Below are 113,633 nucleotides of genomic sequence, written 5' to 3'. Positions count from 1 at the left end.
TGTGCTGAATGTTGACCTAATTGTTTTAATTCTATACCGGGCTCCAGTATCAGAGAGGAGCTCTGTTAGTCTGTATCTTCAAGAACAGCAAGAAGTCCCGTGGCATTTTATAGACAAACACATATTTTGGAGCATAAACTTTCGTGGGCAAAATCCCATTTCGTCAGATGCATGAGGAAGTGGGTCTTTGCCCACGAAAGCTTAGACTCCAAAATATCTGTCAGTCTATAAGGTGCCACAGGACGTCTTGTTATACCTGGCTCTGTCACTAACGCTCTGTGTGAACATGGGTCAGTTATGCTTATGGTCCATGTATCTCTTACCTCACCTGCAGAATGGAAATAATGCTTATGTAGAGAACAGGAAGAAATCTCAGCAGTCCCCAAAAATTTTAGATTTCACTATAAATAAGTGAAAATGTGCCAAGCCCTGCAATTATGGTTGCTAATGTAGCTAAATCACACCTACAAACTGGTGACCCTGCACTTTATTACTCTGAATTTTTGGCATCAGAAGTGCTGGCTCATTAAGCCACCTTTGGTGACATTTTGCCGTGTGGGTTGGTGACACTGCTCTGTGATATGGCTATGCTTTGCCCCACGTGGCGCTGTTAGATGGGGATGTTCCTTCACACCAGGTCACTGCGAGGCTTTGTGACACGTCACCATGCTGTGGTGGCACTGTGTAATGATGCTTTCCTGTGGTCCAGAGATGCTCCATTGCAGCATTAGGCCATTGGAGTGATGTGTGTCTCTGGGGGCACATCTACACTCCAGGGAAGACTGACGCTGCCACGGACAATGGTCCAGAGTTCATTTTAGCATGCCTAGTGGGGACACGCTAATTGAATTTAGCAGGCACCTCTGTCCACCACAGCACTCCTGACCCTTGTTAGCAGTAAGGGAAGTCGATGGGAGCGCAGGCTCCCATCAACCTCCCTTAGTGGAGTTGGCACAGAAGCCTGAATTAAAGTACATCAACTTTAGCTATGTAATTAACATCGCTGAAACTGCGTACCTTAATTTGACCTTCTCCTGTAGCATAGACCTGCCCTAAGCCACAGTGCTGTGAGGGCGGACGCGTTGCTGTGGGGTGAAGGCTTCTTCAGGACACTATGACACCTGGTGGTGACACTTTGCCATGACACTTTACAGTGCCCTGTTACTATCACACTTCATGGGGACTTGTTGCCATGATGTTTGGCCATGACGCTTGCAGTGACCAATTACCATTCCACTCGGGGGGGGGGGCGGTGGCTGCTGCCATGATACTTTCCCATGCCAGAGTTCCACTTTAGTGCTGATCTGTTACCATAACACTTCACGATGACCCATTATCATAGCGCTTGGTGGTGGACGATTGCCGTGACACTGTGACAACTGACAGTGATCTGTTACCGTGCTGCTCTGCGGTGACCATTGCAGTCACATAGCAACACTTGGTAGCAAGGCTGCCCCTAGGGATGGAGCAGGCCCAGGGCAAACCCATATGCTGCAGTGCCCTAGGGGAGGGTCCAGCGCAACCCCTTACAGGCTGCTTATATTTTTAACTCTTGTAAGGGCTCACCTGTAAAGTTTTGAGAGATCCTTATGATATCACAATACCTTTCCTGAAAGCAAACCACTGCCTCACGATGTCACCAGCTGACAACTTGTCTGGCGCTCAGGGCTGGAGCTAGCATCCAAGCCAGGAAATGTCATGGCGTTGAGGTTCCTTTGCATTACATCCAGCTAAAGCAGAACAGGAGAAACTCTAAGGGCTGTTTGCTGCTAGATCTCTGGCTGCACTTGGCACACGCTGTCACTAGACAGCTGTCCTCTTCGAAAGAGAAGACCATGTTTGTCCAAGGGCTCTCCCTCATCGTCCCTCTCTGGATTATCTTCTTCTGTTTCCAAGAGAGTGTTGGCCTTTGCAATCGCCCAGCCTGGGCCCGAGTGGGCTGGGAAATTCTTCCTGAGGACTTGGAGCAACTGCAGCTTGGAACCCAGCTTCCATCTAGCTGCCTTCCCTACCCACTGGACCTACTCTCTCACTACTTTCCCAACCTGGAAACAGCAGAAGGAGGTTGGGAGGTTCAGTCTGTCAGCTGCAAAGTTACACTTGTTCTCCTAGGAGGTTTATGTATGTACGGTCTTTGGTGCAAACTCAGAAGACCCCAGGAGAAGGTGAGTCATGTAAATGAGCAAGATTGGAACAGTGCTGGTTAAAACCCACAGGGAGCCAAAGCAGGGAAATTGGAGGATAAGTCTCAAGTTTTCTTATAGCAACCTTCAGGGAGACATCTCTGCAGAACACCCAACTGGGGCCAGATCCCCAGGCTGGTGTAAACCAGCATAGGTGAGTTGAAGTGTACGACCCAGATCAGCTGAGGCAACAGCTGCCGCAAGGCCCTGGGCAGGATTGGAGGAAAGGGCCGAGCTGTGCACCCCAGAACTGCTGGGACATGAGAGAAAGGTGTGGGTTCCCGGGTAGTCAGCCGTCAGCACCGCTCAGACTGTGGAACTGGGCCCCTCCCCCGACTCCCTCACAGTCGTGTCCAGCCAGAGCAGCACTTCCATGGTATTTCAAAGGGGCCTGGGGCATATACCCTCTTCACCCCCATCATCAGTGGGTCTGGGACACTTCCCCAAATAGTGTAATTCAAAGTAGGTCTCCTCAAGTCAATGGGCCAGATTCTCGGGCTGCTGTAAATCAGCATCACTCCACTGAAGTCAGCAGAGGTGATTTAGGCCAGTTTTACACTAGACAGGAAAGACCATCCTAGAGACACAATTCCAGCTGCAACAATTGCATGGCTGGAATCGACGTAACTAGGATTGAATTAGTGGGCTGTCCCCCTTGACGAGGGCCAGTAGGAGACACTCTCCCATCGACCGCCCTTAGTCTGCACGATAATGAGGAGCACAGAGGTGGACTGTCGAGCATTTACAGTTTGATTTCATGCAGTCCCACAAGGCACCCAAATTTACCCCTGGAAAATGGACCCTGACCCAACCAATCTCCATGTAAGTATACACGTACCCTTACAGTAGCTGTAAATCCAGCCAGAGGACACTTGAAAAGGGGATTAAGGCTAATGGCTTTTGGTTCACAACGAAAAGAATTATTGTAACAATCTCATCTGCTTTGTTTTTCCAGATATCCGTCCAGACATCTTCCACTTCCATCACGACAGAATTTCATGCTGAGTGCACCTGCAACGTGGATAAAACACTCTGCCAGCTGCTGGCAAACATGTGTGTCATGATGAAATACCTCAAGTACCTCTGCCACCGTCACAGGAAAGAAATCAGGCACTGGAAGTTAAGTCGGAAGAGGAAGGGAGAAGAAACGAAGGATGAAAAGATCTTCCCAATTTGTCCATATAGTCACAGCTCCATGGATACTGAGATGGAGGAAATATAGGGAAAGGATGTCTCTTTAGACAGTAATAATCTTTTCATGCTCTAATAATTGTTTTTCCATATTCTTTGCAAGGGCGTTGCTAAGGCAGGAGAATGGGGAGGCCAGAGACAGACTCAAGGTGAAGGTGATGGCCCTTTGAATGTTTACTTTAGAAAGACAGTTTGAAAGTTGAATGTTTTTGATGTTTCTGTGGACAAGATAGGAGGGAAGAGGGACAATAAAAACAAACCTTTCAGAAGTGTGGTGATGGTGGTTTCAATTTGGAATGAAAGTAATAAACATTGTCTGGACAGAAAGAAGCTCCATTTCTCTGCAATGGTCCAGCTGCTTTGAGCCACTTAAGAAAGCTGCCTTAGCCAATTAGCTCCACTAGCCAAAGGGGAATTCTCATATGGCACGGAACCAGAATAAGTGCTGTGTACCACTTCTCCAGCCCACTGGGCATGTCCAAGGAAGAACTGTGTCCAGCAATCAATCCCTGGTTGCCAGAATGTCCCCTTAGGGTGGCAGCTGCTGGATGTTACAGAGCAGCTCTGAGGCGGCACTAAGTCACACCATGGGTCAAACAGCTGCTCGATCACCCTGTCAGTTGCATGGACAGAGTAAACCAACCTTTTCCCTTTCCCTCACGTCCTGCCCTGAGTATCCTAGGGCAGGACTACAGAATCCCAGCCTCATTCTTTCTGCTATCCAGGACCTTCCTTAGGGCATAGGCAGCCACCAAGGGTCCACCCACAGAGTTATTGGTGCAGCTCTCTCCTTAGTAGGTGGATTTGTTGTTGCGTCAATCACTTTACAGACTAAGCCTAATGTAGCATTTGAAATGCACTTGGCTTACATACATGGAGCCTGCCCAGCTACTCTCTTGACAAAACAGGCACTCAGAAGCACAGCAGACCGGGCTGCCCATTGTTCTGTCTGCCTTTTGTGTCGAGAGAAGACCCATCTCCATCCCGAGCATCCATCCACACAGGTTTTTTTTGTTGACAGAATCTGTCAACATCAGTGTTATGCCTCATGCATTTTATGTGTGGACTTTGCAGCAGTTTTGTTGACAATACTGGGGTTTTGTTGGCAAAATTTGCTAATGTAACTGCAGCTTTTCTGTTCTCACTGGCACCAGTGCTTATCATGTTAGGATTTGGACTATTGTGCAGTGTCAAAGAATGGTATCTAGCATAGTTAACCAGACTTCAACTCCAGGAAAGCACCTGCTTCATATTTCAATGTCAGAAGATTTGTGAAGATTCCTGGAAGACTTTCCATGGTCTATGCTGCAGTATTTCTAGGGAAACCATACAATACTTTTCAACCCTTTTCCTGGAATGACTTATGAGGTGCTTAACTTTGACTCAGTCAGACCATTCATCTGTATCAATAGTCAACTCTCAAACATATTTGAAGGATCAGGGTTTTAATTTTGTATGGAGAGCTTGCATATTAATTTTCCGCCTTCTTAATAGTTCCCAACTATGGATGCATGCACGTAATAGTATAGTTATTATGCCACTTGTGCCAAGACAATCAGAGTCAATTTGGGCTTTCAGATAATTTATAAACCTAGAAAATATGTTCTCTAGTGTTCTGTCTAAAGCTCTCCTTGGGACATTAGTGGGTATTTCAGTCATTTTGCTATACTACAGGACTTGGAATTTAAAGGGTACCTGGAGCCCCAGAAATGGACAATGGTGTTATGCAAAAAGTCTACTGTAAATGGGGAACCAAATGACCTTTGCTGGGTATTGCTATCCTTTAATGTTTGGGTTTGCTGGATTTCCTGGACCGGGCAGTTGATGGCTTATGAGGCATTGACTTGGAGTCTTCTTGGGAAGGAACTTCTAAAATAAAAAAAAATACACAGATATTAAGAATAAATATAGTGAAACATCCTTGGGTAAATACATCCTGTTGAATCAAGTATGCATCATTGTCTCTTTTCAAATCACAGCTGGGAGGGACCCACTAACGGGCCAGTGCTGGGAAAAACTCAGGACTATAGTCCCTCCTTCCCCGAAATCAGGGTAGATCCAGTTCTAAAACAATGAAAGGAAGTGCTTTCCCACATGAAAAAGAATTTGGCAGGATTCAGAAAAGGATTATATGCATACACAGACAATAAGAATACCCAGAGTAACAGACAGGGAGGCTGACCCTGTGGTTAGTGTTCTAGCCTAGCGCCTGGGAGATGCAGATTCAATAATCTGCTCTGCCACAGACAGCTTACCTAAGTGCTGCATCTGTAAAGCAGGGATAATAATACTACCCGGCCTGCCTTGTGAAAGGTAAGCACGTTTAGATATTGCATGATAAGGGCTAGATAAGTATTTTAGTACATATTAAGAAAGAGCATATACTTAATGTGGATGTGGCAGGAATATTCCTGAGGGCAGGTAACCCATTGTTACAGGGTTTCTTGTACTTTCTTCTAAAGCAGTTGGAGCTGTGGCCAGTGTAAGTGAAAGGATATTGGACTAGACAGACCTCCCTAGTATGGCAGATCCTATGTTCGTCAAAGTTAGGGCTGTGCTTCTTTAATCTCACGCTGTGAGGAACCCCTGAACTGAGATGAAGAATGAATTCTATCACTACTTAAGAGAGAGATTTTGGACAGCTCTTAAAGCTGGCAAGGAGAGCATGGGTATGTCTACACTACTGAATTTTGTTGCCCAAATTTGAGGGTGTTCACATTTGCTCCCTCTGTTGACAGATCATGTCCACCTTGTGGGCACCATCCTCAACAGTGTGAGCAATGCACAGTGGGTATGTATCCCACAGTGCAGTACTGACAGTAGGCAGACCTTCTCCCAGAGTTCTCCCACAGACTCCTCAGCTACCAAGAGTAGCGTCATGAGTAGCTCTGGGAGCTCTCTGTGCTGGGGAACACCAAAGCAGCACTGCAGCCGGTCTCCATTCTGCTGCAGCAGCCATCTGCCTCATACTGTTCCTAGTGCAGACCGAAACAGGACCACTCCAATGATTTGTTCTTTGTTCCCTAAACAGAGCTGCTCACTCAGCTTCCAGATATTTCTGGGAGCTATGAAAGGAAAGGGGCATACGCCTGCAGTGTGGCAGAGATCATGCACTGAGCAGAGCCATCGGGGCAGGCAGTGTGGAATACTGGAGGCAACCAGTTCTGCCAACAAAGCAAACAGCAGTGTTCATGCTAGCTCTTTGTCCACAAAGACAAGAGAAAAGAAAAAGAAAAATCTTCCATGGGGCGAAATATTTTTAATCACCAAAACTGGGTGTTTTTGTGACAAAAGTTGCACCGCACTGTGCACACTCTCTCGGTTTAGTCACCAAAAGGCAGTTTTTGGCAGCAAAACTTGGTAGTATAGGTAGACATACCCTAAGTAGTAGGTAATCCCCACATATTCACATCTGCACAGTACACTGGAAGCAAACTTTTTAAACGTTAGGCTTGGTCTACACTACAAAGTTAAACTGACACAAGGCAGCTTACATTAGAAGTGAGTAGAATCAATTTCTTACCAGAGTGGAGGGATGCGTGGACCAGCTAATAGGAGGGCACATGACACCCCCCCAGGACTCCTCCCCAATCCCACGTTCTCCCCATGATCTAACCTACCACTACCTGGAGAAGGGAGCATCTATAGTCCTCCTGCCGCAGCCAGACTTTGAAACCACACAAGGGAAAGGAGCGGTATATGGGCCACCAGGTGGCCCCACACCAGCAGATCTGGCATGGCTATATTGCCTCCAGTCCAGCTGTAAAGATGGAGGAGACTGCTTCCTGTGTGGAAGGGCTGGGGGCTGTACAGCTGCACCAGAGGAGCTGCCATAAAGCGGCTGCCCTGTGGCCTCATATTCTGCTCCTCCTGGGTCTTTCTAGTTTGCTGCACCAGTTATAAACCTCTAGTAGGTACTGTGTATTGGACTGTACTGCCTTACTTGCACTGCTGGCTTATGTTGAGCTAATTATGTCACTGTTTTCACTAAAGTTCTGCTGTCGCCTTACTACACTGATCAAATACCTCCATCACCCTGAGAGGCATAGGACTAATGTCACTGTAGTTTGGGCAATGCCACTTTCCTGTAGACAATGTGCTACTTACATTGATGTTGGCTAAAATTCTTGTCAACGTCGAGTTCCCTGCTGCTCGGGTTCCCTTACTCTGAGTCTGGCTGCCAGGCATTGAGAGCTCTGGCTCCCAGCTCCCTGCATTGTTCCTGAGCTGTTAGAGTGTGGCAGTTCAGAGCAGAGAAAACATCAGCCTGAAATTGATGTGAATGTCAGTTTCACTGCAGGTAGGCTCTTGTGCTGTGAAACTGAGCCCGTGGGGGCTCACAGATGGGGCTGGAACCTGGGGATGGATGAGGGGCTGCAGTTGAGAGCCCCACATTCTACTGTCAGTGCCCCACTTCAATTGGTGCAAGCACTCCTTGTGAAGATGCTTGTCCCCAGCAGAAGGTGGGAAGGGTGGATGCCAAAAGCTGATAGAATTATTGGCGTGGACGTAGATTCACCTAAATTTAGTTAACTAAGTTTCTAGAAGAGACAAGCCCTAGCTAGAGACAGAAAGAATCAGCTGTATAAAGCATTCTTACCACCCTGCTTTCAGAAACTATCAGAATGCAGTGATTCTATTGTTCCTGATGTAAAATAATCTCCCAGGCAGGTAGTGGATATCTTCAGCTCTAGGCATACTTAAAATTAGTCTAGACAAATACTAGTAAATGTCCAAAGAGGAATGGTCCTGCGCTGGCCCTGAGATGGACTAGGGGACCTAGCAGGTTATTTTGTATCTCAGAGTCGATAACACATCTGAGTTCTGATTTGCGCACCTGGTTCTGGTGCTGCTTCTTCGGCTTTGTGTGCTTTTTCCAGCTGTTTCTCTAGATCTTGAATTCTTCCCAGAGCTTCCTCCAGTTGCTCATCCAGTCTTTCTGATCTCTCCTCTGCATTTTGAGCACGGATCTCGGTATCTCTGAAATACAGAAACCAGGAAGACACTGAATCCTTTGCCTGAGAGACTGTTGGCAAGATACTCAACATTCAGACTAAGAAAACAGATTTTTCAGTACAACTGACTGGCCCTATAAAAGCCAACTAACCATTTTAAATATGTGGCATTACTAAAAAGATCTGAACCAAACATGTGACTTCATACCTCCAGCTATATGATTCTTGCACATCAATTACATTTTAAAACTCATTTTCTCCTAACAAAGGGTCAGATGAAATTCAATAAGGACAAATGTAAAGTAGTAGATTTAAAAAGAGATAATTAATTGCACAAATACAAAATAGAAAATGACTTCCTATAAAGGCGTACTTGAGAAATGGATCTGGGAGCCATAAGGGATCATAAATTTGAATATGCGTCAAACAATGTAATACTGTTGCAAAAAACAAACAAACAAACAAACAAACATCATTCTTGGATTTATTACATGCTGAACCTCTCTAGTCTGACACCCTTGGAACCTGACTGGTACCAAATGAAAGAATTTGCCAGACCATGGGAGGTCAATATTGTGTAGCAGCATTACCAACACTTTTACTGCTTGATTAGTAACAGAGAAAAAGCCGTCCTAGTCTATATACTATCAAAACAAAAAAGCAGTAAAGTAGCACTTTAAAGACTAACAAAATAATTTATTAGGTGAGCTTTCATGGGACAGACCTACTTCTTCAGACCTTAGCCATACCAGAAGAGACTCAATATAAGTATTAAATGTAAATATAAGTATTAAATATAAATATAATATTGAGTGTCTTCTGGTATGGCTATGGTCTGAAGAAGTAGGTCTGTCCCATGAAAGCTTACCTACTAAATTATTTTGTTAGTCTTTAAAGTGCTACTTTTCTACTGTTTGGTTCTTAGAAAACATATTGGGTAAATCACAGCTAAATAACAGCACAGAACACTGACAGCCAGGACTACTGTCATCTGGAAACACAATTTATGGGACCACCGGAAACATGACCACACCCATGATAAGTGGTCATCCAGCTAACTAAAACCATGCCAGATTATGGATGCTGCTGGATGAGAGGGTGCCAGACCAGAGAGGTTCAACCTGTAGCAGCCTTGCTGGAGACCTGGACAGTCGTCTTTGTCAAGCATTAAATCCCATCTGTCTTGGTCCTCACCATCAGGTGATCCAATACTCACAGGAGCTGCTCTTGTAGACGGTCTATTGTAGCCAACATCTCAAATTCCTTTTGAGAATAGTGGGTTGTTGACTTGCTGGCAGTCATCTCTCTCTAGGGGCAGAAGAGGAAACACCTTCCGTATAAAAGCATGAGAAAGGGGAAACCATCAGGGAGATACTTCATCTGCAACATATGCCTGGTCCAGTGAGGTCCCCACTCTGGTCCTTAATCGCATGCTTAGTCACAGCATGAACAACCAACAAAGAAGGGCCGCCCCCTGCATCAAGGCTCCAATTCTGCAAATCACTTAAACACAGGTTTCATTTAGGCACATGTTCAGGCCCATCAACTTCAACTATATCTTCTCACATTCTCAGAGCTAGTGTTTTGATGAATCAGGGCCTGTGTGGGTCTAGAGAGATAACTGTCTTGGAGTGCCGGTACCCTCAATATACACCCAAGTGGCATTTAGCCTGTTGGGTTATGGCATTTTCTGATAGTGGCGCTCTGACTCCAAACCCTCGTGGTCAGGCTTAGAATGAAAAATGATCAAAAGAGGTGGAGGGACAGACAGTTCCTTTAATTGGCTGAGTCTGAGAAGACATCATACTTAATAGCACTTGTCTGTATTGTGGTAACTTTCCAAAAATTTTGGGGAATGTTGTAGGCATGGATGGCCAGAACCCTACTGATTGTGCGTAAAATCAGAAAACTGAAAAGGGAGAAAATAGGACAAATGGAGCCACCTGCCATCTGATTCCACAGCCTCAGCTTCTTAGATTCTTTTGAAAATTTCACTAGACACCTATTTGCATCTTTAGTCACCTAAGTACTTTTAAAATATATGGTTCCTGAGCTCAAGATACAGGCCAGGTGAAAAAATAATAATGCTTATATAATGTAGATTTTTACCCCTGATACCGACACCACTGTTGACTTGAGGGATTTCAAATGGATGTTGGAGTCATGTCCTATGTACCTGATGGTGTCCTCCATTACCTCACCACTCACAGTCAGGGGTTCACTGCTGATAGCTGGTGCAGATGACTCAAGCTGGAAGGAAAGATGAATGACGAGTTAGAGCAATGGCTCCTGGCAAACATAGGCATTAAAGCCTACCTCTCACTTGTTACGTGCAAATGACCCCACCGAGAAGCAGTGCATCTACTGCAATCGCTTGTAAAAGTGGAGATTTTCACCTCTGCCCCTAATGCTGCTTCTCTTTCCACAGATTTCTTCTCAACCTCAACATCTTCAGTTTTGCCTTTCACAAGTTTGGAAGAAGCCTCAGAAATTTCTTCAGGTAAAGAGGACTCCACATCACTTGAGTACACCTGCGGCTGGGTCTCCTGGAAAGCAACGTAAGGGACTCGTCAGGACAGGAGCACTCTTGTCTGGGATTCTGTCCCTCCACATAACATAAGCAAACACCAAAACACAGCAGCTAATCACTGATCTTGTCACACTTAAATTTTGAAACAGGAGATGAATTGACACTCAGCTGGTTTAGTAGCCAACCATTTCTGGAGACCTGCCTCCAAATTTATTCAAAACACAAGTTATAAGAAGTTGATGTCTCTTCTAAATCCTTACTACATCTGTATGAACATTACAAGTCACTACACGGTTTGGCAAAATCTGTTCAGAATAAGCCAAAGAACAGGTTTGCAGGGTGACTGCAGGGCAGCCAGAGTGAACACTAAATGTGGGAAATCTCAGACAATATGAAACTACACAGGGTCCAATGAGACCTGATGAAAGCAGATGAAACTCCATTCAAATCAATGGAACTGAATCCACTTCCACCATATTTGAATTTAGCCTTTTATGTCTGATCTTAGGATCATATTCTCACGGAAAACATCCACCTATTCAGCCACAAAGCAAATGAAGCTAGAAGCTCTCACACCATTCTAAACTCCTGTGCAACCCAAACCCCAGGATTCCACGCACTTGTAATCTTTTATGAGAATCAAAATTTATCAGACAACATCACAGGGATGGTCTTCAGCTGGTGTCAACTACCATAGCTCCACTGAAGCTGTGGCAATTGATAACAGCTGAAAGTCTGCCCATATAGGAAGCATTTTAGGTGTAACAAGCTTTGTCATCATGAATCCTAATAATCCTCCAATGGGGCATCTTGAGTGCCAAGAGCTCCATGGGTTGCGCCCTGCTGGGAAAATGAACCATACTTTTTTCAGCTGGGAAAGCCTTTCAAGCTGCCCCTCAACCAAACAGGCTCTACTTTGGCTGGCAAAAGCTAAATCATTAAATACCTGAGGCCCAAACAGGTTCCTTTGCTCTTCTAAACTCAGTAAGGAGATTGGAGAGCCTTTGATTTCAGAAAGCAGGAGATTGCATGTATTAATCCAGTCCAGGCACTCAGTCTGGGATCAACAGAAGAGACAAATTATCAAGAGAAGAAATTATCAAGAGAAGAGACAAATTATCAAGAGAAGAACTGACATCTCATTCACTTCCGTGATTAAATAACTCCATCCTTCTATCTATGGTATTTATATGGTCACATCTAGTCTCACACCCTGCAAAAGAAAAGGTACATATGCTCCACTAGCCTTCAAACGTGGAGATTTTCATGCACTAATCTCCTATATATATAACAAGCTGCCAATTGGGTTGGACCCACTGTGTAGTAGCAGTATATTACTCTGAAAAGTGGGGAAGGCAGGCATCAGAGTTCAGGCCCCAGGCTTGGTATTTTACCCCATAAGCCAGCATGGACCAGAAATGCTGGGGAGAAGCACACTCAGCCCTGCAGGATGCACTTCCACAAACCACTTTGGAACAATCCCATCTGTGTGATGCTTAGAGCAACATCACATGGATCAGCCCAATACAAGATGGTCTTTGAAGGTAATGGGAGTTAAAGGAGAGAGAAGTGGATACATGTGTAACGCTGACAGACCTGGGTTGAAGGCACCAGCGATAGAACCTGTGAGCACAGGGTCTAAAGCCCTGCACTCTACCACGTGAGCTAAAGGCCAGCTGGCTCTCAGCTGAGGCTGTAGAGCAGAGACTTCACTCACCCTAGATGCGGTCTCAGTATCTCTGGGTACTACACATGCATTACTAGCAGGCATGTTGAATAGTAACAGAGAGATAGCCGTGCTAGTCTATATACTATCAAAACAAAAAAGCAGTCCAGTAGCACTTTAAAGACTAGCAAAATAATTTATTAGGTGATGAGCTTTTGTGGGACAGACCCACTTCTTCAGACCATAGCCAGACCAGAACAGACTCAATATTTAAGGCACAGAGAACCAAAAGTAGTAATCAAGGTTGACAAATCAGAAAAATATTATCAAGGTGAGCAAATCAGAGAGTAGAGGGACAGAAGGCAGGGCGGAATCAAAAATTAGATAAAGCCAAGTATGCATAAGAGCCCCTAGAAAACCTAGAACATTTTCTGGGTCATTATAGGGGTTCTCATGCATACTTGGCTTTATCTAATTTTTGACTCCCCCCACCCACCTTCTGCCTCCTACTGTCTGATTTGCTCACCTTGATAATATTTTTCCTATTGTCAACCTTGACTACTATTTTTGGTTCTCTTGGCCTTAAATATTGAGTCTGTTCTGCTGTGGTTATGAGCTGAAGAAGGGGGTCTGTCCCACGAAAGGTCATCACCTAACAAATTATTTTGCTAGTCTTTGAAGTGCTACTGGACTGCTTTTTTGTTTTGATATTAGAGGGCATGTTCTCAGTACTAGAGGGACTAATTAAAACCATGGAGCTTTTGAGTGCTGAGGTGCTGCGGTTACCGTGAAACTGCCAGGAGAATCCATGAGTAAATGTAGAGTTTGACCTCAGGAAGTGCTGGAGATTCTTTGGAGCATTTGGGTCTCTGACCAGGGTCTGTATCATTTAATCAATATAATTATGTTTTAATCACTACTGACTATTTGTGAACCCTAAAACCTGAATATATTTTAATTGACAATTGGTAAACCATAAAGGTGGAATATATTGCTGTAGAAACGGAACACGTGGTAGATTGTTGATTTCTATGCTTGGGTCTAAGACGAAGCAAAAATGTTCTGCATTTAAATTCCTTCCAAATTCCCTGGTACATGTTAGCTTTGTACCTGTTCTTTCTCTTACCCTTTTACACATAAACCCAGGCTAAGCTGTGGAAAGAAAGGCACACGGGCAGCTGTTACCTTGATTTTCTCCAGTTCCCGCAGCTCATAATTGTAGTCTGAATCCAATTCAGCTTGTTTCTTCCGAACTATAATATCTACCATCTCTCTGCAGCAGCTAAGGAGACACAGAACATCATCCACCCTGCAGCAATTCCCTCAAACTGATTTTTCCCCTTGGTCAGCATTCCGCAGGATCCTGTTGTTGCAATAAGACATCAGAGGTAGAAAAAATACCCCCCAAAAGTTACTTGAGTAAAAGTAGACTGCTTTCATTTCTGGATACTTGAGTACAATCTAGATATGTACTGTGCGTGTGCATGTACACGTGTATGTGTGTGTACTTTTAATCAAGTAGTTTTCCAGAGGGACACTAGTAATTTGTACTTAAGTGCATCCCTCTACTCACCTCCAAAAGCAGCTGCACTTTTATTCAAGTAACTTTGGGTACCTTTTCCACCTCTGCAAGACATGCTGTGATCACAGATAGCAGGGTTTTTAAAGCAGCGCCATGTACAGACAAGGGCAGTCTTTCTATTTGGGCTTGTTTATGAAGCGATGTACTTGTCAGATTTCTGTATGACTTACAGAAGGGGCCTTGGGAGGATGTAGGCCTATAAGACTGTCCTTAATTTCTCTATTATTACAGGGAAACTGTAACCTAGTAGCAAACTACTGAGCGAGAATGTTTAAGTTACTTGACCGGCCCAGTTCTCTCTTTGATATTAATTCAAATGGAACCGTTGGGAGTCAGAGCATCCTCCCTCACAGACCAGTTTGTTCATGCCCAGAAATTAAGTCCTAGCCCTGCATTTGTAACATCATAATTGTGCACCCCAAAATTCAGAAGATGTTAGAAATCCAGCATTGCACTGGTACAGGCAGCAAGCCTTATAGGCATTTCTTGCCAACCTGTCACATCAGCTATCCCCTTTAGGGCGCCCTTTCCATCAGCTTCCAAAGAAGCAGTTCTCTTCACGAGCTTGGAGAGAGACGAAGGACACTACTTTGAAACCCAACCCACTTCACGGGTATTAGCAGATGGTGGCCAGGCAGAACACAAACTGGGAGCCTGTCTCAACAGAGGAGGAACAGCAAGATCTAAGTGTGTCTGTTTTCATGTCCTGTTCTGTCTCTCTCTCTCCATTCATCCTTTTCTTGGCCTTCACTTTCCTCCTTTTTGCCCTTCTCATTTTTACACTCAATCACTGAACAAGCCAGCAAGCTCTCCAAACAAGCTCCTGTCCCCCTCTTCATGCTTTCACCCTCTCTCTGGTATCCCTCTCTCCCTTGTCTCTTCTCTAGTTTCCCCCTTTCCAAGGTTCTATCTTCTGAATCTCAGTGGGGGAGTGTTACTACACAGCATTATTGGTACAGCAGAGCAGACTGTATAAAGCATGTACCATCTTAGAGCATAATTCTCTAGATGCCAACATTATAGCTGGGGACTCACTGCTTGCTTTATGAACTCAAAGTCCTCCAGAATAGGCCATAAACCCCCATCATTTTCCTCAGCAAGACATTTAACATGTGGGTCCCTGATATATGTCAGAGATCTGAACAATGTTTATAGCCAGTCAAGCCCTTAGTGATTATATAGCTGTGCTCCAGCTAATGTTATAATTAATTTAAGATTGAAATGGTTCCTACTGAGTGCCACACAGCATTAAAATTGAAGTTTTATAATTCGACTCACTTCTGGGGAGACCATAGCTCCCTTCAGGAGGATGCTCCATCACACTTTGGGTTTTTCTCATTAGAAAAAAATCCTATGAGTAAAACCAAGTCCCAAGTCTTCATCAGTACCTCATTATGTAGCTGGAGAATCTGCTCAGCTTGGGAACCAGATTCCTAGCCTCTTCCTCTAGCTGACAGCCACTTAGCCTCTTGAGCTCTTGATCCATAGTACCTTCTAGCTCATTCTCTAGGAGACTCTTATTGGAGGAGTGGTCAGGTACCATCAAAGTCAGCACGTGCACTAACCACAGAGTCAGGGCTTTGTGGAGATCAATCATCTGCATAGAAGTTCAAACTAATGGATTAAAGCATGAATGAAACTGTTGCAAGACTCTGGAATGGTAAGTAGGTGTCAGTTTGCAAAGTACATGGACTTTAGTGTCAAAGTCCAAAAATGTAGGTAAATATCCTGACACTCACTACACTTGTAAACTGTCCCTGTAAGACAGTTTTGTTCCCATGTAACATTTTATCTACCAGCCACAACTTCTCTATTAGCCACACAGCAGTATGACACCTCCAGGAACCAGAAGTATCCCACAATTCCATGGAGGACACCTTGTGGCAACTGCCAAACAGGATTCTGGGGGAAACTGGAGATTCAACTGGATCAAGTAACTACCTGCATTTAAAAATGGGTCAGCCTCTGAAGGAGATCTGGGATGAGAATGGAGATCAAGAAAAGATAGCTGCAATCTGGAGTGGATTTTCAAAGAATGCTGGTAGGACTAGAGCCAAAGTTTTTACACCTTTCACCCTGTTATTTTCTTACTTATTCATTCTAAGAACTACATCTCATGGTGAAAGGATGTATTACAGAAAACCCCATATATTTAAACAGGAAGTGTAAATCATGATCAAGACTCTTCGTATAGCAATAAACCACTGCAGGAAGGGCAGTGAAGAGCAACTGGGGTACTTCTCCAGCAACTGAAACACACAAATGCACATTATTCCCTGACTTACTCCTATAATACTGTAATACATGCAGTGTGACACCCCAAAGCACAGACCCGAGAAAGAGACTGTCTCATAGACCAGCTTTGTTACTGTAGCCCACTGCTGTATTTTACAGGTCCCCACCTGTGCCACAGTGCAGAGGATGGGTGTCTACAGCCCACTAAAGCCTCGCCCTATAGTAGGTTATGCTTTTAGAGATGGAGGTCTCATATTCCATCCCTGAGTCAGCCAAGATGGTACCCACTGTGATGATCCTTCCTCTCCATGCAAATAAAAAAACATCCCTGTGGCAGCTACAGAAACTGCCTCCAATGAACAGCATTTAATTCTGGTTTCGCTGTCTTTGAGTGCAGTTTAACGCATGGAAACCAAACTACTGACTGCAAACGGATTTCACAAAACTGGGTGACCGAGCAACAAGATGGCAGACAAAATTCAATGTTGATATAAATGCAAACTATTGCATATTGAACAATATGATCCATATAAAATGATGGGATGTAAATTAGCTGTTACCACTCAAAATAGAGATCTTGGAGTCACTGTGGTTACTTCTCTGAAAACATCAATGCAATGTGCAGTGGCAACCTAGAAAACTAACAATGTAAGGAACTATTAGGAAAGGGATATATATAAGACAAAATATTGTAATGCCACTACATAAATCCATGCTACACCCAACCCTTTGAATATCGCATGAAGTTCTGGTTATCCCATCTCAGAAAGAACTGGAAAAACTGTAGAAAGAGGCCACAAATACTTAAGGGTATGGAACAGCTTCATAGAAGTAGAGATTAAAAAGGCTGGGATTGTCCAACCAACAAAAGAGATGACCAAGAGAAAATATGACAATGGTATAAAATCATGAATGGTGTGGACAAAGCAAGTAAAGAAATATATTTACTCCTTCACATAACACAATAAACTAGAGTCACCCAATGAAAGTTCTAGGCAGCAGCTTTAACACAAACACAAGGTAATGCACGATCGATACTTCAGCCAATGAACTCGTTAACATTGTCATGTGCACTTTCAAATAATGTGATTTTTTTTTAAAAATCAGATTTTCCAAAACTCTTTGCAGAAGCCATAGGAAAAAATATTTATATAATGTGGCAAAAATTTTCATAAATTTTCAGTGCTCCTGCTTAAAGTCTGGTTCATGACTCTCTGCTGGATTTTTCCTAACTCAATAAGCAACAGCACTGAAGAACTTTGAAAGGATCCCTTCTTCTGCCAGAAAGGTTGAAACCATAGTGCAGAGCTTCAAAGGGAAAGGAATGTGTAAAAGAACAGAGAGCATCCTCCAGACTCTACCCTAAGCAATAATAAACATAAATAAGAATGAATGCTAGAGAGATGTGCTCCCACCCCCAACTCTCTCAAGCATACACCTACTTCCTGTGTGAGCTGAAGATTGTCTTTCTCCGCCCCAGAAGTTGTGGTCAAGATCCACTGATGAATCATCTTAAACAAATCACTTGGAACAACCCTGAAGGGAAATAAACCAAGAAAACAAGGTGATGTAGTGTGTGCCAGCTTTGAGGATCTCATACCTCAAGTAAAATTCTAGCTTCCCACCTCATCTCTACTTCTGCACCACAGCTAAAACCCATAACTCATTGTTGGGATGTAATGCAGCAATGGGCAACCTAAGCTAATGAGTGGGCTATATGAGTGGCTCTCCATCTCAGTGGACTTCAAGACTGTCCCCCTGGATGGGGTAGTTTTGCTGACTTTGCAGTGTGCTGATTGAACCATAGCAGTGCTTTGACCGGATGCGCATGGATCTTACTGCCAATGTTGTATGCAATCAACATACACCTCACTTCATGTACTCTTGCATTAGGTGTGTGTCACTTGAGTAATACTCATAGGAAAAAAACCCGACATAGAGGGAAACCAGCAGAGTCTGGCAACCCTGCACATGAGCAATGGTAAAAAAAAAAAGTGTCTCACGGGCCACACGTACAACCCTAATGGGCTGCATGTGGCTCTCAGGCCACAAACTGCCCACTACTGGTATACTGAGAAGAGAGTGTTTCCATCATGGACTCTCACTGCCAGAGAAGGAAACTAGGAGCTAAGGAGCAGTCCCCATAAAGATCATTCCCAAACAACTACAAAAATGAAGTGGATTAGAAATCTACGGGAAAAGAGAGCTTAGGTTAACTGGCAGAAATTGTATTAATTTCTTGTAGCTGCCACTCACATTGGGCACGACCTTCCAATAACGGGAATTCTGATTGTCTGAAGTCACAAGTTCTATGTAAATATGACTTACAGTGGAAACAGAAGTTATATATTGATTTGCATCCCTGTGATGGACAAAAAAAGGCTAAAATGGATGTTTAAAATGGAAGAAGGTTCCAACTGGAGTTTTACATTAGAAATTCTGTCCAGCTTGTCCTTCTTGAGAGACTCTATAGACTGATGATAAATACCATTATGGCAACACAAGTGATAAGAGTATCTTGAGCAACTGGTTTTCAGATGGCATATTCAAAGCCTGGTGTTATTTATTTTTAACACTTATTTAATTCAAATGTCTGATAAACAATTTTAATTGAAAGAATTGTCATTGGCTTTCTACCAGTTAAAGACTGAGGCATGAGCTACACTACAAACTTAGTTTGCAAGAAACTGCATTAAGATAATCAAATAATTTGTGTGTACCTTCTGTTGACCTAAGTGGCCTGTGAAGTCAACTTCTGTACTCTGCTTCCACAAGCGGCATAGCACTTGATGCAACATCCATGGGTCAGAATGGGAATAAGTTAGACACTGTGCTGTGTAATTCAAATGAATTGGCCTCCAGAAGTCTCCACGAGGTGTCCCACAGTGCTCCACTGTGACCATGTTGGAGAACCATTGCAACCCTATTACATGTCAGCCAGGTAGACAGCAAACCCTGGGAACTTTTGAATTTTCATCTCCTGTTTGATCAGGATGGAGAGCTCATCAACACAGCTAGTCTCAGAAACTTAAGGCCACAAATGTGCTTCAGTATGGAATACCTAAGAGATGGAGCTTACTACAGTGTGGAGAGAAGAGTCTGTACAGGCAGCACTCCAATCCAACAGAAGAAGTCCTGACATCTATACCAAAATAGCATGGGGTGTGGGTTAAAGGACTACATCAGGGACACAAAGCAGTGCCACATAAAAATAAAGGAGCTTAGGCAGGCATATCAGGATAGCAAGTCTTGTGGATAAGGGAAGAGTGGTGGATGTGATATACCTAGACTTTAGTAAGGCTGATACGGTTTTGCATGATCTTATCAATAAACTAGGCAAATACAACTTAGATGGGGCTACTATAAGGTGGGTGCATAACTGGCTGGATAACCATTCACAGAGAGTAGTTATTAATGGTTCGCAGTCATGCTGGAAGGGCATAACAAGTGGCGTTCCGCAGGGGTCTGTTTTGGGACTGGTTCTATTCAATATCTTCATCAATGATTTAAATATTGGTATAGACAGTACGCTTATTAAGTTTGCAGATGATACCAGCTGGCAGGGGTTGCAACTGCTTTGGAGCATAGGATCAGAATTCAAAATGATCTGGACAAACTGGAGAAATGTTCTGAGGTAAACAGGATGAAGTTTAATAAGGACAAATACAAAGTACTCCACTTGGAAAGGAACAATCAGCTTCATACATACAAAATGGGAAGCAACTGTCTAGGAAGGAATACTGTGGAAAGGGATTTAGGAGTCATAATGGACCACAAGCTAAATATGAGTCAACAGTGTGATGCTGTTGCAAAAAAAAACAAACAAACAAACAAACATAATTCTGGGATGCATTAACAGGAGTGTTGAGAGCAAGACAGGGGAAGTCATTCTTCTGCTCTACTCAGTGCTGATTAGGTCTGAGTTGAAGTATTGTGTCCAGTTCTGGGCATCACATTTCAAGAAAGATGTGGAGAAATTGGAGAAGGTCCAGAGATGAGCAACAAGAACGATTCAAGGTCTAGAGAACATGAGCTATGAGGGAACACTGAAAGAACTGGGCTTGTTTAGTTTAGAAAAGAGAAGACTGAGAGGGGACATGACAGCGGTTTTCAAGTACCTAAAAGCGGGTTACAACGAGGAAAGAGAAAAATTGTTCTCCTTGGCCTCTGAGGATAGAAAAAAGAGCAATGGACTTACACTGCAGCAAGGGAGGCTTAGATTACACATTAGGAAAAACTTCGTAACTGTGAGGTGATTAAACACTGACATCAACAACCTAGGGAACTTGTGGAATCTCCATCGTTGGAGATATTGAAGAGCAGGTTAGATAGAAATCCATCAGGGATTGTCTAGATGGTGCTTGGTCCTGCTATGAGGGCAGCAGACTGGACTCAATGACCTCTCAAGGTCGCTTCTTGTTCTAATGTTCTAAGAAATGAAGGTGAACAGTCATTCTGGTTCTGCCCCACAGACAAATCACTTGCAAAAAGCTGCACACGATTCGCAGTGGTGACCCTACCACTACTCTCCCCACCCCACCAAAACACTCCATGGATTCTTCACAGGGGCACCAGGCAACTTCAAGCAACAAGGAGATTTTTGATGAGGAAGAGGAGGAGGAGGATGTAAGGCAGGCAAGCAGAGGATCCACTCTGCCCCCAATAGCCAAGAACTGTTTTTGACTCTGAAGCCCATAACTTCACAGGACCAGGTGGTGACAGAGCATCCTGCCATGGATGGCACCTCTGATGAGTACACATTTCCAATCAAACCGTAGGGGATACATGTTGTTATTTTTTGTTTCATCTGAACAAAAAAGAAGGTGTAGTAGATATCAGTAGCCACCAGCACTTGCAAAGCCATTGAGAAGTACCCCTTGTGGATTAATGTACCCTTTGGCAAGGAGGTCACGTGCCAAGATAGAAAAACGCATTCCTTCTATCACCCCAGTTAAAGAAGCCCATCACAGCAAAAACACCCACTATGTGTTGCACATTGCCCAGAGTCTCCACCCCTTTAGCAGAAGTCTATTAATGGCCCTGCAAATATAGATCACAACAGAACCCAAAGCACATTTACCCAGTCCAAACTGATGTCCCACTGGCCAGTAGCAGTTTGGTGTTGCAAGCTTCCACAGAGGTATCATCCCTCACTTCTCCACAGTGAAAGCAGTTTTCTTTTTAGCATTGCTGGTCATCGTGATTTGGGAAAACTCTTCATATAGCATTGTATTCAGCCTATGTGCCTATTATAGTGTTTGAAGGGTGAGGGACTGTATATATTTGCTCGCAGGTGGCAGGGGAGTAAATCATCTACAGTTGATCTGCTATACGCTGTATAAAAGATTTGGGCATTTTTGTAAACACTGCAGCTGTGGGCAAGTTTCCTAGCCTGGTATATACTGCATACAATTTCTGCAGTTACTTCTCTCCTTATGCAACTTTATCAACATCAACAGTTACACCGGAGATAAACTTTGCCTCTTAAACCCAACTGTAAATTAATCATTTTTTAATTTCTTTTCTTCAAACTTATAAAATTATAAAATCTCACTACCAGTTAACATGCACAAAATTACACACAAAAGTCTCTTCATAAATATAACTTCATTGGTCAGGTCCTCAGGGTGCCAGACTAGAGAGGTTCATTACCAAACAGCCATCAGATATGAATGATTTTTTAATCCATTCCTACCTAAACTAAGACTCTGTAGCCCATTACTAACGTCCGTCCTGTGCCAGACGGTATCTACAAGAGAACATTTACCTATGCATGTGAGAAGAGAAAACTGTATCAGGACAGCCCAAGAGAGGAATGAACACTGGCAAGAACCTTACAGGACATGAGGCTTTTTACTCCTCTGCACTTCCTGGGACTGGCTGGAACCTATAACTGTCATCAGTGAAGCCACCTGGGTCAGCCAATCAGGAATCACTTGAAACAATTTCACCCAATCAGATTCAGGCATGCCAGATCCTCGCTTGCTGGTTAGCATCTTGAATGTCCAATCTTCCATACTGCTCACTAATCCTGTCAAAATCCTGGTTACCCCTGTATGGGGGGAAAAGAAGAAACTTTACCTGTATTCCTTCCGTCAGTAAAAAATGAGCTTCAGAATCTAGTGGTTCTGAAATTCTATGACAGGCAGGAACTTAACAAGCTTGAATTAAAGAATAATTGTTTAATGAGGATCTAATTCACACAATGGGTATCTGGTTATTTCAAGGAGCTATAGTGGAGAACTTCAATTTCCTATATAGCTCAATCAGTTTCAGATTCCTAGCTCTCAGCAATGCCCAACAGCATGAGAACGCATCTTTGCATTCTTTCAGAAGCACTGGATCAAGACAGAACAAGAAGAATCTATTGTTCCCATGCACAGAGCTTTTTACAGTAGGATCTTATCTATTTATTTACTTGCAAAGAATGCCTTGTGTATAAAAAAGGGCAAAACTTTCAATGCAAGCATCCAGCTTCTGCCAGGTGAATATGCATGTGCAAAGTAGAAATGAATGGGTAAAACAGGAAACTGCCTTTGCTAACAGGTAGGGAATACACATGAAAAAGTGTTTTCTCTGGCTGCTGAGATGCACATAATGATACACATTCTCACTATGCACATAAGCATTTAAACTCTCTTTGAATCCTGCTAAAGATGATGGCTTCCATGACGTCTTGTGGCACAGAGTTCCACAGATTGTGCCATTGTGGGTTGAAATCTGCTTTCTTTCGAAATCACTGACTGTCCCTTGTTTTTTATTAGGAAAAAGGGTAAACAGGAGCACCAAACTTATCTTTATTCTATATTTCTCTATTGCATCCTCTCTTATCGAGACTAAATGGCTCTAATTGTATCAATCTCTCTTCACGTGGTAGTCTCTCCATACTCCCACTTTTTGTCACCCAATACTGACCCCCTCCACTTTCACAGGACATTGGTTTGGCACAAGTTGGTAATATCCCATATGGACACTACTGCCAGGCACTAGTAGTTTCACAGTGCACTTTGATGTACTCCCATTTCAAACACCAAACTTGAAGAGCACTGACTCAGGGTCAGCACGCACTCATGCATCTGACAAAGCAGGTTTTTGCCCATGAAAGCTTATGCTCCAAAATATCTGTTAGTCTATAAGGTGCCACAGGACTTCTTGTTGTTCTCTAGCGTCAGCATGGTGACTTAGCGACTGGCAGGCTAATACACTGTAGATTCACTCTCTGGCTTCCCACACAGACCTTCCTTCCATAGGAGCCTTTTGTTAGAGACTTTGTCAAAAGCTTTTTGAAAGTCCAAGTAAATTATGTCAGCTGGTTCTCTTCCAGTCACTCTTTCATTGACACAATGAAAGAAAGACTAAATCACAAGACTGGTCATTCCTTACCATTCTCCCCATTTATTCTTATGCTGTACTGCTGGCATAGCTCACTTGCACGTTCATTTAATTCTTTCATGGCCCTGAGCTCTGGAGGCAATGCCCCATTAATATCCTTGTGACGACAAAGCACTGTGTGTCCCAGCTCCGTCCAGCGTTTCTGCAGGTTGACAGCACTCTTGAGGGTCTCCCTCTTCATTAGCAGAATGTCCCCTCCATACTGCTCCAGATCCTCATTCAACATCTGAAAAGAAAGTAATGAGTATGCCATTCCAGAAACAGCTCTCAGCTGGCTGGGTCACTGCCCAGAAGTGCAACAGAACAGGGATGGAACCCTTTTAGCCCAAAATGAAACAAGATATGGAAAACTAAGTATCATTTAACTTGGAGCTTTGCTTTATTTCTATTCTTCAGAGCATCTGTAGAACTAAACATTAATTATTTATTAGCAGCCTAGTTTGTAGGCTAGAGGAACATACTTACATTTTCCAAGTTCTTGAAGTCCCCTAGGATTTCCTCCAACACATCTCCTTTGATGTTACAAACGCTTGCTTTCCTACTGGAAGGGCCTGGAGAGAAACTGAGAAAGAAGGGATGAGATACAAGAGAAACATTGCTTCAGAATGTGCAAAAATAAACTTATAATATATGTATGTCCCACTATGTACTATACCCTGTACTTGAAACGAGGCCCATCTGCTAAAGGAAAGGTCTTTAGGACCTCCACCCCACCTAAATAAATAGTACTTACATTCTGACTCACATTCCCTCCACTAGAATCACAAAAGTATGTGGAGCACCATTTAGGAAAAAAAATTGCTTCAAGTACAGAAAGAGTGGACAGCAAACAAAAACTGAATGTCTAGTCATCAGTAAGACTGTGAATGAAAGTGACACAATGCTGTCCTTCACTAATAGTTTAATCACCAGGAAAAATTCTTCTTAAAATAATATTTTATTCTTATTTTACTTTTAAATGTATAGCTCAGCAAGTAAGTAGAACGAGGATGACAATCAAGCTAATATCATTACGAAAACATTACATTTTGCATCTTCTGACTTATAGTGTCTCATTTTTGTAACATTAGCATTACATTAAAATAAATGTAAAGGGTCTGCTCTTATAGGGATGCAAGACCTGGCATACCAAAAGGTCTTCAAATCACGAGCTACATCATAAACATCTGCCTGAGATACATCCTTCGCATCAAATGGCAAGGCTTGGTAACAAATGAGGAACGTTGGAACAAAGCGGGACAAGAACCACTTGATGTTCAAATCAAATGAAGAAAGTGGGGATGGCTCGGCCATGCTCTCAGAAAACCATCATTCAGCATAGCCTGTTAAACTCTCCAGTGGAACCCTCAAGGAAAATGGAAAAAACAGGAAGACCTCACACTACATGGAGACCTATTGAGACTGAAGGACAACAACTGGGGTACTCCTGTGGTCAGCTAGAAGTTTTGTCCTGAGACAGAATGAAGTACAAGGGTTTAAGTCAAGTCAGTCAAAATAAATGTTGGCATTTCACTTATTTGCATTTAAGTACAAAAATCACCAAACTTAGACAACAAACAAACAAGATCACTGTCAGACCAGAGAGTAACCTCTCAGAAAGTAAGCTTGGGTTATAAAGTCAGAGGGTGGAGTCTTTGGTCCATTTGAAGTCAGCAGCAGAACTCCCAGTGTCTTCAATGAGGTCTCTCATGCAATAGATCCTCTGTGTTATAAACACCAGAGTTACGAATTGAGCAGTGAACTACAGACCTCATTGGGAAGTGGAAGTTCATAATCAAACAGCAGCAGAGGTGACACAAAATTAAACAAAGGAAACACAGTAAAGTACTGTGATAAATGTAAATGCTAAATAAAAAGAGAAAGCAGCATTTTTTCTTCTGCAAAGCAAAGTTTAAAAGCTGTATTATGACAATGTTCAGCTACAAACTTTTGAAAGAACAACCATTGTGTTTTGTTTAGAATTATGAACATTTCAGAATTATAAACATGCATTTTTCAAGTGTTATTTGAGGTTATACTGTGGGAGGAAGATTTCTACAATCAGGATTTAACACTTAACTCCTGTTTCAAAAGCAAGCCACAGTTATCATTTGAAGACTATAAGAAGTGTTTAATGGTTACTGTATTTTACATTATATTCTCTCTTTTCTCCTTTAAAGTAGGCTTTTTGTTAACACTTTGCCATTGAAGAAATATTGTTTTAGAGCGTTTTAGCAGTTAGGATATAATACGGTCCCTTCCATCAGATATGAAATAATAAACCGTAGATCCTTTTATTTAATCAACCTTTATCATTGTCATTATTATTAAATGATAAAGTTTCAAATGCAGATGTCCTGTCAAGATCCGGCATAACCAGCCTCATAGCAATCCTCATACAGCAGAAGACTGTTGGTTTGGTCATGTGAGAAGAATGGGTGACGAACGTCTTCCCAAAGAAATCCTCTTCGGTGAACTGTCACATGAGCTGAGAACAAGAGGAAGACCAAAGCTAAGATGCCAGGTTACATGCAAAAATGCGATGAAAAAAATTCAGCGTTGATCCAAAATCCTGGGAATCTACATCATCAGATCAAAATACCTGACAACGACTGTTATGACAGGGCACATCATCCTTTGATAGTATATGTGCAATCCATGCAAAAGAACTTCGTCTTAGAAGGAAAAGCTCTCAGACTCAAGAATTCAAAAATAGACTGATGTGCTTATTTCAGTCAACTGTGCAAATCCAATATTGGACGTGAGCCATGAGAGAACCTGCAGACTCAAACACTGACCATAGATCCTCACCGCCACTGCTAACCACCATCTCTTGAGATGAAAAGGGGTCATATATTATTAATTACATGTAATGTGGAAGGTCCAGGAGCCCCAGTCATGAATCAGAATTCGATTGTGTTTGGCACGGAACAAACGTAAAACAAATACAAGGTCCAAAAACCTTAGAAACTACATTGCCTCTGAGGAATTGGATGTTATCCTGAACACTTGTATTTTAGTCACATTTCATCATAAGTCATCATTTCTCCATTCACTGCAAAGTCCTCCTGGTAATAGACAAGCAGATCTCACAGTGTACTCTGAAAATTTTTGTTTCCTGTTTTTCAGTGGAGGACTAAAAGTTATTGCACAAGGTAGACACAGAAGTCTAGACTACCACATTGAAGCTGGCAGATTTCAACTGAGGTCAAGGCTTTCCGAATAAACGAACATCAAACCTAAGAGAACAATGGTAAGCTGTATGCCACTTGCACCTAGTGAGCTAATGGGGGTTTTGGTTAAATACAAGCTGTCATGTTTGGTGCCCTGCAATCTTCTGTAACACAAAGGAAGTGGAGGCAGCTAGTGTACTACTACACAAATTAAACAAGCACTCCTGCACACTCACAAAACGTTCTCCCGGAAATATTGCATCCACTTAGTAAGACTATTCTGAACAATTCGCAGCTTCTCCCTGCTGGAATTTTCAGCCTGTTCCACTTCAACTCCAATGCGGCCCAACACCTCCCTGAATTCCTCAGTCATCTCCTGCAAATCGGAAAGGTCTGCTGTGTCCTGTATGCATGACAAGGGAGAATGGGAGACCTATAAACAAAGGGACCTTCCATTTTACTGGGATCAGAACAATGACCACTTCCCCTTCTGAAGCAGGAAATGTTCTGCAGTTCCACAGCATACATATGGAAACTGGGAGCTGTACATTTCACTACAGGTTGAACCTCTCTAGTCTGGCTGCCTTGGGACCCGACCAGTGCCAAATGAGAGAATTTGCTGGACCACGGGATATTGGTATTGTCTAGCAGCATTATTAACATTTTCACTTCCTACTGGGCTCTTAGGAGACATTTAAGGGTACGTTACAGCTAAATAACAGCACAGAACACTGAGAGACAGGCCTGGTGTTTGTAAAACTTTATGGGACCTTGGGAAGCTTGCCCACACCCATGATAAGTGGTCATCTGGCTAACTACAATCATTTTGGATTACAGATGTTGCCAAATGAGAGTGTGCTGGATTAGAGAGTTTCAACTTCTAGCAGCACTAGGACCAAGGCACACATGACTCAGCTCAGCACCTGAGTTTTGTGTTGTGCTGAAACATCAGAAGGCAAATATCAGAGAGGTAGCCATGTTAGTCTATAGTTAGACTATAAGTTAGTCTATATAGTTAGTCTATAAGGTACCACAGGATGTCTTGTTCTATCAGAAGGCAAATATGCCAGGCCAGCACTGGTGAGGATACGATTACATTGGCACTGATTTGGCTTCATCCTCTGAGGATGAACAGGAGAGAAGGAAAAGCCATGAAGAGAAGGGAAAACAGAGAGAGGAAATGAGTTAAGAAAGAGCAAGGAGGATAGAGAAGACCAAGAAGAAACAGCAGGGAGAGGAATGGAGAGAAAGAGATGGGGAGACAGAAAACCTCTTCAAACCATAATGATCATTCAATCCTAAGCCAGGACTCCAAGTTCATACAGTAACTGGGAAGCATAAAATTCTGCACTGAGACAGGTGGACCCTGCACAGATACAAATTCTCCAAACACATATTTCTCCACAGCACAGTCGCACATCACAAACAGGCTCTCTCTACCTGTGATGCCAGAAGCACTAAGAAGTGTTTGATGACTTTGGTCCATGCCTTTTCACTAACATAGAGCCTGCGAGCCAGTGTGAGCTGGTTTCTTTCAATCACCTGCAAGAAACACAATTACTTACTATGGATTGTTGGGAGGTTAGAGAACAACCAGGGAGATAACTGACTCAAGCTCCACTGTGTAAGAAACGTACCCCAAAAAGGTGACTTTACACTTGCGCTCTTTAAGCTAAGAATCTACAGACAGAACTGCCCTCAGGATTTACCGGGCCAGGACAGACAGACTTCCTGTGACTCACCCCCTAGTGTGACCCCACACCTCCAGAAATACAGTTCTCTCTTCCTTCCCCACTGCAGCATTCACCATCTTCCCTTGAGCTTGTTTCCCATCATTTGACTGCCCTTGCCGTTCCTTCTCTCCACTCCCCACTTGGCATTACTCCCCTAATATATCTCCCCTGCCTTATTTTTCTTTCAAGCACCCCTCATGGATTTCTGCCATTATTCTCGGTCTCTTTCCCTTGGCTCTGCTCACTTTTTTTGCCACCTTGTCTCTGCTTTTCACTGTTATAGCCCAAGCTCCACTGTTCTTTTTCTTTGCCTTGTCCTGTTTCTTGGGTGGCTCAGGATGGCCCAGGGCTTCCCTCCTGCTGTCAAAGTGAGTTTTAGCTGTGTCTCCTCAACAGCTGCTCCTGACTGACTCCCCAGTGGAATAGGTGGTACTAGCATGACTTCCTTCTGCTGCACATATTATTGCTCGGTGCTGTACCCAAACAGAGGCAGACTGTCTCTGTCACAGGTTGGTGAGTGATGACCAATAGCATAACTTACTCATGGCATGTGAATATGCCAGGAAATATAGACTAGTATCCTACCACCGTGGCTGTACATCATGACTCTTCTGCTCTGCAGACCCCCTGAGAGGCCCACCTTCCACTACAAACTCAGGCCATGGACAACTGTCCAGCGTCTTCCCTCATCACCAGACACATGACAACCCTGCTATGGGGAGTGAAAGATCTGAATAGATGTTGCTTTCATTGGCCCCAAAGTACAGTTTGCGGATTACTTATATGCTGATGGCCACTACAGCAAATACATGGACAGCATGCGACAACAGCAGAGACAAAAGAGGGCAAAGACACCTACTGTCATCAGTTTGATCCACAACCTAACAGTCTGAGTATGTTCCTTGAGGAGGAGGGAGCTTACTTGTCACACTACCTTACTTGGGTTTAAATGCCAGTAGAAATTTTCTTACAAAGCTTCAGTGCACGACAGAGGATGGCCAAAGCTGAATACACCCTAGCAAGTAGCTATGGGGATTTAAACAATGGTTTGTATTGTATAGTAAGATGGTATCCTCCATGATACTTTCTCTACCTACCTTCATTGCCAGGTCATATGCAGCTGAGCTCCAGATTTCTTTCTCTTGCGTTAACTGGAGCAGCTGGGCCTCAAGCCTTGCTCTCTGTAACTCATACAACTCACGATAGTCTTCCACAAGACTGAGAGAAGAAGACAGAAAGACAAGGTGTGAGTAAGGTAATATCTTTATTGGACCAGCTTCTGTTGGTGAGAGAGAGACACTTTTGAGCTTTTGTCACTTGAAAGCTTATCTCTTTCACCAACAGAAGCTGGTTCAATAACAGATATTACAGCACCCATCTAACCCTCTAATACCCTAAGTCTGATGCAGCTAAAAGTACACAGCACAGAAGACGACAGAGGTACACTACTGGAATCCATAATCCTCTACTCCTAACGTAGTTTTTTGTCTTTCTTGCAGCTTCCGAACATTTCAGACACCTGGCCAGCCAGTTCCCTTTCCTCAGCTACCAGACTTCCTACCTACCACTCCCATAGTTCCTTTCCCCTGAACCCAAAATAGATCTTTTTATTGATATGCTGCCCATTGTGAGTTCCCAACAAGTCTGGAGACAAATCTGTGCTCAGTTTAGGCTGTTCTATGCATAGTACAATCTCTTTCCTGGGGTTAGGTGTCTCATTACTCAGAGAAAGACTGACACACGCTGCACCAGTTGACCCCTCAGAGTTCAAGAACTCATGAGGTCCGAGATGTTTTTTGCAGACTGTCAAGAGCCAAGGAACTTAGAAATGGGCTAAGGGAAAGGGGCAGTACTTAGTCAAAATCATTAAATCAGGAACATACACAGCAAATACAAAGGACTTTTAAACAGAAAAACTTGAAACATTTAAACAATGTATTGCTTCAAGAAGTTTGACATTATTAGAGAGATTTCTGTAAAATATATTGCATGGAAATGACTAGTTTCCCAAAGAGAGAAATTGATATTTCCCACTTCCGTCTACAATGTCCTAAAGAAAAAGAAATCAGTGTGTCACATCCGTTCCCACAGAGAGTAAACACTGTGCATGTCTCCTATGAGATAGTAGCAGAAGTACTTGCTTTACCTTTAACTCAAAGGGATCATATTGCTTCAGAAATGTCACCTGCACTCCAACTTTCCCTGGGCTGCAAAAACTCACTTTGCATTCAGCTCAGCATCCCGGACTGCATCAGCCAGCTCCTCATGGGCCCGTTCTGCTTCTCTGGTTACCCTGAAGTCATGTTCTCGGACCTCACACAGCTCACTGCAATAGAACAGTTATCCACTCTGATTTGAATAAAGAGAAGAGACTTTGCTGCCACCCATGCTACTGTTCTACAGGACTGGTACTCAGAGTGTCTGTGTGGGGCGAACCTTTGCATAAGAGAAAAGGGAGTTAATACTGCTCTGACCCACAGTATGAAACATGAAAATCTACTGCACAGAAGGTGGATTTCTGAAGATCAGTTGTGATTCAGACCTGGTCAGCTGTCCAACAGATTCCTTAAAACGGTACAGCTCTTCTGTAATGTGTCTATCTATTACTCGTTGTGCCATCATTTCTTTGTAAAGGTTTCTCATCTGTTGTGGGATCCGATCCAGTAGAGTAACATACCTCTGCCTGTAATAGAAGGAGACACAGTAAACTGGGAAAATTATCTTACCGTTCTAAGAATGCACATTTGTTAATTCAGTATCTAATGAGAGGATCCTCTTTCCACTGAGTTTGGAAATTTCTATGTCATAATCTTCTGAGCATTTGAAACCAAGATTTTAACATTCTTGAACTATCCCATTGTGCGAGAAACAAGATACCTAAGAGAATGGTATAAGAATGTTGACCACAAAGGGACATTCAGCTAATCTGCTCTACTCACAGCTTCTTCCACTAGACATCACTTACAGAGAAGAGGGCAGCAACACTGAAGTGAATGACAGTTGTTTATTCTTAACATTCCTGGCAGCAACATTGTTTTATGAAATACCAAACAAGTCAGAACACAGCTATAATCTGAAAAGGAACTCTGAATTCTCACCTAAGCTTAGAAAGCAGTTCTCCTCTCTCTGCACAATCCACACTGACCTGTCGAATCACCTCGTGAAACACGATGTTATAAATATTTTGCTCTGTCTTCAGAACCTCCAATACATTGTGCAGCTGGCAAAAAACAAAATCAGGAATTTTGCAGACTTTGTCAAGGAATTTATCCTTGGACAGTGATGACCTTGGAATAAAGATTTTCAAAAACAAACCGCTTGTGATAGAGTTCTATTCAGATGAAAACAGTAATGCAGAGCGTACTGGAGAAAGAGCGATTGTGCATTTGCTCAATGGTATGGTTTTCAGAAGTGTTCAGTATTGGGCTAATTCTGCTCCCATCAGCATTGATGGGACCCTTCCATTTACTCCAATGGGAACAGTTAGGCAGATACTGAGTGTTGTTAAATACCTCACACTCCATGTCCAGGTCTGCCCCATTTCTATGCATGTAATACCTGAAAATAACCCCGAGAGAGAGAGATTCTCTGACATCTTATTTCAGGCCTGGATAGATTTCTGAAAAACACTTCTCAGTCAACTTGTATCAGAAGCTATTGGGTCTCCTTTTGTAGTCATGATCTACTGGTTTAATTCTTTCACTCTAACCATGCAAATTATGTCCCTCATTGGCAACACTTGCAGCAGGAAAATCCTACACTTAATGTCATGGTGCCATCCTTTGAGTCTTCCTAAACCAGACCAAATCCCAAGAAGGTATCCTCAGCAAGGAACAGTCTGCATCAGTAGTACCAGGATGAGAAGGAAGACCCACAGTAGTATATAGCTTTAGAATTCAACCTCTGGGAGACATCTTAAACACGAGGATGTTTTTTCTCAGGATTTTGACAAAATATTACCTGTGAAGGTCCTGTTATTCCAATTTGCTCATCATATACTCCAGCCTTCTCCAGCATGGTGTCCATCACTTTCATCAGCTGGATGACTTCTAATCTCCCAGATGGCTTCCTTATGGTCCAAAGAAAGGACATGCCATTAGTTTATATAAAATGCTACAAGGTTACACAGAATTTAAATCCATTGAGTCATTCTTTTCTAAAATCTATGTGTACAGAGCAGCACTCACATGGATGGGAATAACCGCAGTCTATTTTCACTATCTTCAAGTAGAGTTGTATACTTACTGTAACAAACAAAACAATTAAAACTGGTCTCAGATAATATTCCAGCTTAGTGGTAGAATTCAGAGCTGACTCACAGATGCTGTAGAAGATGTAAACTCAGAGTAAGGGACTGCCCTTTTGTTCTGAGTTTATATAGCACACAGCACAATGGTGTTCAAGTGCGTAAATGGGGATCCTAGATGCTACCATCATACAAATAACTGCAAAAGCATAACACAGTAATAATATTATTATTACTATTACTTATATTAAGAAAATATTATATATATGGCCACTCAGAAGTCTGGGATTTAATTCATAATCTCAGTCTTTTGTTCCCTGATAGAAACAAAAGAAAGATGAGAAAGTGACCCCCCAACAAAGTCATGGCACTGAGGGTTTAAAAGGAGACTCTCTAGACTTGTTTGGTCAAGGTTTAGTGAACTCATTTCAAAACTCTTGGCCAGCAAAACTAAAAGGTGAAAAACTTGAGTACGGTGCTTCAGGATTTCAACTGCAGCACTGAAGATCTACTATGTAGCATGAGAGAAACCTGCCTAGCTTTATTGTAGAATGAAATTCTAAAAGGTAGAAAAGACTGTAAAAAGACAGAGACACTCCCCTTAAACTCCTGCAACAGCCAGCTATGACTTTAAGAAGTATCCAAGCATTGCCTTAAAATTGCTGGATTAGATGACTTCATGAGGACCTTCTACCCTACATGCTATGTTTCTATAACTCTGGGATCTCATACTATGTCTATTGTCACATTCAGACCTAACCAGAAATACATGTGAGAGCTCACTGCTTGAAAGGCAGACAGAGGGATGAAAGATAAAGAGAGGTTTGGCCTCCTTTAGCCATCACACAGGAATGGCTAGAAAAGCATTGTTCAGACAACTATGCAGGAACAGGTGCTGTTTGACATTTCTTCTGCAGCACTTTTTCTGGATATGATCTTCACACAACTGCTTGGCCAGACTTAATATACTCTTCTCCCTTAGATTAGGTTGCATCTATTTGGCCAGTGCTCCTGACCCTGTTACCTTGTCCCATTCTACTGTGCAATGCAGGACATTAAACATGGAGGAGAATTCTTTGTAAACCAAGCAAGAACTCACTCATCGTAATACTCCAAGCCCAGGATTCCTCTGTTCTTCACAATGTGAAATTCTTCAGGGACCAGGCTATCTGTTACATTTGTCTTCCAAGGACAGAGGGGAGAAATCAGAGCATGAAACAATGGTAAAAGGTACACCCAAATCCCCACTATCCCCCCAGAAGAGGTATGTGTTGCAGTTGCTTAAAGAGCAAGCCTTGTGCAGAAGCTTCTGGACTGCTTTCCCATTTTTCCCCTAAATCTATACATAGACCTGAATCAAGTTTAAAATCTTTACCACCACAACAAATGGAAAGAATTGTAACGGAAGCACAGCATTCGGTACATTAACGCCTGCAAGAACAGCTGCGCTCCCCCCTACACACACCGTTAGTGCAGCTATATGATTACTTAACATGATTACGGTTGGAAGCAGCTAGACCTGATGGAGTTTAAACTGAAAGCCCATGCAACCAGTGCTCCTACACCTCTCTCTGCAGGCACTACAGCTGAGACAGGCACAGAGAGAGAGTAACTGAAATACACTTTTCACCAGACCCACAGTGGCTATTATGATGAATATCTTCCTCCTAAACATTCACTAGTACTGGGAAAGGTAAAGAAGAATCAGCAGGGGTTCAGACTGGTGAAGAAAGTGCTAGATCACTATGAACAAATGTGCAAATGAAATGAGAAAGGTTAGTCAAACTTCAGCACTCACAGCAGTAGTCACGGATGAACCCTCACGATGTGGTTCAGGTAATGGGCTTGCTGGAGACATCTTTCTTACATCTTCTTTTCCAGATATATCATATAGAAATGAGACATCCCTGAGGAAATAGAGGGAAAGTGCTCATTTATTGACCTCATCACGGGGCACTCCACTCACTAGTCAGTCCAAGGGACCATTTCTGTGCATCCTGATAAAGGCTATATCTGGAATCTTGCTACACTTGGCCAGTCAAGTTGAAATTGATACAGTGATATTTTTAGCTAGCTTAATCACTTCAGTGAAGACAAATCTGCCAGGAACTACCAGGTTTGAAATAACATTGGTCAGGGGGTCCTTTTCAAACTAACATACCAAAATGTGCGTGTGTGTCTAATTTCTGGTAAGGATGGCATCTGACTGGCACATTCTCATTTCCCTGCCCTGACAAATCTCTGCAGATCATTGGGCATCATTTCCACTTGTTTATTTCCCAGCAAATACCGGAGTGTTTGCCATCCTGGCCAGTAGATGTGAAGAGTAGGGATGTTCCCACTCCTCATATTTCTCCACTTTCACCATCTCCCTTACGCCCGTTTGCTTACCGTCCAGCGCCTGTCAGACAGATGGGATGGTCGATGAGGTATCTGAATTTGTTTCTACGAATAGGATGATGCCAGAGCCCATCTGGAGCACGCATGCTCCCCTGAAGAGCAAGCACAAACACTCCTCAGTGAAAAATCCTAAGGCCATGAAATACAGTGGAAAATCCTAAGCTCGTCATTCTAAGGGGTTACATAGAGAGCTGAGTTGCTTATGCTTAGAGAGCTGACAAGAACAACACCACCAACAATCAGAGAGACAGAGAGAGAAACAGGGAGATGTTACTAGGAATATTTACACAATAGAAGGCAAATAGCAAAATGGTCACTAACAATTTTCTACATTTGTATGACATTTCTCTGAAAAATTCCCTGGTTTAGGAAAACCCATTGTCCAGGCACAGCAGAGGAGAACTAACCTCCGGCTGGTAACTGCTACCTTTCCGCAGGGGGGCAGTCAGTCAGACAAGAAGTCTGGTCTCAGCAGCCATAATAACCTGAGCACTGCAGAAACAGGCCCACAAAGAGGAGTGCAAGGCTGCAGCCTGCTCCCCCTGTTGGACTGAGGCCCCTCCTGACCCCACCTGCTGAGTGCAGCCCCATCTGCTTCCCTGAGCAGTAGGAAGCAAGATGGACAGGGAGCAGGTTAATTGTCCACATCCACTTCCCCTTCTAACGCTGGTCCTCTTCTCTACTTGCTGTTTTTCCTGCTCTCTCATTCCCCATTATTAATTCCAGTAATCACCCAGAAAACTGTGAAGTTGTTTTTTTCCCCCATCAACCATCACCCTTTTCAAAATATTTGTAATAAACACTGCTAAATTCCCCAGTCATTTTAAATAAAATAAAACCCCAGAAACAAAGGGCCCTAATTATATAGCAAACCCGTGTGACAAGTTTCCATAAGGCCACGTTAGGGTTGGTTTACAATACAGTTCTGTGGTTCCCATCTTTCTGAACTCGTGTCCACTTCTTCCCATTTACGACAGACTCTTGCCTGGGATCCCGTATTATTTCTTCGCCCTGTGCCAGCATTACTGTACATATAATTTGGTATATTCTCCATTTGCTCTCTCTCTCTTTCCCATCGTCTTCGTCCTTTCCTCTTTCTGCCAGTGTTCTCCAGGACCCAGTTCTCAATCCCCTTCTGTCACCTGTAGTGTACTTATACTTTCAGAAAGCCTTTGACAGGGTCCCTCAACAAAAGCTCTTGAGCATGGTATGCTGTCATAGGATAAGAGGGAAAGTCTACCATTGGGTTTGTAACTGATTAAAAATCAGAAACAAAGGGTAAGACTAAATCATCAGTTTTAAGGATGGAGAGAGATAAATAGTGGTATATGTCTCCCTATATACGTCCATGGTATATCCACTTTTTGAATAGTGCATTCAGGTGTGGTTGCCCCATCTGAAAAAGATACATTGGAATTGGAAAAGCTTCAGAAAAGGGCAACAAAATTGAGGAGGGGTATGGAACAACTTCATCTGAGGGGAGACTAACGAAGTTTGGAATTTTCACTTTAGAAAAGAGACATCCGAGGGAAAAAATGATAGAGGTCTATGAAATCATAACTGTTGTGGATGAAGTAAATAAAAGAAGTATTATTTACTCCTCATGACACAAGAACTCGGGATCACCAAATGAATTTAATAGGCAGCAGGTTTAAAATAAACAAAAGGAAGTATGTTTTAACACAATGCACAGTTACCCCGTGGATCTCCTTGCCAGAAGGTATTGTGAAGGTCAAGACTATAATAACAGGATTCAAAAAAGAAATAGATAATATCATGGAGGGCAGGTCCATAGTGGCTCTTAGTCAGGACAGGCAGGGATCATGTCCCTAGCTACTCTTTGCCAGAAGCTGTGAATGTGCAACAGAGGATGGATCACTTAATGACTACCTGTTCTGTTCATTCCCTCTGGCATTGGCCAATGTTGGAAGACAGGATACTGGGCTAAATGGACCTTTGGTCTGACCTAGTATGGTCATTCTTATGTTCTGTGTCCATCCCTCCATACCTCCAAATCTCCCTATTAATTTTCCACTCAGACTTCTAAGAGCCTGGAAAACAGTGAAAGCGTTGGTAATGCTGGTAGTCTACGCTGACCTCCCAGAGTTCGGCAAATTCTCTGGTTCAGCACCAATCAGGTCCCAAGAGTGCCAGACTAGAGAGGTTCAACCTATATCCAGATACTCCAAAAAGAGGACACAAAAGCAATGAGGGTAACCTAACTCACATCACAGCAAGGATCTTTCTAGCAGCTGGAAGTATAAAAAGTATAAAAGAAGGACAGTGACATCTCACGTGGCCTCTGTCCTCTCTCTTCTAAACATGTGGAAGATCATCCAAAATACAAAGAACTTTGAATTGGGGAGACTGATCCTAGGCTGGGAATAGAATCCAGCCTATTCACTGAGAATTGTGAGCTTCCTGTAATATTTATTGGGATGACAAACACACTGTTCTAATAAGACCAGGGTCCCTCATCGAAGGCTCTTGAGCATGGTATGATGTCATGGGGTAAGAGGGAAAAAGTCCACCCTTGGATTTGTTACTGATTAAAAATAGGAAACAAAGGGCAAGACAGGGATGGTCTAGACAGTACTTGGTCCTGCCCTCATGGCACGGGGCTGGACTCAATGACCTCTTGAGGGTCCTTCCAGACCTAGTATTCTATGATTCTATGTCCCTATGTTAAACTAAATTCACATAGATTTTTAGCTGCTTGAATGAAAACATGCGACACTAAAGTGTTCAATCTTTTTGGTAACACGGCTGGATAATGTGCTAGTCTAGATTGAAATGGGACAATTCCAGCAGCTCTTATCCTGAAGAGGAAAACATATTCCTAAGATAATGCACGTACCTTGAAGTCTTTCCCACTTTGGTCTTTCTTGGGGGGCCTTAAATATTCAGGGCTATAGGCAGTACTGGCAGCAGAGGTCAGAGCTAGGAGGATCTCTTTGGGGATGAAATCACACTGCAGGGAAGTGGGAAGAGGCCCTGAGCAGTCCAGCGTACTTGATTTGTTCTTCAGCTGGGGGAGCTCTGGAAAACAGCAGGAAAAAAAAAAAAAAAACAACAACCCAGTAGTAGATGCGGCTGCTCTGTGCTGGGGAGGGAAACACTGCTTTCAAAACAATAAGCTGAGTTGGCCCCATTCTCATGCATTAGTTTAGATCTTCTGCGTCACCTTATCCTACCATGATGAAATAGCCCCATAGATAGTGTTCTCCCTTTCATTCTTTGGGCAGGTTGAATTTTCGCACACGCAACACCAATACTGAAGTCATGTGCAGACGTGCACCACAAGTACAAACAAAAACCTAGATATAAATATATATTTGAACCATTCATAGTGACAGAAGAAACAATATTTAAACAAAGGATAATTAACAAGGAAAATGTTTAAGATATTTATTTAATATGAAATCAAATAAAAAGAAAATTAACTCCACCTTTGGAGTACATGTATTTTACCATCCTTTCCAACAACTCAAGCTAGTAAACCTGCTAAAATGGGGCATACTGCAAACAGCTATATAAGTAAATCAAAGATATGGCCATCAAATAAAAGCATAAAAAATGTGTGCCAGAGCCCAAATTTAACAATCTACTCCTACACACCACTCAACCTACTCCTATACACCACTCAATCAGTGGTTCTCAACTTTTTGGTCCACAGCCCACCCCAGTCAAAGCAAACCTTTCTATGGACCACCAACCAACCACCCACAATGCCAAATACATTCACTTATCTCTAAATACTCTAAATATCAAATTACTCATATTAGGCTATCAGAGCATAAAATCCATAAATACACATATAGTACACATAGGGAGCATATATTTAGAGCTTACTGTGTCTAACATGTTAGCTTATCAAAGTTTGTTTTAAAGTGAATCATTATTTTTATGTCCAAGAAAAAAAAAAAGAAAAAGAAAAAGATGTTAACATTGCCTTTATTTCTGATGGGGGTGGGAACATTTTTGGATTGGGGACCAATGACCCATTAAAAAAAAGTCAGTCAGGAGCCACACAAAAGCGAGAACCAAAAAAGAAAAAAAAAAAAAAAAAAGCAAACCCCACCCTCACTAATGTGGACCTTCACTAAGACGTGTTGCTTGCCTTGTGCTACAACCCCACCAGGGTTGAGGGATGGGAGGACCAAGGTTCAGTGCTTCCCACAGGCCAGATTAACTCTTCTGGGGTCCCATGGCTAGCAGATTTTGTGAGTTCCCCCTTGGTTCTGGTGTGGGGCCAAAAATGAGGGGTTCAGTGTATGGGAGGAGGTTGTCAGGGAGTAGGAGGGGATGAGGTGTCTGTGCAGGAAGTAGGGAACAGGATGAAGGTGCACAGCCTGGGCAGCAGTGTGGCAGGATGCAGGAGTGGGGCTGGCAGCTCCCACTGGCAGCAATTCTGACCAATAAGAACAATGGAGCCCACGGCCCACTTGCAAGACGCTTTCAGACCACACTTTGAGAGCAACTGCACTAAATATTCATGCTCTCCACTAAAGCTGCTTTAAAAAAAAAAGACACACGTACAGACTTTTGCAGTTCACAAAACTCTCTTTTGCCTGCATATTATCCACACATAAGATCACCTTTAGGATGCTAAACACATTTATGAGTCAACCACCTGAAATTTTGGCACCCCCATGCAGCCTGCTTCCACCCCAGCCCAGGACAGAATCATGTCTCTCTCTCCTAAACCAGCATCTGCAGCCTGGCTAGGGACTGTGGTGGAGAGAGTGAGAGGATCTGGCTCCTGTGGCAGCCCAGATGGGAGTCAGGACTCCAGAGAAACTCCCCAGACCCTCCTCACTAACGCCAGCACTCACCCCCACCATGCACGCCATACAGTCTGCTCCCCCCCACCAACAGCTCAGCCTAGGGCAGGAGGATATAGCTGGGTTGTTCACAACAGGCAGCTGCAGACAAACCCTGCTGCTTTAATCCAGGAGTCTCTCTCCTCTTCCCACTGCTGCTGCCCTGCTGGGAGATGGGACACCCCAAATTCTCATTCCCACTGGTCCCCCTCCCAGCCAATTACTCCCTCCTTCCACGTCCCCTGATCCCTGGGAATAGCTTTCCAATACAAGCCCACTGTAAACCCACTGTCATTACTTCTCTGCAGGCAGTACTGCCCCTTCTTGCTCAGTATGTAGCAATTGTTTTTGGTGAGAATTTCAGCATCAGCAAATGGGCAGCACAGACGGCATTAAACTGCTGCTATCTGCAAAATCATTTTACATATGGTAGCATCGGATTGATACACATGCATTTACAGCCACTCAGACAAGCACTCACAAGCAGGGTGAGCATTCAAAATTTACCATTCATTTGGTGATTCCCTGCAATGTTGTGTCAAATTTAGAGTGCTGCTAATCAATGGATATCCACTTCGTATTCACAGATCGTTCTTGTGGATGGCAGATTAGATGTGGATACAACTTGTGTGTGCGCTCATGGCTGTTTTTATATTTAAACCACAGGTGTAAATGTAAGAGCTACGTGAAAATCCACCTGAACACTGAACATTTAAAACAAGAAGGTGCTTCCCACTCCCAAACTGCATGCTCCTGTTTACCAGCCTCTTACTAACTAGGGAGTGCTAGGAGGTCAATTTTTTTTTTTTGAAGTCATGGTCACCGCAACTTTTGTGAATAACTTACACAGTGCCCTACATGCAGTTAATACAGCAGTATCTGGGCCCCAGCTGAGATTTACCTGCATTTGTCCTGCTGATAGGTACCAAAGACAAGCTACCTTTCATTTTTCTGCTCTCTGGTTTGGATGCAGATGGCAGCCCAGGAACTTGCACTGGATTGAGGGACATGGTTACTATTCATTTATTCAAGGAGATTCTCAAAGATGAAATAACCTGCAAGCAAAATTAAATCAAAATAGTTCCTGTGCTTCATCATTTTTATGGAAACAAACTTTGGTGTGTCATTTCAGAGTCAGAAATAGGACATGATGCGCTGGTGCTGGGACAAATTACAAATAAAAGGAGAGTTAAAGACCCAGTTCTGGATGTTATGAAGTTGGACCTTCCAAAACTTTTGGTTTACACCCAAAATTGTATGTTTTTAAAAATCTTGGTTTTAATGTTTAACATGAATCTGTTACTAACCATTTCACACACATCTGTTGTGGTTACATGAATTGAGCTCTAGTATGTATTTTACAATTCAATTTCTCTTCATTTCCATTCCCAAACCAATCTACTGTAGAATCTTGCTTTGTAAATTATTAGACCCACTGACAACTTGTGCTCTTCCGTCATCACCAATTTATCGTTAGCCTATGCATTTATTTGCTGTTACATTTCTTTCCAATTTGTGTTGAGTCAAACACTTGTCAAAATAATTCTTTATTACACACGACACCACAATACTAGTGTTAGACACATCTGAATTGTATTGCAATTTTCTTCATTATTTATTACAAACAAATCTGTCCTCCCTTATTTCATCAATTGTATTCTGACTTTTATGTTTTAATATCTACTTATTAGATGCAGCTTAGAGTACTATACTACATTACAGGGAAAAAATCAACACCGCCCCCCAGGTCTATCTTCCAGAATCAATTTAGCATACCTACTGGGGACACACTAAATCAAATTTACAAGGCACCCCCATGGCCTGCAGTGCTCCTGCATACCATTAGGAGTAAGAGAAGTACTCCCATTGTGAGAACTTAGCCAGGGGTGTGAGCTCAATCCTTAAGGAGGCCATTAAGGGGCCTGGGGGAAATAGATTCATTTAAAAAAAATTGTGAGGACTGGTGCTCGGCCCTGCCAAGAGGGACACAGGCCTGGACTTCACGACCTCTCAAAGTCCCTTCCAGCTCTATGATATATGTATATTAAGTATCGGAGGGGTAGCTGTGTTAGTCTGGATCTGTAACAGCAACGAAGGGTCCTGTGGCACCTTATAAACTAATAGAAAAGTTTTGAGCATGAGCTTTTGTGAGCACAGACTCACTTCATCACAAACTGCTTACGAAAGCTCATGCCCAAAACTTTTCTGTTAGTCTATAAGGTGCCACAGGACCCTTCGTTGATGTATATTAAGGTATGTCAACTTTAGCTATCTAATTAATGTAGCAGAAATTGGCTACCTAAAATTGACCGCCCCCTGTAGTGAATACCTGCCCTAAGTGTTTTTCCCAGGTTATCAACCACTCATTTGGAAAGACCATCTTTTAGTTGCTACAAGTATATGTTTTTTATTTTTTGCAAAGTCAAGCCGCATCTCCTATTTGTTTCTGTGGGAAGGGACAGCTCAGTGGTTTGAGCGTTGCCCTGCTAAACCCAGACTTGTGAGCTCAATCCTTGAGGGGGCCATTTGAGGATCTGGGGCAAATTCTGGAAAAAGCAAATGGTGCTTGGTCCTGCTAAGAGGGCAGGGGACTAGACTGGCTGACCTCCTGTGGTCCCTTCCAGCTCTATGACATACACGTCTGGCTCCCAGCAGCAACACACAGATCTTTATCAGTAAGTAACATCTTAATCGCCCCCCTGAGGGCTTGACCGCACTATGCGGAAGACCAGCCGTGGGTGCCGCAGTCAATCGTCTGCGGTTCGAGGCAGTGTGATCTGATAGGGACCGGCGGCATCAGCCTCGGAGCGCGATCAGCAGCCTCCCCTGCCGGTGACTGCTTGGACAAGACGACGGGGCTCCCGTGAGTGACATCCTGGCGTGGAGCTGAGTCGCCCCCAGCAGAGCCTCCTCCGTGCCCACGGGCCGGCCGCACACCGTGGAAAGCCCCGCAGCAGCCCTGGGCCCAGCCCGCGGCGTGCAGGTGCAGCCCCAGTGCATAGGGAGAGCACGGGAAAGAGCCGCGCCCGCTGCGGTTCGTCAGCGGGGGAGAGTCACACCCTGGGGCAGGAACTGGGGCCTCACCCCCGCCCCCCGCGGGGCCGTGGCTGGCGGCAGCGAACTGGCCCGGCGAGAAAGGGAAGGGACGGAGGGAGGCGGGGCACCTTCTGCCACCTGCGGCAGGTACGAGTCCCTCCCCGCTACCCACAGCGAGCCGGGCCTGCCCGCACAAGCCCCGCCGAGGGGCTGCCGGGACCCCCTTTACCAGCGCTCTCAGGCCCCGGCCCTTTCCGTTTGGTCTGTTGCTATGGCAACGCAAGGGGGGGGTCCTTCGCCTGAGCTGTCCCAGTGGCAGCGCCTACGGTGGAATACCCCCAGCTCAACCTCGCCCAAGAATATCCTTCCCGCGCCTGATGCTCCCGCCCGACTCGCTCTCTGCGTCTTTAGCAGGTGGGACGGGAGGCGGAGAGACAGTGATCAGGCAGTGACTTAGTCACCTCACCAAACCTGTTTACAGCGCCTGCCTCCTCCGGCCGGCCGGGCTGCGGCTGCGCGGCCAGAACCCGGCAGCGTTTGGCTCCCACAAGTGCCATGTGCAGTGCAAAATGACTCGCGCCAGGCCCCCCGCGGTTCGAGACACCAGCACAGCGCTCCAGGCCCGGGTGCGGCCGCAGGTTACAGCACACTATGAACTTGCCAGACACCCACTACATCTGCAAGAGATGTAGCAAGGACTGTCACTCTCGTGTGGGTCTTCATAGTCACCTGTCCTCCTCTGCTGCTGTGTTCTTAGTGCAGGGCAGAACAGGCGCACTCCCATGATTTGCTCTGTTCCACAAAGGGAGTGGCACACTCAGCTGCCAGATACTGCCCAGAGCTTTGAAAGAAGAGGGACAGACACATGCTTGCAGGGCAACAGAAATCAACACTTAAACAAAGCTACCAGGGCAGGCAGCCTGAAAGAAGCCATTGATGTCTCATAAGAACAGCCATGTTGATAGAGGCTGTGTTGACAATAAAGGGAGAAGAAAAGAAAACAGTTCATAGGGCTGGAAGTGTTCTGTTGCTACAAACAGGTGTTTTCTCAACAAAGGTCACACTGCACTGCATATACCTTGACTGTTTTGGCACAAAAGGCAGTTTTTGGCAACAAAGCTTAGTAATGCAGACAAACTCTATATGAATCTTTGGCTTAGAGGACCAAATGCAAAATTAGGAAGAATCAGCTCAGAGGAGCTGGGATCAAGGGGAGGTAGCCCCTAGGATTGTTCATAATGATGAAAGGAATGCAGAGTTGGACTTTGGAGTTAATGCCCTGCATGGATGCCTGGAGGCCAGTGTACTAGGTGAGCATGTAATTCCTTCTGCACAAGAATTTCTGCCCGCTCCCAATCACTTCCTGCTCCAATATCCCTCCCCCAACAGTGTTCCTGCTAATTTTTTCATTCATGTGCAGAATAAAATTGTATGGGTATCAAGGCATGTGCAACTGTGCACCACTGCTAGAAACAAATGTAGCTGCGGGCATCTGCTCATCTCCCGCGTGGCTGTACAAATGCACAAACCCACAACTGCATTGGAACAGCTTGCTGAGTGCTCCAGAGCAAGCACATAAAGGACTCCCTGCAGTAGGTTATCTGGGTGCTTGCTGAACAGGCAGCAATTGCCTGAGTGACTTGGTTTCCAAAGTCTGGCTCCAGAAAGAACATGAACCATGAATTGGAAAGGGGAGTGAGCCTCTTACCCCTCTGTTCCTGGATGTTGGTGCAATGCTCTTCACCCTCCCCACACTCCAATAGGATGGGTGTAGAATGACTCTGGTTCCTACAAGAACACAGATCCTTGGGGACCCTAAAGAAAACCGATCCATCCACACCTTTCCTAGATAGCAAAATATATTTCAACTGCTGAAATACAGTAGATTATTCAAACAGACTTTCTGCATGACAGAACATTGTACAGGTTGATGTACTGCAGACAGTAACAGACGCATGTCTCTCACACCAGGCATCTCTTGGCAATTATTCCAGCTTTAGTAACAGATTATTCATACCACTACCAATGGTATTTTTATACTTCATTCTTTCTGCCATTCACCCTTTTCCATAAAAAAAAGATTAGAATCTGCTCCAAGACGACTAGTAGGTAATCCTGCTCACACCTTGCGTAACTGAAACATCTGAAAGAATGCATGCTCTTTTCAGAGGGCATATTTAAACCATTCCCTCCTTTTAACTCATTTACATTCAGAAATCAAAGCCAAACCATCTAATCCCCATCAACAGGTTGATACTGTGTTTCTTCCCATCCCATCATTTATTTCTTCACAGCAAGGAAAGCAATTAGGCTTAATTTTGATCACCCTTATTGAACAGTGCACAATTTAAAAGATCAAAAAAAGGCAGGATTCCTTTCCATTCTAAATCCATCTTTACATGGAAGCTAGGTGGGCTTTTTAAAAGCAGCACAAAGGACACATTTGGTATGAAGATTGTGTATGGATCTACCAGTCTACTTTACAAGGACAAATACACACTTCATATAGGCAAAAATCTGTGTACAGAAAAAAAATACCACCATATTAATACTGATTTCTGTGATGTTACCAGCATTGATTTCAGTTGTATTGGAGAGCGTTCCAAAAATGGAAGCTTTCCATTTCACAGATGGTTAAGAGTGGATGGAAGCTTAACAGCTCTACCAAGAACACTTACATATATGTATACATAAAGAATTCAGAATAGGTTGTTAGCTGTAAGTGACCAAGTCACTGGCCAGACCACCATACTGCTGGCTTTGGGTTTCTACAAACAAAACCCACAACCCTTCAAATGATGGTAATATCTTCAATTCCAATTTTGCCCAGCAATGTGCAATAATTTCACTAGTAATATCTAAGGCCTCAAGTATTTCTCCAATGTAAATCACAAACACAAATTTCAAACTTCACAAAATAAAAAAAAAGCAAAAAAACTGTCAGTAGTGTAGTTGTTAATGTTCTCTTAAAAGGCATAGTTTCACATGCCTTGAACTGTAGGACTAAAGGACCGAGTGTTTTTAAAAAAGGCTAGCAACTGAACATGCCAAAATGATGACTGGCTTCTGCTTTCAATACTTTGGCTCCAAGCAGTGAGGTTGTTCACATAACCTATAATACAGAATCTTGAGTATGGCTAACTGGCACCTAAAGTTGTACTAGGAGACAAAAGACAAAATACAATTTTTCCTGTGAGAACACTGAGACATGGCAGCAGGCTTCAAGAAGCCCAGTGGAGTGCAAGGATTTCCATACATAAAAACAATAATTGTTTTTAAAACTATGATTAAAGTATATTGACTTCAGTTCGTCTTAGATGGAAGAGAAGTGCTACCATCTGAGCACGCAGCTATCTTTAAACATTATCTGGTTAAAAGTAAGCTCTTAAAATTTTACTAGCACTACTTTCTAAATTTGTTTTTCATTATAACTGTTCAAGCTCAACTAGGGGAAGTAAAAAAACAGACTAAAGTTTCTAATGATTTTCATCTCTAGTCTTTTGTGTACTAACACCATGTCCTATGTTTGGGTGCACACATTTGTTGAACTCTAATGACATTTAAAGAAATCATGAAAACAATTAAGAGTTTTGATGTTTAGTACAAGCTTTTGTTCAGTTAAAAAAAAATCTCTACATTCAAAGCCTGAATTTGTCATAGATGTGACCTGGCTAGGTCCTTTTAATAATAGCAGGAGACTTACCTATTAGACAGGATTGAAAGCTAAGAAAAACACTTAACACCAGAGCAGCTGGCTCTAATAAAATCATGTTTGAACTCAGGTTAGAAAATTGCTTTTCCAATACACTAGAACAGTTGCATTGTAAGCGCCGCTAGCCATGCCTGAAAATTGTGGCTTGGAAGTCAACAGGATCAATTTGCCGTTCAGAAAAATACAATTAAAAACATGGTGAAGTTACAGTACTTAAATGAAAACCTAGCTACTCTCTACCATTTAGCTACTTCCTGCAATGGAAGTTTTAATTACTGTAAGATACAATTCAGTTGTCTCCCTGATGTGTATCACTTAGATGAATAAATGCCATTCAGATAAATAGGAGTTATAGAATTAGTTCTGAACTAATTTGTAAGCTAAAGTGTAGAACTGACATCTCCATAAGAAAAGGGAACAGTAACTGGAAAGGAACTTCAATTTGATACAATCACAACTGCTGTGGTAAAGGAAATACTCCTAGTTTAATACCTATTTAATCAGAGTTTCTGCTGGCAGCAGTGCAAGGGTCCCTCCCACAGCATCAGAGCATGATCTTTTCCTGAATCCATATGTTTTTAATGCAAGATTCCAAGGGAGACGGGGCTTTCTAATGTAAACATGGTGATTTAGAGTAGAGAGGTTGAAAAAAGGCTCTATTCATCCCCTTTATTTCCAACTGCTTTAGTGTCAGGAATCCATTATGGAGAACCTTGTCAACATACGGCAAGATTAATGGTCACTGCATACAGAGGAGCCATTTGAATGAGAATACATTCAGTCCCACTGGAAAAAAAAAACAATGGGATTTTTTCATACTGTTCCACAATAATACATATCAACGTATGCAGAATAGTACGTGCACATGCACAGGAAGAAGCTTCAATTTGATTTGGCAGTTTTATATCCCCCTAAGGTAACTATTTAGTTTAGGAATTACAGGCAGAAAGTTATCAGAAGAAAAACTCCTACTGTTCACAGTCACATGTGAGCTTCAGACCACAACAGAAAGCCTGGGGCATAAGAGCAGTAGTTGGAATCCTAACAGCCAAAGAGCTCAGGCTTTTGTGATTCAGAGATCACTCTTAAGCTTTAGTATAACAAGGGTTTTTGTTTAAGAATGCATGCACTCACTGCCCTATTTCTGAGAACAACAAATACCTTTGTATAGCCAGTAGCAACTGATCATGCCCTGAGTCTGCACCATGAAAAAAACACTTTCCCCAGCCCATCTTCAACCCCTATGCCTGTGGAAAGTAATCCCAGACGGATGAGCCAGAAAACCATCCACCCATATTTTGGCTATGATGCAAAGCATTGTGTCACAATAATACTGCCACAGCAACAAGGAGGGTTCCAAAGAGCATACAAATTCTGCCGACATCTTCAGTTACTGAAGGAGGAAACAACTGTAAAGGAATGTCTAAAATACAGATTGACAGACGCTACTGCTAAGCTCTACCTAGTCAGACCAGACCCTCTACTGTCTGGACAAAGAGTAGCAAAGTATGAAGCACTGCTGGAATGAGCAAAATTCCAAAGACCATCATCTTCATCTGTGTTTCATAACTGACACGGAAAGGACGGAGTGCAACTGTGTGCCATGAGAGCTACCTGGAAACCTGCTGCAGTCCACTTAAACTGGGCTGCCTCAGTAAAGTTACAAAACAGTTTCTCTCCATTAAATCAGGAGGCATAGCTTCCCTTAAAGAAAAAGATCTGAAGTGAATTATGACATTGGTCCCTGTACTTGGGGGAGCACAGGCTGATCTTTAGATATGGGAAGTACGATGAAAGCAGGAGTTTAATCATTTTAAATCTGTATATGACAATCCCAGGAACGTGGTTTCACATAGTCCAGGAATGTGGGCTAGAACACAAAAGAAGAGAGGCTGCATGTTAATCATGGATATGTAGTGGTAGCCATTATTGTACAGAAGTTGACTAACCCCTATCTGTTCACACTTCCAGGAAAAAAGCCAGCAACACCAAACATTCTCACATCTAGCAGTCAGATGTTACTGCCTGTTCAGAGGTTCAGACAGTAGGGTGGAGGACATTTTTTCAAGGTGCCAATAATCACATAAACTATTTATCTGTCTTCGACAAAGACATCTATGATAGCAGCTGATCATTTTGTGCCAGGAGTTAGTTCCGTCGGTCTATCTATACTGAAAATGAATACATAAACTGCAGAGCACACATTTGGAATCAGAAGAACCAGACCTTGAATTCTGAGGCCACACAGAATGTGCTTCAGATTAAGTCCTTGTTCTATAGTTTTGAATGCCTTTTGAAGGAGCCATGTAGGACAGGCTTACCTATCTAGAGCAGTGTTTCTGAAACTGAGTTCCGTGGAACACTGGTGTTTGTGAACAACTTGCAGGTGTGCTGGAAGTGTTTGGAAAAATACACTGATGGTATATATTTTCTGTTATTAAAACCACTTATAATTTTACTTCTTCATTGTTAGGATACCTGATTAAATTTCTTCATTTTGGTTTTGCTTTGTGTGTTGCTAGTTGGTTTTTTTTTTCTGGTCTGAACTTTTTTTTTTTTTTAAAGAAAATTTTCACCAGTGTTCTGCATTAAAAAAAGTCATATTGATGTTAGGTGTTCTGTGGTCTCAAAAAGTTAAGAAACACTGACCTAGAGTACTCAGGCACTGAAAAGGTTGTGTGCGCTCATTGTTTATGTTTGACTTCAGAATCATGTTCCTGTTTTCCTGGCTTTACAGAGGAAATACCCTACGGACCCAACCAATGCAAAAAAACTCAAAAAACTCACAACTGTTTCTTCTGATGCTGGAGCCTGACCATGCTGCCTCCCCAGCACTGTATTACTAGCACAAAGTGCTGGCGTGTATTGAAGTGCCTGAGTTCAGAGGACATAAGTTCACTACCAGAAAACTGACAGTTGGGGTAAAATAAAATGCATCATTTAATCTTCCTCAAAAAGGCAACCCTCTGAAGCCTGAAACTGAAATGTGTGAGGGTGGGGTGAAGTAGGAAAGTGAATAAGAGGCAGTAAAATACTAGATCCCTGAGTTTTAGCCAGAGAGCTTCCCTGGTTTCTCTAATTTCTGTTAGTCTACTCTCTACTCTAGGCATCCTTCAGTCTGTGTAGACCATAGATCACGCCCTTCATAACTCCATTTAAGATAGTCATTTGCAGCGTTGACTGTGACTGTGGAGGCCCACACGAGAGTGACAGTCCTTGCTACATCTGCTGCATATGTAATTTCTGTTAGTGGTGTCAGCCCTTCTCCACAATTATCTCACAGGTATGTAATCATTTAATTTGCTACTGTGCCATACCAGAAGTTTAAAAACAGTAGGAATGAAACAAACCAACTTCTTCACATCAGTCCTCATTCTCCAGATTATGCCATATCAGTTCATTCCTACTCTCCTGTCCCACAATTTCTCACCCTTCTCCTCATATGGCAGACTCACATAAACCTCTTGTTCTTTACCCAAGACACATGTCTCTTCTCATTAACTTTACACTTAGTTTACTCCAGAATCAAAGATTATTCACTCACATTTTTCAAGGGGCAATACTGATGTGCATACCACTCGTGGCTGTAGAGACAAATGATGACACCTTGGCCCAGAAAGAGAGAGGTCCACATGATCACATTCCAAATGGGCCCTTTCCGACGGTCATTAAGAATGAAGTTGAAAATCACTGGAAGAAGAAGCAAAATCATCAAGATGCATTATTTGAGACACCCAGAAGCTCAGGGTTTCACACACATCAAGAGCCATTGAGTCCTTTAGTTTCCACTACATTAGTTTTATCATTGGTCTGCTTCCTCTGTTTTCATTGTATTGATTGCACCTTATGGGAAATGTCTGTACAGCACAGGAAAACATGCTCGTGATCCTCTTTCACAAGTGCTATGTATCATAGTGGCAGGTTTGTCTCCTACAAGGCTGACAGGAAGGTGGCCCACAAACATCCATCAGGCAGCCTCAGCTCAGAACTGGAATGGTATGTATGCTACAGCACAGGAATGAAGGCTGCTGGAAGAGCGAGGAGTGGGAGGCAGCCGTGTACAGTATCCATCTGCACTATACCTGCTCCATAAAAAGCACCACTCAGAGTAAATATGTTCACACTCATGGACCCACAAAGAGAGCCAGAGGAAGAGGGAAGATATCCTCCTCCAATTCAATGCTAGTAAGCTACACCTATGCAGCTCAGTCGCTGCAGCAAGATAAAACTGAGCAACTACTCTCTCATACTACGTCTTTAAATATAAAAATATTGGGTACTTGGCAGAACCATGGGAACTCCTTGAGAGGCTGGCTAAAGGGGAAGTTTTATTTTCATAGGAATATGTAAGGTAAACCTTTAGATACACACTACTTGGTTGTGCGTCTCAGGTTAATGCAACTACTGCCCCTGACAGGAGCAGGAAACCTAGAGTCAGGCTGCCATCCCTGACAGGAGAGGGGAAACCTGCTCCTGTCAGGGGTGGCAGTGAGAGTCAGACAAGCTGTGGGGAGACAGGAACCAAGCGACAGCCTGATTCCCGGCTGCCTTGGCTGGTGAGATCTGGGGTCAGTTTCCCAGGTCCTACAAGCAGTGGGGAGCCAAAAACTAGGCTGCCACTTGGCTCCTGTCTCCCTGCAGCTTGTGGGACCCAGGAAACTGACCAGCACATGGCTGATCAGTTTCCCAGGTCGTGCAAGTGAAGGGGAGTGGGAAACCAAGCTGTCCCCTGGTTCCCAGCTCCATGCTACTCTGGGAGCAGCAGCCTGGTTCCAAGCTCCTGCAAACTCACGTGAAAATCTGAGTTAACCCAGGAGTTGCAGGAACACAACTCCACATAACTTGAGGGCTTACTGTATATGGCTAGTGGCATAGCAATACAACTTCTCCCACTCTTGTATTCCTTGCCCCCTTATGAGAACACAGAAGTAAAAATCTTCAAAGGGATTTTTTGGAGGCACACGTTTGCAGGATTTGGTTCTCCAGCTGGAATTCTTCTACAGAAAATATTTCCGCACGTGTTTCAAGACCAACTAGCCTAATCACCATTTTAGTTTCTGGGCTTTGCTACAGCTGTATACTTTATTCCTGGTGACTTACTTCCAAAGCACATGAACAGGCAGAAGAGGACTGGATAGAAATAACCAAAGCAGACTCCCAGGATATATTCATGTACAGCAGCTGACACAGCAAAGACAGACAGCATAGCTGCAGCTCTGAACTTCTTTCCGAAGAACTGATGAGAAGAGGAGAGGAAGAGGGATATCATATACAGAGCTGGTAAGTAAACTGTTCTGTGGTACTTTATTCCTTTTTACATTAGTGGTTCATATATTTAACTCAATTTTAATTGACTAGTTTAGGTTCATTACATCTCTGTGAACCGAAACACTATTAGGGTCAGTTTTTACCTTTCATTAAAGCATTAGGATTAGAGCCCAGCCCTGCACTTTATGCATATGAGCAGGCCAGTGAACTCAAAAAGGTACTGCTCACATGCCTAAGTGGTTTCCCATACCGGGGCACAGAATCTGGTCATTCAGAGTCCTGAATGCATCATGCAGCCATGTTTCACCATCAGGTTACTGATCTGTCTATAATTAAATTTGCAACTTAAGTCTCCCCTACCACCCAGGAGAGAAAGCTTGGTGATGTCCCCCTCAAAAGAGCAGTGATCAGTTTGTCAGTCACTGATGTGGTAACAGAGTCAAAACAAAAAAGCAAAGACTTTTTGCATCAGGACAACAATAGGATCTATAAAAATGGCACAGAATTATGGAGAAGCTTGTTCTGGACATTTATTTGTTCAAAGCAATTTACAAAGTTCTAACATGGATTCCTTTGCTACACTACTATACTAATTCACATTTCACTATGTTTTCCTCCTTTGTCATGCTCTTCAAGGATTTCTGCATAATTGCAGAAATAACCCTGCTTGATGAAAAATATTGCAGAGTGCTTCCCCACATCAGTGCCCTTCCAAAGTCAATAAGGACTCTGGCACTGTGAACTACTTTATTTTTTCCAAGAGAAATGGTGTAAGCCCTCCTTTTACACCCTCCCCCTTACTTTTTTACTTTTTTTTTTTTAAATAAAAGATGCCTTAGTGTTTCAAAGATAGGAGAGAGAGGCCCAAGTCTACTTGCTGCTCACCCACAAGAAATCCCTGTAAGCGTAGTAATACAGCCAGTCATGTACTACCACGTTCCATGTTCGGTAATAGTTTGCATATGATGTAGAGTTCCACCAATCCTGAAACACAGTTAAAAAGAAGGAGGGCACATACTTGGAGTTAGTGACAGTGTCTTCATGAACTCGTTTGTTAAAAGTTAACTTTGCAAATGTTTCAGAGACTAGTTAATTCAAGCCACACAATTTATCATCCCACTTAATTTAACAAGTTGCACTGCATGATTTTGAAGGTGATGGTATTTATTGCATCTTTATCTTTCACGCGTATGATAGTTACCACAGTAACAGAGTTCTCCAGAACCACAGTGATAAAAGGAGGGGACCTGTAAGCGATTGTAATGCTAATGAAAAGACAATGATAGCTCTGGTGACTGTTGACTCTCAGAATAAGTAATACAGGGATTGGCAGGCCAGCTTCCTCCACAGTGCTCCACTAGGAGCACTAACTCAATCCTGAGCTAAAGGGACTTTGAAGAAGATACTTCCTCTATAATGAGCATCAATACCATTTCTGCTGCTAAGATGTCTCATGCAGCAGAATTTCTAAAGTTTTCTTCCTGCCCTATTTTATTAGAAGGGGCAATTCTAGGAACTTCATAAAACTAAAATAATTTCATATTGGGTTCATAAAGATAGTACCCCTAGGAAAACACAGCAGCAGCATCAAGCAACATTGCAGAAGAAAGACCTTGTTACCTTGTAGAACATTCTGTCTGCAAAGCGCAGCATCTCAGCAAATGCATTAAGCCAGCAGTGAAGGAATGCAAAAAAGATCAAGAACAGAATGAGAACACCTGGGAATACAGAACAAAAAGAAAACAGATTCATGTCAAAGTATCTGTTAATATTCTCATCTGTGACCAAGGATACGTGAAATAGAACAAATCAAATCGTATTTGCTGCAACCAGGTTTAACAGAAGGAACCAGATTTTGTGTTGAAATCTATCTATATTTTAAAGGTTCTACCATAACCACACAGTACACAAAGGCTGCTCTGTAGTGCAGACTGTTGTCAAATAAGCCAGAATTAGAATTTGAAGTTCTGTTTGACTCTCATGCCTTCGGTTATTATATCTCATTGCTGAACCCGCACAGAGAAGATCCCATCTTAGTTAAGACAAGAACAGCAAGTTATCCTTTTAGTTGTCACAGGACAAGCGTACTGCAGGTCAGCCATGCCAGCTGTCGTCACTAACTGCTGCCCCCTGTGAAGAAACACCCATCTCACATAAATCCTGGGGGAAGGAATTTGGCACTCCATTTTACTAGCTTTGGTGGAAAATAGATGAAGGTTTTAACAGCCACCCAAGTCTCACCTGGTAGTATGGAATTAAAAATGCAGAGGACCAGCCCTCGCAGATTGAAGGGTTCCTGACTTATGTTCCGAAATGGAGGGATGCAGAGTCGCACAAAGATGTAGTAAGCATAAAAAAGTGAACCAATCACCTGTAGCATAAAAAAAATTAATGCAAATGTAACATCTGTAACTTAACTGTATAGGAGAGAGAGATGGCTCCACCCCCAACTTCCCACAACTCTCAAACTTTTTGGATTAGACACAACATGCAATTGTATTTCATTAAACCCCTGCAACATTGTTTGTTTTAAGTGCACATCAGAGCACTGTTCCCAAATAGGTGGGATGGGAGCATTAATGCACTGTTGCTGTTCCACCAGAGTAGCTTTATAAGATTTCTCTAAGTTGACCTATTAAATACAGTTGTGAGCAGTTCTAATATAGTGCTAGAAGATGGAGCTGAGTAGTTTTATGCTGATGTCCAAAACACAGGTGAGAAAACTCACAATTTGGACCTAACCAAGACACAGTGTTCTGAGCACACATTAGATACTGTAGTAAGAGTTTATGTTCTATGCACATTTTATAATCTTCATTTCTCTTCCATCTGACAAGATTTACAAACAGCCCAAGATATTCAAGAAGCTGTTTTTGGTTTATGCCTACTCAAAGTTTTAAGATAGGAAATTTCCATCAGTGACTGAATGAGCACCCTGATATGTTTTATAATTGCCCTTTCAGCTCAACTAAGCCCCTCTATAATGCAAATATCTTGCTGTAATGTACATATTTTGCCACCCCTTTCCTTCCATAGCATGAACAGCCTAGGTAAGAGGGAGCTAGGCCCTCTTTGTTAGTGCCATTTAAAAGGCAAAGAATGATTTCTTGTGAAATGGCAGAACTCCAGGTGGTGCCACACTGAGGCTCCAATAAAACCTGACCTGGAAGTCTGAGTTACAGAAAGAAATGATGGGAAAAAAAAGTGCTCAGGGAAGCACCCAGGGCAAAGAAAGCAGTTTCTTATCATTGCTCCTGCAAATACACACAGGCTGCTTACAAAAATCTTGATCAATACTTGACTTAGAGAAGAAGTGACATCAGAATACTGAAGGTGAAAGTGTCCTCTGCACCAATTTCAGTTGTACTAATTAACTAAGGTTATTTACTTTGACAAAGGTATGACCATTAAAATGATCAAACAAGCAGCAAAAGCTTAGTGTTCAGATAAGCACCAAAAGCCTGACAAACTATCAAGACCTGCAATCTTCCCAACAGGCCTGAGATCTCCAAAGTTATACCAACACTTGTGTTTGCATGGGGCACTGAAGAGTATGCAAAACTTTTTCCAAAAAGGGTGTGGGTCAAAACTAAGGCAAAGTTTCAGATCAGTTGTGTTTGCAAGATATTAGCCTGTCTCTATTACCAATATACTGTGGATATAAATGCACTGTATATCAATATCAAAACAAAAAAGCAGCCAAGTAGCACTTTGAAGACTAACAAAATAACTTATTAGGTGAGCTTTTGTGGGACAGACCCACTTCAGACCACAGCTACACCAGAACAGACTCAATATTTAAGGCACAAAGAGCCAAATAGTAATCAAGGTTGACCAATCAGAAAAAAATTATCAGAGAGGAGGGAGAAGGGGTACTCCCACCTCTCCCTTTCTGCCCCTCTGCTCTCTGATTTGCTCACCTTGATTATTTTTTTTCTGATTTTTGCCTTAAATATCGAGTCTTTTTTGGTATGGCTATGGTCTGAAGAAGTGGGTCTGTCCCACAAATACTCACCTAATAAATAATTTTGTTAGTCTTTCAAATGCTACTTGACTGCTTTTTTGTTTTGATAGTATATAGACTAGCACGGCTTTCTCTCTGTATATCAATATAAAAGCCAAGGGTCATGAATCAAAGCTAGGGAAACAAAATCAGTCCCTAAATGGAATTTATACAAAATTTTGTCAGAGGGTAGATAAAATATGGAGTCTACTTAGTGAAGGAAGCAAACAGTATAAAATGTTTTTTCTTGAAAAGGAACGAGATGAGTATCTGACTAAATATTTTGGGGTACAAATATTAACATAATTGCAGGGATTAGAAACAGCTCATCTTTTCCTTCACTAGCAGGACTCCTGTATTTTTCAAGTACAACTCATTGCCAAATACAACAAAGCAGCAGAAACGTAGCAGTTTAAAGACTAACAAAATGAATTATTTGGTGATGAGCTTTCGTGGGATGGACCCACTTCATCAGATCAAACTTGACTGATCTGATGAAGTGGGTCCGTCCCACGAAAGCTCATCACCAAATAATTCATTTTGTTAGACTGCTACATTTCTGCTGCTTTGTTTTGCTGCAGTACAGACTAACGTGGCTACCTCTGTTACTATTTGTTGCTGAATAACTCACAGTAAGCAGAAGTCTCAAGCAGTAAGTGACCTGCAATTCTACATAATTCCCAGACTATCAGAGGGGCATGTGTTATGATCAAAAACTAAACTAGACTCACCTGGGCAAACTTTGTAGCTACGTAACCCCATCTTATTGAGGGATTCCTACAGAGAGAAAAACACAATGTTACATCTAACAAATGCCTCCTCTAAGGCAGCCAGAATCTCACCCACTACAACTGTATTCTGTAACCATCCCAACCCTTGAGCACAGAACCCCTTTGCTGAAATCAGAGGTTTAGTCTGTGGATCACATGGCTCCTTCCTTATTGCCACTGCATTGAATCAGCTAAACATACTACTTTTTATGTAAGAAATTGACGTAGTTGCCTTGAACATTTTATGCTAACGTTCACATAAGGAGATAGTGTGAATAGGAGGAGAGTTGGTCTACTAGACTGAGGTGTGCAAAGTGGTGGGTGCGTGAAATCTCTTACAGGGGGAGGGGGAGCAAAACGACTGCTGGGTTTCAGGCTCAACCATCTAATTGACAATGTTGAAATAATGTTACGATTTTTATGTATGTGTATTCACGTACTGATTAAGTCTTTACATTCTACATACTTGTTTTCTTACACATGCCAAAAGAGTTTCTTTTCATGTGAGCATAATTGAAATTTCTGGTCAGTTTGGATTACAGGTTGGGCAGCCCCTGCTAATTACAGGGACGAAAAGTAGGACCCAATGTAAAAGATTTGCTCACTCCTGTATTAGACAGACAGTTCCACTAAAATGGGGCCCCATACTGTGAAAGTTTGAGAACTCCTGGGCCAAGTGAATTGGAGACATACTTTTTGTTTCCCCTAAAATCCAAGAGATGGAGATGCCTAACAACTCCATATTATGGAAGATACTCAAAATTAGGCAATATTTAAGGCTTAAGACTTCTTTCTAAAAGGACACTGAGCATCTGGTTTTTTTTAACTTTGATTTAATTCTTGGCAATTTTTCAGAAACATTTCTAAATTACCAAGAGAGTGGTTAGCAGAGGAGAAGTCTGAGTCTAATCACTGATGTACTATTTCTAACCCTCTCAGTAGCTTGCCATACAACTTGCAGAAACTCACCTTATCGCTCAGTCTCAGTAAAGTGGGGGTACTTCCCACTTCCAAGACGATAAACATTAGCTCAGGGTTTCTGAATGCTACATAAGGATATCAGTATTATTCTCATTACCTGGGATAGTTGTCCCTGTAGATGAGAGTTGGAGCAAAAAGGAAATACAAATACTGAGTAACGTGGGGAGCTGGAATGGTGCCTGAAACAGCAAAGAAACATTTGGTAGTGAAGCATTTAACATATTGATGGCTCTATGCTTCCCACACCAACCTTTCTGCATACTTAACCTACGCCTCCTCACTAACCATCACCTGTTGAATAGTAACAGAGAGATAGCTGTGCTAGTCTATATACTATCAAAACAAAAAAGCAGTCCAGTAGCACTTTAAAGACTTACAAAATAATTTAGTGGGTGATGAGCTTTCATGGGTCTGTTAGTCTTTAAAGTGCTACGGGACTGTTTTTTTGTTTTGATAGCCATCACCTGGAAGACTTTACTAAAGGAGGCAGAAGCTTTAGATTGCCCAAAAGACAGAGGTAAACATCAGCAGGAATTCTGCTTGGGACATGTAGTTCAGAGAAACCAGTGCAGCCACTCAGTGCAGAAAGGTTGTTAAATTGGCAGTTATTATACACGGTAGTATTCCTAGATGAGTTACTGCCAATGTGTAACTCCAGGTCAGAATGTCTCACTCCTGCTTCCGGGCTCTTTTATTCTAGATCTACACTACTGCGCAGTTCTAGACGGGTTTCCACCCTCTTAAGAGTCTGTCTTTTGGACTGAAGCATTACACAAAATCCCCACTACCATATTTTGTGGATGTCCAGCTGGTAGCAAGACCACTAGAGTCCTAAAAGCAAGTGGAGGACACCCACACCCACAACACATGTTCTCTTGGCCAACTTATTCTCCCTAAAACAAGTTTCAATTCTACTTCTTTGTACTCAGTCACCTGGGTGGAATTCACTTTTATACAGAGGACCACCATAGAGCCCACACGCTTCTCCAGCCACATCAAAGACCACTTATACCAGAGTATAAGTGCTGAACAGAAGCCATGGGCTAACCATATGAATTTCACAGTCTTGGGGGAATACTGTAATTGTTGCATTTGAAGACATAGCAAAATTCCCCCAGGACTAAATTCACCCCTGGAGAAAAAGGACAAATCAGGGAGCAAAGAGTAAAACAACTTATCCACAAAGGTCAAGTGGAAACAGGGTAAGTTACTCACTTGACTTCTCCTTGACTGAAGACAGAACCCGAGGAACGTTCTCCCTAATGAATGAATAAGCCTTCATAATCAGACGAACCTGTAAAACAAGGGAGTTGAAAATCCCATTTACCACAGTTCAACTTCCTCAGCCTCCCCGCCCCAGGTGGTCAGTGATACATCTGGATAATGCTTTCAGGCCACATCTACACAGCAGCCACCGTCGACACAGAAACCTCGGCAGTACCTTGGTCAATGGATAGTGTCTACAAACCAAAGCCAATCGAAAGAGCAAGCCACTCCGACAGAGAACGGCCAGACTGCCCTGCCCTCTCTCAACAGAATGGCTGACCAGAAGCTCTGCGAACAGCTGAGTTTTGGCAACAAATTCTTGACAGGGAGCTTTAACCATGCAGACACTCAGTTTTGTTTGACAAAAGCCCAGTTTTGTCAACAGAAGCTGTCCATGTAGATGCAGCCTCAGTGTACGTTTCTTTTCACCCGATCCTTGTTTAAAAAGGTGCGTGCTGTTCCCCCTACAGGTTCACCTCTGAAATGCCAAGGCTGTATCTAGACTGCAGGGAACTGTCAGTAAATCATACACAAATCGCACCACATATTTTCATATCTTTTGCTGACAGTTCTCTTGGGAGAGGCTTTTCCAAATGTTTGCCTATCCACAAGGGGCCAAATGTCAGAAAAAATTCCTCTGTCGAGACATCCCTTCTTCCTCATGGAACGAGGTGTACAGGGACATCGAGAGAACTCTTCAGACAGATCTCTTCCAGAAGATCTGCAGTCTGGACATGTGCTCTGTCGACAAAACTTCAGCTGACACAAGTTTTGTCAACAAAAGCCTGCAGTCTAGACATAGCCTAAGATTACTACAGACAGCTCGTGTGCTGATAAATAGCAGTAGCTGCTACCTTTCTGCCTTCCCTCCCTCCCCTCACCCACATTATATTGTAATTTAGCTGGAAATTATAGAGAGCCCCAGTCCAATGACAGTACACAGAAACCAATAAAACATTAAAATTGGGTTAATCAAACAACATCTAGACTGAAGCAATGAATCGCATTATCCCATTACTCCAGCCAGTCTCCATACTGAAATTATTGTTGTTAATCTGGAATGAGCATATGGCTCATTTTTAAAGTGATAAACAAAAATACCACTTAGGAGTTGAAGTAAGATTGCACCAGCACAAGCTCTACACCTGCTGTTCAATTCACTTTTTTTGCCTCATTGGGGGCCCACTCAGTAACACAATTTTCTCTCAATAAATGCTAACTTCTTGGCAGTTAATGCACCTCAAACTTGGCTCCCTGAGAGCTGGTGACTCCTGTTTCAAACTTACCTCCTAAGATCTGTTTCTAGTTTAGGAAACAGGTGCAAATCTCTTCTTTGTAATTAATACACATGACAAAGAAGGATCTTAAATTCTCTCTCAGGCCAGCACAACATTTTTAGTGGGCATTTAGAGTTACAGTTCTGGCTTTTATCAAAAGGAGTCAAATTTTTAGCTTACTCTACCTCAAGTTAGCTCTCTCCAAATGGAGCAGTGCAGTTATCTTCCTGCATGGGATACAACTAAAAGACTGTGACATAGCACAGAATAGAGCATCACTTAAGCTACACATGCAACTTTTCCTGTATTAAGTCATTTGCTGTTTAGATCAATATGGCCATATATTTTATATACCACAGATCTTAGACAAGGAAGTAGGTAGTCTATTTAAATGCACAAAGCACACAAAACTACTTGAATTTAGAACTACAGTATTAAAAGTTAGAAACACCATGAAGATGAATGGCTAGTTTAGATGGAGACTATTCAAAATCTCTCCTTCCTGTAAGGGTGCCATGAAATATATTCATAGGCAGAGCAACAAGGAAAACGAGCATGAGGTTGCAAGACGAGCCAAAATTAAAGCTTTAGCAATCACAGATTTGTTTTGTCCCCCAATGAGGCAAAAAAAGTGAACTGAACAGCAGGTGTAGAACTCATGTGCTGGTGCCATCTTGCTTCAACTCCTAAGTGGTATTTTTGTTTATCACTTAAAAATGGAGCCATATGCTCTATTCTAGATTAACAACAAAACTAATTTACAGATAGGGGTTAAATGGCCTTAAATTTTTACTTTTATTCCAAAAGCAGCCAGTACCGGGAACTGGCAATATTACAAGTATTTCTACTTCTCCTTTGCTTTTAGTAGTCACACAGATACACTTTACCAACAAAACTGATTACACTTAAAAATACAGATGCAACAGTATCATATTAACAGACGCTCAATTTGATTAATCCACAAAGGGTACAGAAATGGTGCCAAGCATAAGAAAGTCTAGGCTACAAATGCTGCTGTCTCACACACGCAGTCAGGCACCACTTAAAACATTTTGAAGGAAGGGAGGTTCAGCAAGTTTTTTCCAGACACAATTTTCACTCTGGCATGCAAAGTCATTTATTGTCCTCTCTCTAAAGTCAGTATGCAGGGACCCACCTGTTCAAGTATTACAATGAATCGAGAGGCTGGAGGCAGAGCACATGATACAGCAACATAAGTTGGCCCAAGCCCAAGCCCAATGGTTTGGAAGAGCATGAAGACCATCCCAAAGAAGAAGGAGCGGATTTTCCGGTGGGAGGAACAGCCGTGGCCTTGGGCCCACTGAAGGAATAGGCCATAGGGTATAATGAACGTGGACAGAAACATGCAGAGCCATGTGGAAATGACAACAGGAAACTTGCCAAAAGCGAAGACCAAAAGATCAAATTCGAGCACCAGCCTAAAAGAAACACAGATATGAGACAAAGCCTGGTTAGGGGCACATGGTATCTTCTGTCTCTTCATTAACTCTTACAACCCAGTCCTACAGTAATCACAGAACGTGACATTAGCAGACAACAGCTGGTTGGTGACCTCACTTCAGTTTCTAAAAGAATGAGTGCACTGTTCAAAATGAAACCAGACTCACTCTTGTTGGCAACATTGAGGTCTGATTTAACCAACACATACAAGTCATACAGGCTTCCATGAGATTTAAATGCATGTTTTAAGGAAGAACATGATTAAGTTTTTTGCTGAACAGGGATGAGTTTAAGTACACATTTAACAGTAAAGTATGCATGTTCTCAAATACTTTAAGATCAGTATCAGATTGAGACCTGGAGACAGAACTTTTCTCACTTCCTAGTAAATATCTCCTTCACATTCTGAAGGGATCCTTGCTAAAAGTGAGAGACGCATCTATTGATATCTCCATGGCTTACTTGTTCTGTGGATAAACAAGATTTCAAGTCAGAGGTCCCTCTGGCATTTTTCACAACCATTCAGAGCCAGATTTTAGGCACCTCAAGATACAGACAGACACCTAGTGGAGATTTTCAAATAACCTTGGATTTTAATAGTAACTGAAAACCTAGGTGCTTTTGAAAATCCCACTAGATACCGAAGAATCTAAGAAAAAAAAAACAAAAAAAAATCTAGCATTGTCTAATTTTTTTTTTAAAACAATGTGGAATTCAGTTACAAGTAGGTTTCCTACAGAACATGACTGGTTATCTTTTGAAGAAATAGTTCAAATGTGCACATGTGAATATTGTTAACGGTCCTTCACTTTCCCCCCCATTGTTCTATAGTCTAAAGACATTTTAGAAATCTAACTCTTCTACAATAAAGGAGCCTTCATGCTATAGATTTAAAATTCTGCTGGCTCAGGATGGCCTGTGAGGTGTGTGTATGTATGTTTACCACAAGCACACAAAAGCTTAAAATGTATTCATTCCCATCCAGATTCACATTAGGATTACAAAACTGCACCCGGAGACACTACCTGACTTATTTGGGAAGACTAATATTTTTTTCATAATAATATCCCAGCTTTTTTCTTTTTATTTATTTTTTTAAACTACCTGTTCCTTTGTATGAAAAGCATGTCTCCAATGTAGAGCCAACCAATTCTCTCTCTGCTGCCCATATCATATTGAGTCAAAAATAAAGCTAAAGCTTCCATTTGGAAGTAGAGGTTGCTGCCAATTCACATTCATATGGAACTGTATGTGCCAGCCCTGAGAGATAAAAAGCCCATCAAGTCATATCATAACTGGTGCTAATACATGAAAAACAAAGTTGTCTTATCAGTAAGATAAACATGTAGTTCAACTGGAAATCTACAGGGACAGCTGCCAAAAACAACTACAATTTAAGCAATAAGAGAGTCAACATGTCAGAGGAAGACTGTCTCTCTCAAGCATGTTCAGAACTGGCTAAAAGTATCTAAGGCACAGTCACAACTGAGTGTTTCAAGATCTTCAAGTTTGTTTTAGAAGAACTTAACTTACATCTATTTAGCAACAGTACAGTCTATTTCTGCAGGACAGAAGACTGTTGAAGAAACTGACCTTTTTCCAAAGAGGTCTATGCTGTCCTTTTCACCTGAAATAAATTAAGAACCACTACCTGTCTCATAATTTTGGTTGCTCAGAGAACAAAAAGTAAACACAGCTTCCTTTCATTATGCTGAGTTATCAAGAACCACATGCCTGTTATGTACATGGATATGTTATACATGTACCCAAAGACTACGATATGGGCCCAAAGAATACGCACCCAAAGAATATGAGCCACAGTGAGGTTTTTTTTTTGTCACATTGCTGCATCCCTTTTGTGACTACACCGGCTGCCTAGAACGAAAATTTTAGCACCATTTTACTGCTTGTAGAGTCTATTTGTAAGTGTTATTGCTTTGTCCAAACACTATACTGGGAGTAGGAATTCCTCTGATTTGTAACTTTACCACTATTTTAAAACAAAAAAAAGATCAATTTTCAATGTGTAAGTGCTTCCCTTGCAACATGTTTTCTTACCTTCCTTCATCAATATAGTCTACAACAAGCGTGCTGAGAATGAAGAGGATGAGGAGAGCAATGAACATGTGGTAAATTGTCCGGATGTGGTTCACTTCAAACAGCTCACTGTGGAAGGGACCCAAGTAAAGAGCAATACCATTAGCACACACACAAATATCACACTCTGCCTACTGTACTTTATTTTGCCATGAGAAACCTGCCCCAACAGGTACAACATAATTAGGAAACAAGAGATCTGGATTATAGTTCTGACTTGCAACAGGACAAAGTCACCGCTCCATGTCTCACCTCCTATTTGTAAAAGGATGACAGACAACTAGCTCACTGTATCAGAGATACCCATGTTAGTCCGTATCCGCAAAAACGACGAGAAGTCCCACGGCACCTTACAGACTAAGATATATTGGAGCATAAGCTTTTGTACACAAAGACCCACTTTGACAGATGCAGTTCTCACTGGGGTGTTGTATGAAAGAGTCAATACTTGTAGTAAGCATTCCATATAGCACTGCCAACTGAGTATCTCAAAGTTCATTCTTTGTAGCTGGGGTAAATCAGTGTTGTTTTTTCTTTGTTTTACACACACACACACACACACACACACACACACACACACACAGAGAATTAAATCACAAGATTAAATGACTTGCGTAAGAATTCAAAGAGACTATCAGCATTCAACAACTGAGACAGGCCCATTAAAAGCAACTAATGCAAGCCATAAACAGTTCGCCAGAAAGGAATTCAGATTTGGGGATCCAGTAAGTGTTGTGCTGAGGTAGCCCTCCAGCAAGGCAACAGCTGTTTCTAATGCAGCCCACTACCTTTCTAGCAAATGTGGACAAGGCAACATGGGAAAAGGTTTTCAGAACCTACTCCACTGGGGGCAGGCAGCATAGTAACCTACACTGCTTTGTAGATTCAGAGAACTATATTATCTTTTCCCTAAACACAGAAGATACAACAAATACCCCCTTTTTTTTTTTTTGAAGATACAAGACTCCAGGGATATCTGCAACTTGTGATGATATCTGGTTGAAAAAAATATTTAACAGGAACTGGACATAGAAAGGGCAAACTCAATTATAATAAAGTAGATGTCCCAAAATAAAGATATTTGAGGGTGACCAAGTGAGGCACTTTTAGCCAGCATGCTTTAGAAACAAGACCAGTTAAATACTCACTCCAACAGGGACTTCCTAGCAACAAAGACTTTTCCATGTTCAGGAGGTGCTCTTAAGCCCCTGTGACGAGGGAAAAGAATATTAATGACAAAAGTTGCAAATATGGAAGGTTGCAGGAAACTTAACCCCATCCATGGGCCAGCTTACTTGGTTTTGTGCAGGTCTTTCTCTGAGTAGGTAGCTGGGAAGGTGGATGTTGCTGTGGAGGATTCCAGAAGTGCAGACTTTGCTATCAAACTGTTCACGAATTCTGTGAAGTGACTGTCCACCTCTTTCATGAACGCTGGCTTCAACTGCTGACAAAGTAGAAACACCAAGAAATTTTTAAAAACCTTCAAAAGGTGTTTTCACGTGGCATTAGCATCACCAAAAAAAGATTCTTATTAAAATAAGGATAGCCATACAAAAAGGGTCAGACCAAAGGTCCATCCAGCCCAGTATCCTGTCTGCCAACAGTAGCCAGTATCAGGGGCCCCAGAGGAAGTGGGCCAAACAGGTAGCAAATCAAGAGCCTTTGCTGAGGGACCTTGTCAAAGGCTTTCTGGAAATCCAAGTACACTGTATGTATTGGATCCCCCTTATCCACATGTTTGTTGGCCTCTTCAAAGAGCTCTAATAGATTAGTAAGACATCGTTTCCCTTTACACAAACCATGTTGAGTTTTGCCCCACAAATTATGTTCTTCTAAGTGTCTGACAATTTTATTCTTTACTATGCATAATTAGATTACATATGGGGTTATTTAAATGCGGTACTTAGGAGTACAGCTTAGTACAGAAATTTTAGAAAATGTCAACAGGAACTACCTCCCCTGTCAACTCCACCTCTAAACTCTCTCCTGTTTGCAATCATCCTGTTCACAAGCTCTTCAGTATGTTTGAAAGTTCTTAATTTTTACTTTTATGCCTTGATGAAATGCTACCATGAATCATGCTAACCAAAGACAAACCTAGGGAAGGTCAGAGGCTTAGTGAGCCAATCCACAAAGGGCTTTGAATAATGATTTTTCGCGTGTTCTTTGATACAATGGACAATAAAGGAAAGCTATCAATATTCTGGTGGTAACATTTCAAAAAAGGGGAAAGTAAGAATTAGGGTTGTAACCAAGTAAGTTAAACATAACCTCCTATCCGTGGACACAACGTTCACACAATGTTACGTCCCATATTTAAACACAAGAATGTTAGAATGGGTACACATGATGTAACACTAGAGTGCCCATGTTGTACTATGCCTTTTGCTTCCAAGGTTTATGTTTAACCACGTATGTGTTTTATGAAGGTAAGAGAGAGAATCACACACTGATTTCTCATATAGCCAAATAGCCCCAGCTAGTCTTCAAAATGTTATGCCCTCCCAAAGGGATTTTATGCTGTAATTTTTTTTTACATTCTCAATTATGTCAATGGTAGCTGAAGGAAATTTTGCTTAAAAGCTTTCCAAAAAAAAACAAAAAAGCCAAGTTTCAGCTTCAAAAACATGACTTTCCAGAATGTAAGACACACTTGAAAGTGGTATTATAACTGAAGTCCTTTCTTGTCTATATTATGATTTTCATATTACATTTCCTTGCTGCACACTATTTTCTAGCTTGTAACAAACTAGGGAAAATAGCATAAAAGCACTCCACAGTTTGAAGATTGTGCTGACACAAGGGAAGAATCCACATTATTTGCTAGGGAGTTTCAATAATAAATTTCAGACAACCTATGTAACTTCAGACTGACTGCATAAGTCAACTACTTCTGCTTAGGAGGTGCTAGGTTGACAGTTCTAGATAGTGAAGTGCTCTTCTCACCCAAAGAGGAAATATAGCAGAAGCAGTGGTAGTGAAAGTTTTGTACAGGGAGCCTGAGATTCAAACAAAAGCATAAAACATTAGCCCCAGGAAGATTAAAGTTAATTCTTCTTGAAGTTTCCGATATGAGAAGCAGACTGCAAAAAGATACAGCACCTCATTGAGCTATACCACCTGGGCATCGGGCATCTGAATATAGTTAGTTTATGCCTTAAAATGCCAGCCTGGCAGGGTGCAAAGATGGTGACAGCGAACTAAGACAACAATGGTGTTCCATCCCAGAATTTGTCCAGAAACTAATAAATATTACAAAGATTAAACTTCTGCAGCATAAGAGATGAGCATTTCTGGACAAGTGAGTTTCAAAAATGGAGAGTTTTAAATTCAATCATGTGTGTCCTACAATGAGTCAGTCCATTTTGGGGTGATGCCAAAAAGGATCAGACAAGATAAGTTCTCATACAGGAATATTTCTAGGTATTATTTGATGTCCATTTTGTTATTTTCTATAAGGCTACTTCTATACTCGCATTCCTCTTTTGAAAGACCAATGCAAATGAGGGAAATTGAAAATGCAAATGAGGCACAGATTTACCTCTTTTTGGAAGAGGGATTCTTTCAAAAAGGGAAAAAAAAACTAGTCTACTAGACGGTGTCTTATTGAAAATAAAACCCTGTCTTTGAAAGAACTCTTATTCCTTAATAAGGCATTTATTTTGAAAAAGAAATGCAAGCCTCATTGGAATAGGTACCTGATAATCATTCCACTAACATTCGTTTTAAAAATTCTTCTTTAAGCTTATTTTCCCTTTCTAAGATACAATTAAATATTTTGTAGTGAATTTCAGTGTCACAACTGGGACTTTTGAGAGTTGCAGCATTTACCCAAGACATTACCACATGATCTCTGGGAAAGAAAGTGGAGTAACCAACCTTCTATTGCAGCCCACCTTAGAAATCAGTTAAGTGTCATAACTATACTTTCTTTGCTTCTTCGTGGTGTATAATGAAATCCTGAGAGTTCCTGTTTACCTTTCTTGGTGCAGGAATACAAAGAAGTGACAAGGGAAGACCAAAGGATTCTTAGGAGCAGCTAAACAACTAACTGTTAAAAGCCTATACGCATTTGCATCTTACACAGATATTTTCACTCATTCATTTTTCCAGGTGTTTTTAAAAAAAGTCATGACCAATTCACATACCCTCTCCCCTCCCATCCCAAATGGCTCATGATTCATTCTTGTTCCTTATGATACCAAAATGTTATTAGATTTCCAGTCATCCATAGTTTCCAAGATGACAGATTTGATAAGGCATGAAATACTATTGTAAAAAGCAGTAAATTTTTTTACACCCTACAGCAGAGAAGAGGTACACATTTTCTTCCTTTTTGGGGCCATCTTTACCAAAGTAACACATCTATGGAGATGCACTCCTAGAAACTAGTAATGGGAAATAAAAAAAGAAAAGAAAAATCATTTAATTTAGGTGAACATTAAGCTTAATATAAATTCAGTTGTGAAAGAGTTAAGAAGTGATCGTATGAAAACAAAGACGATCTAGTCTTAAAAAAAAAGTCAACTTGAAAGACAGGTGTGCATGTTTCTTGAAGAGGGGATGAGCCTCTGTAGCCAGACATGAACCCCCCATTTGGCCTTTTCTTCTTCTCCCCCCCGACCTGGGAGAGACAGAAATAAGCAGGGGAGACAGGTAGCCTTTGATGTCCTGCGAACGCAGGTGTGCTGTCTCGCCCAGCCTCTCTACTATACACAAAAACCAGACAGTGAATGGGCTAGCTAATGGCCGCCCTTCTGGCTGATCTCGGTAATTGACACGCCTTGATCACTTCCCCAGGAAGAACGGGGAACCCCCGCCCATCACCTCCAAAGGTGCCCAACTGTCCACAATTCACAGGTGCGAATTGAGCCTTGTACCTTCCCTGGGAAACCTGGGGTTCAAACATCTTCCTCCCAATTGGCCACTTGAGACCAGGAAGAAGCGTACGTGACAAAAAGAGTATAAAGGGGCTTGGCAAACCACCCCCCCGCTTTGAGTTTTCAATCACCTACACCTGCTGGCCAGGTCTGGAATTAACTCCCGAAACTGGGGACGCCTGGTTCGTATCTACTTCTTCCCGAGGGAGTGACAGAAACATTCTGGGTCACACTGGATCTAGGAGGCAGGGGTAAGAATTACACCTGTATCACACTTCTTTCCTACAGGAATTGAGGGAAAGACTCTAGTTCCACCAGGTCTAAGGCAGGGGTGAAAAATCACACCTGCAACTTGCCTTTCTTGTGTACACATTACTTGTATTAGTTTAAGCTAGCTAGTTTGTCTAAAACTTTTCTAAAGTTAAATTGTGTTGTTTCCCCTTTAAAAACTGCAGGTACTAGCTGTTTTGGGCTATAAACTGCTAAAAACCATTAGCCTGTCATTCAAACCGCAGGAAGCCCTCACCTTATCTTTAAAAGCTCGTTTTCCCCTTTGATCTATTAGAACACTGCGATCCTCCACTATCTTTTACCTAGAACTGTAGAAAATCATTATCTTGCCTATCAGACCACACGGGGTCCTTACCTTACCTCAATTGGCAAGCTGGGGTCAGCAATTAACTTCTGTAAACATTAGTAACCACGAAAAAAATCATAATCCTGTCACTCACTTGGCAGCCATCTTGGTTTCATTCATAAATTGAGCAGTCAGTTTAAAACCCCCTTTTACACGCGGCAGCCGCTTCTGTTGTAAAATCGCTGCCAGCGGTTTCCTATTAACTGTTAGTAAAGTTATAAACAAAAATTCACAATTGTGGTACTTTAATCACTTGTCTTAATTAAATTGTTTCCATCTTTGTATAAATAAAAAGTAACTGTTAAAGCCTCTCTAAGTGTAATTTTCCTCTTGCTGCTGTACCCGAACTAGACACAAACCAAAGAACCCAGCCTGCCCTGGCTGCTTAGAGTAGCATCACCCCCTTTGCCCCACCAGACCTTTAGCTGGCACCTGGGCATCGGCTCACAGCCTCCTACTTGCCACTCCCACGAAAGATCTTTCCACTGCTCTTCTCAAAACAAATTGCAATGGTTAATATTTAGATTATAAAAACTATCTGTTCACCAGCCATCAAGGGAGCAAATAAGTTTCTCCAGCACTTTGAGATAGTAACTCCAAGTTTCTTTCTGTCCTTAGAAATTGCTTCCATTCATTCCCTAAAGAGCTTTTTTTTTTTAAAAAATAATATGCAAGCAAAGGATGTCTGGATTCATCCTTTTAGAAGCAGAATTTCCACAGCTACAGGAAGTGCAAATAGCCCTTTCCAAATTTCAGCAAGTTAAAATACACTAGTATCAGAAGGGTAGCTGTGCTAGTCTGTATCTGCCATAACAGCCAGAAGTCCTGTGGCACCTTATATACTAACAGATTTTTTTTTGGAACAAACTTTCATGAGCATCTGATGAAGTGGTTCTCTGACCACAAAAGCTTATGCTCCAAAAGAAAAACACCGCACACTGCGAGTCTATAAGGTGCCACAGGATTTGTTGTTTTTAAAATATGCTATATCTCCTCCTCTGTTCCCCAAGGAGCAAGGGATGAGGGACAAGGAAGGAATCCATATGAGGGTTTCAAAAGTCAAATGAAGTTTACCCTGACACTGTGCCAGACAGGTGTCAGCTCTCCAAAGGCAGAATGTATTATGGCACCACTCTTCATTCCCCAAAGACTACCCTCTGACATGTTTCCCAGACATCTCCCATACTCTTACAAGATCCATTAGTGTCACTACTGACAAAGAAAGGAGAAGCCTCAGTAGAAGGTCTTGCAATAGCTATTTCTCCCAAGAATGCCTCATTGGGCACATGGCAGATATTAGAAAACCTTTTCAACAGGAAGCCAGATGCATATCTTGAGTCCTCAACATGTACCTCACCTCCTTGACTTCCACAATGAAACAGGCACCACCCCATGCGCTGAGTTAATGTTCACTCTTCCGCGCCCCCCCGCCCCCCCCCCACCCCATCTCAACTAATCAGTGAGCTGAAGAAAAGGAATCTGGCTCATTCCCCTAGGGCCAACCAGCTCATTCGTAAGGGAGTGCATAGAGAAAAATTGGAATTCCAGGGCTCAGGATTCTTATGGTGTGTCCTACAACCGCTGATACTGCTCCAATTCCCTCTCTCTCATTCCCAGTTGAGCGGTCTAGGAAGATCTTTGTATCTTTCCTACCTCCTTCCTGAAAGGTCACCTACTGAGCTGGGGAGGGCAAGTTTGGACAGGGGCTAACTGGCACAGAGTACTTGCAGGAGGGAAGTACATTGGTCATTTATGCATGCTGGAGAGATGGTAGGTGGAAGACAATTTTCTGCATCAGGGTAAATCTGCATTCCTTGTAGGGTGCAATGGTCCATTTCAAGTGGATGTAATACCAGGATGACCAACTGCCCTCTTCACCTTGGAATAACAGCACCGCAGTTTTGAGACTGTTTGGTAAAACACTCTCCCATAATGGCTGGTCAGAGAGGGGCAAACCCCTATGCACCAATATCTCTATTTTAAATAAAATGGAAAAACAACATGGTCATAGCATCCTCCCAAATGGCAAAGCCTTATGCTGCTCCCCATCCCTATACAACCTAATATTCTCCTATGCACAACCTACGAGACCCTTCTGTGGTCCCAGACCACCCCACTTCTGTGGCCCTGCAGACCTTAACTTTCTCTTAACTATCATGGCTCCTTGTGCTATCATGGATTATTTACACTTACACAAGAACTCCCCTGTGCTTAGTCTTGAAAGGAAGGCATTTAATAGAGATTCTGCTTATAGCCACAAAAATGTAATGTAACAGATTCGGCATTATGGCTTCACTGTAGGACCAAGGAAGTAAGCTGCTCTGATTGGAAAAAGGTCTGTGTAAATACAAATGTACTGAGAGCAAAGACACTATAAAGCGAAGAACAAAACATGTTCAAGTGCAGCATAGGTCAATACTATGTCCTCCTCTACCGTGAAAGTCTGCAAATGAGACATCAGGAGTTCCCTGTGAGTTTCTCAGATGCAATTCCTGATTCGGCACCAGCATGCTAGAGAGAACAAGAGAGAAATGCAACAATCTGGGTTTAGCTAGGCAAGTGTTGCAGGAAACAGTGTTTACATGTCATCAGTGGATTGCTGCTATGGACCCAAAAGCGAAAGGGTTAAGAAACTAAACCCATGGAACAAATAAGCACCGTTCAAGTTATTACTCACCCTCCTGCTCACTACACTATTTCTTTGTCTGCTTATAAACTGGTCAACTGTCTAAAAAGTGGCTGTCTCAGCAGCTCCCTTCCTCTTCCCAACTTTGCTGGGTCTCACAGCAGTGAATCAAGTAGCCCAGGAAAACTGGATCTATATGACATACATATGAAACTTAAGCACTCTCTCAAACAATTAAAATGTTTGTTTCGGTTTCTAACTGCCAAATGTGAAGCTTGACCTCAAACTGAGTGCTGCACTATAGTTTGTTCTTTTTTGTATTTGTCTGAAGGATTCCTTCTACAGTCAAAGTACACTCTAATGTTTTAGCTAAGAGAGCAAAACAGCAGTAATCAGGTCATTTTCCACAATGGTATCTAAGATTAGCCATTTCCCCTCCAGTACCAGGGCAAACAACAGCGATTGTGTGATACTGGGAGGCAGAGTTCAATTCACTGGCTTCTGTTGTGCCTATTCAAGTTGCTGACAAAGCTGAAGCCCTTGTCTAAAACCTGAATAAGGTCAAGTTTTAATGTAAGAGAAGTGTTTGTTTTAGGTACTGAAGTCCCTTCCAGTCCTAGTATTCTATGAAGTCTAGGTTCAGAGTTCTCAGCCAATAGCTTCCCAAAGCTCATGCAGACATATTGTTTAATAAAATCACTTATAGTTAAAGGGACCCAATCACCTCTCCAGTCACATGCACCAGAGTTTTAGACTCAGAAAACAGCTCATTGAATAATTACCCCTTTTTTCTCTGGAATTTGAGCCCTAACAATGGGAGGGAGAGGATCACACACTGAATGACGGGAGAGAGAAGAGAACAGGCTTTCCATTGCTCTGACCAGACCCTCAAAAATAGGTGGGCCTCCATCCTCACAGCTTAGCTCTCACTTGTTCCTGGTAACTTATTTCAATTTTAGTTGTTTATCAGCCAAGCTCCACTGTTCTCCACCTCAGTGCTACCCAGGTGACTGAAGAATGCATTGCTTTCTTTTTCTACACTGTAAACTTTAAGCAGGGCAATCAGATCTTAAACAACAGACTTTGACATCTAAACAAAGAGTGATTTTCAAGAGCGATGAAAATCCAGAACTCTCATTCAAGTCAGTGGGTATTCAGGCATCTTAATTAATAAAGTTAATAGTACTGCAACCCTCTCCCTACAATAACCTTGTAATCCCCACATCTTTTTGGGTCCAGGATGCCTAGAGATTACACCATCATGAAATTTCAGATTTAAATACCTGAAATCATGACATTTTAAAAATCCTATGACCATGAAATTGTCCAAAATGGATCATGAACTTGGTAGGCCCCTGCTCATTGAGGCTCCCTTAGCAAAGACACATTTAAAATCAGGAGAGTTCTCAAATTGCTCAGATGATTTTAAAGCTTCAAAACTATTCACCTCACTGAAATCCTGAACTTGGCCAAATTAGTGCACCAAAATGCATTCAGAAGCATATTCCCCTCTTGTGCAATGCCTCCACATCAACTCCAGTTACCCCTACTGTATAATGCATGTTTACCATCCATGAGCAATAACATCAAGATTGTGAAATGAGGATTCTCTGAGGCAAGGGCATTCACCTCTCCTTTTAAGAGTTATTCATTCCCTCCCATTCTGTAAGATTGCAAAATTACTGATCATTGCTGTGCAATACTCATGACCTTAAAGAAAAGGTGCGAGTAAGGCACAGCATGCTCTGAAAAACGTGAGCAAAAGAAAACTAGTTGCTAGGACGAGGAATGGCATGAAGTATGGGCACGGGACACCCAGGCACAATAGCATGGCAAGGTTTGGAAGTTCATTCTTTGTCTTAACTAGACTAACGGCAATCAGAGGTAAAAAGGTTTTAACAAAGCCAATGGGTATTTGTTAAGACGAGTTGAAAACCATTTGGGAAGAAAGACTGCACAATGTGCATAAATTTCTGTTCTGATCAAGTATAAAAATTCATTCCTCTGTCAAAAGTCTCTACTCCATTTCTGGTTCCCAGGGAAGGAAAGATAGCAAAGGAGTTTCCATTCATGTTGTAAAGCACTGTAGTGAAGTGAGAAAACCTGTCTTTTTTTCCCCCTGATATTCATTGCCAGGCCAGTGAGGCAAGAGATGTCTGGCAAGGAAAAGGAAGATGTACAGAGATATGAAATAGTAAGAGCCCTGTAAGACTTACACTGGGAGAAGCCAACTTCACTTTCAACAGGGATTAAACTGACTAATTATTCAGACTAGAAAGCCAGAAGTATCTCTGAATGCATGATCAAGGGCTGACAGTTTGCCTCCCTATTTGACGATCAGAGCAGGACATGCAAACAAGCTTGTGCCCACACCCCCCACAAAAGCAGCCCTAAGTTTGTCATGAGGACTCAGCTGAGATATTACTGATGTTTTTGCCTTCATGTTGAAAGGATTTTAAATTTCAGATTCCAGAAAATTTAAAGTGACCAAAAAAAGGAGGCAGCTCAACTCCAGGCCTATTGCTTTGAATAGCCCTCTTTTAAAACCCCAATCCTGCAGACATGTCAAGTGCCCTAACTGGAAAAAGTAAATGAAGTAAACTTTCAAGTTACATGGTTGGGGGGAGGGGGGTGGAGTTCTTGCAATCCCAGCTAAACTCACATTTTTGTGCAAGTTGAGGGGAGATGGGAACCAGGCAGCAGCCTGGTTTCAAGCTCCCTTGGGCCTGCAAGAGAAGGAAAACTGAGCAGCTCACCATGGCTGGTCAGTTTCCTGGCTCCTGGAGTGGTGGGGAGCCGGGAACCAGAGGGCAGCTTGACTCCCCTCCACTCCTTGGAGCCAGGATATTCATCAAGGCTGCTGCCCTGGTCAGTTTACCAGCTCTGCAAGTGAAGGAGAGCCAGAAGCCAGGCAGCTGCTTGGTTCCCAGATCCCTACCACTCCAGAAACCGGGAAACCACTCCTGTTAGGGATGACAGCCAAGAGTCAGGCTGCTGCCCCTGACAGGACCAGTTTCCTTGCTCCTATCAGGGGAGGCAGTTCCATTAACCTGACACACACACAACTTGGTTACACGTATCCCAAGGCTTTACTGTAGAACATTCAATGCACAAGGAGATTGATCAGAGGGGGTGGGGGGAATAAAACAAATCTATTTCCCTAACCCACCAGAAATGGTAGCATTTTAAAGCCTGCACTTCATCATAGAGTGGCAAAGCACACAACTCAGGTGAACAATTGTAGATGTAGCCTTCAGGGAATTATATCAGTGTTAAAAACCACACCACCCCTGCATGGACTATTGTACTGGAACCTGTGATATTCTTGTTGGTCCCGTTTGAATAAAAGATGTCATGAAGAATGAAGAAGTTCTATACAAATTAGAACCCACAGCTTGATGGCAACACTGCAGCCTGTCTGCACTAGAAAAATCACCTTCTACAGCCGAGGGAGTGCAAGGTTCCCTGCTGAAAAGGGTGAGAGAAAGTATGTTAGTACAGCTTGTCCACAGCCTTAAAAAACAGGCTGAATACTAGGCAGTGGAATAGCCCATTCAATAGATGAGGAACTTTTTCCTTTAAACATTAAAGCTACAAGTTCCCCAAAATAGCAGTTATAGCTATATCAATCTGGATATGGATGTCAAAGTTCACATGCTTGTTGTTTGTAGAATTAACTGTTTGCAGCTCAGGTAGAACACAGGCTGATAAAAATATTGACTCAGCTGTTTTGATTTATCAGATGCCTGTAAAGAGCACAGAATGGGAAGAATAAGGGCTTGTGTAAAACTACTGCTAAAAGATACATCTGAATGCTGGCATTATGAAGGATTAACCAACAAAAGAAACATAAGACACTGTTTCGTGCTTCCAAGGGAGCTCCCTCAGGAGTCTGGATCCTTGCTGCCAATAAATAAGTGTTAAGAAATATTTACCTCTGCCTCTGCTATTAGCTGCATTTTCTTTGTTATCACGTGGTCAACATCAACCCAACCTAAAGGAGAAAAAGCAAATATTTAATAGTTATGTTTTCAGTAGATAGGACATGGCCAAGCTGAATGCTCAAAAGCAGGCAGAAAAAGCAGGAACAGCATACACCTGCTCACAGAAATTGGATTTATCATTAACTTTGTCTGTGATAAGCCAAGTGCCCCCGTTAAGCACAGGACTGACCGAGTGGTAGGCAACTTAGAAGTCAAAAAGGAACATTTTGGTATGTTATGTAAATGGCGATTTTATTAAATACAACAATTGCTCAAATTCAAGCACCCAGTGACTTCACAAGTGTCAAGTATTCTCCCTCCACTCCCAGTATCAATTATTTTTAAGCTTCACCAGGACAAAAAGAAAAATACCTATTTTTGATACAATCAGGAGGACAAATGTCAGAGTTATCCCCAAGAGTTTAACCTAATCAGCTGCACTCTCATATTAGACTAACCTAAGGATAGATTTGGGCAAGTTACTTTAGCCCATTGATAACCTTAACTTAGAGTCATCAGCAGTATGCCATTTATTTATATCATCATAGCACTTAGGAGCCCCAATTGTGGACCAGGTGTTACACAAACATGGAACAAAAAAAGGTGCCGGCAGCAAAGTAGCAAGGTCACACTGACAGCAAGACACAGTGGACTGAGACTGGACCACAATGGCAAGACCAGGTTCCAGCATATCTTGGCAATAGAAAGCACAGAACTGAGATTCCCTGAAGAAAGGCATTTTGAAAAAACCTCGGGGGCAGTGGGGTAGGAATACAGCAGGCTGCCTATACAAATTTACAATGAGCTTAACCAAAGACACAGCACTCAAAGATCTGTATATCACCAGGTCTACACCAGGCCAGGCCTACACTAGGGGCAAGTTCAAGTTAAGACACTTGACTCCAGCTACGTTCATTGCATGGAGTTGATGTACCTTGATTCAAACTATGGCGCTGTCCTCACAGGCAGCAGTCAACTCGAAACCCTCAGTGTTTGATTTACTGTGTCCATACTAGATGCACTAAATCGAACCCTGTAAGATCGACCTCTGGAGTGTTGATCCACTGGTAAACCTAGATGTGTCCTTAATGTTTACCACTACGCTTAAAAGGACAGAGTCCAACTGTTATCCCTGTTTATAACCACATTTTGAAAAAGATTTAATCTGAAGCATATTAGAGGAAAAGATTTCTAATAAGCTATTCTGTGTGCATGCAGGTAAGTCACTATATAGCTGCACACAAAGAACAGTGTTGACTTTGTTCCTTGTTCTCCTGAGAGGACTACAGCAGTTCATTACAGGTAGAAAGTTAAATATATCACAACATGTTAGAGGGGACCAAAAAAAAAAAAAAAAAAGCACAGATGGGAAGTGTTATTCCATTATGTAAATACTAGAACCAAGGCCTTGCTGCGCAAGAGTTGTATTTCCTGTCAGGAGCAGTGCCCCTTTCTGGTTATCCCTAAGGAACACAGTATCCCCAACAGTTGGAGTGGAGGTAAGGACACTAAATGGTAAAGAATGGGAACAACTGATAACATTTTGGCTTTTGGAATTTTTTTTTTTTTTTTGTTTGGAACTACATAAGTCTTCCCAAGGTCCCTAAACTTGGCCAACCCTGAAAACAGTCATAAACAACTTTTAGAAGGCCACACACATCCGTGTGGGACTTCTCTGTAGTTCTCATCTTAATCTTGCAACTAATTCAGAATGCCTAGGTAGAAAGGGGACAGCAGTTCATTGGTAGCACACAACCTGCCCCAACAAGTTGCTGTCTTATGTATAAAGCACTTCAACTTTCATAAAAGTTACTTATTAAGTAAAAGATTGGTGGCAAATTTGTTTAAAGACTTTAGTAGAAACCAGTCTTGAACCTCCTCCTACAAACAATCCAAAGTTAAAACATTAGGCCAATATTTATTTCGTTTCTCTCTATACTAGTTCATCTTACTAAAGAGAGGCTTGTTTACAACCAGCTCATCAAAATTTCATCCATGTATTCATTTGCATTCACTGTAATGCTGGTTATGTATTTAAAGCCTTCCTACTGCTATCGGGAAACTTTAAACCCAGCAGAAAAGGCATTCAGAAACTGGAACAGCAGCATACCACGAGAAATGCAGGATCAATGAGAGTGTTGCATAATCAATTATGCTTGGAGAATATTTTATAGTTGTAACATAATACATTGTACTTCTGCACGCGGGTAACAACTTTTTCTATTGTTTATAGTTTCTCTCTCTCTCTCTCCATTGTGGATGAAGTAATGCCTTTTATTGAACCAAAAAACTCTTCATGTGTGGAAAAGTACAAGGAGCACCATAGCTAAATATCAGAACTTTGGCATAAGGCGTTCAATTGTGGGACAGCACGTTCTGTATGTGTGGCAAAGGTTATAGGGTTTCAGACTGCTGCCATAAGCTACAAAACCAGCATATTTAGTAAGATTCATTTTAATGTCTAGCCAAGGTATGAATTTAAGCTTCCAACTTGTCTTTTGAAAGTGCTATGTAAGTTTTGTTTGAGGATGAGAACCAAGGCTAGATCACTTTGTGGGAAGAAAAAAAAAGAAAAGTTCATCCATAGGTGACATGGTCTTTTTATCTTATTTTTTCCAAAGGAGTCCTTTCAAGAGTGTAGTAAACTATCTATTTTCACTCACAGTGTTACTAGGGCATACAGTGTCCTGGATGAGGCGTACCACATGTTGTGATAGGCATGTGTAGGAGCCACGGATCTTGAAAGGTATGTTAGGGAGGAATATTAAATCATTGTAGCAGTGGAAATAATGTCAGCAGGTTTTCTGTCTGTTGTTATGGCAGAGTCTTTTTTTGGTTTACATTTGTTTATAAGACATGACAGCTACCCTTAGACTAAAATAGGTTTTATTTTCGGCCAGCTGTACATAATAGCATTGCGGCAAAGCATAACTCGTGAGGAGGTTCAGAGAAAAAAAAATAGTGGGAGTTGTGGTAAGATGTTCAAACCAGTACTGAGTGCAGTCACGCTGCAATCATTCCCAATAAATTTGTCTATACAGTAGACCCTAGATTTATGGGAGGGTTGCGTTCCCACGAACGCTCGTGTAAGTCAAATTTCGCGTAGTAGGGGGTGGCTTCTTCTCCGGTGGAACGCATGTTGCAAGGTAAGTCCTGGGGTGTTGGAAGAGGGGAAGGGGTTCAACCAGAGCCACACGCAGGTGGGGAGGCAGTAGTACCATAGGTGGGGAGGAGGTGTGAGCCAGAGCCATGCGTGGAGAGAGTTGAGCTAGAGGAGTCACATGCAGGGGGTAGTGAGCCAGGCTGCAGTGGGTTTCAAGGAGGGCAAAGGCGGGTGGGGGAGAAGAGGTCTGAACCAGAGCCACGTATGGGGGGGTTGAACAGGGGCTGCATTGGTGGGGGGAGCGATCTGGAGGCATGAGCAAGTGGTGAGTGAGGCTGGGGGGAGACGAATTTTGAGTTGCGCTTAACTCGTGTCAATGCAAGTTACGTACAACTCAAAATCGTGTATTTTGAGGGCTTCCTGTAATAGGGCTTAGTGAACATTTTACAAGTAGCACCTGCGTATTTAATGGCCTTGTGATGTGGACAAAGACATCTGGGAGGGATGAACAACACCACAGAATGCACACGCATCACTATCAAGCTATCGGGAATGGCTCACGAACATGGGTGCCAACCTCAGGACAGACTATTACAAAACCAGGGCACAAACCTCAAACTCACTGTTTCAAGATTAAATTTCACCAAAAATGCAGCAAGTGTGAACTCCTCAAACACTACTGCACCCTTAACATAGCTTCACTGAGTCCCATTTTAGCAATCCAGTCTATTCTGCTACCCAGACAAACTCACCTTTGTAACAGATGGCCCCTTGCACCAAAATTCAGATCAAATTTCATGTTACTCCCAGCCCCAACAGATCACACAGCCCAGGTTAACTGCATCTTATATGTCTTGCCAATCTTCTGTTAAAACTAACTAAAAGGTTATTAACAAGAAAAAAAGTTACTTACAAGATTAGAGCAGGTAAGCACACATCAATAAGTCTCAGAGGGGTAGCCACGTTAGTCTGAAGCTCCACAAACAAGCAGTCCTGTGGCACCTTACAGACTAGCTCATTTATTAGGTTATGAGCTTTCGTCTGTGGGTTTTGCCCATGAAAGCTCATGACCTCATGAATTTTAGACTCTGAAGTGCCACAGAACTGCTTGTTATTTACACACAAATGACAAGTCTTAGGTGTCAAAAAGTAACAGACTACTACAGTGCGCAAGATCTATAGGCCCTTTAAGACCAACCGAAGATAGGCAACTTTTCCTGACTACTGTACCCTTTTCAGGGCTCTCATTTGTCTGGTGTATCCTCAAGTTCTCCTGTGTTTAAAAATGACTTGCTTACAAAAATATAAAAATACCAAAGTACCACAGCATACTATTATTGAAGAACTACTTAGTTGCTCATTTTTAATGATAATTATAAAATAAGTTGGAATATTAATATTGTGCTTACATTCCAGTGTATAGCACATAAAGTCACACAAACCAGTCATCTTATGAAATTTTAGTTTGTACTGACTTTTACTAGTATTTTTATGTAGCCTGTTGTAAAAACTAGGCAAATATCTAGATGATTTTATGTATCCCTGGAAGACCTCTGCAGTGCTCCCATGGATACATGCAACTTAGTTGAGAACTACTGCTCTAGCTAACTCAAGTGTGTTGGCTCTACAACATTAATAAGGCGTTTCAAAAACCACAAAAGATTACTCTCATAACTGATGACTTGAGTAGCTAATGAGTCCACAAAGCAACTAGATTAGTAGAAAAGTTGCCTTTTTATAGAATTGTATTACAGACTAGAACCACGCTATAACCCAGAGTCGCTTAAAGTTACATATTATAAAGTTAAGAGTGGAACACTCTGTAAACTCTATAAAGTTAAGAGTGGAGCACTGGAACACTTTTAATCACAATGCAGTGAGCAGAAGCCACTACTGATGGTGGTCATTAAGTAGCAAGACTTCAGCAAGCAGTTTTGCTATTGGCCAAATAACTCAAGAATAATGACAAGACGACCCCACCTGAAGAAAAATAGAAGGAAACATGTCAAAGACAAGCCTCAGAACATTTAGATGACAAACTATAGGAAGATAACATGACTGCAGACTATGCGGTGAAGAGCGTCACTCCTGGAATCCCGCTTAAAAGGCCTATTCAGAAATGGGAATCCTCTCTTTCAGAATTCATATAAGACTCAAAATGTTCAACTCATGTATTGCAAACCCCCCAGGAATATATCAAACAGCCCCCAATAATGACATCATGTGAAGATCTTTAAACCCATCTGTATGCACAATGGACAGCAAGATAGCTACCTATATGCACAATTCTAGCAGGTGTTTTATATGCACAGGACACAGTACACATGGCTGGAAATGGTATTTGAACTGGAAAAATTAATGCAAAGATAGTCCCAGGACTTTGACAAATATTTTGTATTTGTAAGACACCTTTCACCCACAGATCTGAAAGAATTTAAAATATTACACCTCTCTACCCAGGCAGAGAAATTATCCTTATTTTATAGAGGGGGAAGCAGCCAGTGATTAAATAGTATGTCTAAGGTCACACTGGCTGTGTCTACACTAGCAAGTTCTTCCACAAGAAGGGGGCTCTTTCGAAAGATCCTGTGGAGCATCTACACACAAAAAGCATAGACGCTTCGCAGGGCCATTCTTTCAAAAGAACCGTTCTCACGGCACCTGATTTTTTTGGCCCCTGGCCCATGCTTTCAAAATAAGCAGGGGCTCTGTGGACACTTTTGAAACAGATGATCACCCTTTTGATCTGCTTTTTTGTGTGTGGACACACTTTTTCAAAAGAGATCTTCCAGAAAGGCTTCTTTCAAAAGATCTCTATACTACAGACTTAGCCACTTCAAGTAAGGAAGAGACATGAGATGACATCTTAGTCCCAATTCTCAGTCCTTTTGACCAACCAATATAATGCTATCTGCCCAAAGTAAAACTAATCTAAAATTACTCCAGTGTGCAGCTACCTGCCTGAAGTAAAACTAACCCAACATTACTCCACTGCAAGGCTACCGTGCTGTTCAATTTAATGCATTCTCAAGATATTGCCTTGTTTCCGTTTACTAAATTAAACTAATTTTTACACCCAGTCAGTACAGGCATATGATGAGTCCACAATGACTAACAGCTCAGCTGAGTAATTAAAGTACATAAAGGTCACAGAAGGCATGGGTCACTGAGCTGCTGTCCAAGAACAAATTAGATTAAAGCTTCAGACACATACACATCATGTGACTGCTTCCTTGGCAAGCTAGAAAGAGCCACTATTATCTAGATTAAGGATCTTTCAACTGTAGGTGTCTTTTTCTGCCTTCCTTCAATGCCAATGGTTTTGCAATAACAAGAGAAGCAAAGAAAGACAGATCCTAGAATAATTGGTGTTCTTCGGTTGGACCCTACGCGATCTCTGTAAGAGAAAGCAACTTTACATTTGATTTTCACAGAGAACATAACAATGGTTCCAGAAGCAAACCCCAGGAATGTGGATCGAAAAGGAACAGGTCTCCAAACACACAAAATTGATTTAAATCAGATTCATAAATTTACATATAAACTTGATGTCCTAACTTATATTCCAATCTTTTCATAAAAGGCACCCATCTTGAATGTGGTCTAGCTAGAGTAGAAATTCAGAGACTAATACAGCCACACAAGTGTTAAGAACTCTAGGCCATTGGCTACTTGTAGTCTTCCACTTTTTCTTCCTCCTAGATAATCTGGTGGTGGGTTTTGTTTTTACTGTTTATAAACTCTTCCAATTCCACTTTGAGCTCTTTTATGTTTGTAATTTGGGAAAACTAAACTGAAATATTACCTATTTTGAAGCCTACAAGATCAGTGTTATCCTCCGATAAATTTCAAAGCCCCAGCCCCTATTGCAGAAAAAGCTCTACAGTATTTCCCAGTGAAAATATTTCACCCTCAAGGATGATAGCTGCATAGTGCCCAAAGAACATAGACATTCCAAGATATAGTTTTCAAGGAAAGAGGCACTCACTCAGATGCCAAGAGCCAGCTGCAGAGAGAATTAAAAGGTAGGACTTTAGTTTTTAACTTAATTCCATAAAAAGCCGAAGTAACAACAGGAGCACTGCTAGAATGAAGAGTTCTTGGTGGGCAATGCTGACAAATCAGGCTGGCCGCTTCATTCTGAATAACGTTAACACTCATGCCTTAATAAAGCAAGCTGAAGTAATCCAGCCCGAAACAAAATGAACTGGATGCCTGTGGCAAAAATCATTCAACAGTGCAACTATGACTACCAAATTCAGGGTCCATTTTGGTCAATGTCATGGTTATAGGCATTTAAAATTAGTACATTTCATTATTTTAGCTGTTTAAATCTGAAATTTCATGGTAGTATAATTGTATGGGTCCCACTCCAAAAGAGAGTTGGGGGCACCAGGCAACTGTAAGGTAGACTGCAGTACAGCTATCCTTACTTCCTTACCACTGCTGCCCGTAAAACTGCCTTCAGAGCTGGGCAGCTAGATAGTGGTGCCTGCTGGCCAGGAGCCCAACTCTGATCGAAGAGATGCCAGCAACAACACAGAAGTGAAGATGGCTTGGTATGGAATTGCCACCCTTACTTCTGCGGTGCTGCCTGCAAAGCTGGGTCCTCTATCAGCAGCTGCCACTCTTCAGCCACACACCTCCGAAGGCAGCAGAGCAGAAAGGCAGTGTATTTTCATAGTGCCACCCTTCTGTGCTGAGAGATCAACAAACAGCTGCCACTCTCCACTGGCCCATCTCGGGAAGCAGTGCAGAAATAAGGGTGGCAATACCATGAGCTCTTGCAATTAGAGAGGTCCCCTGATTAGAAAAATGTTGGTCTCCCCTCAGTGAAATCTATATAGTAAAAGCCCAAAAAAGATAAGTATCATTGAGGAAGACCAGATTTCATAGTCTGACATGTTTTTATGACCTTGAATTTGGTAAGGGTCTAAGCATGAGGTAGTCTTCTAGCTACACTCTGGAAGAAGGTATATTTTTCACAGCAATGCCTATTTGAACATTCTAGCAGCAACAATAAGGAGTTCGGGGGACTACAAAACTGCTGTCTCAAGATTAGGATTATTTGAAGACTCATTCCACTCAACAGAGCAAGACAGCCACTGTATTTGGAGGTTCTACTGGAGTTTTCATTGTTTGGTGTTACAATAATAAACCCTATTCCTTTACATTTGTGCTTTACTTCTCCATTTGGCCCTTTAAAAAGCCTTCAATTCCATAAAGTCACTCCAACCCTGAAAACTCAGACAATACATGGCATTAGCTTACATAATGGGCCATTCCCTACCCTCCTGCACAGGTGCGATATCTCCAAATTCTACTCTCAAATACTACAGAAGAGATGGGCAACAAGCAGCTGGGGGTGGGGGATGAACATAGCTAGCCAGGGTTACCCTGGTGGGCCACCAGATGCTTCAATTACCTGCACATCCACAGATGCAGCTGCTTGCAACTCCCATTGCTTGCAGTTTGCCATTCCCAGCCAATAGTAGTTGCAGGAAACGGTGTGGACCAGGATACCACTTCCCACATCTCCCACTGACCACAATCAATGAGAGCTGCAGGCAGCTACACCAGAAGATGCACCAGTAAATGAAGCATATGGCAGCCCACTAGGGACTAATCTTGGTGAAAGGCATCTCTCCCACAGGCCACTAATTTCCCCACTCTCGCTTTACAGAATGGAATTCAGGAAAGATGACAGGGGAATTCACACTGAGTTTGGGTAATCAATTTTATGATGCCAGCTTGGGAAAATTTTATCCTATTACCCCACACATCAAGTGAACTACAAGGAAGTACCTGGACTTGCACCAAAAATGAGGCATGAACTTGGCAGGAGTCCCTTCATCAAGCCAATGAGAAACTGTGAAATGTATGGGAGATGCTTTTGTTATTTTATATGTACGTCCAGCAATTTCTTATTGTACTATTTACTACAGGACTACCAGGATTAAGTCCAGCAGATGATTCTTGACACTTTGATCACGGGAAAAGGAACAGCTGCTCAGACAGGATCTGTTTAGCCAACACCCAGGGTTATTAACTAGGATTTTCTGCCTCTGCTTCTGTTGGGCTACACAAACTAGTCCAACTCAGAACAAGAGAAGCCAAAAAAACCACAAAGAACACTTGGGAATGATAAAATATCTGCTCTCTGAAGACAGCAACCCATGACAGCATGAAAACAGACAAAGCCTCCAGCATAGGGGGTGTTCCATATAAGCCTCCCTAGTTTTTGCATAAAACATGTGCCGATTGCTTAACATGCACATGTTAATAACCCTTTGCTCTTATTCCGCTTTGTTTCTACTGTGAAATTGAAAAATATGTTGTCTTGAAAGGACTGTTTTGTGTCACCATACTCACAAATTGGTCACAGTTCCTGAAGGGAAGACTGGCAGGGCTCCAGTCCAGTCAGCCCTACTTAAGAATCACAGTGAGTACACAACATGCTATACCCCAGGACCCAGTGTGACAGTGGGAGAATTTTGGGATTCCTCTTTAACAGAGGCGATGGTAAGAGGCCTGACATCTAGCAGTAGAGTTGCGAGCCATACTAGGATGGGATAAAAGTCCAGATAACCCTGAACCATTACTGAAATAACCTCACCGTTGCTTGAGTTTTGGAATGTCTTCTCTCCCTCAGATCTCTTCTGCATTTCAGTCTTCTCAGGAGCCCCATGCCCCATAGAACTCTGCTGGCGGTGTCTTACGGAAGCACTGTTATCTTCACCTACCATTGTTGTCTACCACAGAAAAGATGAAAGACTTGGTCAGCTTAATAAATAAATGTATTATATCTGAGGCCTTTTGCTATTACACATTTGGCTTCTCCCGCCTTTGACTTCCCAGTGGAAGTGGGCGGGGTGGGGAAAGGGGAGTGGGTAAATGGAACTGTCATTCTAACAATGCTAACCGCACTCCCATCCCAAATACCTGCTTAATATAAAACCTGCACCAAGAACTTTATCTCCTGCCCCCTTCTCTCCAGGAGAGACAGTAAGTGAAATGGTAAAACTTAATTCACACCACAATCCCATCACATCTTAAGCAACTAGAGATCTTCAACACTGTTCCCAACACTGTATACAGGCTTTTCAAATACTTCACTATACAAGTGATTTGTGCTGGTAGTTTACATAGCAAAAACCTTTATCAAAAACCAGTTTTGAGGGACCTCCCCCCGCCTTCTCCCACAGTTTCATGTTGGCATTGTAGAAGAAAACACTAAGCCTGAGAATACAAAACAATCCCCTCCCTGTTAAACTTAAGTCCTCAGTAAACATTTGGTCTTATTTAGATGAATGACTGTACTGCAAAACTGCAGTGAAACTGGAAGACAGACAACTGTGTTTGTTTAAACCACATCAAACCCAACAGCAGGGCCATTGCAGGAGGCTGAACTATTGCTTAACATTCCCGCACCACTACCACGACCCCACTTTTAAATGCAACACCTGGTCTTTAAAAGGGAAGGAAGGTGTCCCCCCAACCCCTCTGCCATGGTCGCCAAGAGGAAGATCAAAACAAAAAAAGCAGTCAAGTAGCACTTCAAAGGCTATGGTCTGAAGAAGTGAGTCTGTCCCACGAAAGCTCACCAAATAAATTATTTTGTTCGTCTTTAGAGTGCTACTTGACTGCTTTTTTGTTTTGATAGTACATAGACTAGCATGGCTTTCTCTCTGTTACTATTCAAGAGATATATGGTATCTTGCCCTATGTTTGACTAAACAAAGTAGACATTTATGACTCTCCCTAAAGCCGCACCCTGCAGAGACCTGTTTCTAAATCCAGGCTTTCAAAACACCAGTAACATACACACACTGTTCTTTCTTAAAACGAGCTCCATACATTTATCTAGTGCTTCTCATTTACAGAGCCATTTTGAACATTTCTAGTCCGAGCATACTCATTGTAAGGAAATAGCCATTTAAGAAAACACTACAATCAGGGTCTCCGTCAACCACAGGTGCTCAGGCCTCCAGTGTCACACCTCATGAAAGAAACACTCAGCTCTAGCAGCAGTTTCCCTTCCCACATCACATTGAGAGCCGCTTCTGTACAGACAAAGGGAAGAATGCCACCTATGGAACCTTCACTTTCACCTCCTGAAGCACCTAGGGGTTCTTGGGAAGCCCCTCAACAATTAATACTAACCAGGCCCAGTTCTATTTATCATGAGATGGCAGCCCAAGCTGCAAGCTCTAACACAGTGATGGGCAACCCAGGTTACTGAGTGGGCCACAAGATTGCCATAATCAAAACAGCCTCCTGGGACAGATTAGTTTTGCTAACTGGCTTGTGTATCGGGAATTTGCAGGGTGTGCCTACTGACTGACACCAGTGCTTTGATTGGATGCAGAGGGAGTACATGGCTCTCACAGTTAATATGGTGTGCAATCAGCATTCATCACACTTTATGTGCCCTTGCTTTAGGCACATGTCACTTTAGGAATGCTAATAGGAAAAACCTACCTGAAAACCCCCCATGGGGGCAACAGTAAACAAAACGTCTCTCAGGCCACATACAGAACCTGGATGGACCACATATGGTCCGTGGACCACAGGTTGCTTCCCACCTCTCTAACACAACCCTGGACCAAAGACTATACAAGTGAGAGGAAAAACTTCCCTATTAACATACGCACACACACACAAACCCCAGCAGGTAGCTTGTGTGAACAATCATTTACGACAGGTAATACTGCTTTAATGCAAATTTACACAAGCCAGGAAATTACATTAGAGGAAGAGTTTCTATACACTTGCATCACATACCAGATTAAATGCCTTATATCAGACTGGTTTAAAAAGGACATAGTCTACCTGGGGATGTTTTGTGTACCACTGCTACTATCATCTCACCACAAACCCAGTTTATATTTACTTCACATATTCCTCTTTACTTGTCCTCTGAAAATCAAAATTCTAGGAGGAACTCAGAGGTCTGATGTTAACACAACACACTGTCACAGGGATCATCTCAAGTGAGCCCAAAGCTTAATGCTGGGGGGAGGGGGAACCACAACAGCACTTCCCACCTCTGAAGTACATAAACATTACATCCAGGGCTGACATCCTTGCAAGAAGAGAGAGGATCTCTCTCAAATCACAGGAGGTCAGGGCTTCAGCCTCACAGACTTGATTACATGAATGTCATTTATCATACAAGATCAAGTAAGGATTTTTTGCACATGGAGGAAGAGACTATACCGGAGTGGGAGGGGCAAATTCATCTTAATGTACACCCTCAATATTAAAAAGACAATATTTTCCTAAAATATTTGTCAACTGTCAATGTGTCAGTTTAACAAAAGAGAAAGAATGTTCTCTCTTTCTCCACTAATCTCCTTTGGTCCTGAGCAAATCACAAGACAATGCTAAGATAAAGGACATATTTCAGGAGCACTGCAGCAGACAGGGCTAACTGTTTTCTGAATCTCACCTTGGCACACAGAGTCATAAAGAATACAATGAACAACCTACAACATGGACACAAGAATCACCTCATCTTTCCTGGTAGATGAGATTTTAGACAAGGAAAGATTTAATATTATGACACCTCCCTTACACAAGGACAAGAGACTTTCTACACTCAACACTATTAACCCAGACCCTGAAATTAAAAGCCAATATAATTAAACAACAGCAAGCTAAACTCCCTCACTGTACTTTTAGTTATCTTCTTTCTTCTTCCCCAAGAACTCCCACATTTCCTTTTTATGCTTCCATCCAATTCACCTGCCTCAGGCTGGTAAGTAAATACATTCATCAGTCCTCTGGCTCAGTGAATGTCATGAAGTTAATCTCTTCTGGTGTTCTTCCTCCCACAAGTTCAGCAAATCACCACTTCCACGTGCTAAACTTCCTCATACACATACCCTTCTGTCCACCTTTACTCTCCAGTAAAGCGCAGTGATTGTTCCCGATACCCACCCTATGCTTCTTCCTGGTTTCAGAACCATGAACAGATCTTCTCAGCAAAGCTCACTTTAAATGAAGTATCAGATACTAGGTATTATACTCACTCAAACACTGAGATTGAGTTTCTTCATCTCCCTTTTCAATTACTTCTGGGATTAATGAGTTTACTTCACATTAAATAAACAATAAATTTTAATACATCTTTCTTTATATAGTCACAAGTAAAAAGACTGTGACATGGCTTCAAGCGAAACTGCAGCCTACAGCAAACAAACTCGGTGTCCAAAGAATGTTTTTGGTCTTCATATTGGTAGTTTAAAAAAAAAGAAAAAGAAAAAACCGCACATATACAGACACACACACAAAAAACCCCACCCACCTGCAAGAGATATATAATCTGCTCCCTCAAACCTAGAGTCTTTCATAGAACATAGGTCCTAAAATCAAACTAGCCCATAACCAAAACAAGACTTATGACCTGCAAATAAAATGCTGTTATTTTGTTAGCATTCAATACACTTGTGTAACAAGTGGATTTCCCTTTTTGCTAAACTAGTGTTACTTGCTACACTATAGACAAGGTGAGTGGGATACAAAATTACTTATTACAAAATATCTTTCAAAAACCAGTAATGCCTGAACTCGACCCTCTCCTCCTTATTGCATGTGGACCAAAGGAGCATTACAGAATCAGACCTGGCCAGCTGAAAGGGATCACAAGCGATCAAATCTAGCCCACAACGCTGAGGCGGAAACAAGTAACTCTAGATCTGGTTAGGCAAATACTGGCCTGGATCCAGTCCATCCAGTTTAGTCCCTGGCGGCCCCACGCCTCCACAACTATGGGCCAACCACGGCACTAGCTGCCTGTGGATCGCCGTTTCCCATGGGAAACTGCGTCCCAACCCCTGCTACTTTCACCGCTCCCGCCGTGGCCGGGCAGAGCTGTGACCACCGGATACCTGCAGAAGTAAATACAAAGGGGGCTCGCCAGGCACGAACCCTGGCAGGCTGCCACGTTTTTACTCCCCCTAGTGCCTGAGGCCATCCCTAAGCGATGTTCGTCCAGCCCTGTCCTTCAAAGCCTCCACGGAGGGGATCCCACAGGGTCCCTGGAAGCCCGTCCCAGTGACCCGCCTTCCTTACAAGCCTCACCCCCACCCTCGCAGCTCTCCTTGCACCAGGGAAGCCCATTCGTTCTCCTCCTGCCCTCAGCGGACACGTCCTCACAGCCCTCTTGAGGGCAGCCTTAAAGGCGGGTGATCGCGTCCCCCTCAGCCGCCCCCCCCCCATTCCCAAGGCCGAGCACCCGCCGCCTGTCACCCCCTCCTGCCGACCCTTCTGTCATAGGCGCCTCGCCGCCAAAGCCCAGCCAGGCCCGGGGCTCCGAGGAGCGGCTCCCCGCCAGCCCAGCACCGAGGAACACCGCCCCCTCCCGCCCCGGGGCCACCGCGCCCGGCACCACGCTGGCGGCGCCGGGGCGGAGCAGTGAAGCACCGCGCTCCGCCCCACGGAGCAGCCGGGCCGGTGGGGGCGAAAGCAGCGCGCGCGGACCCGTCCCGGGGCTACGTCACCTCGTGCTCCTCAGCCCGGCGCCCGCGCGACTCAATCCCACCCCCACCGACTGGGCGAACTAGAGAGGAGCCGAAACATCCCAGCCTTCTCCACGCCTCCTTACGTCTCTACGCAAGGAAGGGCGTCAGCGCTCATTGGCTAGCAGCCCCAGTCCCGCCCTACTGCTGCCGGACGGCGCCCGGAATCAGAGCCGGTAGCCCGGGCGCCGCATGTATGCAAAGGCGGGGCTAGGCAGGGAGCACGTGAGAGGCATGTGGAGCGCGCGCGCGCTGGCGGGCCTTCCCCCAATCGCAGGCCGGGGGGCGGAGCTGCGCGTGCCCCTGTGGCGGGTCCCCCGCGTGACGCCTTAGCCAGCCGGCCTCCGGCGCCGCCGCACGTGTTCCGACGCTGCGAGCGAGGTTGCCACGTTGGCCGCTGCTAACTCTTGGGCGAGGCCTGGCAGCAGGCGGCACGTGGCAAAGGGAGCGCTCCAATGGCTCCTCCCCTCCCGAATCCCCACTCACCCTGTTCATCATCTCCACCCAGGAACGGGCCACGTCCTTCAGCCCCCTTGAAAAGCCGAGGGTGGTAGAGACAAGGAGAGGTCGTGGGACTTCGGATAGACTAACCTAGGGCTTCCCAAACGTTATCGAGTTGGGACCTGGTGTTTTTCAGGTTTTTTTTTTTTTGCAGCCCAAAAATATACAGGCATATAAAAATTAAAAATGAATAAATTTTCACTGTTTTATTTGCAATAATAATAGTACCTAGTGATAATGTGTATAATTTCGAAAGACGTAATTTTTTCAATGTGTGGGTACTGGGCTGCAGACCACACTTTGGGAAACCCATGACTAACTAATTCTTTGGCGCATAAGCTTTTGTGGGCAAAGACCTGCTTCGTCAAATGCAGCTATAAGGGGCCCCAAGACTTCTTGTTTTTCCAGATACAGACTAACACAGCTACTCTTCTGGTATGTGTCACCCTGTAACAGTGGCAGGCATCCTAGGCGAAGGGAAGCTGGCCAGCAGTTTAGATTTCTCCTTCTCAAGGAAGTTGACTGCTGAGCAAGCACTACACCCAGCCAGGGGTTTAATACAAAGGCTACCCCCAGCTAGATCTGTTTCAAGTCAATTTGCAAAACTTCAACTACGCATTTAAAAAGAAGTCTCAGGAGTTCCTATCAACTTTCCACCGTTAGAGATCGTTTTTCATCCCAATCCATTACTATCCTGCCAGTGTTCTGCTATGTTGTATTTTATCAAGAAAATATTTCTAATTAGTTAGCAAGAACATTCATAATTAACTGACCGGTAATATTGTTTAAATGAGAAATTGCCCTGAGTTGGATAAATCCAGTTCCAATCCTCTGGAAATTCTAACACTCCACAAGTAGCAAGAGGTGGGTTCATCTGCATATTGGTGTAAAACAGACTGATGCAATAGCAGGAAATAATGTGATTCACTGGAAAATTCCAGTCACAAATTATCTTTAGAAACTTTTATTTGTCTGTAGTAACAGAGAGGGAGCAGTGCTAGTCTGTATACTATCAAAACAAAAAGCAGTCAAGTAGCACAGTCCCACAAAACCTCACCTAATAAATTATTTTGCTAGTCTTTAAAGTGCTACTTGACTGATTTTTATTTGTCTGTATGTCAGTAGCTATAAAGTGTAAAGGGGAAGGGAAAGAATGTCTAAACAGAGAACTAATTTCTGTTTCATCCACAAAGTTACAGTCACATGTCTCCTTCCTATGTGTCTCCTTCCTATTTCAAGTAGGATGGTTTCAAGTTCACAGTCTGAGTTAACCATACAGCCACGTGTTCTTCTATTGAACTTTACCCATGCAGTCTTTAAAAACCCTGGAAGCTGCACGACTCCACTGTACCAGATTTTTCAGAGTTGGCTTATCTAGCTCCTGCAATTCTGAATACAGCCTTGAGTGAAAAAACCTCTACAGATTCAGATTACAATAGATAAAGGGTTACAACATTAATCCACTACTCATCTTTGCCCCAACTATGTTAGAGCATTTTGTAAAAGCTTTCCACCATTTTAGTACATACTCAGTCCCACAGAAGTTAGCAACCAGGTTTGTGTAGCCAGTGATTTTAACACCCTCTCTAGAGTTTGATGTACTGTAAGCAGGGTTATGTGGCACAATATGAAGCAACAACAGCCACTAAACCATCTAGGCTGAGACTTCCAGTGTTGCTAACCCTGGTACAGATTAACCAGTGGCAAAATTTACCCTGTGATCAAAAAGGTCCATATGAAATTCATAAATCATCAGGAAAACCGTGCAGGAGGATTGTGATGTGTTCAGTTACAGAAATCCCTTTGACACTGTCACTTGGTGGACTGATCATACCACAGAGCCCACCTACCTATTGTCTGTGGTGCCTCCCCGCTCTGCTCTGCTAGAGAGACTGGGACTTTTCATTTTGGAAAAGAGGCGATTGAGGGGCGATATGATAGAGGTATATAAAATCATGAATGGTGTGGAGAAAGTGAATATAGAAAAATTATTTACCTTTTCCCATAATACAAGAACTAGGGGACACAAAATGAAATTGATGGGTAGTAGGTTCAAAACTAATAAAAGGAAATTTTTCTTCACACAGTGCACAGTCAACCTGTGGAACTCCTTGCCCGAGGAGGCTGTGAAGGCCAGGACTCTATTAGGGTTTAAAAAAGAGCTTGATAAATTTTTGCAGGTTAGGTCCATAAATGGCTATTAGCCAGGGATAAAGTATGGTGCCCTAGCCTTCAGAACAAAGGCAGGAGATGGATGGCAGGAGATAAATCACTTGATCATTGTCTTCTGTTCTCCTTCTCTGGGGCACCTGGCATTGGCCACCGTCGGCAGATGGGATGCTCGGCTGGATGGACCTTTGGTCTGACCCAATATGGCCATTCTTATGTTCTTATGCTCTGTCCTGCTGAGTCAGAACATTTGGTCTCACCCAGGAAACACACAAAGCTAGGTTATAGCCCACAGCAGAGCAACATAGACAATGAGAGCAGCTCAGGTCTGGGAAGGCTCAGTCACAGAAACTTGACACAGCACTCAGGTGCGCAGCCACTTTAAAGGCATCTTGTTTTTACTAAGCCTACAGCTTCTGCCTACATTAAAGCATTTAATTAATAATAAAAATACCACTTCATACTGGTGGTTCAGTCTTCAGATAGGACAAAAACTACACTTGTAGATACATCTCTGTTTTAACTATCTTCTCATTGGAGTTTTTAAATATTGTCAAGTCATTTTATGTATCGTTGTATTAAGCCCTTTTATATAGAAATTTAGTTATATTTTGTAGAACAGTTCCTGGAAGTAGGTAAGGTAAAGACAAAACCAAAACTCTGTGTACCCTTTCATTTTGGATGGCTTCACTGATTGCCCTGTTGAGTGAATGAGGTGTGAATGGAAAGGCGTGGGAGACGGGCACCTCCAGGTATGAAGAACATAGATCCAAGACCAGTGAGACGAACAATGGAACCTGTGAAGTGGGCCCATTGAAAGAAGACTGGACACATGGACGCATTGGGAGTCTCCAGCAAGTGCCGCCTTTGGAAGCACCACCCAGAAGAAGGTGCTAAATGCATAAGACTGCTCTCCCAGATTATGCATATGCATGAGATGGCGAACTTGTGGCAACCTGACAGAGAGGACTGTATAAATGAAGGCACCTTGCACAGGGACCCCGGGTTTTGTCTTGTCATCACTGGAGCACGGATCCAGATCCACAGAAGCCTACCTCCACCCCTCCCCCATCTAACTCACCTGGCCAGTGCAGTTATGGGGAGCAACTATTGATAACAGCAACAAGACAGGAGTGCGCTTGTGTGTGTATGTATGAATGGGATTGGGATATTTCATATGCATATGATAAGTGTTGATTGCTATATGTGTATTACGAATAAATGTGGCATTTTGCCTTTTCCCCTGAAAAGACTCCGTGCAATACTTTTCAGCACAACACACTGTCAATCTCTCCTCTTTCTTATTTCTGAATTACAAACAAAAGTACAACAAAGAAACCCCAAATGTCAAGAAAATGGGCACAGATATTCTTCCCTTTTGCTCTTATCCCAGTTTTTTAGTTTAGCATAAAGGATGCTTATATTAATTTCTCTGTCTCAACATGTGATAGTCTATATCTGCACCTGCGAAATGGAAAGCATCTCTCTTCATTCATATGAGCAGAAGGGTTGGATCTCCTCAGATTCCTGAAATTCAGGCTAGAGAACAACAGTTCCTTCTTCCCTGCTGGTCGGAGAACTTAAAAACCATGTGCATTCAAGCAGCACTCTGCTCGTGCTTCAGTACATGCCTTGCAGATGGCAATATAATCAGAGGACTTTTCGCTAGTAACTTTGCTTACAAGTCCTCCCTTCAATCCAGTTTATATTTTCTTTCCCCTATGCATCAAATGAAATAGAAAATGAGAAAGTTCCCTTCTTACCTACTTTCCCCATCTTTCCCCCCAAATACATGGGCTTTTTTTCCACTGCTCCAACTTATTAAATCACTTCCTCAATTGCCTGATTTCCTTTGCTTCTCACAGAATATTTTGCAATCTTGTTGCATTCATCCTGCTGGCTGCATTGCCTCACTTATTTCCAACTGCTATTGCTTCTCAGTGACCCTGTCTGTAGCACTACATCATTACCATTATTTCATATAGGGAGGGGTCTCACTGTCACCTGTACCCTTTCATTATGCCTTACCTTGCAACTCCTGACATCTCTGCCACTCCACAGTCCCTCTCAGTAGCCCCACCATTCTTGTTTTCCATTTCGGGTTACCAACTCTTCTGGACTGGATGAACTGGATACCGTTTCTACAAATGGCATCTGTTCTCTCTGGCTGGGAGAATTAGTTGTCAGTCTTAACTTCCATTTCACAGCCTCCATTTTCTCTCCTACCCTCCTTTTGCTCAATTAATTTTCATTGTAGTTTACCCTTTTTGTTTGTATGTAATGGGTTTTCATTTGGATTTGCACATGCACAAGTGTTGGTGGATTGGCTCGTAGGTGCATGAAGAAAGGCCTCTGACAGATGTCTCAGACAGCTTAACTAATATGGAGCATAAGAAAAAGGCTTTGGGCACAATTTGCCTTTTGTGCTTCATTTGTTCTCCCAAAAATGGGGGTGAAACAATACTGTTCTACTTTGCATTGTAAGATTAATAAAGAATGTATCCATTGCTAGCAATCCCCAGTACTAGTTATCCCCAGATATGGCAGTTTGAAACTAGTTGTGTTCCTTGTCAGCATTCTGATTTTGAGCACATCTCACACCTTCCTAAAACCTCGAGGGTATATTGCATCTGAACTGGGAGGAAATACTTCCCCATATATAACTGAAGAGCAAAACCTCCTATCTTATTCCTTTAAGCTTTTTTTTTTTTAAATTTTCCTAATAGAAATCAATGGATCCAGTACAATTAATAAGTGGCACATAAAGCAATAATCAATGGAATGAAAACAGAAGTGCTCCCTCACGTGGTGATGTTTGTTTACACTTGTTACCTGTTCTGCTGTTGCATTTGTAACAAAAAAATAAAAATAAGACTTTTTGGAAAGGCAGTAAAGATCCTTTGTAAAAGGGCATCCAGATGTAATGGAAAGCTGGTTGCAAGCTTAGCTATAAAAAAGGCTGCCATCTTTGTATAATAATGAAAATGGTTTGAATGGAAAGCTGAAGCTAAACTTCAGTGAAGGCAAATGCTGTTTTATTAAAAAAAAAAAAAAGTCTAGTAAAGAATTGACAGCACAAGGTTGTGCATCATCTTAACCTAAGCTGGGGTCCTAAGACTGTATTTTAAAGTGAAGAACTAAAGCTAGTTCCAGCAAATACCAGGTCATTTGGACTTGACATCACAAATCTTTATTTGCTTTTTAACCATTTGGTCCCAGGTTCCACAATTCCTCCTGTAGTAGTGCCAAGATTTGGCATGTGAGTCCCGCATTAATCCCTGCTCTTCTGTACTGTAAGTGTATGTCTTGAGTTCCCAATATAATTGAAAACAGGGTCAGATTAGGAAACGCCTTCTAAGAACAGACAGAAGCAGCAGTAAGAATCAAACTCGGGATTCTAAAAATTAACTAAAATAGAAACAACTCCACTGGTTTTGCAAGCAGAGGGGGTAGTTATACAATTTCAAGCACTCAGCTGTCCACAGAGGGCAGCAGTATCCTGAAAACAAATACCAGATCATACTTCACTTCTGAATTTAATTTACCTAATCAGGGGTTGCAAAGGGCTATTGGCTGCCAACTGGCTACTAGCCTCCACACAAAGCTATTTAACAAAAGCAGGAGTTTTATTGGGAAGAAGCCAAAGAGCTGAGTTACTGGAAATTACCAAAGAGATGACATCTGAGGCAGCTGTCACGGCTGTTACACATCTAGCGAGCCAGGGAAGGGAAACTTGCACAGTTCTCCAATGGGTTGGTGAATAATCTTCCCCTTTCACTTACAATTTTCAAAGTAATAGGATCATCCCTGCCCATCTGGCTAATAATAATAATACATTTAAAAGTCCAGTTTATTATTAGTAGTAGTAGTAGTAGTAGTAGTAGTATTATGTCCTCCAGGCTACACTTTCCTGTCCTGTGAGTCTTGGCCACATCAGACAGTGAAAGCTATTGCCTCTGAAATCCAGGCCCAAGCAGAATTTCTGGTTAACTGTGCCACATTCAGCTCAGTTTGCTGAAGCTGTTCTTTACCCTCTGCATATAACATGCATTCTCTGTCAGGCACAGAAGATGTGCTTCAAAACTTCCAATAACATTACATTGTTATCCTCATCCTCTTTGGGACATGAGCACAAAGCTATCTAGGATCCATGGTGAAGTGTATTTTACTGTTTACAAAATTGCATTACAGAATCTCTCAGATAAAGCCTGCTCTGAGCTTGTTCAGTTAGGAATATGCTCAGTCAGACTGTGTAAAGAAGCCTTTAAAAGTGGCTTCAGAAATACCAGTTCTAGAAAAAGATGATCTTCCAGAAGCCCAAGTGAGAAAGAGGGGCCTATTCTAGACCCTCTTGTGTAACCCTGACACCTATGTGTGGTTAACTGTCCCAGGTAGTGGCATGGTGACCACTTCACGGAGAAAGAATAAGTGTCTTCTACAGCCTAAGCTGACAGCCAGCTGCCCTTTAGCTCAAGCTGTAAAAGTGCCTGCACTGAGGCTCCAGAGGTCCTAAATTTGAGGCTGCCTGTGAGCAGTTACACTTACACCTTGTGTAATCATCACAAAACAAACCAGCAGTCATGTAACACTTTGAAGACTAACAAAATAATTTATTAGGTTTTGTGGGACAGACCCACTTCTTCAGATCTGCTCATCACGTAATAAATTTGTTTTGTTAGTCTTTAAAGTGCTACGTGACTGCTGGTTTGTTTTGTTAGAATATAGACTAATACTCTGTTACTTGTGTAATCATGTGCAACTATGCAAGCTGAGTACAAATGGCTACCACACAAAACACTACAGGAGACAGTAAAGCCTCGAGTGTCTACATAAAGCTATCATTGCGTGCGACCGTGCTAATTATGTTGACACCAGCAGTTACTGGGGACAGCGGAATGCATACGGAAATTTTGACTGGGTGCTCATGGGGCTCAAATTTATTACTGATAGGGGAGATAGCAAGCATCTTCATAAACCCAAGGAGAATTTACCCTTTGTTAAAAACATTGCACAGAAAAAGTATTCAGTGCTAAAAGTCAGCTACTTCCTCTCTCTCATTTAATTTTAATTTCTACACAGAGAGACAGACAATCTCTTTGGAAAGAGGTTCCTGGTAGCAGACATTTATAAAGCAACCCGCCCCCAGCACTGTGACTGTTTCCATGGCGATGCTGTTGTAAAGCCTGTTGTTCTCCTTCCCATGAGTGCCTTCACCAGACTCTCTGTGAAGCAAGAAAGTCTTGCTGCATGTAAAAGTTTTATTTCATTTCCTCATTAACCTTCTTCCCACTTCTCTGCTTACAGCCATTTTCTCCCTGGTCCTTCCTATGCCGGGACCCTTACTTTTGAAAAGCTTGGCTAGTGAGGGAGCCTACCACCAATCAGGGGTGGCTTAAATGTATTAGTGTTCCACTCTCCGCTTAGACTTACCTGATTCAGGCGCTACTAACTGGAAAAGCTAAGGATGAGCAAACAGTAGGACTAGGAGGAGATTTAAAAGCGGGGGGGGGGGAAGTTAAAGGGGAAAATGGGAAATACACAGAGAGTATGCAAGGCAGAAGAAACAAAATGCAGATTGTTCTCCATCCACATCCAGTCTCTCTACAGCTTCTTCTTGGAACATGGTACCTCTGGGAAGAAGTACAGCTGTAAATAATGCACAAAGTCAGTACAAGAAGGTGATGGTCAGCATGAGGATATGCTTAAGAAGTAGATGGATCTATTTACTGCTGAGCTTCTAGCAGATCTCACCAACTGTGGCCTCTGAAGGAATACAAACAAAAAGGAGCAAAACAACAAAGCACTGATCTGAGGAGTAAAGTCCAATTGGGTTTCGCTTCCAGATTATTAGAGAGACAAGGGGGTGAAGTAATACCTTTCATTAGACCAACTTCTCTTGGCGGGAGAGACAAGCTTTAAAACCATGTAGAGGTTTTCTTCAGGTCTGGAAAAGGTACACAGGGCCTCATAGCTAAATGCAAAGTAAAGCAGATCGTTTAGCATAAGTAATTAGCATCTATCCTATGGACTCATTCAGGGCATAGTTTTACAACATGGGGTATGACTCATCCACTGCACTAAATGCCAACAATGTGGGTGAAACCAGACGATCACCATGCTCTCAAACGAACTCACATGGGAAAATGATAAAAGACAAAAAACACCCTATCACCTGTGGAGGAACACTTTTCAGAAAGTGATCACTCTATCTGACCTATCATCCTCAAAATAAACCTGCCCAACGCTTTAAAAAGATAAGCCTTGGATTTTAATACCATTGCTAAAAATCATGGCCTGAACAGAGCCACTGGATATAGGGCTTATTCCATCATCTCAAAACTGGGGTTTCGTCGACAAAAACTCGTGGCACGTCTACACACAAAATGTACATGACAAAACTTGGTACTTCTGCCAAGAGTGTTCTGCCTCTGCACAATGAGGAATAATGCCTTTGTTGACAGTTTCTGTTGACAAAAAAGCTACATAGATGATCCTGGAGGGCCCTCTGTTGACAGACAGGGCTTCCGGTTCACTGGGCAGCCCTGTTTGCTGTGCTTCCAGTTGGCTGTTCTGTGGAGAGAGCACATTGCTCTTTCAATCCACTTTTAAAACAAAAAAGCAGTCAAGTAGCACTTTAAAGGCTAACAAAATAATTTATCAGGTGAGCTTTCATGGGACAGACCCACTTCTTCAGACCATAGCCGTACCAGAACAGACTCAATATTTAAGGCACAGAGAACCAAAAATAGGAATCAGGGTTGACAAATCAGAAAAAAACGATCAAGGTGAGCAAATCAGAGAGTAGAGGGGTAGAAGGGCCTCTACCTGGTCAGCCAGCATTTTAATGGAATGGGCCATTCTGTTAATGACTTAAAAGTTTGCATCTTACTGAAGAGGAATTTTCACAACAGTCTTGAAAAAGAGGCTGCTGAACTCCCCTTTATATTCAAATTTGACAAATTAACACCTGGTTTGAACAAGGATGGCAATTTTCTGGGTCATTATAGGGGCTCTTTTGCATACTTGGCTTAATCTAATTCTTCACACACACACACCTTTCCACCCCTCTACTCTCTGATTTGCTCATCTTGATAATTTTTTTCTGATTTGTCAACCTTGATCATTATTTTTGGTTCTCTCTGCCTTAAATATTAAGTCTGTTCTGGTATGGCTATGGTCTGAAGAAGTGGGTCTGTCCCATGAAAGCTCACCTAATAAATTATTTTGTTAGTCTTTAAAGTTCTACTTGATTGCTTTTTTGTTTTGATAGTATGTAGACTAGCACGGCTGTCTCTCTGTTACTGTTCAATCCACTTTTGTGTGCAGAGGTGACCTGTCCACAGAGATTTTCTTCTGACAGTAACTTCTGTTAACAGATTGCTGTAGTGTGTAGGTAGCCCTACAATGCAGAGGTGTTAACAGGCTGCTACCTTGAATGGTGACTTAGAATAAGCCTTACCTACTTATGCTAAACAATCTGTTCCACCTTGCATTTAGCTCTTAGGCTCTTCATCAAGAGAATCTAATACTTGAGGAAGACAATTACTAATGAACTTGTATCTCTTGATATCAGAAATCAGAAGGTTCATACTTAATAGCTGTAAAGAAGCCAAGTTTTATTGTTGGAGAAGTAACCACAGACATTAGCTATATTGATTACATGGTAATTTTTTCTTTGCTTTGTTAATATTGATTGTATTGAAAGAAAAGTAGATCTAACAGAGCATTTTGTAAACTCTGTTGGCATTAAGTGAGGTAGGTGATGCATCTTTTGTGTGATGAGCTCATCAAATGCAGAGCTGATGAAAAGCATGAGGAAATCATAAAAGAATCTCAGAACAGGTGGGAAGCAATGAGTTTTGAAAATGCAAACTATCCAACTTCCAGAAAGACATATGTATGCCATATAGACAATAAATTTGCACACAGTTCTGTATTAGAAGCAAAGGATAATCACTGAAGGAAATATGTTGAGGTCTTTGACAAAATGATCTTATTGTGAGAGGATTTCAAGAGGCAGCTGCCTATTGTGTTCCTCCATTCCAGGCAATTTCAAAATATAAACTTAAGAAGAATCAAAGGAGTAAGCTCTTACACATGAGACAAATGTTTATATTTTTATTCAGATTTGGTAACAAAATACATGTTGAAAGATAGAATATCATGAACCAAGGACACAGAGTTGCCACTTTGTTTTGTTACCTGGCATCCCAGACTACTTGAATTTCATGGTATCAAATTCTCCTGATCTTTCACTAGAAATGGAAAAGTTGGATTGACTCACACCAGACCAATTTGAGTGGCTAGTGCCGAACATACAATGAACACATGAAGACAGGTCAAAAACTACATGCATTCAACACTGAGGGTATGTTTTCAGTAAGTGGAAGATTGGCGATGCTGTGGTTGATTTTCTGAAGTTCAATTTAGTGCATTTGTACGGGATTTGCTAACTCAAACTCAGGGTGCATCCCTGTTGGCGCTGGTACTCCTACTCCTCATGAGGAGTAAGGAAAGTCAGTGGGAGCACTTGATCACATCAACCTCCAGAAGTGGAGATTGTGCGGAAGCTTGATTTAAGGTACATCAACTCCAGCTATGTAATTAACATAGCTGGAATTGAGTAGCTAAATTCAACCTTTCCCTTCAGTGTTGACCTGGCCTCAGAAAAATAAGACAGCAAAGTTGGAGCTGAACAATGTCACAAAAAACAATTCGCAAAGGAAAAGGGTTACAGTGGGACAGTGCTACAATAATCAGAAATATGCAAGGCAACACAATTTAAGTGAGATTTCACTCTTATTTATTCCTATAATTTAAAAAAAAAATGGTTTACTCTTAAAATACCCAATGTGACCAGATCTGTGGCCCCGTGAACCATATTTGCTGGCTATGCTCTGACATTTAAATCTGCCCCTGACCATAGTGATACATAATAATGGTGTAGGGATAATATGTGTCACAGGCATTGGCCTGTATTGGAGTGCTATCCCCTCGCACTATGCTGCAACACACTGGCTGTACTTTTTCCAACTGGCCTGCCATATTGACACAAATCTCTCTCATGCATTGCTATTAACAGGTAGGTAGAAAAGTGTCCATCTACATATCTTTCATCAAATCAACAGGACAGCTGGGATCCAGGCCAATATTTTCAAAATAAGAGACTAAGTGGTTTGATATTTTTTTGTAAATAGCACCAGACTGAGTCATAGACCAGGACCCAAATGTGGTAGGCGATGGACACACACAGAAAAAAAAAAAAAAGACATGCCAACACACTTGGGTGGTGGGTATCATAGGCAGGGGAAGTTGCTTTCTCAAAATGCCTCACTTGCCCCCTCCCGTACTCCCCCAGACTCCCTCCCCCACTCCACTGTTGCAGTGTGAGAGGTTGGGGGAGGCAGGCTCGGGTAGTGTCAGAGGTTGGGGCACCAGCAGCCCTCCCAGTTCGAGGCACACTCTGTGCCTCCTGGCTTTCCTTTCCAGTGCTCAGGGTCAGGGAAGGCTGGGGCTGCATGGCCCACTGGAGCTCCATAGAGTTAATACAATCAAATAGCCAATTGTATAATGAAATGGGCTCATGGTGATGAGTACAGATAATGCTTTTCATCACACCCCACTATGCAGACATGCAACTCTGATGGGAAAGTCTATTATTCGTTGACCTAATTGGGGTCAAAAGCCTAATAGCCTGAATTATCCTTAGATTGACTCAATCCAGAGAACAAGTGTTACAGCGGCAGAGAGGTAGCCATGGTAGTTTGTACTCCAACAAAACAAAGCAGCAGAAATGTAGCACTTTAAAGACTAACAAAATGATTTATTCAGTGATGAGCTTTTGTGGGACAGACCCACTTCTGAAATAAGAAGTGGGTCTATCCCACAAAAGCTCATCGCTAAATAAATCACTTTGTTAGTCTTTAAAGTGCTACATTTCTGAAGTGTTACAGCAGAAATTGTACCTAATCAGTGATTCTACTATGACCGTCAGGTACTCATTCATATGCCTCATAAACGCAGATAGAAAAGCATGCAATCATTTTCATTTGGTGGAGGCATAATTTTCCATGGACCTAGGCAAATGAATTACTTCTCTAATTTCCTTACTAGTATAGCTATCTAAACCCATTCATGGCTTAAGCAGAGGCTTGCAGGTGTTATGTTACACTAGAAAGTATGCAGCCAAAAAGACCTTGAGACCATCACTTAATGTGCTGAAATACCACTGAACCTGCCTATCTACCCTTTGGGGCACCCCACCACCCTTTCCTGGTGAGCCAGACCCTATGGTCTCCTCCAGCATTGGCACAGAGTTGGGGTCACAGCCCACAGCAGAGTAGTACAGACACTGAGATCAACTCAGCTCTGAGAAAGCTCAGTCAAAGGGATTTGCCACAGCAACCAGGTGCAGAGCCCTAATTGGACCAGAACCCCCAGATAAATCTCTCTCACTTGGTATAAAGTTTTATAAAAAGCAAGCTCATAAAATATCTGGCCCCTTTATAATCAGAGAGATAGGTACAGTGGTTCCATTCCCCAGGTAACAATTATTTACACTGGGGTTTTTAATAAAAAAAAGTGATTACATATAAAAGGTAGGATTTTAAGTGGTCATAAGAGACAACAGACAGAACAATGTAGGTTACTAAGCAAAATAAAACTAAACACAGAAGCTAAGCTTAGCACATGAAGGCTATGTCTACATGGTGGGTGCTATCTTAGGGGATGGCAGTATCCCGAAATAGCTGCCCACGTCTAAGATGACACGCCCATTTGTCTCGAAAGTTTTTGAGATAATGGGTCCTCTTTCTGTGTACCTCATCGCAAGAGGAGTAGGGAGACGCCTCAAAATAATGCTTTATTTCGGCATGTGGTGCCATTTAGATAACTCCACATGCTGAAATAGCCTATTTCTAAATTTACTCGAAATAAGCAGCAAAATTCGCTTAGCTTATTTTGAGGTTAAGCTGTCGTGTAGACATAGCTTAAGAGAACTTGTTACAAATCATAATTTCTCACCCAGTTCTTATTTCAGTTAAAGTCCTTCTCAGGCCACAAATGTCCCTTCTAACCTGGGTCTGGCAGTTCTCCTCTACCTCCACTGTAACAGGCCTTCTGTTTCCAGGTGTTTTCATGTATCCTATTAATGTGCTGGGAGGCAGTCTGTAAAGCCAGCTGGAGGTAATCACTGTTTACTTCCCTTGACTTATATAGAACTTGCTTGTGGAGAGAAGCCCTTGTTTGAGTCCCCCACACATTTGTGGAAAAGTACAAAATTCAAGATGGATTCAGGTGACACGGACACACAAAATTACATGTACTTATGGTGCCCTGGCAATAGGAATATTCTTGGTCTGGGACCAGACTCCAGCAAAACTTATCACCTGCCAGCCCCTTCACTCCCTACCCCTTGTGTTCCCAGCCCTCACCCACACCCTTGCTCCATATGTCCCCCCACTCCGTACATCCACCCAGCCTAGCCTGCTTTTTATCACATGACTTAAAACACCATGGAATCCCCACTGGCAGCACAGCCGGGCTAGAGCAGCTTCCTGCTGCTTGCTCTGCATGGCTATCAATATGTGAATCTCTGTGGCGGGGCGGGGTTGTGTCTCCATGCGCTGCTCTGTGTCTGGCTTCTTCATCATTGTTCCTGAGGGGTTGATAATAGACTTCCTGACAAGAGCCCACTGACACTAAATCTACAGTCAATATTCCTAATTTCAGATACAGAAGTGAGTCATGCATAGAAATAGAATATACACATTCAGTAGATTACAAGGAGTCTTGCAGTGTTACCTTCCAAGGATAATTTGGCATAAAGCCAGTTATGCCTATTCATATTCACAAGCATATATTCATAGATCATAGGCTCTGTCACATTATTGACTGTTTATCCCACCTTCCCCAATCTCTTGCTCCAAGTCTTAGGCTATATCTATGCTACAAACTTCTTAACGCAAGTTAAGTTGGCATAAAGCCACGGCAGTTAGTACATCGCTTGTGTGACTACACACTTGTTTCCTTGTGTCAGGAGCATGAATTCTCACCAGGAGTGCTTGTACGAATGCACAGTGCAGTGCACCATGGGTAGGTATCCCAGCATGCATTATCCAGCATATTGTCTTTTGTCTTGTGATAGAGTCAAAATGAGTTATGACAGGGAACATGGGATCAACTTTCCAATGTCCAACACCCTCCATACAATAAGGCTAATTGTATCCTATCAATTACATGCCTTTTTTTCAAAATCCCACAAATCCATGGTCTCTTTACTGTCCACCGTCTCCAACAGAAGCATGGAGCCTGCATGGCTCAGCATTATCATCATGTGCGTTGTAAGTATAGGGCACAGGATCCAGTAGTGTTTGTAGAGCTGCAAGAAGAGCCAGATCACCAGGATATGTGATGGTATCTTGGAGGACAGATTTCTATGGGACTGAGCAAAAGCCAATTTAAGATTTGTTGATGGAGCATAGGGAGCGGCTATAGTTGGTGGAGTGCTGTCTTTGGGCCCCAAAAATGAGCACTGACTGATACGGTCTCATCTCAATGCAGGCTTGGGATGATAAGCTGAGGCTGCAGAACTTTACTATGTAAAAAGGCAACATTCCTGGATCTGTGCACCAAACTTGCCCCAGCCCTCCAGCACAAGGACATCAGAATGAGAAAAGCACCGAGAGCGGGAAAGAAAGTAGCAATTGCATTGTTGTCTTCCAATGCCAGATTACTAGTGGTTGATCAGCAACTGATTTAAAGGCAGGAAATCCACTGCAGGGGTCATTATCATGAAACTCTGCAGAGCTGTTAATAGCTTCTTGATGTGCAGGATTCATCAGTAATGGGGGATATGTTTGCACCAGTGAGAGACCTGAACTGCAATGATGCATAGATGACATTCATATTCTTATTTTAGCACCCGTCCACGTTGCCACAGAGTGCATCAACAGAGAAGGGTATGTTTCTATGGGTACACCTCAGGGAAGGTGCATGATGCTTAAATCTTCAAAAACACATGACAGCTCAACACCACCAAGGAATGACTGAACAACTGGCTCAGCACATAGTGAGTTTGGTCAATTAAAAGGATGCTGGCATTATTTATTCACAAGATTAGACCTCAGGGAGAAAATATATAATTGGTTATAGTTGTTTGCTGCCTCCTTCATAGTATATGTGAAGAAAAAGGGTAAAACTTCCCCTCAGGGTGGTGGGCAGAAATGGAGTAGCTAGACAAGAGCTTATTAGAAGAACTCAATAAGGAAATGTATGGCTCAGGGGGGCTTTGAAAGAAATTTTAACAAAGAGTCACAGTACCCTATTTTGCTGTAACGTACTCTACCTGGTCCTGCTCTTTTGTGGCCTCTTGGGAACTCTGTGGTGATTTTTGTACATGTGGGAATATAATCTTGCCAATGCATGTATTGTATTTTGTTTATAGGTTATTTTACAAGTTGTGTCACACTATCACAGCCAATCTGGTGTCTGACCTCTGTGACTTTGTTCTCACCCACAATTATTTCTGATTTGGGGACAATTTATACCTCCAGGTTAGTGCAACTGCTATGGGTACCCTCATGGCCCCACAATATATCAGTGACAAGTAACTGGTAGTAGGTCTGAAAGCAAAGCACAGAGTAGCAGATGCTCCAAACTAAGAAAGGCAAGTTAGGCTTTAAATAGTAGGGATTTAGTTAGTAACAGAACTCAGTGCAAAAAAGAAAAAAAAAAGTGACATTTTAAAACAATTATATTTAAAACTTACTACAACTGGATAAATTAAGGAGGGAAGGGGAAAGAGCATTCATGCCCATTTCAACTATGCATACAGCAACTGTCACTTTCAAAGGTCTGTGTATGTGAAGCTGTGATTGTCTAATGTCTGCTGGACTGGTGTTGTAGCGGTAGTGCAGAGGTCCACATGCCATGTGAAATGTTATGGGGGGCATCGGGCGGTCCTGATACTGAGCTCTTAATGTGCTGCCAAAGGATGTGAGCCTGTGAGTGTTGAACCTACAGGTCTAACACAATATGTCTTTGCTGCTTGAGAAGCCCCATTATTTTTTGGAGCATTTCCCTCTCCTTTCCCTGTGCCTTTCTCCTTCCTACTCTTTCTTCTCCAGGCTCTGCGTAATGTTCATCTTCCAGGTCCTGTGCTCACAGTCCAATGCAACACTAGCTTGCAGATTTCATTGAGCATAACATCTTAAGTTTTCTTTTTTTCTCCTTCTTACTGGACTCAGGGGTACAGAAGGGGAGACCTTCAAGAATGCAGTGGCAGCCGCTGCAGTCAAATCATACAGAAGTATCATTGTCAGTATATTCACTATAGATGGTGAAGCTTAAGATGCAAAACTCACTTCCCCTTGCTCCCCTAAAATTTTAAGCACTACCTATTCATTTACATTTCTGCTTTGGCTTGTGTGCGCACAGCACCAATCTTGCTGAGAATGGCCTGCTTCAGCTTAAGGAAATGAGCAGGGAATTGTTTGTCTGCATAAAACTACCAGCACAGGCCCTGAATAATGGTACCATTTTTGTCATATCACAGAAGTGGAAGGGACCTTGAGAGGTCATCAAGTCCACTCCCTGCCCTCACAGAAGGGCCTCTCACCATTCCTGAGAGGGTTTATTAATTTCATTTTTAATCTAACCTACCCCGGACTCTTGAAAGGCCCCCCCACAAGGCTTGCACTTCCAACCCTAGGTTTCCAAGGTGGCTGCTCTAACCAGTGAGCTGTTACAGGCAGTTCTGATTGTAGTTAACATCTCACTACTGAGGATAACAAAAGGCAGAAGGGGCAGCTATAGGGACACCCTAAAACGCTTGGTCCCACATGCAGTTAGTCTGTGCAGTCTAGTGGTGCCTGCCAAGGTTATTACTGATGGCTGTGGGAAAGTGTCCTATTACAGAGGAATAAATAAGGCAGCCATCTCTAGCAATCTTTGGCAGGGGATTGCAGAGGACATACACCTCCATGAGAGTTTAATTGAGATCTCTCTGGCGTATTCAAGGGCACATACACAATCTCCCCTGCCTAAATCTTGCGGGGAGGGTGGACACTGAAAAGCAGTCTAGCAGGTCTACCTGTCACGGCATGAATTCTCAATGGATTGTATCATGGAGCGTGGAGTCGTCACTGAGTCCTACACTCCCATCCACAGCCTGATGTGACTCCTATTCAGCAGGTAGAATTGAAGATTTATTAGTTGACAGGGCCACAGCATAGAAAAGACTTGTCAGCACACAAATCCGAAGCAGACAGTATGATTCATCTTGGGGAGAAGGGGCCCAGAGGAGGGGCCCAGATCTAGGGCCCCGGTTCTCTCCGCTATTTCCCCAGACAACCAAAACTGCCTACTCCCAGCTGCCTCCTTCAAATTCAAACTACCAAACCCCTCCTCTTGCCTTTGTCCTATTTCCCAGGCAAGAGATGTTGCCTGGCTTCATTTCCTGCCCCCTCACCTCCAGCTAAGGTTATGAAGGCCTGGCCATTGTGTACATGCAGAAACTATCACACCCAAATCTCCCACCACCAACTAGGTATTGATGCTGTGCCTAGGGAAACTGAGGCACACACCCAGGGTTACTACAAGACAGTAGGAAGCACATGAAATATAACAAGGGAATAAAATCCCCACACTCCTCACTTTGTCACAGACTGTATTTAACGGAACGCCAAAAGCTGGGGAACTCTTATGAACACTACAGATGGCATGCCTGTTATGTTAACACACTGGACCAACTTTTTGTTTAGTGTGGCATCACTCAACTCAATGATGTTAAACTAATCCTTGTGTGCAGTATGTTGTCATCACTCGGAAACTTCTTTTGAAAGAGTTTATATATGTTTACGAAGTTTTCTAATAATTTAGAGGCTGATACAATTTACATAAATCGATATAGGACTGTAATTTACACACATAATCAAAGCTTAATTTTTCCAACATCATTATTATAGTCAGGTGAGCTGACAGACTCACTGGGCCCCTGGATAAAATGGGGTGGGACTGGTTCCATGCCCCCGGAGGGGGCGGGACTTCAGGCAGAATGGGCAGGGCATTGAGTGGAAGGGGTGGGGGAGCCAGCTCTCACAGATGCTTGGACTGTGCCCTCCCCATCAATGCTGTAAAACTGTGTCTGTCCTAGCCCAGTGCTGTCCAGAGTGCATTACCTGGAGCCATGGACTCTTTTGACTTGCTAGGCTCTGGGACAACTGCCCTTTTTGGCACCTCCTCCACCCAGAGAGGGACATGATTATAGTGTTCAAAGGCGTCATCAGTCAGGATTAGAATCCCATTGCATTATGCACTGTACAAAAACACAGATAGACACCATCTCAATCCAGGGTGACAATTTATGATAACCTTTTGCTCTGTACAACTTTGATCCATAAATGAAATATGATCTGGGAAAGGAGAGATTATTCCCAGAATTTTTTCTTTATTTTTAGTTTGCTCAACTGTTTACTTTAATTTCTGCTTCAAGAGTCACAAACAAAAGCTGCCCCATGGATACAATACTTGAGTTCAAGAATCCCTAATCTAGCAATAGACTTATTCTGCAGCATTCGCATGCACAAGGGAGACATCAAACAAACAGCTCTCAAACACCACCAGAGGCTGGGATGACATCTAGAGGCTGTTAAATGTACAGTAATATAGAACACCCAAAAATGTTCAGCCAACAATATCATTTCACTGGCTGAACATTTTAACTGCTATTTTTGGAACAAAGACTACACTGTAGTAAAGTGTCTACACTACATTGGCATAGTGCCAGCTCCTGTGCTGCTGTAGAATTTGTACATGCTCTTAGACTCTCAAAGGTGCTTCTCATCTTCTACTATTTTATTTCCTGTCAACATTTGGTCATTTTTAATGCAACTTTCATTAGTAGTCATGCACAGAACAAACTATTATCCCTTAAAATGCCCAAAAGTTCCAAATTGGCATATGGATGGTCCAGAAAGTATACCTTGATTAGATGAGAAATTATATCTAATTTCCCCACCATGACCTTCACTGAAATAATCACTAATAAAACAAAACTAGATATCTAATAAGAACAGAAATATATGGTGGCATATAATGGACCAATTGTCAACTACAGTTGCTGTTTTTATATAAGTAATGTCCAGATACAAACTGTAAACTTTCAAAAGTATGGAAACTAACAGATATGGGAAGCCCACAAAAGGAGGAGAGGAAGTGACTACACCTAGACTCTGGGCCAAGGGAAAAAATTATTTTGCTGCTCCTTCTTTCATTTTTCATTTGGCTAAAGCTGGCAGGATGGGAGACACACCATCATGTTATGCCTATGCCAATGCATTCCCTGTAAGTATGTGTAATAAAGCAAACGTTTATCTTTGAAAACTCTTGGAGATTGGAAGAGGTCCCAGATGATTGGAAAAAGGCAAATATAGTAACTGTCGTTTAAGGAGGAAAGAAACTCAATCCAGGGAACTATACACCAGTCAGACTTAACTCAGTCCCTGGAAAAATTATGGAGGGGATCCTCAAGGAATATATTCTGAAGCAGTTAGAAGCGGGGGAAGTGATCAGCAATGGTCAACATGGACCACCAAGGGCAAGTCATGCCTGACCAATCTGATTAGCTTCTAAGATGAGGTAACTGGTTCTGTGGATATATGGAAGTCAATGGATGTAATATACCTTGACTTTAGCAAAGCTTTTGATAGTCTCCCACAATATTCTTGCCTGCAGGTAAGGAAGTATGGATTGGACAAATGGACTAAGGTGAACAGAAAACTGGCTAGATGGTTGGGCCCAGTGGGTAGTGATCAACAGCTCAATGTTTGGTTGGTGGTCAGTATCAAGTGGTGTGCCCCTAGGAGCTATTCTAGGAACAGTGTTGTATTGATGAGCTGGATGTTATTTGCAGATAACACTAAACAAGTGGTAGAGGAAGATACGTTGGAGGGTAGGGATAGGGCCCAGAGTGACCTAGATAAATTGGAGGATTGGACCAAAGGAAATCTGATGAGGTTCAACAAGGAAAAGTGCAGAGCCGTGCACTTGGGACAGAAGAATCCCAGACATTGTTACACAGAGAACAACTCCATCTATGGGAGGTAGCTAAGACGATGGAAGAATTCTTCTGTTGACTTAGCTACAACCATTTGGGGTTAGGTTGACCTAACTACATCGCACAGAGTGTGACTTTTTCACAGATCTGAGAGATGTAGTTAGCTTGACATATACTTTAGGTTTAGCTTAGCCCTAATGTTAGGGAATGATTCTATGACACCCACTGACAGTACTTCAAGTATCCCGAGGAGAGTTCTGTAAACAGGGGAGGAGATTCAGAGAGCTAGCTGGTCTGTAGCTTCACAAATAAACAAGAAGTCCTGTACAGCTAAGCCCTAAGATACAACATACCTGCTCCAATCCCACCAACAGAAACAAAAACCTACAAGATCTTTATTAAGCCTATTTAAAATTTTACCCACCTGGGGAAGTAAAGAAACAGATTGACAGAGCCAGACAAGTAACCAGAAGTCACCTACTTCATGATAGGCCCAGCAAGGAAAATACCAGAACAATACTTATCATCACCTATAGTCCCAGCTTAAACACCTCCAGCACATCATTGACAACCTCCAAACTATACTGAAACATTATCCTTCACTCTCACAGGTCTTGGGTGAGAGGTCAGTCCTCTTCTACAGATAGCTGCGCAACCTCAAGAAAATACTCATCAGTAGCCACTCACCATACCACAAAAATACCATCCCTGCAACAAACCCTGTTGTTAACTCTGTTCATGTATCTAGCCAGGCGACACCAATCACATGAGTGAACCACATCAGTCATACCATCAGGGGGTCATACACCTGCACATCTACTAGTAGTATATATGCCAGCATATGCCAGCAATGCCCCTCTGCCATGTACATTGGACAAACTGGACAGTCTTGGTGCCAAAAAATGAATGGACATAAATCTAACATCAGGAAAGGGAACACACACAAAACTGTACAGGAACACTTTAACCTTCCTGAAAATTCAATAATGGATTTAAAAGTAGCCATTCTTCTGCAAAAGAATTTTATCACCCTGACCACAGAGGGAGACCTCTGAATTTGAAATCATTTGCAAGTTTGACACATTTAATCTCCCCCTTAACAAAGATTTAAACTATTTTATGCACTACAAGGGCAATTTCCCTACCTTTGATATTTGCAGGAGTGGGACACATGACTTAACTTGCTTCATCAACTGCCTGCTAGTGATACGTAACCCCTTTCCCCCACCCTTTTGCCTGCTATATAAACCCTGGATTCTATTTTATTCCACTTCAACCATCTGAAGAAGTGGGTCTTACCCACAAAAGCTCATGACCTAATAAATGTGTTTATTTGAAAGGGAAAGAGCTGGTGTTCAGACAGAGCTTTGTGGTACAGGGGAACAGCAGGGTAGAGCAATGGGAATAAACAGTAGGAGCCTCACAGGAAGCAAGTGGAGGAGAATACGGGGCTGTCAGGGAATCCAGAGCAGGATGGTAAGGCAGGTCAGTATGGGGTGTTGGGAGATAGTGCAGGGTGGAAGGAGAAGTGAGATGGGGCTGTCAGGGGATCCAGAGGAGGAGGGTGAGGGATGGGGTGTTTGGTACTGGGGTCTCAGGGGGACAGTGCAGGGTGGGAGGAGAAGTGGGATGGGGCTGTCAGGGGATCCAGAGGAGGAGGGTGAGGGATGGGGAGGTTGGTACTGGGGTCTCAATGGGACAGTGCAGGGTGGGAGGAGAAGTGGGGTGGGGCTGTCAGGGGATCCAGAGAAGGAGGGTGAGGGATGGGGAGGTTGGTACTGGGGTCTCAGGGGCACAGTGCAGGGTGGAAAGAGAAGTGGGATGGGGCTGTCTGAGGATCCAGAGGAGGAAGGTGAGGGATGGGCAGGTCAGCACTGGGTGTCAGGGGGACGGTGCAGGGTGGAAGGGGCTGTCAGGGGATCCAGAGGAGGAAGGTGAGGGATAGGCAGGTCAGCACTGGGTCTCAGGGGGACAGTGCAGGGTGGAAGGAGAAGTGGGATGGGGCTGTCAGGGGATCCAGAGGAGGAAGGTGAGGGATGGGGAGGTTGGTACTGGGGTCTCAGGGGGACAGTGCAGGGTGGGAGGAGAAGTGGGATGGGGCTGTCAGGGGATCCAGAGGAGGAGGGTGAGGGATGGGGAGGTTGGTACTGGGGTCTCAGGGGGACAGTGCAGGGTGGAAGGAGAAGTGGGATGGGGCT

The 113,633-nt window shown here is 42.6% G+C and overlaps 3 protein-coding genes across 5 annotated transcripts; 1 reads left to right on the top strand and 2 right to left on the bottom strand.

The window, feature by feature from the left end:
- Positions 1–1,835: 1,835 nt before the first annotated feature.
- On the top strand, positions 1,836–3,405 carry LOC142017778 (testis-expressed protein 50-like). Its single transcript, XM_075003008.1, has 2 exons — positions 1,836–2,165; positions 3,139–3,405. Exons 1-2 carry the CDS (start codon positions 1,836–1,838, stop codon positions 3,403–3,405), a joined length of 597 nt encoding a protein of 198 aa, XP_074859109.1.
- A 1,415-nt stretch (positions 3,406–4,820) lies between these two features.
- Positions 4,821–38,255, bottom strand: AXDND1 (axonemal dynein light chain domain containing 1). Its single transcript, XM_075002746.1, has 24 exons — positions 38,123–38,255; positions 35,257–35,357; positions 34,664–34,772; positions 33,965–34,047; positions 32,807–32,863; positions 32,580–32,688; positions 31,718–31,839; positions 31,162–31,302; positions 30,841–30,945; positions 29,717–29,837; positions 28,327–28,428; positions 27,123–27,289; positions 24,200–24,296; positions 23,726–23,960; positions 22,181–22,394; positions 17,785–17,878; positions 15,496–15,704; positions 13,711–13,807; positions 11,806–11,916; positions 10,726–10,875; positions 10,439–10,579; positions 9,546–9,637; positions 8,212–8,354; positions 4,821–5,243 (listed from the first exon to the last, which is right to left on the bottom strand). The coding sequence occupies exons 2-24, from the start codon at positions 35,349–35,351 to the stop codon at positions 5,158–5,160; spliced, it is 2,880 nt and encodes a 959-aa protein (XP_074858847.1). The 5' UTR covers positions 35,352–35,357; positions 38,123–38,255; the 3' UTR covers positions 4,821–5,157.
- A 6,710-nt stretch (positions 38,256–44,965) lies between these two features.
- SOAT1 (sterol O-acyltransferase 1) lies at positions 44,966–90,786 on the bottom strand. 3 transcript variants are annotated; one of them, XM_075003216.1, is made up of 16 exons: positions 90,693–90,786; positions 85,805–85,940; positions 76,038–76,096; positions 65,255–65,403; positions 65,108–65,167; positions 63,921–64,028; positions 61,558–61,840; positions 59,074–59,152; positions 57,956–58,037; positions 56,839–56,884; positions 54,346–54,475; positions 53,725–53,822; positions 52,990–53,088; positions 51,937–52,072; positions 50,381–50,526; positions 44,966–48,706 (listed from the first exon to the last, which is right to left on the bottom strand). In XM_075003216.1, the coding sequence occupies exons 2-16, from the start codon at positions 85,932–85,934 to the stop codon at positions 48,650–48,652; spliced, it is 1,662 nt and encodes a 553-aa protein (XP_074859317.1). In that variant the 5' UTR covers positions 85,935–85,940; positions 90,693–90,786; the 3' UTR covers positions 44,966–48,649. The 3 variants fall into 3 exon arrangements, with proteins under 3 accessions (XP_074859317.1, XP_074859318.1, XP_074859319.1); XM_075003217.1 differs by lacking the exon at positions 90,693–90,786 and adding an exon at positions 89,223–89,329; XM_075003218.1 differs by lacking the exons at positions 85,805–85,940; positions 90,693–90,786 and adding an exon at positions 75,539–75,570 and having other exon boundaries at positions 65,255–65,400; positions 76,038–76,077.
- Between the last annotated feature and the right edge of the window lie 22,847 nt (positions 90,787–113,633).

Source organism: Carettochelys insculpta, chromosome 9 (genome assembly GCF_033958435.1).
Source record: "Carettochelys insculpta isolate YL-2023 chromosome 9, ASM3395843v1, whole genome shotgun sequence".
NCBI classification, from domain to species: domain Eukaryota; kingdom Metazoa; phylum Chordata; order Testudines; family Carettochelyidae; genus Carettochelys; species Carettochelys insculpta.
The sequence above is the reverse complement of the archived record's forward strand: the minus strand, read 5'-3'. Positions and strand labels throughout refer to the sequence as shown.

What these genes read in the sequence shown, in the direction of transcription:
- AXDND1 (XM_075002746.1), bottom strand. Translation starts at nt 35,351, where the DNA reads ATGCGTGCTCCAGATGGGCTCTGGCATCATCCTATTCGTAGAAACAAA. An exon ending in TCTGTTGGACAGCTGACCAG is followed by an intron (nt 30,946 to 31,161) that starts GTCTGAATCACA and finishes GTTCTATTGCAG; the next exon opens with TGAGCTGTGTGAGGTCCGAG. An exon ending in AAGCAGCATTAGGGGCAGAG is followed by an intron (nt 10,580 to 10,725) that starts GTGAAAATCTCC and finishes CTTTCCTTCCAG; the next exon opens with CTTGAGTCATCTGCACCAGC.
- LOC142017778 (XM_075003008.1), top strand. Translation starts at nt 1,836, where the DNA reads ATGTTTGTCCAAGGGCTCTCCCTCATCGTCCCTCTCTGGATTATCTTC. An exon ending in TCAGAAGACCCCAGGAGAAG is followed by an intron (nt 2,166 to 3,138) that starts GTGAGTCATGTA and finishes TTGTTTTTCCAG; the next exon opens with ATATCCGTCCAGACATCTTC.
- SOAT1 (XM_075003216.1), bottom strand. Translation starts at nt 85,934, where the DNA reads ATGGTAGGTGAAGATAACAGTGCTTCCGTAAGACACCGCCAGCAGAGT. An exon ending in TACAGGGACAACTATCCCAG is followed by an intron (nt 56,885 to 57,955) that starts GTAATGAGAATA and finishes TTCTCTCTGTAG; the next exon opens with GAATCCCTCAATAAGATGGG. An exon ending in TTTTAATTCCATACTACCAG is followed by an intron (nt 53,823 to 54,345) that starts GTGAGACTTGGG and finishes CTGTATTCCCAG; the next exon opens with GTGTTCTCATTCTGTTCTTG.